Here is a 116,241-nt window from a genome sequence, read left to right as displayed (position 1 = left end):
ACGACACCCATCTATACTCAGGATTCAAGAATATGAGTATCCCAGTGTATTTTCTTGGTTCTGGTTGAAAAATAGAGCACGTGCTGTCGCTCTAATACAGTTTTTACGGTATGTCTGCAACCTTCTCTTCTTAAACCCATTAGGTATGGGGGGTGAATATTTTAGAGGCGCATGCGTTAAAAATTTTTTCATTTCTCACTAGCCAAAATGTCACGCTTTGTTGACCGTTAATAACTTGGTCCGTTTTTCACATTTTCACCTAATTTTTTTGCGACAATTAGGAATAGGCTGTCCCGTCATTCCTGAAAAATTTGGTGTTGATACGATCATTGGTGACCGAGCTATGAGCCGTAAAGTGAAAGTCACTTTTTTTTAGCTTGAAAAGTTTGTATTTTTAAGTGTTTTTCAGTGAAAATACATTCGTGACCTTTCAATGACCAAGGCCAAACCAGTGACAATAACACATTTATTTTCATTCATTTCAATTAGGAGTAAGTAGGTGGCGATAATTAATGGCCCGGGAAGCATTTCTGACGCAGGGCAACAGGGCCGAAGGCCCGGTTTTACTCTGGCTCAGGGCCGCAGGCCCTGGAACTCTTGAAGACCCGGGAAGCATAGCGGACCCCGCCGGCAGGCGGGTGACGCTAGTTTATAAAGTAAATGTTTTTAGTATTCAAAATTGCATTCGTGGCAAATGAAATCTTGATAAGAGTATTTAGTCCGTTTCATGTGGTTAGTAGGCTAAGTAATTCACCTTTGAGAGTGACATTCAGTTCACCGTGGTCCGTGAAGCTAAAGCGGATCCAGATAATCGAGAGGAATAATGAAAAAATCGGGAAAAAAAGTTGAGCTCACACGGCAAAGCTCCGCTCACCGAAATGGCTTACGTCATACAGTATTTTATTAATTACGTGGAAATAATCTACGAGTTAGATTGTACCAGTGGCAATATAGCTGGTGCTATTATTGTCACGACAATCATTTATTTTCGTAATAACTGTTTTGCAGAGATTTTCAAACAAGTGATAAGGAATACAAAATTATTCGATCAGGAAATCATTTATAAGAACTGCAACAAAAAAAAGAACTGATCATTTGAAATCTGGCAGTGGAAGGAAGTCGTGATAGCTGAAACATTCGATTTATGCGATTATTAAATTTCTTGAGGGAACTTACTATTCACTGTACATTCTCAATTGAATGATTTGTGGTGCATCCGTGTTATAATGGTAGTCAATTGTCCATTTGTAAGAGAGGGATCCGTTGCAATAAACCCCATCAGTTTGTGCATTTCCATAGAGAGGAAGTGATTGGTTACCCGGAAATGCATAAACAAAAGATCCATCAGTACTTCCAATTGTATAGTTCATTGAGACGAATGAACTGTCGAGTGCTGCAAACATTATGAGTAGTCTAGTTTAACTTGTAGAGTATTTTTACTGCGGTTCTGAACAGTTATTGCAAATGAACAAAGTTCTTCATCACCCACTGGAGTTGGACTTTTGAAAGCCGGTACTTCGATTCGACCAGATCCAGAAACCACAAAATTTTGAGCAATGAATTGGTAAGGATCAGCAAGTATGGCGGTCATGAAGTAAAAACCCTGAAAATTGTTAGATAAAATAATGGTTATACTTCATGTGTAAAAACGTAATCATCGCGATATTCGAACATGTAGTTTTCTCATTTCTTATTGTAACTTTGTCAGTTTTTACATTATCTACACAAAAGCTACATTTTCGAATTCAGCTTATCGAGAGCTTTCAGAAAAGTACCCACAAGACTAGGTTTCGACTACGTTGGGTCCCACCACGAAAACTACAGTAACCCTCGAAAATCGTGGCGAGACCCAACTTGCTTCAAACCTTGTCATGATTATACTCATTCGAACCGTCTCAACGAGTTGAATCTAAATATCGTGTGTGTTTTGGGTCTCAACAAGATTTACAGGGGTTACTGTAGTTTTCGTGGTGAGACTCTGACACAAAAATGGCTACGGGACAAAAATGGTTTTCTCATAGAACTAGCCGTACAATCAAAGTTTAAAGGTTTTGAAAACGACAAAACCTATACTTATACGCAAAAAAAACTGTTTTCAAAATAGTTATGCATTTTTGGAGAAAATTTCTTGTGGTCCCCTTTAAGAACACCACAAAAAGTATATTTTTTGACTACACAAACAATTAATTATCTGAAAAAGTCAGGTTGTCACTGAAAAACCAACAAATTGACTGTGTGGAGCGAATGGCTGCAAAATGTCTCGTTGCGGATTGCCCCAGAGCCGCAAAAATACACAATCAATTTCAGAACGTCTACTACAGAGACTATGATAAGTTTTCACATAAATTTTTGACTCTATTCCAGTTTAAGTGTCCTTTAATAACTCGAACGTCCCAAAAAACACTTAGACGCCTGTGAAGGGAGATTGCTCCAGAACCCCTTCTGAATGCTCAACCTTCACCTGATTCCTCGGGCTTATATAAAGTGGAGTAGTGTTGATTATATGTGCATGTATATATGGGTTTATATATAGAGATTATATAAGAGAATAATATAAGTGAGTAATAATAATATATGCTGAATAATGAGAGTAATTTATATAAGGGCCTAAGAATCCTAGTGAAACCCAGTCTTGCTGAGTAACCGTAGGACGGGGTCTCACCCCAAGTTAGGTGACGTGACTGGGCTAGGATCCAGCTAGACTAACTAAAGAGGTGGCGCCACGTTCAAACGTCCCAAAAAATGTTTAGACGTCCCTTGAAACTCCAAAATATAGTTGTGAATATTTAGACGCACCAGAAAACATTTAAACGTCCCATAAAATATTTAGACGTCCCTTGAACCCTTTCAGTGACTTTTAGTGTTGAAGGGATGTCTAAATATTTTTGGGACGTCCAAACATTTTTTGGGACGTTTTAATGTTTTAAGGGACGTCTAAGAGTTTTTTGGGACGTTCGAGTTTTCAAAGGTCATCTAAACTGTAATAGAGCCAACATTTTCATCAGAATAGTGAATTTTTTATTTAATTTTGACTTTTTCTAAAAAAAGAAAACTCACATTAGTGAGATCCGAGTCGGTGGCAAACATACAGTATCCATTGGTTTGATACGACATTTCGTACAGTGTTGCAGAGTTGGAACCTCCTGATGGGATACTGTCCACAGCAATGTAGACAATGACACGATTTGCTCGAAGTTGGGAAATGATGTCTGATACATCTGACTCATCTGGATATCGTTTCAATAATAGAAACACTTGGGCTCCGCATATCGAAGCATTCTTATTGGTGAGAAACTTCTGAAATATTATGTAAGTAAAAGATGAGATGAAATAGTACAAACCTTCAAAACATTGTACAAGTTACTTCCAGTCGTAGTGTCTCCATAACCAAGTGATGGATCCGGTTGATGGGAAAATATAGAATCACTCAAACTTCTATAATGAAACGGTCTAATACAACAAAAAAATAACACAAACCAAACATACTTTTTATCCGTGTGATACTCAATCTCCTCCTCCTGTTTTGTATCTAATCGAACATTTGCCATTGTTCCATACAAACGAGCAAAATTGATCATTCTATTGGCACCATTCACAAACGGGATATTGTCAATTTCAGTGGAATACGCGTATAAGACAGTGTTGTTCTGATGAGGAAGACATGATCCCGGGGAACCTGAATTATTTTAATTTAATTGGGAACACGATTTGTGTTTTAATCTGAAATGATTATGTTCTATAATTAGGTTGCTTCTGATATTTCTGTCCTAAATAATTATTAGTTTTGAAGGGAAGGGGGAATCGAATATGATAGAATAGAATATGAATGACTGAAATAAGTCTTTGAGAAACACTTTCTTTTTTTGACCTTTTATACAAACTATGTTACGTCATAACAGGCATGATGACTTCAGAAAAGGATGTAATTTGTTCCTGGGGAAGTAGCTTAATGTTTTGTGATAGTATGAACAAAGTAGTTCACTGATAACAAGCAAAAAACTGTCAAAAGTATAAAGATCAGACACATAATGTCCTCGAGAAACACTATCTTGTTATCAGTGAAGAGTCTTAACAGGGAGAGGAAGGAACATGCCTCTCAATAATTTGTTATCAGTGGAATTGTCCTTTTCTGTTTGTGTTGATGAAGAGTTAACACCCTTTTTGACGTCCCATTGATAACAACATATTTCTAGAAATGACTGGTCTCCGACCGTTTGACGTCAGTGGGGTGCAGTGTCAAAAAGGAATGGAGATTGAAAAGTGAAAAAGTGTTGAATGGAAAACAATATGTATATGAAAACAGAGGGAATTCTATTCTATTCAACTTTTGGGGCTCGGTGGAAAAAGGTCCATAAGATCGGGACACAAAAACCGTGTCCCAATTCTTTTTTGTCGTTGACAAGTGGTGTGTGTTTCGTATTCAAAATTAAATTGGCATTTTCATAGAGCGTCGCTTCAGTTTTGAAAATAGACACGATTACAATAGTTTTATTAGGGCAAATCAGAGATTACATAAATAATAACGTGAGGATCCTTCACATATTTTTTGCGGCTCAAATCGTACTCCGAATAGAGTTCAAGTAGGTATTTAGGAAAAATGCTTCCATTTGATGTACGGATGGTGTATATTTCAGCTCAAAGCCAACAACTATGAAAATAATAAAAAATTCAAAAATTAAAGTACAGTTAAGTACAGTTAAGTAAAAAAAAAAGTTCTAAAAACAATGGTAGTGTAAAATACCTGTCGGAAGTTTTCAGGTAAATGACATCAATAAAAAACGAATCGAGCATCGAGATAGACCTAAATTAGGATGAATATATGAAAAAAAGGGGAATTTAAAAACAAGTGATAACCAACCTGGTTCAAATTGAGCACCCGATATTTGCCAACGTGCTGGAATTCAGTTGTGTAGATATGGTATACGTGATGGTTGAGCATACTGTCCACAGCTCTGTCAGACGCAATGAGTGGAGGAGCTTTGACCTGAACGATAAAATCACGCAAATTCATATAAGCAGAACTCTCAAAAAAAATTTCTTTGAAAATTCGTCTTATTCCAATTAATTTAAGTCTAAAACCAGCAAAATCCATCTAAAATTCTAAAAGTTACCGATTTTCGAAATTTTTCGAAATTCCATATTCCACTAAAATAGACGTAACTCTTTGAGTTTCCGCCCATTTTACATGAAACCAATATTTCTGGAATCCGCTTGCCGAGAGCTTCCTGAAAAGTACCCACAAGCCTCTGTAGTGTCCCACCACGAAAACTACAGTAACCCGTTGTTTTCGTTGTGAGACCCAACATTGGGCTTGTGGGTACTTTTATGAAAGCTCCCGACTTACTGATTACGATTACATCGTTTTCATGAATTTCGGAGGCCTAGGTTTCGAAATTGAGGGGATTTTAGGCCACCAAGTTTTCAAAACATCGCCAAAAACACTGTCGATTATGGATTCCGGACGGTTCTCAACTTTATTACTGTAGTTTATGTAGAAACATATTTTTGCTCTGTCTGTTGGGACCGGAGTTTAACAGTAGGGTCAGACAGAGCGATATGTGTAGATAGACTGGACCAATAGAAAGAAAGAGCAAAATGGATGGGGGACCAATGTGAGAATAACATGAATAAAGTAAATCAATAAAAAGGAATACGAGATTCGAGTATACTCCCGGCTCAATAAAGTTAGTGTCTCCTGCTGCCCGTTGAATCGTGTCGTTGGCGTCGTCCTCTCTCTTTTGATGGTTCCCTATGTGGGGCGTGGCTTTCTCTGTGACGTCCGTGCATTGTTCCTGAAACGTTTGGATCCTCCGAATCGCGACTGGGGCCTCGGTGGTTTCCCCGAGGGGCATTATTGTCACCTCTGTGACCATTCGAGCTCCAGCGTTCGTCATGACTGGTGTCCTCGAGTGGCGTGGCAGTGTGGACGTCTTGAGTTCTCCGGGACGTAGTTTTCTGGCGTCCTAGGAAAATTATTTTTGAAGTCTATTCTACATTATTAATTAACTATATACATACTAAATTTGGGTCAACATTTTCGAATTTCAGATTGCAAGTCAATAACAAAATCGATTTTTTTGATCTTCATTCTTCAAATTTTCCGCCGAAAAAACATGAATTACTCACCTCGAATTAATAAAAGCGTCACAATCCCCAAATAGGTATTCAACATAAAATAGAAAATACTAGAACTCAATAATAATCAGAAGAGACAAAAAGGGACGACCGGCATACTAGCTGGTCTATGAGTGAATGAATTGTGTATCAGGAAAAAGAAGAATAAGGGACAGAGGGGGCGGGGCTGACGTTCCAGATACATGACACTCTACGTCACATGTCATATCTCTACATAAATGTCCTTGGGGTAAGAGAGCCTCCATTAGCATCCTACGTACACATTCAAACATTCTCTTCGTCTTCTGTCTGTTTCAGTGTCCACTGTTCTCATCCATTGTGGCTGTCTAGTTGCCTAATGACGGCTATTGTTTGTACAGCGTCACATGTACTGTTTAGACATGTATAAATACATAACTGTCCAAGGGGAGGGGGGACATCCATCGATTCCACAAGGCTGAATAGCGTGTGCAGGGGAAGAGGTCATTCATTTTATGTCATTACTCTCTGGCTGTATGTAAATCTCTCATCCCTCTAGGATAGGTATGTCTAGACAGTGTACGTGACGAAGAGACCCATCTGTCTGGAGGCCCCGCCCCTCAGTCTCCTTTCCTATCTTTTCCCCTTCACACATCTCATATGCATTCTAGGCTTGCTACCGGCATGCAGGCCCCCCTCACCTCTTTTTTATTGATTTTTATTGAATTCTAGTATTTATTTCTGTTATATTTTCAAATATGGTGGAGTCATCTGAGGTGAGTATCGTTACTAAATTGGGAAATAGTTGATTAAATCAGAAGAATTAAGAAATTGGGAATAAACATTCATGCATTAGCTTAGTTTGACATCTGAAATTGAAAATCTGAAGAGTTTTGGTAAGGATTTTTACAAAATTAAAAAAAAACTGGAGTTTTCGGATTTAATTTTTCAAAATTTCAGCGAATTTTCAGCAAATTATGCAAAGTTTAACAAATTCAATTTATGTTTTCAGTCAGTGTCTGACTACGTCACTTCGTCATTTTGTCGACGGCAACAATTGGATTGAGCGAGGAAACGACAATGGAAGAAATAAAGTTGCAAGCGGTAAGTTAGTTGTAACGGGTATATCTGTAAACTATTAGGTTGGTTCATAATTTTCTGCAATTTTTCGATAAAACTTTGCTTCTATGTTTTCAAATCCAGAAGAAGTTCTAGAATTCAAAATATTGTTTATCAGCATCGGTGGTCTTCTGACAAGATTTTGGTAGCTTACTGATTCTCTCTGCGTAGACCATCTAATCGAGATCAATGAAAAAGGAAACTTGCTTCTTTTTGATATCCCCTTTCTATTCGGATTCTTTCCCATTTAAATGTCAGTAGTATATAGATAAAAAAAGGGGACCCTTAAACACATAGGGGGCGGAGTTTGGGGGGTTTGAGAACTTCTTCTGGATTTGAAAAAATAGAAGCAAAGTTTTATCGAAAAATTGCAGAAAATTATGAACCAACCTAATATTCTATATCTTTGTATTTTCTCCTTTTAGCACAAGGACAACTTTCGGATATAATCGAAAATCCAAGAAGAGCGCTAGCGAGGAAACTCGCGGCATTGGGGTCGGTGAGAGTGGAGCTTCTCCACATGCTCCACCTCCCGACCCTCTGGACCCGCGTCATCCCGGACTACGAGGAACACACGTAAGTGAACACTCTGAAAATTTCTAATCATAACATCCTTACAATCTGTTACAGCGCGCGAACAAAAATGGTGCGAGTGCTCCATGATGGAGAATTCATCACCATACCCTTGATGGATCACTACGAGAGACACTACGAGTACACTCTCGAATACCCAGACCTCCCACTGGTCCGACTCGAAAGTTACCGGACCACGGCGGAGGCTTTCCCAATGGAAATGATATTACTTGTTTGATTCATAATTGATTCAAACAAGTAATATCATTTCCATTGGGACTATTGTCAAAATAAAAAAGTGATACCCCGGTGTTTGCGGACTTAGTGCTAATTTTAATAATTTTGCACTACGTCCGCAAACACCGGGTATCACTTTTTTATTTCGACAATACTTATATTTATTTAATCTGTATTTATTTAACGCCTTAATTTATTTAATCTGTGTCATCATTTTATTTAATCTGTGTCATCATTTATTTAAAGAGTCATAACTGCTTCATCATAGTGTTTTTTGAGCTTTGTTTTCCTCCTCGACTTCTTGACGATGTTCGGACGGAACCAGTTCCAGTCCATCTGATATATCCATTCTGAATCATCACTTAGGTATACTTATGAAATGAATGCTCTCAACAGTAAATAAGAAAAATGACAACTCTCTCACATATACGTATATGTATTTAATCTGTACCATCCTATTATTTATTTAAAAAAAATAAAGACAAACAATATTCCATTTTTTTCATTATTTTTAATCTTTTTAACATTTTCATATAGGAGTCAAATTTTTATATAGGATGTGGGAAGAGGGTGTTCCAAGGAGTGAAATAAAAGGGGTCTAAAAAGCAAATTATGAATAGAAACAGTGGTAAAGATTATCATTCAACTGAACGGTATATAAATGCGATCAGTTTCCAATTTCCATCATTTTAATTTTTTGGTTAGAGGTAGGTGACAATTATTAATAGTAAAATTGAAATAACAAAAAATTAATAATATAGAAATATTTTCGATTTAAAATTTTTTGATAACAGATCATATTGTATTTTCCAGATCCGCTAGAAAGATTATTTTAAGGTAACCCTTAACCATATGAGGTGTGGCTTAATGATGACGTGGCAAAGTTATAACACAGGGGGCGGAGCCTATTTTACTGTTTTTCGAAATTAGATAAAAAAAAAGGGGACCCTTAAACACATAGGGGGCGGGGTTTGGGGGGTCTCAAACCCCCCAAACTCCGCCCCCTATGTGTTTAAGGGTCCCCTTTTTTTATCTATATACTACTAATGTCGTTGGAGTCAAGTTAAATGTTTGTAATTAAAGAGAAGAAGGTTGGATTAATACGATGAATAAAAAAGTATTGTCCAGCCAGATGGCAACAGTTTGTTGTGGGTTACTTTCCCAACACATGAAAAAGCTTTGTCATACTGAAATCGCCGTTTTGTTATATCTCCCCGTCCTGAAGTCACATGATTTTAAATTTATCAAAATAAGAAACGTAAACATCTAATGTTACTTCCCTGTCGTCGTTCATGAGTTCCCACTACTCCACCCAGAGTACTGAGTACCAGATTCAAAAAACCACTTTTTTCGGTTTGAGAACATCCAGAGGACGCTAATCTTAGCCCACACATTGTACTTTCCTCACATCGTTAGAGTAACAACTCAACTATTTATTTCTAATAAATAAATAGCCCGACCATACGTGTGTTGGGTGTAAAAGTACTAAGAACCAACTTAGGTCCATGTGATGTATCATCTTATGTTGTTTCAAAACGAGTGGTATGTAACGACGAATTTTCTCATTCCGATAATTTGTTTCCATCCATGATCTACAGTTACATGAGTGACCCTAAAAGAACTTGACAACCTACGGGTGGTTTGATACAGATCCGCTTCAACGATTCCCTGCTATAACTCCAAATCTATCTCTGACTGCTGAAAGAGAAGAATTTTTCAATCAGATCTAAATTTCTTGTGTCAAATCTTTTAAATCAAAAAGTATTTGCGTTGAAACAAAGAGACCTTTGTTAACATACACCAGCAACTTCTTTTTTAATGACATAATTTTTAGACCAGAAACGAATGAAAACAAAATAAGGTTTCAAAAACGCAAAAAGTTGCGTGTAAATCTAAGCTCCGTTCTCGGCGAGAAAAAAACGTGAGGAGTAAAACTTTAAAACTGTAGCAAGTACTTGAGTCTATCTACCAAACACAAAAACAACCACATCGAAAAACTACTCCTGTGCCGAGAAAACAAAACGACAACCAGCAAGCTCGAAAATTGCAGAAAATTATGAACCAACCTAATAGAAAACTTTTTTTTTGAAAAAATATTTTTTCAGATGAAAAACTATGAGCTCGTGGACATTATATCCGTTTCATCAAATATGCACTTCTAAACGGCAGACACAAGGTTCCGTGTGTTTGCGACCAAGATCTTTGCCGGCCGATCGATTTCGAACCGAGAGTACCATGCACAAACTGCACAAAACATCGTCGGACAACAAACGGAAGGAAATCGCTTTTTCTCATTTGCAAGACTTATGAAGAAATCACTGGAGAGACACGACCAATTTTTTCGAATGATGAGACAAAGTTTCTGGATTCTTTGAGAGAACGTGAAGATGCACTCGGGAAATCACAGTACATTTTGAAAAAAGCAGAAACAGCTAGATGGAAACAATTAGATGACGAAAAACTGATGCTTGAAGAAAAACATTATTTCGTTTCTCAAATTTCCTCTTGTATTTTCAATTATTCTATAATTTCCAAAATCTCAATAAATCATTTGTCTTTACAAGGTCAGTGTCTTAACCGTGGTCATGAAAGCCTTTCCGAGTTATGAGCTCTTAAACTTTCCGCGCGGTGGCTTATAAGCGGCGGATTTGGAATACCATGTGAAAAAGTTCAAAGTTTGAGAGCTCATAACTCGGCTCGAAAAAACATTTTTGACAGTTTAAGGATCTGAGCCAGTCTAGGACGATCCAAGTGGTCTGAAACTACCAAAATCGGAAAAAATCAGTTGACCGTTTTAGGTCGTTATGGACTTTCTGAGCCGTCATAGACAATTTTCGATTTCTGACGGTTTTTAAATATTCAAGCATTTCAAAAGTGTCTTCAAAATGGTGAAAATAATTGAAACCGTATTTCTGAACAAGGTTAAACTATACCAAACTTTTTTTGTGGGTGTCTACAGGAGAGGCCATTGACTTTTGTGGGAATGGAATGTGTGATCTACGTATAGGTCCTCTACTAGTCGGGTTCTGAGTCAGAAGTGATCTCAGTCTGCCTGTCTGTCTCTCTCTTTCTCGTTCAACAGTTATGTCTAGACACTATATGTGACGAGGAGAGTCATCTGTCTGGAGGCTCCGCCCCCTTCTGTCCCCCTTCCTCTCATTTCCCCCCGTCACACAAATCATTCACTCATCGACCTAGCTACCAGTATGCCGGTCTCCCCTCTTTTTTATTGATTATTATTGAATTCTAGTATTTATTCCTGTTATTTTCTTATTATGGTGGAGCTATACATATGAGGTAAGTATCGTTACTAAACTGGAAAAAAAGAGAAGCATGGGAGCTTGTTAGAACAATTTTTGTAGTAGGGCACTGTATTTATAGCTGAATCTCAGCCAGGAACTCATAATTTTCGAATATGAGTGAAATTGATGACGTCATAGAGAAAGTGCATACTCCATACTTCTCTAGCTAATATCTATTTGACGGTGTGTGAATTACAGTAATTTAATTTCAGCACTCGTGCAAAAATAGTCGAAACCTTCTTCATCGAGTAGTGTCTCAACCAAAAAATTGAGATTGGAGAAGACCATTGCGCCAAAATCACTGACGACTGAACCAATCCAAGATTATGTTGGCCGAGAAGATCGTGAAGAGTTGGTTTGGACACCGCGGAATAAGAAGAAACTAGCCGAGGAGTGGATTTTTTATAAAAGAATACACACAGTTTACTGGTTTGCCATCTGGCGTCAGTTGGACACATCCCGTATGAACTCGCTCTTCAAAACCTTATGGAGAACAGGTATCAAATTTCGGTCAGCCGTTGAAACCGTCGACCAATATCTCGAAATGCTTCCGGAAACGCTGAAAGAGTTGTGTATGGCTTAAGCAACTAAAGAAGCAGAGGACAGCTCCCAAAATGAATAAGTCATCGGATTCCTTTGGCAAGTTACGCGATTCGTGTTTTGCTACCCACCGAACCCCAACTGCTCTCTTTAGAGCAACAAATCCAGAAATCCCAAACTTTTCATGTCGAATAAAGATCTTATTTGGTTTGTTGCTCTTTTCTGTGTAGTCTCTTCGAGCTCTCTTTTAGTGTTTGAAAAGGGCAACCATCTTCCCTTATGCCCAGAACATATTATGACCAGTCGGTTGACGCAGCCTACGGCTGCTCAACCTCCTTCCCTACACCACCCTTCTCAGTTTTATAGCGGCGCTTTTCAGATGGGATTTTAACTTTGGACTGATCGGCGGCGATGCCGCCTCCCTTCTATGATTGTGGCACATTAAAGCAATGTTTTAACATATTCTCATCCTAGAATTTATCGTTTTTTATAGTTAACCGAGCTACGACTAAGTTCCTTATTCACATATCACCATCACTTCTTGAGTAGTGTTTTTTTTTCATTCTCTATGCCCCTAGTATGCTTCTGACAGTAACAGCAAAGCTGTATTTTTGGTTATTAGCTGATCGGCGGCAATGCCGCCTCCCTTCTCCATGAAGACGAAAGTATTTTTGTAACGTACCATCAGTTTCGGACTCGGTGTTTGTGCAATTCAAATTTATTGAGCCCCGCCAAATTCGCTCGCCATCGAGTGTTCCAAAAATTTTTATTTTAAGCTTTGACTGATCGGCGGCGATGCCGCCTCCTTCGCCCGAAATCTTCAAAAAAATTTGGTTTATGTACACGGGAATCTCCTTTTTAGTCCGGTTACATCCAAAAAGTTCTAAAAAAACAAACCCGCATCCTAGAATTCATTGCTTTTTCAGTAGGTAACCGAGCTACGATGAAGTTCCTATTCACAAATCACCATAACTCGAATAGTGCTCATCTATTTATTTAGTTTCCTAGCAGATTTACGTTAGCTTACAGAAAAATGCTTCCCCGGTTCCCCTCCTTCCCACTATGTAAGTCAAAGTGACTCAACGTTAAAATCGAACTTTCGAGTCCGAAAATACCAAATGCTATCGGTCTGGCTCATTCAAGATGAAACAGGAGTTTTAAGATTACGGTAGTCTTTTGGACTGTTGCCAACGGAAATTTTCGGGATCTTGACTAAGCTTTCGAGACCGTACAAATCGGGAAGAACGCGCGATCGGGAAGAAACGAATCGGGAAGAACGAAAACCGTGCCTCAAAATTGCGAAAAGCGCGCGCGCAGGTTGCAAATACTGTATTTTCAGAGGCCAAAGGGTGTAAAAACGCCAAAAGCCTCAGAAAATACCGTATTTGCAATCAGCGCGCGCGCTTTTCGCAACTTTGCCGCACGGTTTTCGTTCTTGCTGATTCGTTTCTTCCCGATCGCGCGTTCTTCCCCATTTGTACGGTCTCAAGCTTTCATACAATTTTCTCCCAAATGCGAGATCAGGTGGAGAATTATTGACAAATGTTTAATCATAGGCACTGCTATTCCATCAGTTCAATTCCAAGAGCTCCTCAATAAATTACTATACCGTAGCAAAAAAAGAAAAAAAACATTTCCGACCTAGCGGGAACGAACTCACCACCGTGTGCGTGAGAGCCATCTGCGTAGACCGCTACACCAAATACGCGCGGCCGGGACGCACTCGAGAATGCAGTCAAGAACCTCTCTCAACGCTTTTTACTGTTGAAATCGAAGAAGACGTCGAATTTGATATTTTCGGAAAAAGAAAAGTTCGGGCATCAACTAAGTCAAAAATTTCCAATCGATCTATCCAGGTCTCATAAAAATCGGCCCAGTACGGAGAGAGTTATGGCTGGCAACAAACAAATACACAGACGGAATCTGTTGAATATTATTAGTATAAAGATCTACGCCCTACACGTCGTTTGCTAAGTCAAATAGAGGCAACCAGATGTGTGTTTGCGCAGGGGAAGAGGTCATTCATTTTTTGTGGGGATCTCTGCCTGTCTCTCTCTCTCTCTCTCTCTCTCTCTCTCTCTCTTTCTCATTACCTCTTGGACATAGTGAGACAGTGTGCGTGACGAAGAGACCCATCTGTCTGGAGGCTCCGCCCCCTTCTGTCCCCCTTCCTCTCATTTCCCCCCGTCACACATATCATTCACTCATCGACCTAGCTACCAGTATGCCGGTCTCCCCTTTTTTATTGATTATTATTGAATTCTAGTATTTCCTATCTATCGTGGAGCCCTGTAAAGTAAGTATCGTTAATAAATAGGAAAATAATTGGGTAAATCAGAAGAATTTAAAAAATTGGGAATACACATTTGTGTGTTTACTTTGTTAGAAATCCACCACCTTCTTTCCCAATGGGTAGTAGGTATGGCTTAAGCGCGTGTCGATTTTTTGTTTTTCACTTTTGCCAGTGTAACTTTGTTCAAACTTTATATTTTTGATAATTTTTTCTTAGCTGCTTAGCTAATAACTTTTTCTTGCTTTTTTCCAAATTCCATTTTCCTGGAGTTGAAAAGAGCAGAGTTGTGCTCAGAAATAGGTGAAAAAAGTGACAAAAAAATGTCAACTTTTTTTCCCCAAGTTGAACCATTAATAACTTTTCCGATTCCCGATGACATTTTGATATTATTTTTTTTAAGATAGGAATTTTTACCAATTTTTAATATTCATAGATCGGAGAACGTGTAATTGCTCTACATCCCGACGGAAAGAAGGTTCTCGTCAGAATCGAATCGCTGAGGCCTGCCGGAGTGGTTATTACCACTACTTGTGAGTTATTCAGCGAGAAAAATTGAATTTTAGAAAGTTTCATCTAAAAGAATTTAATTGTTAGCTTCTTCGCAGAAAATCGTGTTATTCGACCGATTTTGTTCAAATTTTAGTGACTTTCACTGTACAAAAACACATTTTAGGCAGTTTTCGCTATCAAAATCCAGCATTTTCACCCCTAAAACCTAATTCCAGCCACCGGAATGAAGGCAATCCTGGATCCTGCAGACCTCCAACTTTCGATAGGGAATAGACATAAAAACCACGCAACGAACAAAACGAAATTAGCGGAAGAAAAAAAATCGTGAAGAAAGAACGACATTTAAAAAGGTATGTTTTTTATTTTTTTACCAAAAAATGCGATTTGAACGAGTTTCTACTAAATCAAACATTTTGGATGATTCGAATAAATCTTTAACTTCTTAGTTAAACTTCTTAGAAAAATAACTTCTTAGAAAAAAGCGTTTGCTGCTTCAGTTTACTTCTTTGAAATAAAGTTGTGAGCGGTAAGTTAGTTGTAACGGGTATCTGTAAACTAGACAACTTTTTTTGTTGAAAAAATATTTTTTCAGATGAAAAACTATGAGCTCGTGGACTTTCAAAAATATTATTTCCGTTTCATTAAATACGCACTTCTGAACGGCGGACACAAGGTTCCGTGTGTTTGCGACCAAGATCTTCTGCACAAAACATCATCGGACAACAAATGGAATGAAATCGCTTTGTCTTATTTGCAAGACTTATGAAGAAATTACTGGAGACTTTTCACTTTTAGAATTAGTTCTCACAGAATAGGTTGTTAATGTTCAGTCAAGATAGGTTATTTGGCGGACACTGGTGGGTCGGGTCCTTCGGGATTCACCCCTAATGTTGGATGTTCGGAAATGTTGAGAAGAGCAGAAACATCTAGATGGAAACGATTAAATGAAGAAAAACTGATGCTTGAAGAAAAACATTATTTCATTTGTTAAATTTCTCTCGTATATTTACAATTATTCTATCACTTTCAAAATCTCAGTAAATACTTTATCTCTACAAATTCTGTGTCTTAACCATGGGGTACTTTTGGAACCGCGCGTTGAGTTATATGCAGCAAATTTGGAATTCCATGTGAAAAAGCTTAAAGTTTGAGAGCTCATAACTCAGCTCGCAGAGACATTTAGCAGGTTTTGATGGCAGAAATGGACTCCCCGTAGTCGAAAATACCTATACCCAAATTTATAGGTCGTTTGAAAGTGGCATCTCCAAATACTTCCTTTGTTAGAAGGATAAGAGACGAAGAGAAGACGGGGCTGCAGGTTTGTGTGTGTCTACATGGAAGTGAAAATTTCTTATCCGGAAGTCGGAAGTCGGATGTCGGAACGGAAAAAATGCCCGGAAGTCGGAAGTCGGAATTTCATGCAACTCTGGTCTACAGGAGCGATCATTGACTTTTATAAGGATGGAATACGATCATATTATGATCTACGCATAGGAGTTCCTCTTGTCTCCCTACTAGTCGTTCACGTAGAGTCCAGGACTACCAATGCAGCCGCGCTCTATTGATAACCTTGGTAGATTTTTTGCGTCACAGTGATTATTCGAACTTTTATGCATTTTATATCGGCTATATAAATTCTAATGTTCGCACAAAATGTACCATGCTTGTCAATAGAGCGCGGCTGCATGGGTAGCAAAGCAGTCGATGAACGATGCGTTTGTGGGGAAAGGGGAAAATGTGATTCATTGTTTTGTCGGATCTCTGTCTGTCTGTCTATCTCTCTTTTTCTCGTTCGACAGTTATGCCTAGACAGTGTACGTAACGGAGAGTGTCACGTGTCTGGAAGCCCCGCCCCTCTCAGTCCCCTTCTTCTTTCTCAAAATACACAATTCATTCATCATAGACCAGCTAGTATGCCGGTCGCCCCTTTTCGTCTTCTGATTATTTTTGAATTCTAATTTGTATTTTGTTGATTATTTTGGGATTGTGACGCACTTGAGGTGAGTAATTGGGAAAGTTTTGGGAGACTTAGCGTTTTTTTTTGGCGGGAAATCATTTTTATATATAAAACGCATGAGGAATCATAAAATCCTTAGATGTAGACAAAAATTTGAAGCCTGACGTCTCAAAATTCAAAAAAGTGTATAGTTTTCTAAAAATCTAGTTTTTTCTACGTTTCAGGGTCAGGACTGTATGTTGGTTTGCCGGCTCACTAAGACCCAGACTGCACTTTCGAGAAGAATTTCTATGAATTTAATCTCAACACGATCGAGATCTTGAAAAAGTGTCAACGACAGACAGGGGATTCTTTTCAAGAATAGGAAGCTGAAGACCAATTGGGTAAAAGCTATATTGGATAGCCAGGAGACGATGAAAACTCGAAACTGGTGAATGCCTTATGGAGCAAGGCAAAAGTTCAAATCTGCGGAAGAACGAAATCATTGCTGACGATGCGGATCGGTTAGTTTACTTTTAGGTATTCTTAAAAATTTGAAAAAAAAAAACGCAAAAAAACGCTGATTTTTTGACCGATTTAGAACAAGATGAGCGAAAAAATAAGAGAAAAAAAAAAAGAATTTTAGACTGAAATGATGCAATTTTCTGCTAAAATCAATTAAAAACGTGTTTTCTCGCCAAAAATTACGTCTAAAATATCTAAAAATTGTGAAAAACGCTCAATTTAATATGGTGGCCGAACTTTTTCAGTGGTGGCCTAGAAAACTCAAAAACGCTGCCATCTCGAAAAGTTTTGCTTTTTGATGGTTTACAGGCTAGATTTTGATGAATTTTTCATATTTTGTGTCTAAAAATTATGAAAATCTCATTTTTTATGTAAAAAATTTACGGTAACTGTATACATTCCAGAGCACCTGTTTGCTGTGCACCTCCAGTCTCTCAGTACCTGTTCGAGAAGCAAATCGTGTGTCCAGACTGCTTCAAGGAAGAACAATTCATGACGATTGTAAGCTAATTTGTTCCGATATTCAAAAATAATATGTGACGGGAACTTTGTTTCCAGAGGAGCTGAAACTGAGCAGAAAGAGAAAATTGTATCTAAATTTCTATCTCGAATAAAGATCATGTGGACCATATTTATTTGTTTCTCTATTTTTTTATTTAGTACAGTCCGTCTGTGTGTCTTTTTGTACGTCTTTTCCGAAAACGCGTCGAATTGACCAGAAACTTCGAGTCACCTGGACAAACCGACACACAGACAGACAAAAAGGTCCGTAGGTTTGTGTGTGTCTACACGAGAGCCCATTGACTTTTGTGGGGGGAATACATCAGAGTTGCGCGGAATTCCCACTTCCGGGGTGTTTTTCACTTCCGACTTCGGCCTTCCGACTTCCGACTTCCGACTTCCGTCATTCCATAATTGTGGATTTTCCGAAAAGTATATTTTGCAGAAATACAAGAAAAATTGTCTAAAAGGACAAAAAAAGGCTTTTCTTCAGCCAAAAACTAATTTTCCACTGATTTTCGCGAATTTTATGATTTTTTTCTAGGAGTTTTTGAATCTTCGCGAAAAAATCTACTTCCGACTTCCGACTTCCGGGCGTTTTTTCACTTCCGACTTCCGGCTTCCGGCTTCCGGCTTCCGTTTTCAAAATTTTACTTCCGACTTCCGACTTCCGACTTCCGACTTCCGACTTCTGTTTTAGAAAAAATCACTGTGAGTCAGAGAGAGGCAACCAGATGTGTGTTTGTGGAGAGGAAAATGTGATTCACATTTTGTGGGATCTCTGTCTGTCTGTCTCTCTCTTTCTCGTTCGACAGTTATGCCTAGACAGTGTACGTGACCGAGAGAGTCTGGAAGGACAGTCCTTTCTCCCAATACACAATTCATTCATCATAGACCAGCTCGTATGCCGGTCGCCCCTTTTCGTCTTCTGATTGTTTTTGAATTTGAATTTTTGCTTTTTTGCTGATTATTTTGGGATTTTGGCGCACTTTTGAGGTGAGTAATTGGGAAGTTTTGGGAGACTTAGCGTTTTTTTTGGCGGGAGATTATTCTTATATATAAATCGCATAATGAGTCTGTCCATCTGTCTCAATGTCCGCAAATTTTGGGAAATGAGAAAGAAAAGCGACCGGACCGTTTGGAGTGGAACAGAGGCGTTATCGGGGACCAGGCAACTGTCAAGCTGCTATTATAACTTTGCTTAAAAACGCTCAAGATTTTAGACTGCCCTCCCTATCTTGCAATTATTCACCAAACAATCGGCAACGTCGACTGAAATTGAAAGCAACATTGAAGAAAAAGAAGGATCGTGGTATTCTGATGACTTTGGATCGTCGAGTACCTCGGAAATGGATAAGCGGAAACTGGAGAAATCTAGAAGGCTTGGTGTGGAGTTTGAAGGTCAACTGAAGAACCTTACACATCTTCTTCATATCATTACTGAGGTTGGTTTTATACTAATATTTTGTTATAAAATACTTTATTTCCTTATTCCAGGAATTGCCGAGCTACTTAGAGATTCAACTAAGAAGGAAGATCACATTGTGCTCCGAATCATCAACAAGATGAAGATGATCAAAGGTTTTCATGCTGCGGATTTAGAGTGGTTGATTTCTCAAACATTCAAGAGGCTCCTCAATTCGCTACCGTTGTCATCGACAATGCGCTGAAAAGAGAGTTGGTGGAAGAAATGACAAGGAGTTGGACATGGCTCTCAGCGAGGTACGGTACCATTAATTTGAGAGACAACTAGAGTTATTCTGACTATTTCAGTTGACCACTTCAAGCAAGGAAGCCATTTGAATCATGAGATATGGTGTTCTCTTGGAAGAATTCACAAAATGCTTCCCCGATGGATCACAGATGAAAGAGAACGCAGAAGAAGATGTGACCATGATCATTGAAGCTGAAATGGCAACAGAAGATGTTTATGTTTTCCTTGATTCTAATTTTTTCAAACAACAATAAATTCTTTTCATACGGATTGACAAGACACTACCAATTCTTCGGTTCCTTTGCAAAGTTGACAATTTTCAACTAAAAACTGCTGTATCCAGATTTCATTAGGGCGCATTTGTCACAATAGTCATCATAATACAGAAAACCTTGTTAAGAGGTGACGGTGTCATAGATGTCGCCTAGACCCAAACTGAGATGAGTAAGACGCAGAGAAAAAGAGATTCACGCAGTGATTCACTTTGTGTGGAGATCTCTGTCTGTCTCTCTCTCTCTCACTCTCTCTTTCTCGTTCGACAGTTATGCTTAGACAGTGTACATGATGGAGAGAATCACGTGTCTGGAAGCCCCGCCCCTTTCTGTCCGTTCTTCTTCTTTCTCTCAACACACAATTCATTCACTCATGGACCAGCTTGTATGCCGGTCGCCCCTTTCCACCTTCTGATTTTTAAAAAATTCTAATTTTTATTATTTTTTTGCTGATGATTTTGAGATTGTGACGCGCTTTTGAGGTGAGTAATTGGGGTAAGCCTAAAGCCTTCTAAATTTCGAAACCTAGGCCACCAAAGTTCATGAAAACGTTATAATCATAATCAGTGAGTCGAGCGCTTTCAGAAAAGTGCCCACGTAGGGTCTCACCACGAAAATACCGGGTTACTGTAGTGTGGAACCCTACATAGGCTTGTGGGTACTTTTTTGAAGGCACTCGGCAAGCTGATTCCAAAAATCTAAAAATTACATCACCCAATTGAAAGGTGAGTTACTTCCAATGTAAGATAATATTTGAAATTGGAATATTTCAGAGGACATCAAAGAGGAGACCAAGTGGCTCAACTCAGAATCAATCAGTGCGCGGAGAAAAACATTGATCTGTTGAATGGTTAGTTTTTGGAGGAAAACGAAGTTTGCTTATGATTTACACTTCATTTTTTCTCAGATTCTTCTTATCAATGCATCATTTCCAAAACGCCGTGATGTCTCCGCCCATCAACGTCCGTCGTTCGTGACGCACCCCGACCCCCACTCGTCGATTCTCGGTAAGGCAAATCTTGCGTGAGATTTAAACTTGAAATTTTTATTTTTCAGTTATTGTCGTCACCAAGGAAACTGTCACTCCCATCGACACCATCGCCTCCACCAACTGTGGTCCCTCTACTCAAAACGAGGAATAGACGGGCTCTGAAGCATTGTTCTCCTCGCCTTTATGGCCCACATCATATTGGTTCTACCTCATCTCCTCTCATTATATTCTCTTCTCCTATTTTTTACTAAAGTTGTTATCTTAGAATGTTATCTTTTTTAAAATAATAATATTGAAATCGGATACTTTTCTCCAGCAAGAGTGAGATAATGTACGCCAGGCAGATGACCTTACGAAAAACATTGCGAAAACATGTTTCGAATGTTTTCGACCGAGTTTTTTTCTGACGACAAAAGGTCACTCTTCTTCGTTCTGAATCGTAAACAATGGTCATTGGTCATTCAAATAGTCAGAAACTGAATGTGACAACGGTGTAACGTCAATAACTGGTTATAAAGACAATAAGCGAGAAGACAAGAAAATCAATAAACACAGTTTTCGGCTCTATTGGCAAAGAATGGTCCCAACCGCAAAGAACGGTCCCAAAAAATAAAAGAACGGTCCCAAAGAATTACATGGTCCCTACCGCAAAGAATGGTCCCAACTGCAAAGAATGGTCCCTACCGCAAAGAATGGTCCCTCAAAATTGATCCGAAAAACTTTTCACCATTCTCTTAGTCTTAGGTTTCTTAGAAATTGGGAAAAAATTGACAAATACGATTAATAACCGGTTTTGTCAATTTTTTCTCCAATTTCTAGGAAACCTAAGCCTAAGATAATGGTGAAAAGTTTTTCGTATCAATTTTAAAGGACCATTCTTTGCGGTAGGGACCATGTAAATCGGAAATTTGGGTCACCCAAAATTTTGGGACCATTCTTTGCGGTTGGGACCATTCTTTGCATATTGAGCCGTTTTCTAGCTAGTTACCAGTTTATTCTATCAAAAATCACTCAATTATCTCATTGATAATTGATACAAAAGAGTGAGAAAACAATAACCAGTCTAACAGCTACACCGAGCTAGAAAGACACAAAAAAGCTACTAGAACGGTAGAAAATGGTGATAAAAACACCCAAAAAGAATAAAAGATCACCTTACACTAGGTGACCCCAAGCTCAAGAATGAATAAAAATCTCTCTTTCTCTTCACTTCGCGCCGGAGAACTGACACAGTGCGCTAGAGCGCGACTGCATCGAGCCCGCGAGTTAATCATATCAATTTTTAAAATCAAAGAACTAGGGAAGGTAATGAAGTCAGTTCAAAATAATGAGACATGTCCTATATGATTAAAAAGCTGAGAAAACGCTGATTCCAAATCTATATTCAGTTTTCTTTCTTGAGATCTGGTATTCGAGAAAAATTGAATCAAAGTTCTGAAAAATGAAAGTTACCGTGAAAGCCTGAGTTTGGAGCATCCTATCTCGGTTGTCTTTAAAGATATGCAAAATTTTTCAACTGAAGATATACTCTATGAATATTAAGCTATATTTTGTCAGTTAGCAACTTTTTGGCATTTCCTTCGGGAACCGAGATATACCGGTTCAAACATGCGCCTCTACGACAGGCTTTCGGTACATATGTTTCACCCTCTCCGAAGGCCGTGGGGACACTATTCATTCATGAAATGGAACACGGACAAATATTTCTGGACAGTGAAAGAGTCACATGTGTCTGAAAGCTCCGCCCTCCCCCCTTGTAGGGCTTCCTTCCCTGCCACAGAAATTCATTATTTCCAAGACCAAGCTACTAGTATGCCGGTCCCCAATCTTCTTCTGATTTTTTTTGAATTCTAGTATTCTCCTTTTTTCTGTTATTCCAAATCGTGGAGCACATTTGAATCAATGAGTTTGAGGTGAGTATATTTGTGGGACGTTTCAAAAAGGTACTGTACGCTTGATTATCATTGTGACTTAGACATACGGCCATAGTTGACATCCGGGCAGTTGCAAAATCGAGTTGCAAAACGTCCGGAAAATCCGATTTTTACCCTAAAGTTTATGTTTTCTGGTTAATAAAAGCGATTTTTAGTCATAAAACTGCGTTTTTAGCTAAAAATATCATTTTTCAGCAGAAGTAATGTCATTGGCAATTGTCAGCAATGCTACCTATTGTTTTGTTCCCTTCAGTCGGAGAACTTGATGCCAACACGACTGCAAAAGAATACATGAACGACACATGTTCATTGAAGCCCTAATTATAACTGCTGCTGTTGAGAAGTGTGATCTACACGAACGTGTTGTCCTTGCCGTTTTACTATGCGTAGGAAGTGAACCGAAATGGTTAGTTTCATTAACGGGTGATACGTTTCGGACCCAACCGAATCAATTCAAAACTGTTAAATTTGACTTTCTGCTTTTTTAACTTGAAATAAACTTCAGGATCATGCCTGGCTTCATGACAGTCACCGCATTGCGCAGTAATTTCGTTTCGACTACTGCAATAATGGTTCTGATTGTACAAAGTGTAGTGCAGCAGTTGATTTCTTCTTCCCAACATCAGGAGGAACTGGAACAGCAACTGGAACCCGAGTAACTTGTTGGGACAACTCAATGCGTATGTTATGATCTCTTCAAGAAGACTGTTATGGAAACTTCTGAAATTGCAGGCTTTTCCCGAAAGTCGATGAATCATTGAACTACGTGTGTCTTGGAGTTGCTTAGGCCACACTGGTTCGGTTTTTTTTTTGAGAAATGCTCCGGAGAAAGATGAAACTGTAACTGAAATGTTGAAGACTCGCGACAATGAACTATCTAAAATGGCGCATGTCTTCCGTCCGAAAAACCTGATTTGGCAACTTAAATCAAAAAGGAGGATTTGAAAATAAAAGGATGTCTGATGGACTGGAAAACAATGCAAGAAACTTTATCGTTCTACTCTTGGAACGTGGATTTGCATTGGCTGCTGGAGTCAAGAAAAAGAGAGAATCGCTTTTGCTTGGAAACAGTCTATCTTCGATCGGACATCTACCGTTATGGACTTTTTCTTATCTCTTTTGCCTCCTATCGATTACGGGGACAGAAGCAGCGAAGTCACCTCCGTGATCACCTGGCCCCTAACTACATAAGTTGTTTTTTTTCCTGTTTTCTGTTTGTTTTTAACTGTCACAGGTCAATTTCCGTCCTGTCTCTTTCTCCTTTTCCTCGGCTTCTATCTCTTGATTGAGAAGATTAATTACCACCTGCCCGGCGGGGGTGTAAACAACCACGGGTAGGCGGACACATTTCCCTTTACATTCACTTGATATTGGAGACTCTCTTCCCTATACCGGGAAATAAAGATTGCAATCTACATCAAGAATGTTCCTAAAACGGACAGAAACATAGAATACGGAGCAGGCGCAAGCTCGTATTTTACATCAGGGACGAGCGGCAACGCAAAATTTCGGCAACCCGGCAATCCGGCAATTGCCGACTTCAAAAATCGGCAATTTTCGGCAATTTTCGGCAACTTTCGGCAACATGTAATAATAAGGATTTTCTATTTGTCGGGAGAGAAAAATTGCACAAGAGCACTTTATTTTTCCAGTGACATTTGCTTCAAATAAATGAGAGTATTTACCCATTTTATCAAAAAATCTTCTGAATTTTTTTTTGAAAAAGCAAGAAATATCGAAGTTGAAAACGGTAATTTAAAAGGCACATGCACGGAAAACTTCCCAGGTCTTGGCGCTTTGATCGAGAAAGGAAGAATTTTCGATTTTCGTTTTACTTTTGTCGAATTCAGCTTGAAAATTGAATAAATTTTGACAAAACCATTGCCGAAAAACATTGCCGAAAAAAAGTCGGCAACCCGGCAACGGCAATGCATTAAAAAAAAGTCGGCAATTCCGGCAATTCGGCAACGCGGCAACGGCATTGCCGCTCGTCCCTGTTTTACATACTACCATTTTCCACCGTGACATTCTCTGTTGTTGTAGTTTTTTTCCACAATTGTTTTTTAATAGTATTGATGATCCATCTCCTCATCTTCTCTTTTTTTGGAACTTCTGTTATTTCTTGTAATAAATCAACATAGCCAAACTAGACGGTTTTCTCTATTTCAGAAAAAGGGGACCAGTTTATTGAAAGTAGAGAACGAAACATTTCAAAAAATGAGTCAGAAAACGCAAAAAAGTCGGTTGAGACGTTATTCTTATAGAGAATTCGATTTCTAAACGGTTTTTCGAGTGAGAAACATTGTTCAGCTGAAAATTCGAAAATGTCGTCAAATCCGGTGTTTCGTGTATGCGGATTCGGTGTTTTCACACAACGCAAACGACAGTAACCCAGAAATTCAAATTTTTACTAGAATATATTTCATTTCTACTCAAAATTTTCAATGTTGGGGATGTTTTTGCTGCAATAACGCCAAAAAATGCAATATTTTAGCAAGAAACTCAGTTCCTTGGCGTGTGCGAAGGACACTACTATTTCATAAAATGGAATATGAAGGCTCAAGGTTGTCTCCCGCTCTAGGAAAGTTGTGTCTACATAGATCTAATAACGGAAAGAGTCACGCGTCAGTGATATTGATTCCGTCGATACCCTCTTGCTCGATGGTAACACAAGTTTCGAGTTTTTGGAATAGAGGTTTCTAAACCTTCTGGGCCGTGCTCTTTATCCAAAAAAAGCCATTCTCAAATCGAAACACTCATTGTCCTGAAACTTGATACTTGCCTCTCTCAAAAGTGAGATAGTGTATGCGAGGGAGCGATGCCAGATGGCCTTGTGGAATAACATTGCGAAAACACGTGCATAGACTCAAAATTCGTGTCTAGACAGTGAAAGTAACGGAAAGAGTCACATGTGTCTGGAAGGTCATCATGTTTGTCTCTTTCCCGTTTCACACAATTCATTCTTGTTCATGACCTAGCTACTAGTATGCCGGTCCCCCTTTACTTCTGATTATTTTTGAATTCTAGTATCTTTTTTGTTATTCTTGGAGCATTTTTGGATTGAGGTGGGTGTGTATGTCTGTCGGTATGTCTGTCTGTCTGTCTGTGTGTCTGTCTGTGTGTCTGTCTGTGTGTCTGTTCGTCCATTTCCTTTTTTTTATACCTGCGGATAACTGAATCGACTGATAGACAAAAAATTCAATTTTTTAGCGATTTTTAGTCAAAAAACTGAATTTTTATCTCAAAAATATCATCTTTCAGCAATTTTAAAGCCACTTTTCTGATTCTTACAATCTAAAAACCCCAAATAATCATTTTCAGTGTCTCGCTCGGCCAAGATCTCCGAGAACACTTACTCATCTCTCTATCCTGACCAGGTAATATTCAATTACATGTTTCATAATCATAACGCTCCTCTTTCTTAGACACCACGTGCGCACATCCGCGTTTTCACCGAGAGAACGGGTCACTCAATGCCGAGTATGTTCCATCGCGCAACCTCAACGAGGTGAGATTTGATATTCATATGTGAATGTGTTCACTAAATATGTAATTATAGTTTCAGAGAATCTACTCAGCCGGTGTTTCTGATGGACGACGAGAGTAGCAGTGACGATGGTTCGGATTAGAAGGTGCTGAGAATAGATTGGTTGGAGCTGAAGACGTCGTTTCCGCACAGGCAGCTGTTTTAGATGTTGAGTCAGTTCCCAATGCAATCGAAACTGAGCAATCCGAGGTTTGCGAATTTATAAAAATTGATCTCATTCGGAGTAAAAAAAACTATTCTTGCAAACCGGGCCGACTCCCATCAAACTCAATATTAAGAGCTGAAAAATATACCAAAATGTAGATCTCGACGAGTTCTATCTTCGTGGCCCACTATGTACGGGCCGGATGGCTATTTGTTATTGTGCCGCGAGCCCGGCTAGAATGGCTTTTTTGGCGATTTTCACGTCTTTTGGCACTTTTTCCCTGTCCGCGGTACATTAACGAATAGCCATCAGGCCCGTAGTAGGTCACGGACATAGAACTCGCTGAGATCTACATTTTGGTATGTTTTTCAGCTCATAAAACGCAGTTTGAAGCGAGTTACGCGCCGGTCTGTGTCGGTACGTTTCGGCCCGGTTTGCAAGTATGGAAAAAACTTAGAAATTTGAATTTTACGTTTCTGTGTTTAAAAAAACTCGAAACACATAAGGCTAAGTATAGTTTGTAAGTATAGAAATTTGGATAACTTTGGAGAAATGCATAAATTTTCCCAAAAATAGTACTAATCCGGGCAAAATTTCAGGATCCGAGAGAATTCCGCATCTCTTATTGAGAAAATCGACAACTCGATTGCACGAACCGTGTGGAAGAGCTGACCACCGGAATACGCCAACTCGAATTGGAAAATTCTACTGGTAGCGGAAAGGATTCTGAAATTGAGAAAAAAAAACATGAAAACGGAAGAAATCAAGAGAAAAAATCTTCGCACAATTTTAACTGCACTTGGAGAGATCGAAATCTCGTGCATTATTTTGTTTTTCTAGCTCAATTTAATATTTGTTGAATAAACGTCTTGTTGTGTCTCAATTTACCTATAATTTCAGAGTACAAAAAATATACAGTATCGGACAAAAAGGTCATCAACTTTGGCTATTTTCAGTGGAAAATGACCAACTTTGACAGTGTGCCATAGTAATTCTGAATGTCACACCATAAAAATTTTTAATGAAACATATAGATTGAATGTAGAGCTCTATTTTTGTAATTGACAACTTTTTTGTACGGGCGCTCCCCAGAGAGTTACGTATCGACAAAGTAATTCCTCCCTCAAATCGACTCTTTTCAGTGCGATTTTTGAGCTGTCGTTTTAAAATGACCATAACTCTCTAGGGAGTGTCCGTACAAAAAAGTTGACAACTACAAAAATAGAGCTCTACATTTAATCTCTATGATTCATTAAAAATTTTTATGGTGTGACATTCAGAATTACTATGGCACACTCTCAAAGTTGGTCATTTTCCACTGAAAATAGCCAAAGTTGATGACCTTTTTGTCCGGTACTGAATGTTGTCCCTTGTGGTGTGGTCATTGAACAAATTATTTATCACCATAACACCAGCTCAACTACACAAATTCTCGTGAAATCTGATTTTTCCGCAGAATCGGCGCTACCGTAATCCGTATTCCAAAATCACTCCAAATGAAAAAAAAACGTTGAAAAATGGGCGGGAACTTCGATTTTTTCACTAAAAATATCTCAAAAGTTGAAAAAATTGGTATTCAAACGCTTTTTGGTCGGTCTTTTCGGATCCCCAATACGTCTGATTTCTGATTTAGCATCCATTTCTCTTTTTCTTCTTTTTCCGCAAGTGAATTCTGAGAAAATGTATTTTTCTGGTCAAGTATATATATTTTTTTGAGTCGTGACCAGTGAACACATTTTTTGTCACCATAACTACGAATTGTGCCTCGTGTCCAAATGAGAAGAATTGGAGACGCAGAGAATAAGGCGCCAGAAGATGTATATTTGTGAAATGGAGAATACGTGCAGAACACTCTTTTTTTAGGACACTCCTTTTTTGCGCATGTCGAGAGAGAGTATACCTAATGAAGAGAGTATGTAGGTCAGCGCCCCCCTTTTTCTGTTTTCTCTTTTTTTCTTAATACACAATTCATTTGTCTTCAAGGCCCTGCTACTGAATGCGGGGCGATTTCTTTCTTCTTTTTGATTATTTTTGAATTCTAATATATTATGCATTTATTTCTGCTGTAGTTTGTCTGAGGTGAGTATGTTTGATGAGTTTGGGAGGATTGGTCATCTGAAATCTGAGTGATGAAATGGATGAAATTGACTGAAAATTGGCTGAAGAATTGGAATTTTTTGTTATTTCTAGCCAAAAATTTGGCTTTTCGAAAGTTATTTGGGTGGAAAAGGTATAAAGAGAGCTTTTAGCATATAAAAGTCAAATTCAGGCTAAAAATCGTTAAAAATTTCATTTTTCAAGGGAAAAATCACTGAAAAATTATTTTTGCAGCCGAAAACTCTTTTTTCTTTTAAATTATTTTTTTTTAATTCATCAACATAATTTCAGTTAAAAATGAAGATTTTGAGAAAAAATATTGTTTCAATGCTTTTCTAGGATTTTAGTGTCTTGTTATGCGAAAACTGTGATTTTTGAAGATTTCTCACTCAGAAAATGCCTGAAATTGTGTTTTTGACGCTTTGAAATTAAAGCCCGGCCCGGCCCGGTCGGCCCGGAGCAAAAAAATGTGCACGATTTTTACACAAAATTTTTTGAAATTTTTTGAAATTTTCATCAAAAATCCTATGTACACTTGTGTTTTATCGAAATGTAAAAACATAGTCAAAATGTCGACTTTTTTGCAAAAAAATTGAAACATTTTTCAAATTTTTGTACTGTGACCCGGCCCGGCCCGTTGCAAGTATAGATTTTCATTATTTTCTGACTAGGGAAGGTCATGGACTCGGTCTGGAGTTATTGGTCGTGCCTTATATCATTTGAACGCTGAGAAAACGCTGATTCCAAATATATATTCAGTTTTTGTCCTCGAGGTCTGGTATTCAAGAAGAACGAGGTCAAAGTTCGGAAAAATGACAAGTTATTGTCTTTTTAACGCGAAAAAATCGCAAAAAAATATCAAAAAAATTTTCGCGAGTCAGAAAGGTGATAAATTGTCATTTTTCCAAACTTTGACCTTGTTTTTCGTAACTTTGACCTAGTGAGTCATAAATCGTCAAAAATCGCATTTTTCGCATAACAAACCACCAAAATCCAATGTTACAAGCCGAAAATACTGCAAACAAAAATACTAGTGTTAAGAAGTAAATGTCTTTCAGAATAATCTGAAAATTACCAAGATGTGATCATTATCGAGTCATCTGCTACTATGAGAAATGTACCTACCACTCCATCAGATGAAGTTTTGATTGGTGGATTCTGACGATACCAGAAAGCCAGGAACTTCTGCACCCGACAACATCTTCAGAGGCATCAATTCTTCCTCCAGTGGAGACGTGGCTCCAGCAACATCAAAAATGGGGAAAACTCGACTCTCACATCATCCAGACCAACTAACGCATCGGGTACTCCGAATACTGATTCAGATTCCACTGGAATCAAATCTGACTCTCCTACAGTACGTCATGCAAGTAAAACATGGAATGAGGATTGGCAATGCAAAACAAACGGACGAGTTCTATACAGCAAAGAAAAAAATTGGGAGAGGATTCGGAAAGTGGTCCCATATGGAAAACAAGGCAGAAATATCGATGAAATCACGGAGAAGTTCACTCGGTGAGTTCTCTTATTAAATATATCTAGTAATCAATCTTATTTTTTCAGTAAAAAGTGCAACAAAGATTCTACCACAATCATTGCCTTCAAACTCAACAGAAAAACTGCCACCATCACCATTTCTTTCTTGGAAAACTTGCCGTCGCAATCTTATCGTAATAAATTGTTTTATGAAATTAGTTCACAGCTGTGATTATATATATATATATATATCCCAAAAAGTCTCTCGTTGTTGTGTGAGACTCATGAAACTGATATTTCCAGATTCAGCTTGTCTAGACGCTTTGAATGAGTATAATCATGACTAGGCTTGAAGCAAGTTGGGTCCCACCACGAAAACTACAGTAACCCGAGTATGAATCTCAAAAATTCAAAATGCTCTAAACCAAAACTTGTGAGTATTTTTCTGAAAGCTCTCAACAAGTTAAATTTGACTATGCCATTAAAATTTTCAAATTCTCAATTTGAAGCGAAATTATGGTTGTCTTGGTACATTAAAGGCTCATATCTCAAAAATGAGAGGTGCTTGAAAAAAGTTGTTAATTACAAAAAGCAAATTTCACGATGACCAATTTTGTAGTTGATAACTATACTCTAGCTCCGCCCACGTTTGAGATAGGAGCTTTTGAAATACCGAGAAGGTTAAAATTCCTGAAATTTTGAAAACTGTTGCAATTAACACTGTCTTCTCTTCCTTAGCCACTATTTTTTTTAATTGGAGTGTGTGGTGGTACATCTATTGTTTAAGGTGAGTATATATATTTGATGGATATGGGAGGATGTAGGTCTCTTTGCCTGCAAGAAAACTTTGATTTCTGAGATTTTTGACAATTTTTTAGTCAGAAAATCACAAAAAAGATTTCTCAGCGTCCTTCAGACATTTTCTGAGTAAGAAATCGTCAAAAACCGCATTTTTCTAGATCATCTCAATTTAGTTCAGCATAAACATTCATGACAGGGTTTATTAGAAAACTGAAAATCTAAAATCTAACAAGGGAATTCTTTGGAGACGCCGCTTTCAAACCACCTATAAATTTTGTTATAGGAACTTTCGACCACGAGGAGTTCATTTCTGAAGTCAAAATCTGCTAAATGTCTCTCTGAGCCGAGTTATGAGCTCTCAAACTTTAAGCTTTTTTACATGGAATTCCAAATCAACCACATATACGCCACCAGCGGTTCACCTGTGCTTGTACGTCGTAAAAATGAGAGTATCTTGCTTAAACTACTTGCCGATTTGGAATTCCATGTGAAAAATCGTAAAGTTTGAAAGCTCATAACTTGGCTCGAAGAGACATTTAGTAGGTTTTGACTGCAGAAATGGACTCCCCGTGGTCGAAAGTACCATTGACCAAATTTATAGGTCGTTTGAAACTGGCGTGTCCAAAGACTTCCCTTATAAGGAGTTTCAAAAATCACAATACTATAATCTCAGTTTCCCAAGAGCCCTCTCCGTCCTGGGGGAACCGTCCTAATTCGATTTGCATTCCTCTATAAAACAGGTCCTCCATTCGATATGTTTCTTTGGTTTTATCCCGTTTTTTTGCGGCGTTTTAAAACTGGGACGTTTCGAAACTAGATTTAAACGGTCCCAGACCCCGTTATTAAACCTCATTTTCATTTTCAGCCTTACTCCCCTCCCAACAACTAAGCTTGGACCAGACAGTGTACCCATATAGATACGGCATTAAGAGCATTTGGAGATGGACTATCTGGAAGTGGTTTCGAAACAAGCGGTTTCAAAACGTCCCAAACTTTTAGACACAACTGCACCTACTGTATGGAATCGAAACAACAGAAAGTTTTGTATCAAACCTTCAATACTGGGGGGAACGTCACCTACTACATGGATATTAAACTTTATTGAATTAATAATTTTTTCATTTGAAATGAATAAAGCATTTGTTGGAACTTTTATTTGTAAAAATATTATGTATATACTTTTATGAAAAACGGCACACATACTCACTACTACTTTCTTAGGAAGAAAAAAGCACGTGTCCTGTATCATCATCTTTTCTGGCGGCATTCGGTGGAACCAGGATTGGAAAGCATACACCATTTAGAATCGACACTTGGAGTTTATAGTTGAAAATGGTCAACTTTGTGAGTGTGACACGGCCTCCCTGATAGTCTCACAATATTGATTGTTTATGGAGTGTATATATCACAAATAGAGCTTCATTTTTGTAGTTGATGACTTTTTTGTACGAGCCCACCCTAAGACGTTACAGGCAATCAAAGTAATTTCTCGAAATTGTTGCCCCTTTTCAGTCCTAAAAGGAGAGATTTTTGAGCTGTTTTCATTGACCGCTTGTAACTTCTTACGATGTGCCCGTACAAAAAAGTTGTCAACTACAAAAATGAAGCTTTTTTTTTAAATCTATACACTCCATAAACAATCAATATAGTGAAACTATCAGGGAGGCTGTGACACATTCACAAAGTTGACTTTTTTCAACTAAAAACTGCATTTATCACATTCTTTCTGGCCAGTACTGTATGCTCGCTACTGTACACGTTTGCAGCATCAGTTTGAACTACCAGGTTTTTTTCAAATAGTGTGACGAAGTTTTGAAGCGATTTATGTGGAGGGTATGCGTCGAACATCTCTGATTTCTTATGATCGTTATCGTCGGTTGCTGACAAGGGAAATCTTTGGAGTCGCCACTTTCAAACGAACTATAAATTTTGTCATAGGAACTTTTGACTACGGGGAGCCCATTTCTGTAGTCAAAACTTGCTAAATGTATCTGCGAGCCGAGTTATGAGCTCTCAAACGTTTTATATGGTTAAGCTTTTTCACATGGAACTCCAAATTGGAGATTAGTGTACACAAGATTTTCTCATTTTTGCAATGTATGAGCACATGTAAACCGCTGGGGAACACAAATATGTGGTCCGTTTGGAATTCCATGTGAAAAAGCTTATCCACATGAAAAGTTTGAGAGCTCATAACTCTGCTCGCAGAGACATTTAGCAGGTTTTTACTGCAGAAATGGGCTCCTCGTAGTCGAAAGTACCTATAACCAAATTTATAGATCGTTTGAAAGTGGCGTCTCCAAAATACTTCCCTTGTGAAACAGAGAGGAGATCACTGTGCATGTTTACGCATGGGGAAAGGTCATGTACTCTGTGTCCCCCTTATCTCTCTCACCCATCGGATAGTTATTTACGCAGCATGTAGAAAGATAACGAGGAGAGTCTGGAGGTCAACACCCTCCCCTTCTTCCTCCCAATACACAATTCATTTGTCTTCAAGGCCCTGCTACTGAATGCGGTGCAATTTCTTCTTTTTCCTGATTATTCTTGAATTCTAACCATATATTTTCTATTTTTCTGTTATTTTTGATGCAGCACTAGTGGATCCATTGGTTGAGGTGAGTATGTTTGATACGCTTTGGGGAAAACAACAATTTTTGACACTGGTACTTTTATTTGCAGTATTTCCGGCGTGAAACCTAGAAAAAAGAATTTTGCTGGGTTTTTATGCGAAAAATACGATTTTTGACGATTTTCGACTCAAAAAATGTCTGAAATTGTGTTTTTCAAGCTGGTAAATGGTTTCTGATCAATTTTCACAATTTTCTGATCCAGAAATCGCCAATAATTGCATTGTTTTAATGCCAAAAACCCAAAAAACTAAACATCTCAGTTGTCAAATCGGTTTTTTTTTCTAATTTTCTCGCTAAATGTAGTCAAAATCTCATTTTTCGGGTATAAAACTACTGAAAATTTATTTTTTTTTTGCAGCCGAAAAATCTTTTGTCTTAAAATTATGTTTTACGGTTTGAAATAACCAAAAATTGTGTGTTTCAGCAGAAACATATCCGTTTTGCATAAACTTTTTTGAGATACCTTGATTTGAAAATCCGGGAAAAAAAACTTTTTATTTTAAAAAATCTTTCGATTTGAAAATCCGGTTTTCAGTTGAAAATGGTCAACTTTATGAGTGTAAGACGGCCTCCCCAATAGTCTCACAATATTGATTGTTTATGGAGTAAAGACCGGCAAAACAAGCGGAAAACTCACTCCTGCATATTTCCAAATCTGAAAAGTGCGCAGCTCCGATGTCCGATACACCTATGGAGGATATATCAAAAATTACTAATCAACTAGGTTAGGAAAAGATATGGCCAGAAAACTACTGAGAAATTTTGGTTAAGTTGGAAGGTCAACAGAAATCTGACGAGAAATTTTGAAAAAAAAACCGGAAGCTCAGTACATAACCCTCAGAAGGGGTACTGGATAGATTTCATAGAGATATTAGCATGATACGCTTCTTACAACTGCGCTCTACCGAAATCGAAGAAAATAGTGTGCGAAATTGAGAGACTCAGAGAAAAAGTGGCATTTCTCAAGGGTATTTCGGTGGAGCGCAGTTGTAAGAACTGTGCCGATATAATAAATTTATGAGAATTATATACTAAAAGATTTCATTAAACATGTGAAAACATAGTCTAGTTATCAGGTCAAATATACATTATCAGAAAGAGTAAATACTGTAGCTTAGAAGAGAAACACATGGAAAATTCCAGATCTAGATGACTCTGGATTGGACGACAACGGGACGTACTTGACACCCCCGTCGAAGGCTGAGGCGGAACTTCATAAAGAGGAGATTTTGGAAAAAATCAAATCTTTGGAGGAGCGAGTGGTGGCAGACAATCGAAACATCACTAATCTTCTCGAGGTGCAAGAAGTCGGGATGAGGAAAATTGTGTTGCAACTAGAGAAGATCCAGTCAATCATCGCCGAGACAAGAAAGGCCACGAAGAGACCAAGTCAGGAGCAGCAAGTTGAGAAAAAGAATGCATTGTGAAATCTCTCATGCATTGTGAAACCTGCCAACAGGCGCACCATCAATTTGAATGCACCAAGTTGAGTGCAGCTCAGAAGATAGAGGTTGCGATGAAGTCTCAACGCTGTATCAATTGCCTTAAAAAGCATAAAGGAAACTGCAGGAACGCGCCATCGTGTAAATATTGCGAAGGGGCGCACAATTCAGTGTTTCATGTTGAATAGCATTGTGATTTAAAATGTTATAGTTGAAAGGTTGGCGCCACCATCAAAGACTGAGCATCACAAAGATGAGATTATGGCGAAAATAAAATCTTTGGAGGAACGAGTGGTGGCAGACAATCGAAACATCACTAATCTTCTCGAGGTACAAGAAGTCGGCCTACGGAAGGTGGTAATCTAGAAGTTGGATGCAATTCAGTCGACCTTAGCTGAGACACTCCTACCATTCTGCGTCTTTATTCGCTATGCTCTTTTATTCCGTTTTCCCAGGTTGTATAACCTTGTTTCCCTGATAACACACTTTTTCCTTGTTTTTCTCAAAATATCCGCACCGGTTTTACAGGTGTTTCCAACTCCGACGTTCATCATGTACCTAGATGAATAATGAGTTAGCTTACTTTTCTGTCAGCACTGTTTTTTTTAATTTTCTCGGGATTGTGTTCCATGTTCGTTCTTGTGGTGTCTTTATCATTTTTATTGACATCTTCTCACCAACCAATGTTTATGATTAGTACGTTTTTACGACTAGTAGTTTTATGGCTAGGACGTTTACGATCTTGGTGTCGTTTTGGAGCTGTACGAAACATACAGATTTTGCTTTACTGTCTTCCATAGTTTGCTGTTATAAACTTCTGGAGTTATTTACCGTAAATACTGTATTATAACGGCACCTGTAATAGAACGGCACCTGTATTATAACGACACCCCATCTGTATTCAGAATCCATGAATATGATTATACCGGTGCTCTTTCTTGGTTCTGATTAGAAGCGGCGCGATTAGTAACTTCTTGATCAGCGTATAAAAGGTCTAAAAAAGTTTTTCCGTTTAATTTTAAAGTGTTTTTGAAATCACAAAATTTCTCTCGGAGACAGTTGAAAAATATAACGGCACGCGCAAAAATCAAAGGAGAGAAAAAACTGGCATGCCCACTCGGTGTTTTTAGCAGAAGATTTTGAGAAACTCGTTGAAAATAATTCCAACAGAACGGGAGAGTTTGAAAATTATCCCCAAGGAAGAGAATTGAAAACGTGAGTTAGATTGCAATTTTCCTAATTACCTCAAAACGTTGTTTTTTTCCAGCAAAAACCAATAATCGGATCAAAAATCAAAAATTTCAGGCAAGAAATTGTCTATGAAGAGTTAAAGCCGAGGTGACAGTTTTTGATTGAGTCTGAATAGAGAAACAATTCATTTTTACAGTCTTGTTGCACACAGGTGAACCGCTGTGGATCCTATATGTGATCGCGCGGTGGCGTATATGCAGCTAGAAAGAATCAGGGATGTGTCCTATATGTGTCCATATGGATCCACGCGCGGTCGGCCGAAAAGCGTGTGGCGCATATGGATCGTATATGGATAGCACATCAGCATTAATTCTACCAACCGTATTTGGTTGATTATTCTGTATGAAACACTAGAAAGGCCTAATTCATTGTTGTGATTGTTATGTAATGCTATAATGTTGTTTTATTTTTCCTTTTTCAACTTGTTCACTTTCCATTTCTCGGACTTGTACATTTTCTCCGTTTTTTTTTCAAAGTTCTTCATTTTTTAACAGATAATGGCAATATTTCGTGAAAAATTGAAAACCACACGGGATTTCATATAAAATAAAAAATTAGATTGGCGTTATAGAACAATTTTTGATGCTCGAGCTTTTCTTTGAACTCTGAAAAAAAAATTATACCCGTCGATGAAATTCGAAGTCTTGTATTTTGACTTTACTTCGGTATGACAACTGCTTATTTTCTTACCTTTAAATCCACCTGAAAAATATGATTTCTTATCATACCGAAGTAAAGAAAAACACAAGAATCGAACTTCTCAACATAAAGTAAAACTCAAAGTTACTTGAGAAAACGACAAGTTTTCTATTGAAAAAAGAAATTTCCGCAAATTTAAATATTTTTATTTTTACTTTTGAAGTTTGTCATTATCTGTTTTCAGCAAAAATAATTAAGAAATTCGCTGAAAAACTTCGAGAAACGGAGAAAATGGGCCCGGACTTATAAAAAATAATGTCGCGTCGATTTACGGTAAACAACACGCCCACGTGTAATTCCGGAGCGTCGTTGCGGCGGCTGGCCGCTAGGCTCAAATATGGACCATATATGGAACGTATATGGATGCTATATGGATGCACGCGCGGCCAGTACACAGAAAAGACGACAGCACATATACGCAACACGCGCGGTCCACGTTTCATTTGGGGACACATATAGGACGCTATATGCACACTTTCACATATAGGATCCATCGCGGAAAGCACGCATTTTTTTCTATCGATATGTACTGATTTCAAAAAATATGTTTTGAAAATAAAGTAATACTGACGGCATTGTCTTTTTTTGAGAGCTTTGAGATCATTTCAAACAAACCAGATGCGCCTTTAAAGGAGGACTGAAGTCATATTTTTTTATTTCAGATTCTGATACTTCAGAAAATTAAAAATCGCTCTAAACGCCCTTAATTCCCGTTTTCCCGGGTCAAAAGGAGCCTAATTTTTGTGTTTTTTCAATTCATATCATAAAATAAGATGAAAAAACACGAAATTTTGTTGAAAAACAAGAAATCGAGAAATAAAAAGAAATAATTTGGTCCGAGAGGACTACACGAAGGAAAAGAGAAAATTCTTCCACCTAGGCTCAATTTGAGCCGGGAAAAACGTGAATTTAGGGCATTTAGAGCGATTTTTAGCATATGCTCCAATGATGAAAGTTGTTCAGAATTTTCTGAAGTATCAGAATACGAAATAAAAAAACTATGACCTCAGTCCTCCTTTCACGCCCTCTCGCAAGTAAACCGTAAACCGATAATATGGTCTACGCACAGCTCCTCTTGTCCCAACATTTACCAGATGTTGATACAGAGCATACTTGCAAACCGGGCCGGCGCGTAACTCGCGTCAAACTCAATATTATGAGCTAAAAAATAATATACCAAAATGTAGATCTCGACGAGTGCTATGTCCGTGACCTACTACGGGCCGGATGGCTATTTGTTATTGTGCCGCGGGCCGGGAAAAAGTGCCAAAAAACGCGAAAATCGTCAAAAAGGCCTTTCTAGCCCGGCCCGCGGCACATTAACGAATAGCCATCTGGCCCGTAGTAGGACACGGAGATAGAACTCGCTGAGATCTACATTTTGGTACATTTTTAAGCTCATTACATTGAGTTTTACGCGAGTTCCGCTCCGGTCCATGTCGGGCCGTTTCGGCCCGTTGACATGTATGCTAAAAACTATCGAAAAAAACGGCAGAAATAGCAGAATACTGAAAAAAACAACTTTACAGAAGTGAAATTTTTGGAAAATTCTCGCTCACCCAACTTTCCGTTGATTTTTTCAGTATTCTGCTATTTCTGCCGTTGATTTCGATAGTTTTTAGTGTTTTTCTATCGATATTTGACTTTCAAAAAAAAATTCTTGAACTATGAAAATGAACACGCCGAAACTCGTACATTATGATATGAAAATATCACAACAGACCACAATATGCCTTTAACGCCCCCTCGCAAGTGTTCGTGATCCGATAATATGGTCTCTACGTACAGCTCCTCTTGTTCCAACAATTACCAGATGTTGATGCAGAGAGGAGACAGACTATATGAAGTGTATGTGTGTGCAAGGTTATTACTTTTATGAGGATCTCTGCCTCTCTCTCTCTCTCTCTCGCTCATTTTTCGGACATTTCGGCATGTTGAGATAGTATACTCAACGAGGAGACGCAGGTAATCTAGAGGTCCGCCCCTCCCCTCTCTGTCTCTTTTTTCTCCCAATACACAATTCATTCAGTTGCCTTCATAGACACACTACCAGTATGTGCGTCGTCATTTTCTCCTTTTTTTGATTTTATTTGAATTCTAGTATTTTATTTCTTTTTTTTCTGTTATTTTTGGAGAATTCCACAAGATTTGTATGCGGCTGAATACCGAGGATCTCCAGAACTGTAAGTCAACATGGACGCAGACACAAAAAATTTCCTTTTTAATTATTATACTAATTACTTAATTACAGTGGCGTCGTTGATGAGTTCGTGATGCCGGATGATATGGCCATCGAAGTCAAGCTGACAGCAAGGATTCCAACCAAAAGTCCAATCACAGAGACATTTTCCAGAACGCCGGATGCGAAGAAGAAGATTCTGGACCACCACGATCCTCGACGGCAAGCTGGCAATGGTGGCGACCAAGGTGTTCACATGTCTAAAGAACATGTTGGAAATTAACTTTTCCGAAATGCTGTTGACTTTGGCATGCTTTCTCGAGATCACTGCAAGCCACTCAAAAAAGAGGGAGGACTATCTGGAAGGACAATTGATTTTTCAAGTTGAGAAGGACTGCAGACTTGAGGAAAACGTTGATGCCAGCAAAAAAGTGAGTATTCGAGTATTGTAGTGCGAAAGAAATGCTTTAAAAAACAAAAACCCAGTGAAATTATTTGGATTGAAATATATCGGGTTCTTCAATTTTTAGTATTGTTTTTGTTGGCAGGTCTAGAAATTAGTCTGAAACCTGTAGTGACTTGTTTGGACTAATTTTCAGATCTACTTCTAATTATTCTAATTAAATCAAATTAATATTTTCAGAGATTGAAGAGGAAACTGCAATCAAGAAAACGACCGGGCCGCACAAAGTGAATAAATGTATATTATTAAAAATGCAATTTTTGGTTTCTAAAATTATTCCTACAATAAACTTTTTTTATGTCAATCATCTCTGATTAAACATCAATTTCTCTTTATTCCTAAGTAAAAATCGGGTTAAGTATATTGTTTTACTTAATAGAGCCTTATGGTGTGGTCACTCTTTGAATTGTGACGCCATCGGTAATGGAAATCTGAGAAGGATAGGAGACGCAGAGAAGAAGGGTCCGTAGGTGTGTATATGTGTGTGATGCAGGCCATTTGGCATTTGTGGGGATGGAATACTTGTCCCTTCTCTCTCTCACCCCTCAAACAGTTATTCACGCATGTTAAAATAGTATGCTCAACGAAGAGTTTCAGGGAGTTTAGAGGTCAGCCTCGTCTCCCCCTCTATCTACTTTTCTCTCCCAATACCCAATTCATTCAGTTGCTTTCAAAGACACGCTACCGGCTATGCGCGTCGCTTTTTCTCTTTCTCCTTGATTATTTTTGAGTTCTAAATAGTATTCTTTATTTTCCTAATATTTCTGGTCAAACACTACTGGATCCGTTGTTTGAGGTGGGTATAATTGATGGATATGGGAGGATTGGTATCTTTGTCGTAAGGAAACTATACGAATAAGAAAATATGCTGTCTCAAAATTTGATGAGTTAGTTTCGTTTTCTTATTTTGAAACTTAAACCATTTTTAGCTTGGTTACATCATATTGTATGGCCATAAAGAATGCGACACTTGCTGTTTTTAGTTGAAAATGGTCAATTTTGGGAGCGTGACACGGCCTCCCTGATAGATTCATAACATTGATAGTTTATGGAGTGTATAGATCAAAAATAGAGCTTTATTTTTGCAGTTGACAACTTTTTTGTACGGGCACATCCTAAGAAGTTATCAATCGTCAAAGTAATTTCTCGCAATTGTTGCCCTTTTCCAGTGTTAAAAGGAAAGGTTTTTGAGCTGTTTACACAGACTGCCTGTAATTTCTTACGATGTGCCCGTACAAAAAAGTTGTCAACTACAAAAATGAAGCTCTATTTGTGATCTGTATAGTTCATAAACTATCGATATTGTGAAACTATCAGGGAGGTCGTGTCACACTCTCAAAGTTGACAATTTTCCTCTAAAAACTGCAAGTGTCGCATTCTTCATGGCCAGTACTGTTAAAAGTAGGGCATTCAAAAAATCCGAACATTCAGCTCACATCCTTCATAATGTCAACCAATTTAGAAATTCGACCGTATGGTTGATGATCACGAAAAATACGAGATGTAACTTTCGATAATTCAGAAATTTTGCATTAGATGATCTCGATTGTAACCAGACTTGTCGAACATCGGGCCAGCCCACATTCAACAGTGGGTACTCATTTTTCAAACAAACATTTCTAAAACATATCAAAAGTTTAGAGTAAAGTGTTTGAATTAAATTACATATGTATTCACCTTTTGATTGAATTTTGATAATTTTTAGTCAAAAACTATTCTTTTTTTCAAAGAGAACTTCAATTTTTTCAAATTGTGACAAGTTTGCCAAAAACTCAACTTGATGCTGTGTTAACATTCATTATTACTAACTTGGAAATTTCAGTTCCACATCTAAACATCTATCAAAAACTGGGATTCGGTGATCATATCCCGGGCCACTAAGATTTGGCACCATCAACACCACAGCCCCCTTGTCGACATCAAAAAGAATCCTCGAGGAGTATGATAAGATATTGTTGACCGTAAGTTCCAATAACCAAGCGACTGAATTCCATTCGGTGAGTTTACAGCTTGTGGACGATCCTGGATTCATTATTGGAACTGAAAGATCTATGAGAAATGACGGATCAGTCGCTCTCAGATAACATTGATGCTAGTTCAGTCCCTCATTGCCAATTTTGAATAGAGTAGAGTTCCGTATTCCTCAAAATAAGAAGTCGTCAATGAAATCTCGGGTTTCGCATTGGTTACTAAGGTAATAACCTTGATTACTATGTATTTGAAAATCACTATTTTACGTATCTTTTCAGGGTTTCTTTTTCGACATGAATACCATCCTCATCAAGATTGTGGACATTAAAAAGAACCACGAAGGGTTATACAAGGGCACCAACAAGAATTGAATTTAATATTTCCAAAGATGCAGCCGTATCACATGATGGAGGTTGGCAAATATCAAGATATGTGTAGAGAATACGGGATTACTGACAAGGGAAGTCTTTGGAGACGCCACTTTCAAACGATCTATAAATTTGGACATAGGTACATTCGACTACGCATATTCCATTTCTGCAGTCAAAATCTGCTAAATGTCTCTGTGAGCCGAGTTATGAGCTCTCAAACTTTTCATATGGTTAAGGTTTTTCACACGGAACTCCAAATCGGCGAATAGTGAACGCAAACGTGTTCACCTTTTTTCAACGTACGAGTGGTTCAGTGGTAGTGGGTCAGTGTAGGGGCAAGTAAGGCCATGGTTCGGCCCCGAGTAAGGCCATGGTTTCTTTTTTCTTTTTTTGCTTCTTTATTTTATCGCTTTTTTCTCTTTGTAAAAGATTTTTACGGCGAGAGTGATTACATAATTTTCAAAAAGTATAGAAAAACACATTATCAGTAGCAAATACAGTTTAATGTCTATTCCAGGGATGACGAATATTATACGAAAATTCACAAAGATAGTTTCCATATTATTAGAAAAATCCTCACAAAGTTCACTGCAGTTACTTATGAAGTGAGAGAACGAGAAAATAAAGAAGCGAAAAAAGAAAAAAGTAGGGTCGGGGCCGAACCATGGCCTTACTTCCCCCTACACTGGCCCACTACCACTGAACCACTCGTACGTTGAAAAAAGGTGAACACGTTTGCGTTCACTATTCGCCGATTTGGAGTTCCGTGTGAAAAACCTTAACCATATGAAAAGTTTGAGAGCTCATAACTCGGCTCACAGAGACATTTAGCAGATTTTGACTGCAGAAATGGAATATGCGTAGTCGAATGTACCTATGTCCAAATTTATAGGTCGTTTGAAAGTGGCGTCTCCAAAGACTTCCCTTGTGAGAAGGGTCTGGAAAACGACGATGATTGTTGATGATCGGATGCACGTCTCCTTATTGAAGCCACTTATTGCGGATACAGTTCTGGACGCGATGATGTCTAGGTTCCCAAATGACTATCGTGACTTCATCTGTCGCAATTCGCGGAGGCGCAAACGAAGAATCCGAAAAGTACTTTCTTATGATAACCGATTGATTGATTTCCTCCTTTTTTAAATGTCCAAATTTGAATGTCTCATTTCTCCCAGAATGTGAAGATAATTTATGTAAAATTTGTTATTTTCGTAAATGTTGTTGTTTTTTTATAACAAATCAACAAAACGGTTTTCCCTTTTCGCTATTTCAACCAAACGGTCCTCGTTTAATGAAATCAGATACTTGGACACATAACGCGCGACTTGCAACGGTCCGGAAATATTTCTCCCGGATCAGAAATTCAGTACTGAAACACGTTTTTTTTCAAAAATTTTCCGATATTTTTAGAAAAAAAGGTTTTGACTGATTTTTTGTAGGTCCTATTTTTGCTCACATCCACGTTTTCACCGAGTTTGTTGCATCACACAGCCTCTATGAAGACTTGACATTCATACGATTCCTGATTCACAAACCTTCAGATAATCGACTTAACCGATTTTCGGATGGAAACGATTATTAAGCTGGCCTTCAATTAAGGTGTGACTTCATAATTTTCCTGTAGGTGTATGTTTGTATGCAGGATGTCATTGACTTCTGTGGGATGGAATACTATACATATTATGATCTACATATAGCTTCTCTTGTCCTGTTATTACCAATTGCTGAAATTGATAAAGACGTTGACAAGGTCGAGAATGTGAAGCAGAGCTCAGAAGCTGAAATTTTCGCGAACATCGTCAAGATAGTGGATGTCGCACAAAAAACAAAAATTTTATCACAACAAGATCGTTAAAAAATTATTTGAAACACCTTCAAGTCCTCTACATGAATGTGTAAGACGGCGGAGTGGGAGAGTTTCGATAACTATTTTATTGGCGGAAAACTCGGGGAAGCCATAGCTCTTCAAAATTTTCGTGTGTAACACTATAATACCGAATGAAAACATACCAAAGTTTTTGACGCCGTTACTTTGATCATATTTGGAGTGATTCCAATTCCTTCCAGACCATCCTCATATTCTTCGGATGTAACGACGTTTTCATCAATAGAAGAAATAGTGTTTCTTCCGGTACGTTATGTTTTTTTAACACTGAAAAGCTTTTTAGTGTCAGTTTGTGGTTCTTGATTTATCAAAGAATTAACTCGAACACTCTTTAAGAATGTATAATTCCAATTTATTGGGAAAAATATATATATATAAGTCCAGCAGAGAGAAGAAATCCCAATTTACAAAAGAAGTACATAATAACAGTTACATCGCTGACTTATACACCAATTGATTATCATATAAGCCAACAGTGCAATAAATATACATATTGTCATAAATTATCACCCTATAGATTCTAGAATATCACCATAACTAACTACACTACAAAAATCCATCTTAATCGTACTTCTGTTATCCGAGTCATGACTTGTGACCGTCGTCTTCGATGAGGACAGTAGCATTGAATTGAGACATCATCTGAACGGTTTTAGCATCTTGACAATGTTCCTTTTGAGTTCTTTCTTGAAGTAGTTGAAGATACTTTTTGTTCCATCGTTGTCGTAGTTTTGCAGTGATGGAGCTCAGGCTCATCCAGCTTTCTACAAAAGTCGCATACGTATTGGCAAGGGAAGAAACGTCAAAATTCTCGTCAGCCAACAGTAACTTAGTTCGTCGTTTGTTTTTATGAACGAAAAATATGGTCGCGGAGGTTGAAAATCCGAGTCCGTATTCACTGTTCTGAGTGGGCGATCGTTGATGATGGCTTCGGTTTCTTAGAGAAGAATAATCAGCTCATCCAATTCGAAGAGAGACATCTTTTGATTCCAGCAATCCTTTTGTATACACCGCCTTGCCATGAAGACAAATCTAGATGAACTTGAATTTGGGCCAATCGTCACGCTGAAAATGAACGCAAACCTAGTGGCTTCTAATTCTATTACATACCTTCATCGCCACATGTATATGTTTCGTCTGCATCAACGTCTCCATAAAGCATAAAATGCGGTTTCGAGGAGATATTTTGATCCAGATACGTAATAATTGTACCAAATGACAGAAGTGCCACTCGTAACATAGAAAATTCACAGAAAATCAAAAACGGGAAGGCCAGAACACATACCGGCCATGGGAAAACAAGGGAATGAATGATGGGGACACATATTGGGAGGGAGAGAGGGATAGAGAGACGCAGAAAGTTTCAGATGAATAATTTGGTGTTTCACTTTTTGTGGCATCTCTGCCTGTCTCTCTCACCTCTCGGACAGTTTTTTGCGCGTGTCGAGAGAGTACACATGATGGAGAGAGTCATGGGTTTTGAAGGTCAGTCCCCCCCCCCCCCTCTGTCTCTTTTTCTCCCAATACACAATTTCTCCATTTGCCTTCGAATGACACGCTACCGGCTATGCGAGTCTCTATCTTCCTTCTTTTGATTCTTTTTGAATTCTAGTATTTTCTATTTTTTGCTGTTATTTTTCGGAGTACTTCTGGAGCCTGAGCGGTGAGTGTATTTTATGTTTTAACTGTGAAAAAATACGGCTAAAATCAGAAAAAATATGTTTTTCAGTTTTTCGTGATGCATAACTAGCGAATTTTAGACTATTCTGAAGTATACGCAAACATTCGTCATTTTTGGAAAAAAACAAACAAAAAATTTCGAAATTTTGAACCCCGGGCCCGTGACAAGTCTGTTCTAAACTAAAATGTGTTTTCCAGGGAACCGTTCGTCCAACTCGATATACAGTAATTGTCAAATGACACCGACTGGACCAAAAATGAGATGATGAACGTCACCTACTACTTGTCAGCCCCTATTCTTCCCATTTCCCAAAAACCATACAGTCTATCTATTATCCTGTTTTCCTTTTCTTCCTGTTCCTGTTTTCCCATCCATTTGACTTGATTTTTCTTTTCCTGTTTTGTTTTATTTCTGCCTGTTATCTTGCTCTTTTTCTTGTAATTAATGCACAACTCAAAAATAAATAAAAATAACTGACTGATTGTTACTAAATTGTGATGAAATCTGGTTTTCTGAATAGTGGAATAAAGAAACGATTAAATCCAAAATTACTGTTTTTGAAGGAATCTTAAAAAAGAATTTGAAAATTCAAGAATATGTTTTTTTGCATTATGAGGTTGCTTTCTGTCAGACATAGAAATGAATTGTGTGAAGGCGAAAAGAAGTGGGAAGGGGACAGAGAGGCGCTGCCCTGACCTTCAAAACCCATAACCCTCCTCGTCACATGCACTGTCTAGACATGCGCAAATAACTTTCCCACAACTCGGGTATGGTCAAGCAAGGTACAGTTATTTCTCTACAGTACTGATTTTAGTACTGAATCATCCGCAGATCCCCCTAGTTTGCGTGGTTGCAGGGCGATGATCTGTAGAGAGCTGTTACCAAGCAAGCCTCAACATCATCCACAAATTTCTCCATTCCCGGGGTTCCTCTTTGCCAGGGCTGTCGGATATAAAGATCTACTAGCGTGCCTCGCGGCTTTCCCGTCCGTCATCGACTTCGCAGTTTCAAGAAAAACTAGACTCTTCGCGGTCCCTGCCCCTCCTCCCACTTTTGGACAGTCATGGTGAGACAGTGTATGTGACGAAGAGAGTCTGAAGGCCAGCCCCCTCTCCCCATCTGTCCTTCTTCTTTCTTCTTCTTTTCTCTCCCAATACTCAATTCAGTTGTATTCAAGGCACTGCTAACGGAATGCGGGCCGATCTCTTTCTCTTCTTTATTGATTCTTTTTGAATTCTAGTTTTTTTTCTATTTTTATTGATTCTGCTGATTATTGGAGGTGAGTGGTATCATCGAAATTAAAAAGTTCCGGCCTAGAGATTTCGGCGCCGCCCAAGTTTAATGTTTTTCTATTTTTTTTGCTGAAAAAAAGCTCTACAGTTCCGCGTCCCAAGTTTCAAAAGTGGGCGGTGTCAAAAAATCAAAAAATCAAAAATATCATGAACGAGGTCTGTAGAAAACGGTCATGCTACTTGTTTTCAGAGAACTTCAAGCATTTTTTGTTTAATTTTGGACATACAGACACACAGACCGACGTTTTCCAACGTTCACTGTCTGTCTGTGTGTCGGTGTGTCTATTTTCGACAAGTTTTCGGATAAACAGACGCACAGACCGACTGAAAATGACTAAAACATGGCCGAACAACATACATATATCCAAAAAGAAGGGGAAAACTGCGAATTTTTTCTGAAAATGCAAAAATTTGGTCAAAAAATCAAAATTTTTGGACAAACAGACACACAGATAGACATGACTGTGTGTCTGTTTGTCCAAAGTGAAAGAATCTTGAAAATTGAAAAAAGGCGTCCCCTAGCCGTATCTCGCGCTTTTCCGTTTTTCAGTGATAAAACGCGCCAATGGCGCCCCAACCGGCCTCTCAATTTTTTGGTATTAATGGGCCAAGGGCGCCATGAAAAAAAGAGAAAAACGCAACAAAAAAACCGGTATTTCCTAGAAAAATTATTATGAATAAGATTTTTCAGAATGAGCGTCTGGAAATTCTCGGATCAATATTTGGCGATGGACCGGAACTATGAAGAAATGCTTGACTGTTCAATTTGTTGCCAGTCCTTCCACAAACAATGTGACAACAAGACTCTCAACACGCCGGATGTAACCAATGTCATCGTGAATTCACAAATTTGAATTGATTCTCAGAAACTAGGTTTCTATTGAACTTTTGTCTTTCGGGACCTACTATAACCCGATGTTGAGTGATTATCATCGTGAATTCACAAATTTGCTGTATTTCGGCTTACGCTTCGTGGCAACGTCTGAACCCAAACGCGTCTCTGGAAGCAAGGGATCAAATCAAGATGATGCTAACAAAGACGTCAAAAAGAGTTATTTTTAGACTCGTCCCCGGTGATATAACTGTCTCAATAATTTCAGTTTGGTGTACTCCGAATTTTCTGGGGAGAAATGGAATTGCCGTTTACCGAAGAAATTGAGCTTCGAACCGTCAAAAGATCTGTGGAGATGAAGTTCATCAAATGATCAGAAAGTTTTTCGTCTAGATTCCAACTCATTTCTTCATGCTGGTAAGTTTTGTACTTTCACTCAAGATACAGTACCGGAGCTATCAAATTTTGCCTTTTTCAGTTGAAAATGCCCAACTTTAAGAGTTCGTCATGATAAAACTAACTGTCTAACAAAATAACTATTTACGGTATCAAACAGACCAAGAATAGAGATTCATTTTTGTAGTTGACAACTTTTTTGTACAAGCTATCCCTAGAGAGTTATGGTAATTTTAAGACGACAGCTTAAAAATCGCACTATTTTGCACTGAAATTGGTCGATTTGAGATAGAAATTATTTTCTCAATATGTAACTTGCTAAGGAGTGTCCGTACAAAAAAGTTGTCAACTACAAAAATAAAGATCTACTCTTGGTCTGTTTGATACCATAAATATCTACTTTGTGGGACAGTTAGTTTTACCATGACGAACTCTTAAAGCTGGGCATTTTCAGCTGAAAAAGACAAAAGCTTTTTGTCCGGTATTGTATGTATATCATAATCAATAACTTTAGAGAACGAAAAAGAAAGAACTCAAAGCGTATCCAGCAACATTCATGTTTCAATTGGCACAAGAAGGCACGGAACATCTGAAAATTTCGATTCTACGAATCATATTGAAAATTATTGTAGTCAAACCATTATTTTCACACATAAAGTTATTTGTTTGTGATTCTACAGACTTTTTCAGATGCATCTTTCAGTTTTCAATACTTTGGGCCCTATTTTTTTCAATTTAATCGATATACAAATTTGAGCTAGAAATATCATTGACTATTTGCTATCGTCTTAAAGAACAGAGCGGTGAACTAAAAAAAATAAATGTTTTCAATTTTTCATCAAAAATGTTCAATGATTTCCCAGACTATCTTCTAATTCTGAATCATAGTCAAAAATTTGACAAAAATTTGCAAAAAAAAATCGAAAATTTTTGAATTTTGAATTTCGGCACTATTTATCCGGGCCTTAACTTCATTTTTAGCGTTTTTGTGGACATACAGACACACAGGCGGACATTTTTAAACTTTCACTGCTTGTCTGTGTGTCGGTTTGTCCTCAAAAACACAGTTCGACGCATTTTCGGAGCAGAGTTGATCCGCCTTCCGCCTTCCGCCTTCCGCCTTCCGCCTTCCGCCTTCCGCCTTCCGCCTTCCGCCTTCCGCCTTCCGCCTTCCGCCTTCCGCCTTCCGCCTTCCGCCTTCCGCCTTCCGCTTCCGCCTTCCGCCTTCCGCCTTCCGCCTTCCGCCTTCCGCCTTCCGCCTTCCGCCTTCCGCCTTCCGCCTTCCGCCTTCCGCCTTCCGCCTTCCGCCTTCCGCCTTCCGCCTTCCGCCTTCCGCCTTCCGCCTTCCGCCTTCCGCCTTCCGCCTTCCGCCTTCCGCCTTCCGCCTTCCGCCTTCCGCCTTCCGCCTTCCGCCTTCCGTCTTCCGCCTTCCGTCTTCCGCCTTCCGCCTTCCGCCTTCCGCTGTTTAAAGATTTTTTCCTCAGCTTGAAAAATTTGATCACCTAAAAACAAAATTTAACACAAATTTAAACTATGTAGTGTTTTTTACTACAAAATAAGACCAAAATCGTGTTTTTGAAAGCGACATTGTATTCCGTCTTCCGCCTTTTGGAATTTTTTTCCATTCCGCCTTCCGCCTTCCGCCAAAAAATTTTCCCTTCCGCCTTCCGCTCTCCGCTTTCCGCCGATATTTTTCAATTCCGCCTTCCGCCTTCCGCTTTCCGCCCAAAAAATGTTCATTCCGCCTTCCGCCTTCCGCCTTCCGCCATCTCAAAAACCGCATTCCGCTCAACTCTGTTTCGGACAAAGAGACACACAGACAGACTGTAAACTTCAAAAACTTGGTCTTTTTAGCAAAAATTCAAAATAAACTCTGCATTTCAAATTTTGGCGCCAATTCTTGACAAGTTATTGACGCTTTTTCTTCGACACTTTTAATTGTGCACATCTTGCCCTCCAAATGCTCCGAGCAGTCGTCCCGACCCTACAACTGTTCTCAGATTACTCGTGGAGGTGTCCTCTCCAATACCCTGGTGCACTGGAGATTAATGAGTGTGCTCCTTGTCGCAGAGACAGTGTACGAGTAGAAGAGAATCTGGGAGGGGGGGTCAGCCACTATCTTCCTTCCTCTTTTCTTTCTTTTTCCCCACAATCATTTTATTTGTCGCCTTCAAGACCAGCTACCGGCTATGCAGGTCCCCTCTTTTATCACTTGATTATTATTGATTTCTAGTATTTTCTATTTTTACTGTTATTTATGTTATCTTTTTGATGGAGCACTGAGATTGGCAGGTAAGTTAGCTGAAACTGCTTTCAAAAAATATTATTGAATACCCAGAATTGAAAAGATTCATGAAAATTTGTTTAAGGGATAGAAATAAAAAGTTCATAAACAGAAAATAAAGTAGAAGTTCATAAAAAAGAGAAATAAAAAATTATGAAACAGGGTTACAGTACCGCTCAAAAGTATATTAGGTGCTACCTTTTTCAGTTGAAAACGCCAACCTTTGAGAGTGTGTCATAGTAAAACTAACTGTCCCACAAGATAACTTTTAATGGATCATACAGACCAGGGATACAGTTCGCGAAATATCTTTAGGACCCCCCTCAAATTTGGGGGCTCTGGAAAACCCAGAAAAGATATCAAAAATCTGTGAATGCCAATCGATTCCAAACCCAAAGTAACCCCCAGACAAAAATTTTCATAAACCTATCACTTTTCATACCCTCGCACCACCAAAAATTCACTTTTTTGGCCGCGAAATATCTTTAGGACCACTTGAAAAAACCAATTTTCAGTTGATTTTCAGAAAAAAATTTTCTAGAGATTCTGGGGAAATCGGCACTCCTCAAATACCCGACGAAAGAGAAGGCAAGAACAAGGAGAGAGGTCTAGCTTAATTGAACATAGAAAACTCAAAAAGAATAAGATTAGTGCAGTAAAAAAGTAACAATAAAAGTTGAGAGATTTAGAAAGGAGATCAGAGAAGGGAAACATGTGGAAAAAATCTAATTTTCCTGGGAACGGCGATCCTCAATTAACAAATTTATCCTTCAACTTCTTCCAGATAGTTGCCTCGTCGTGGAAGATCGCTTTTCCACTCTCGATATCGCTGTCGAAATCGACACATCCAACCGATCGGCCACGAGTCATCAAATACACGACAAAAGCCGCAAGGCAGAGAATCATCAAACCCAGCAAGACAACGAGCAGGATGGGGACTGCAAGAAGAGCAGTAGAGCGCACTTGGGCTACCTCGGGAAATCATTTGCGCGGAAGTTCAAAAATGGATTTTTCGATTTTCGCGAACAATGAATTTCCAAAAGAAGAAAATTGCCAAAGAAAAGTCATGTCGGAAGAAACTAAAAACATAAAATTTTCCAGATCCACTCTAAGATCAATGGCGCAGTTTCCGGCAGGCAGAGGACCATTCAGAATCCGCAGCCCGGCAAGAAGACGCTTCCCAAGACGAAGCCCACCAAGGAACACCGGTCCGAGACGAGGGAATTGGAGACGTGGAGGGAGTACAAGGATGGAGAACAATGGGAAAGGAGGAGTACAATGGAGAAAGAAGAAGGAGATCCCTTTGTCGGGAGTGTTCATTGCACTTTCCAGACCCCGCATTCGAAGGTCAACACGTATTGCTACGGTATTACACCCCCGCCACCGGCCATACCTGAACCAATGTTTTATCTCATGCATTGCTCGAATCCCATGAAAAAAGCCAGAACATGCCCTGTATGCTGGTTGCATTTTGACAACTTATCCCGATGTGCCGGTCACATTTCAAGCAGACATCCGGCCGCAACCTTCCCATCTGCAATTCATCCAATCAGCATCGATGTGATCCGCCAATGGGGACAACTAGCCGAAACTGTCTATCCGGGATATCTGCGTGAGGTATGTTTAACAAGGAAAGCTCTCGAAGTGTCCTCTTTCAAACGACTCAAGAATTTGTCACCTGATACTATCTACTCAGTACATTCCTAGTCTAAAATAAAATTCTGCTAAATGCATCTGCGAACCGATTTATTGTATTTTGCATTCATTGAAAACCTTAAGCTTCCTTGATAGACCCATAAGGAATGTTTTACTTACCGAATGAGTCTATTTTCAGGTCAAAAACCTATCTTCCCCAGCCGTCTCCCCCCTCTTCAGCTCTCTCGTCTTCCGCATTTCCCGACATTGGCACCAATTATCACCCGAGACCACTTTCCCTCTTGTTGCTCACATTCCATTCATTGTAAACTTAAAGTCCGCTAATAAATTGTTTAGTAAAACGTTGTCTACGTTTGTTACTATATGACCTTTATTTTCATTCCGATAGAATCTCTAACTAGGGAAGGTCATGAAGTCAGTTCGGAGTTATGGGCCGAGACCTATGTCATTGGAAAGCTGAAAACACGTTGATTCCAAATATATATTCAGTTTTTGCCCTCGAGATCTGATGTTCGAGAAAAACGAGGTCAAAGTTGGGGAAAGTAGGACATTATTATTACCTTTTTAGGTCACATGCTTGAGGCTTGAGGTTCCAAGTACCTTAGAACGTAGTTTATATGAAGAACTAAGTCAAGACCTTCAAAGTTATATTTATCATAAGATTTGGTTGAGTTTTCAAAAAGTTAGAGAGATTTGAAAAAAAAAAACGCTGAAATTGTTTATTTTGTTCGAAAATTTCGTTGAAAAAAAAAAGATTTATCAGCCTAATGCTGTATCAAAAACGCAAATTTGGTGTCTATCTGTCTGTCGGTGTGTCCGAATGTCTGACTGTCCAAAAATCAAAAAATTTGGTTATGTTTTCAGAAAGTTACAAAGATTTGAAAATTGCAAAAAATTTGTTTAATCTGTCATTTTTGCCGAATTTTGACCTTGTTTTTCTCGAATACCAGGTCTCAAGAGCAAAAACTGAATATATATTTGGAATTGGCGTTTTCTCAGCTTTCTAATGGTATATGACACATTCCATAACTCCAAACTGAGTACATGACCTTTCCTAGTAAGTCCGCACAGCTCTGATTCCGACGCAATAGTTTTTTTCTGATTTCTTGTGGTGGTGTCCTACTCCTTCGTACCCCTATCCTTTTCTTTTTTTGTCAAGGTCATATGCTGGAGGTTCTTGTAGATATACTCTGCATTATATTTATTTACTCCGGTGTCCATCCAAGAATTTGATTCTTATCTCACTATTACATCCACCGTAGTCACTAATACAATGAATATCCATCATTAAGGAACCAGACAGCAATAATGGATGAGTAGAGTGGTCTAATTACCCTGATTGAACGTGAAGAACTGAAAAACCCTGAAGACAAAGAGATGGTCTCTGTGTGTCTCTCTGTCTGCAGGGCTCTCTCACCCCAAGGAAAGACGTTTATGTTGAGATAGTGTATGTGACGAAGAGAAGGTCAGCTCCGCCCCCTCTGTCCCTTATTTTTTCTCCCAATACACAATTTATTCATTCATAGACCTAGCTACCAGTATGCCGGTCGTCCCTCTTCGTCTTCTGATTATTATTGAATGCTAACTGTTATTTTTGCCTTAATTTTAGGATTTTCGACTTAAAAGGTTAGTTATTGTGAAAAGTTATATATTTTTGGCCAGTACTGTAGTACCGCTGAAGTCTGACACGGTTAGAGCCGGAACCCTAATCTATGGTTTACAGGTGCGAATGCAAAGGAATAAAAAAATGTCCGAATTGTGGATGCGGACACCGCAACTTATCAAAAAGCAAAGAATTGGCGGGAAACGGCAAAAGAATCGAATCCGGAGAGTTCATCATAGCTTACATCGGACCAAAGAGGAGATGGAGAAAAGCTGTCTTGAAAGCTGGGAAATATCACATAGACCCCACTTTCTATGGAAACAAGGCGAGATTCGCAAATCACTGTTGTGACCCAAATGCAATTGTGGAAAATTGGACAATGGACCGTGCTCCTCAAGGGTTCAAAGCGCTGGCGTTTGCAACCTGTCCACACTCTCCAATTCACTGAAGTCAGAACGTGCACTTGGTCATATTGTCTCTATTTTGTTTACAATTCTTAAATAATAAATTGAATAAATTTCATTATTAATATTTGGGTTATTCACTCAGAATATCTTGTTGACTCCAAGTGTTTAAATTCAACACCATGTACAATGTCGATATGTCCGATTGACTGCGAGATAAGACTGGCTATCGACTGGATTATTAAATAAATAAAAGTCGTGGCCTAGGATCCGTCAACTCGGTCATCACACCGACGTTTTTAAGTATCACCGATTACAATGACAAACTACACTGACCGAAATTCCTATATTCTTGAAATCGAGAAGTCGTCGCCTAGAATCCGTCAACTCGGTCACCATGGGATCCCACCACGGAAATGACGTCTTTCAACACAGCTGAAACGAGTGCTACCGTAATATTTTGTTTTTTTTTCCCCTCACCACCAGGTCTACAGTAACTATGAATTCCTTCAAAACCGCGTAACGACTTGGTCAGTTGAGGCGCCCTGCCGTCACTTACAGTGACAAAAATTTAACAATTTTTAAGGTTTTACACTGATTTAAGACCTCGTTTTGGGGATTTGAAATTTGTTGTAAGGTTTTGATCCCTGAAACTTTCCTAAAACCACTTTAAACGATCTTTTTTCAAACCCATTAAATTTCGAAGAGCAAACATTTTTCTTTGAAGAAATTGATACCAATTTTCCCACAGACTATTGATTTTCCCACACCCACACCTCATTTCACTATTCCGTATAAAAACTGTCCCCATATTGAACAAAAATTATAAATCCTTCCCTTACGACATGAAGTTCTTCCAATTCCTTCTTCTCTCGGCTGTCTGCTTGGCACTTCTTGATGCGAGACGGGTGAGTTATGATACTGAAAATTGATAAGAAATTTGAGTTCTGGAAAAAGAGAACTTTGAAATGGGTCCCATCACAAAAACTACAGTAACCCGATATTTTGAAAAACTTCAAATTGTCGTAATTATGTTGGGCCGATCCTATGAAACAACAAAGTTTGGATTCAGCTTGCTGAGAGCTTCAAACATGACTGAGACTCGATTTACGTGGGTTACTGTAGTTTTCGTGTCGAGACCCAAATTGCTTCAAAGGTAATCATGATTATACTTTTCTGAAAGCTCTCAATGAGCTAAAATTGATTATTTCTATTAAAACTGGCAAAAATCTCCACGATCTGAAAAAGTACAGTACGCAAATTTCAGAGCCGTCACCGTCAACATCGTCGTCAGCTAGGTGAGGAGGATGGTGGTAATGGGCTTGAACGATCCGGACAAAGAAAGTCAGGTGGTGGTGGTGCAGAACAGAAATCTCAAATTTCTGGAGCCCAGGCTGCTCCAGGAGGCGGAGCTCCCGGTGCGGACGCCGGTGCAATCCTCGGAGGTGTCAGTGGAGTCATATCGGGTGCCGGGAGTGTTGCAGGAGCAGCTGGCGCGCCTTCGGCAGCGCCAGCAGACGCTGGGGCCGTTCTCGGAGGTGTCAGTAGTCTTATTTCGAGTGTTGGTGGTGTGGTCAGTGCGGCCGTTCCAGCTGCGAAGGCCTAATTTTTGAATATTTTTTTGTAATTTTTGAAATGAACATTTATATTTTTTAAAGTGATCCAAAATTACACATTTCTGTAAATCACTGGCGCGACGCGGTCGCGTTGCGGCTCATTTATAAGACTCGAGATACCGTAAATACTGTTTTATAACGGCACCTGTAATAGAACGGCACCTGTATTATAACGCCACCACATCTCTACGCAGAATCCATAAGAATGATTATCAGGGCAGCGTGTTTGGTCATTTCTTGATCAGCAAATAGAACGGGCAAAAAAATTTTTCGTTTAATTTTAATGAGTTTCTGAAACCACAAAATTTCTCTCGGAGGCAGTTGAAAAATATAACGGCATGCCGTTTTAATACAGTATTTACGCTGATAGACAGTTTGAAAATATTTTTCTGACCGAAATTCTTGTTCTCTATGTCATATGAAGTTTTGATGTTTTGAACAAGAAACGTAATATATTTTAGCAAATATTTTTATTGAAATTAAAAATTCAATAGTCTCGGCGAAAAATGACTTATCCTTGCGATTTTTAAGGAAAAACACAATTTTTCGCTGTATAATAACACTAAAATGTATTTTCGTATAGTGTTAACTGTATTTTTCACTCAAAACACAGAAAAAACTGTCAGAAATCACGGATTTTCAGCGAAAAATGTGAAAAAAAACGGCTAAAAATCAAATTTCATTCTATTTTCACCTAGTACGACACTCCGTTATCCCGCCGGCGCGTGTTGTTTAGCCTAAAAATGTTCATTTATTTTTAGTCGTTTTTCCTCATTTCTTGCTGAAAATCTGTGATTTTAGACGGGTTTTTGTGGTTTTTTTTTGAATTTTGGTTTAAAAAAGTGAAAAATATCACGAAATTCTATATTTTCGTGTTGTTTTACGGCTATAACTAGGAAAAACACGGTTTTATGACAGAGCGTTGAAAATCGATGATTTTTCGACGGTTTTTAGTCGTTTTTGTATTTTGAGTGGAAAAAGTGAGAAAAATATTTAGAAACAGTGTATTTTGGTGTTCATTCAGCGGTAATTACACAATTTTTAGTCAAAAATCGGTCGGAAAATTTATTTTCGCCGTTAGCAAAAAAAAATAAATTTAACTTTTCCCATGCGCTGGAACGGTTTTTTCTGTTTTTCAACTGAAAAATCAATGGTTTTTTGGTTTGATATGCGAATTGCCATTGCGCAGTTTTTCCTGAATTTTTCGGTATTTTTTTTGTTTTCAACAGTTTTTCGTTCTTTTTTCATCGGAATTCTAATTTATTTCCGTTCAAGTCATTTAAAATACAATACATAAATTGATACCGAGTAAAATAAGTTCGAGTATGTCTAGTTATCTTTCATTTTCTTCTCTTCATCCTTCCATCCTCATCTAGAACTTGATCCCTTTCGGCACTCCGACATTTCTCTCGACCATATCTCTGAACACTCCTTCGATATTCTGATACATTACGAGTTCGGCGTTGTGTCGAATAGACATGAAGTACACTGTCCCGACTTGAACCCATCCGATTTGACGTGCGTTTTCGAAGGCGGAGTATCTTTTCTCGATGAGTTTTTTGAAGGCGTCAGCGAACGTCATCTCCTCGTTAGTCTCCAAAAATCTTGAAATGTATTCCAAACCGATGAAGGACATCGTGCGTCCGGTTCCAGAGGTACAGTGAACGACGACTGGTGCCTGAAAATGAGAAAGTAGAGTTGTTCTATTCATGGCTATCGAAAACTCACTTTACTCTTACAAATCTCCGTCATGATGGCTTCCAGTGGTTCATATCCACAATTGGGAATATCTCCTTCTCTCCAGTTTTTGACTTGGAACTGCTTCACTTTCCGTTGAGTCTTCTTCTTATTGTCCTTTACCATCAGAGTTCTCACAACAATGTCCGTCGAGTTCTGGAACTGTTGCTCCCCCTCATTTGTGACAGTGAAGTTTTCGATGGTGAGATTTCCGACGCCTTCGGTGAAGTAACGTCCACACGAACTGGTTTCTCCGAGGAATACGATGAATTCGACTTCATCAATTACGAGCATAGCCAAGAAGTCCCCTCGAGTGTCGTCGTGCATGCTGTTGGCTTCCATCGGGGCCTGGAATGATAGAGAATTTTTGGATTTTAAGTAGATTTTGGACTGGACATTAGACAAGCGTTGGTTTCGCAGAATCTTTGCGGTTGCATCGCGTGCGCAAAGTTGCGTGCTATGTCTGAGCCAGATCTCTATTAAAAAAATCAAATTGCGCTCCGATTCGTACTGGCAATAACCCGAAAGCTAGAAAATTCCCACAGTGCTATCACCTACAATAACCCCCCTAGCGTAAACTTTTATCAGTACAGCGCAGCCGTCCAGGGATGTGCCTATGGAGGCGCTTTGGGTGCTGAAAGAATTCAAAGTGTGCGGAAATGCGACGAGAGTGTGTAAAATCGAGAGTGTGTCTGCGTCTCTCCAATTTGCACACTCTCTCACCGCATTTTCGAATTTCTGGAAAAAATGCGAGGCGCTCAATGCCACCCGGGCACATACCTGCAGCCGTCATTGAGTGTTTATGTGATCTTACGCTTTGCTATGCTGTCTATACGACCAACTAGAAAATTCCAACTTTTCGGCTTGAATCCATGCGCTAACTACCCAATATTCTCACCTGCATAGCATAAAAAACAGTTCCCAGCCTAGTACGAAACTTGTTTCCGTGGAGCCGAACCGATTGGAGAGCTGTGAACGGATTCAGTTTGATATTCGGATCCCTGTAACCATCACAATCAGTTTTAATAACTTTCACCTCTGAAACTCACCAATACATCGACCCCTTCAACGGCAAGTACGGGAATTGTCGTTCTTCTGGTGTTGGCGCCGTTCTCACATGTACCATCAACTGGGTCCACAACTCATAGTGCTCCGGGTGTCGTCCGAATGTCTGTGTACCAATAGCTACGATAATCAAATGAGGTGGAAGAACTGGCTTGTTGTCCACTGGATCCATGTCGATTACATCACAATCCACCGATTCTCCTTTCCTTTTGAAACACAACAGTTTCTTTTTCCAAAGAACGAAGATTACACCGCCGGATAGACAAGCAGCGACGAAGACAACACAACCCACGATTATCCATCTGAAAATAAGAAAGTTTTGGTGGTCTAATGAATTCAATTAGGAGATCAACTTACGTGTAGTCATACTCGTCTTCATTCTGGATATCCTGATCCTGCATTGGGTTCACAACATCATCCGTCAAAGCTTGAGTCAAAAAGTCCCCAAACTTTTGGAACGAATCGCCCACTTCTTGGAAATGTTTTGCGAAGTCCAGATCCATAGATGAAATCTCGATGAGCTTCTCTTTCGTCTTGGTGAACACAGGTATGTGATTCTCCCACGTTGTCGTTTTGATCAAGTAGTTAAGCACACGTATTAAAGATTCGGGCTTGATTGCGATCTGAGGCATATCTTTCATACTCTCAAAAAATGAGTCATAATTAGAGAGGTTTCTCACTTTTTGGAAATTGAACTCTTTCACATGTTCATCAAAGTAATCAAGACTCGTTTCCAACGACATGATCGCTTCTTTCAAGTTCCACGACGACTTAGTATCTTTATAAATCGGGTCTTTAAGGCCGAATACAGCGATGAGGTTTATTTCATCTTCTGCTCTGCTTTGAATGGCCTGAAGTTCCTTCAACAGTCCTTGTTTTTTTAATGAAACAAGGTTGTTGACCGAATTCACCGCTTTCTCGATTCGAGTCACCACCAACTTGTCGATTTTGTTTAGTTTTTCAACGTAAGCATTGGAGTTATTTTTAACCACAGGGAGCATAGATTTTAATGAATCCAATGTCCGTTGAACTTTTTCGACTTGATCCATGTATCGGCTCACATTGTTGATACTCTCCACTTCGAGCAATCTTATCATCCGGATAAGAAGAGTAGCTTCATAAGAAGTTTTACATTGATGCTGGTAAGACTGTAAACAAATGTGAACATTACGTTCGTAGGTCACATTCGAAATTTTCAGAAACCCCTCTATTTGTTCCCGCCGATCTTTAAAAATGCTGAAAGCTTTATCCAGTTTCTTTGAATTGAAAGTTTTCAAACTTTTGAGTAATGTCTTCATTGACTTCTGGATTACATTCAGTGTCCCATTTATGGTCAACTCAGAGAAAACATTCGAAAGCTGTTTCAATGAGGGGGTGCGTCCGTTTGGGTTTATGTTCTCCAACGTCCTATTGGCATTGCCCAAATCAGCTAAGAGAGGTCGGAGGTTGTGGTGGAAAAAGTCTCTTTTAAAAAAATCTTCGAAGTTGGCAACCATCTCTTGACCAGTATGAAGAGGGAATCGGGCTCCACTCAACGTATTATCATCAATTATCTTTCCTTTTGCTCCACAGTGTTCAAAATTTGTCAAATATTGTCCAAAACCTTTGACTGTTGTTATTGTCTTTATTATTTCTTTCAATATCAGATTCACCTTCTCTATTGCGAATTTTGTGCCCAAATCTGACGAAAAACTAGAATTCATGAATTTAGTTTTCTTTATTTCGAGAATCGGTTTCAAACCCTTCATCAACTTTTTGTCGCTCTCAATGATTTTGAAAATCTTATTGAGCTTTTTCGTTCCAATTTCAGCAGCTAACTTATCTATGGCTTCAAATCCTGAGAGATCTGATAACGAATTATACGCATGTTTGAATAAAGTGTTTTCGAAGAATGTATAGTCGTCTTCAAATATCTTTACACTTTGTTTCAAATCATCCAGCAATCCGAAATTCTTGTCAAGAGCATTTTTGTCGTAGTCACTTGTATCACCTTTTTCTTGCACTCCTTTTCTCCAAATGATAGCGGAAATAAGTCTTTCTGGCTCTGATATCACTGATCGTTTCTGCTCGAGATCCCAACTTTTGAAAGGGGTCATCTTCTCGATTTGTGTTATCAAAGGATCAATATAAGAGATGACATTGGCGAAAGCCTCCTTTACAGAAACGAACTGTTTGAAGTATCTATTCACTTCTTCTTCTCTGGTGAAGCCGAGAGTTGAATAGCCTTTCAAGTCTTCGAGAGAATTCAGCACGTTTTCAACAGAGGACTCTGCATTGCCGAAAGGTTCTGCAGAAAATTCGGTATCAAGACTTTCGATGTCTTTGAACAGAAAATCGTGTGTACTTGGAAAACTACTGGCTTCTCCCAAATCCTCAGTTACTTTCCGAACTAATTCCCACATTTGCAACTTTTTCAACTCTGCATCCACGTTATCAAAGTTTTCTTCTGTTTTATTGATAGCCAGTATAAGTTCTTTGATACGAAGAGTGTTGATTGTTTTCAGGGTGTCCACTTCAATCTTTCCAACGTTCAGAAGTTCTCCAACTTTGAAATGCATATCATGATCATTCATGAGATCGGATTGCATTTTTACTGTATTGACCAGACGAGCGATCGTTGAGAGCCGATCGACAAATTCATTGAACGATTTGTCCACTGAAATATTGATAGTTGAAAAAAAAGGAAAACAAAGAAGATCGATTTCATCCGCTACAGCATTGGCTGCATGCACCGCAGAACGGCTCCGCGACATTTCGCAACAGCGACGTTTTGCAACCATAAAACTAGGAATAGTTAAACCTAGTTTTGTCAAGAAATGGGTCAGATAAATTTGTCTTCTTTTTATGCAAATGCGGTGTGGTTGCAAAACGTCTTAGTTGTGAAACATGCGTGAGTTGCGAAACGTCGTGGAGCCGGAACAACACGTTCTCACCCTACTTTTGATACAGTCTCTCCAAAAAGAGCAAAACTCTAGCAAGAACGTTATTATGGCTTGTTACAAGCTCGTCATTTCAAGGTGCTATTCATTTTGGATGACTGTAATTATATCTTTCTTGATTTACGGCGATCTTCGCCTCGATAAAAAATTGAAAACAAAGATTGCACTTGCGAGAAATGCAAAAGGCATCCAGGTCGGCACAGTTCTTACAACTGCGCTCCACCGAAATCACCTTGAGAAATGTTTTTTTTCTGAGTCTCTCAATTTTGCACACACATTTTTCGGTTTCGGTAGAGCGCGGTTGTAAGAAGTGTGCTAATATTAAACTCTATTTTTTATTGTTTTTTCGCCACAAACTGATTTTCATGTTTATCGAGAAAACTAAAGTTCGGGAAGGTTTTTTGTTTGAACCCAGTCCTGGAAGTCTTTGCTACAGTAGCTTCCTTGACGTGCTAATATAACTTTTTAAAAAACGCTTCTAACGCCCGGAGCCGTCAAAAACTCCAAAAAGCAACAGAAATGATTAATGAACGAGGTGGCGAGAGTTGCATGAAATTCCGACTTCCAACTTCCGGGCATTATTTCTATTCCGACTTCCGAGTTTCGGATAAGGAATTTTACTTCCGACTTCCGTCATTCCCAAATGTCGAATTTTCGAAAGGTACATTTCGCAGAAATTCATGGAAAAATGGTCTAAAAGGACAGAAAATAGCAGACTTGCAAGATTCCGGGCCGGGCCGGGCCGAGAAAGCTCCGGCCCGGCCCGGCCCGGTCGGCCCGGATTTGAATTTTTGAACTTTTTTCACTACAATTTTTTGTCCAAAAATTTATTTTCTGAAAATTTTTCATATTTTTCCTCAAGTATATTTTTCAAAAACCTTCGAAGCCTACAAAAAATTGTTTTTAAAAAATATTTTTCAAAAAAAATCGGGAAATTTTCGAAAAAAAAATTTGAATTTTTTTCAGTACTGAACTTCCGGGCCGACCGGGCCGGGCCACGGGCCGGGCCCTGGAAATTTTCATTCCGGCCCGGCCCGGCCCGGCCCGTTGCAAGTCTGGAAAATAGGCTTTTCTTCCACCAAAAACAAATTTTCCACAGATTTTCGCGAATTGTATGGTTTTTCTCTTGGAGTTTTTGAATACTCGCGAAAAATCTTATTCCGACTTCCGGATAAGGAAATTCGTTTCCGACTTCCGGATAAGGAAATTCACTTCCGTCGTCCGGATAAGAAAATTCGCTTCCGACTTTCGGATAAGGAAATTCGCTTCCGACTTCCGGATAAGGAAATTCGCTTCCGACGTCCGGATAAGGAAATTCGTTTCCGACTTCCGGATAAGGAAATTCACTTCCGTCGTCCGGATAAGAAAATTCGCTTCCGACTTTCGGATAAGGAAATTCGCTTCCGACTTCCGGATAAGGAAATTCGCTTCCGACTTCCGGATAAGAAATTTTCACTTCCATGCAACTCTGGTGGCTATTGATGCCTTATAGAAAAGACGCTGCGCGAAGGCGAAAAGATATGTACCCGAACCATAGTCCTTAGTAAACCAGGAATTTCGGCCAGACGGTACATATTCTCCCGAAAATACAAAATATTTGCAACTAGATAAGAATGTAAGGAGATCCTATTTTCTAGTCACTTTCTCATTTTCCGCTAAATCTGAGTACTCACCGTTTCTTTTGTCTCTTTTGGATAGGAGTGGAGAGTTGACAAGATATGACGGCATTCGAGGACGGAAGGAGGATGAATCTGTGGAGTGACGAACTTTCGGATGGAGAATAGAAGGATTGGAGCCGGCGGTTGGATCGCGGGAGTGGAAAACTGAAAAAATGCATTACTTTTTCCCATTTCATCCTGGATTCACTCACAATTTTTTAGAACTTTTGGTTCGGTGGCATCTGTGTCATTGTTGTCTGGATCAACTGAAAATTCAAACATATTTTTAGGTATCAGACATCCGAAACTTACCATATTTGATCACAATCGACAGCAACAGTGCGCAGTATAATAGGCGCATTCTGCCGCAAAAAATCGTAATAACTGATTTTTTTGTGGGAATATGTGGTATTATAAGGGATGTAGAATCGGGTTAGTAGGGCAGATTGGAGATAAAGAAGAAATCGGGGCACGTGGGAATTTCAAATTTAAAAAAAGCTAATTTAAGAATTTAAGAATGGAGAAATGATGAGAGGGGTCACGTAGAAAATTAATTTTTCAGTAATCGGTCTTACAATTCTTACAACCGCGCTCCACCGTAATCCCCTTGAAAAATATATATTTTCTCTGAGTCTCTCAATTTTTCACACTATTTTCTTGGGTTTCGGTAGAGCGCGGTTGTAAGAAGTGTGCTAATATTAAACTCTATTTTTTTATTGTTCTTTCGCCACAAACTGATTTTCATGTTTATCGAGAAAACTAAAGTTCGGGAAGGTTTTTTGTTTGAACCCAGTCCTGGAAGTCTTTGCTACAGTAGCTTCCTTAATATTTTAATGTGTATAATAAGATTTAGGATGGGAAAATCTGGAGAATCGGGGAATATTAGCAGTCCACCCCTCTTAGAACTGCGCCCCACCGCAAACGAGAGAGTATCGACATGAGACGCAGAGTTTTTTCTCGCGGCGACACAGATTTTTACAGTTTTAAACCTATTCTCGCATTTTTTTCGTAATTATTTACAAAAAATACTATGAGAAAATGCGAGAATAGGTTAAAAGCTGTGAAAATCTGAGTCGGCGCGAGAAAAAAAACTCTGCGTCTCTCTCTGATACTCTCTCGTTTGCGGTGGGGCGAAGTTGTGAGAGGTGTGGAATGTTAATAGTGTTATCAGTTTCAGTTTTTAACTCAAAATACTGTTTTTACCTGAAAAATATTGAAAAAATAGGTTTTTTTTCGTCAAAAACTTGGTTTTCCGCCCAAAAAATATACCTGAAAACGTATTTTTCGTCTTTTTTTCTCTTGAATTTTCGCCTATTTCCCACTCTCAATTATCAATTTTTCTCGTATTTCAGCCCCAAAATGTGTCGTCAACCACCACCACAACAACCGATTGATTGTTGCTACTTTGCCAACGGAATCTGTTCGAAAGGCACCGCCTGTACGTAATTACTCAATTATTTAATTAGTTAATTATCTCAAAAATTTCCAGATTCATCCACGACGCTGCGACGAGAAACGAGAACATTTGTCAGTTCAATTTGGTTGTAAAGTTAGTGAAAAATTTTGCGTAATTTGGGTGGAAATTGATGAAAAATAAGGAAAATTAAGATTTTAAGACAAAAAATAGTGAAAAATCAAAAACAAGATTTTTTAAATATCCAAATTTCTGGAAATATATTGGAAAACATTTTTAAATCAGTTTCAGCTAATTTAAATCGAAAATTCGGATTTCCACTTGAATCGACACCATTTTATACCCAAAATCTGGGTTTCCAACATTTGTCACTCAAAAAAACGCCTTTTTTATCGGTTTTACCATCGAAAACCTGTTTTTCTGTACTTTTTCGGTGAAAATCGTTATTTTTATGTCGAGAATCTTCATTTTCAACCAATTTTTCCTCCTTTAATCTCACTTTTCCCAAATTTCCAGATGCTCCTTCTCAAAATAGTCATATTTAAGAAAATCGGAACTCGGGGACTAGTTTTCCTTTAATTTGGTTTTCTAGGCCACCAAGTGGATAAACTCGGCCAGCATTTTTGAGACAATTTTTTTCCCATTTTTTCAGGTCCGAAACTAATTTTTCCCTCATAAAATTGTTTTTTTTTTTCGGTCATTTTTTGCCGATTTCTACTCGAAAATGCATAGTTGTCAAAGCCCGAAGGCCCGGGCAAATTGGCGCGAAAGTCAAATTTTTTGAAAATTTTTGAATTTTTTCGCGAAAAAGTAAAATTTTCGACTATCAGTCAGAATCAGAAGAAATTCTGAAAAATAGTCAAAAATGGTCACATTTTCGATAAAAAATTGAAAAAAAATGGTCATTTTTTGAAGCCGGGCCTTGACAACTATGGAAAAATGTGATTTTTGGCACTTTTCTCTTCAAAAATGTCATTTTCTTAATTTTCCAGATGTTCATTCGGTCAAGCGTGTCGTTTCCTCCATACCCGTCCGAAAAATGACGAATGCCCATCAACGTCTTCTCCCTCTTCTTCGTCTTCTTCCAAATCTAAACTCACAGCTACAGTAATCACTCCTCGAGTTCGTCCCATTCAATTGGCTCAACCGGGGCTCAATATCGATGCGACTGAATTCGTACCGAGTTGGATGAAGAAATCTGAGAAATCTGTGGGGAATGGTGAGTTTTGAGAGGGAAATTTGCTAAAATTTTTCAAAAGTCATGGAAAAACGACCTAAAATTATGGAAATTGGGCTGAAAATGGCTGCATGAAACTACGAAAACGGCTCCGGGACAATTCGTAACGAGACATTTCGCAGCTATGAGTTCTACAGCCTCAATTTCCCCGTTTTTTCAGTGATATCTTGACTTTTTCGTATGATTAATAGTTCGAGAAGTTATAAAGAAAATTTTTTGTAATTTTGATAAAGAGGACCACAAGAAATTTTTCACTGAAAAAACGGGGAAATTGAGGCTGTAGAACTCATAGCTGCGAAATGTCTCGTTGCGAATTGTCCCGGAGCCACGAAAACTGGTCTAAACTCACTGTTTCCTATGGTAAAAGTGACTGAATTGGTGAGTTTAGAGCCGAAAATTGGCTTGTTTCAGCTATTTTCAGGCTGAAAACTCTATTTGCCGGTTTTCTGTTATTTCGAGAACTATAATAAATGACATTTTTCAGCATTTCTAGTAAAAAGTCTCCTGAAATTGTGATTTCGTGTCTGAAATCGTTCAAAAATGCAACTTTTTGACCAAAAATTGCTGATAATGTCATTAAGTTCTCAATTTTCCCTTTTTCCAAACCGTTTGCTACTATTTTCCACTTTGAGATCCTGCTTTTTCCAGCTTTAAAAAGTTTACGAAATAGTCGTTATTTAGACTAAAAATCTTTTAGAATCTACATTTCTCAGTTAAAAATCGGCTAAAAACCTAAATTTTAAGCCATTTTCTAGTTGAAAAATCCTCAAAATCGCTTTAAACCCCAATTTTCCATCAAAAATTACATGTTCAACCATAAATCCTTAATTCTCTATTTGCAGACACCCAATCTACGCCGCCGCCGCCTCCTTCCGTATCCTGACGTCATCTGAAGGCAGCACGTCATCACCCGGCGGCGCGACGTCTTCATCGAATTCTCCGTTGACTGCGGACGCTCAAATGTGTCCGTATCACTTGAAAAACGGTGATTGCAATCGAAAAGATTTCGCCTGTCCATTCGCACACGGAGATCTATGCGATATGTGTCATCAGTGGTGTCTTCATCCGACTAATCAAGAATTGAGGAAATTACATCAAAATGTACGGAAAAATTATGAAAATTAGGGAAAATTAGGGAAAAATCGCAGTTTTCGGCTCAAAAAAATCAGAAAAATGGTATGAAATATAGGTTTCTGGCAGAGCTGTGCGAAATTCCTTCCTTTGACTTCCTCCTTCTTTCTTCCGGGCTTTTTTCACTTCCTTCTTCCTTTTTAACAAATTTTACTTCCGCACAGCTCTGATTTCTGACCCAAAAACCTCAAAAATCGCAGTTTTTAGCTCAAAAAAGTTTTTTCGTGTTGTTTGAGCTGAAAACGACATAATCCGTTGAAAATCCATTTTCTTGATATAAAAAAAAATGGTCAGAACAATCGAGTTTTCAACTCAAAATACACTTTTTCTGTGTAGTTTTGAACTGAAACCTACAAAAATTGTGAAAAATTTGAGGTTTTAATAAAACGATTATGTTTTTAGACCTCAAAATCGAGATTTCCCATTTCCAACTATTGCTTTAAAGCTGAAAATTAAAGTTTTCATTGAAAATTCGGATTATTAGCGGCTTAAACTGAATTTCTCGACAAAAATATGGGTTTTAACTTGAAACGTTTAACGAAACGCGGGGATTCACTAGGGAAGGCCCTCGAGTCAAAGTGGAGATATGGGACGTGACCTATATCGTTGGAAAGCTGAGAAAACGCTGATTCCAAATATATATTCAGTTTTTGCCCTCGAGGCCTGGTATTCGAGAAAAACGAGGTCAAAGTTTGGACCCCTAACAAGTCATTACCTTTCCGACGTGTTTAAAATGTCGGCAGCGTGGTGTAGGCGGTAGCAGTGTAGTCAATGCGCAGTCACTTTTTGGTTCAATTCCATCGGGCCACCAAATTTTTTTTCGGTTTTTTAAGTTTCGTTTTTTATCTATTTGAACAAAACTTTAAAAAAAACCACTTCCTAAAAAAAACGAAACTTAAAAAACCGAAAAAAAAATTTGGTGGCCCGATGGAATTGAACCAAAAAGTGACTGCGCATTGACAACACTGCTACCGCCTACACCACGCTGCTGACATTTTAAACACGTCGGAAAGGTAATGACTTGTTAGGGGTCCAAACTTTGACCTCGTTTTTCTCGAATACCAGGCCTCGAGGGCAAAAACTGAATATATATTTGGAATCAGCGTTTTCTCAGCTTTCCAATGATATAGGTCACGTCCCATATCTCCACTTTGACTCGAGGGCCTTCCCTAGTCAGTTGAAAAATGAATTTCCCTCTCGAAAACCAAGTTTCCGAGTTCAAAATTCAATATTTGAGCTTTTAAACGGTATTTCTTGTGCGAAAAATCTGTTTTCTCATTCAAAATAGAGTCGATAGACTGAAAATCTGATTTCCAATGGAAACATTCATTTTCTCACCTGAAAATTGCGTTTTTCGAGCTAAAAATCAACAAAATTCGATGATTTTTCAGCTTTAAATACCGATTTTCCATCTGAAAATTGCCATTTTCTCGAATAAAAACCTTTTTTTTTTCAATTTTTGACCAGAAATCTCGATTTGATGCTAGAAATTGCTCAACTAGACATATCAACTTGTTAACATACTGAAAAATTGCCAATTTCGACTCTAAAATCCTATTTTCAACGTCCCGAAGCAGGATTTTCCATTTGAAAATCACTTTTTTTTTTCCTAAAATCCACTTTTTCCCTCAAAAAAATCGATTTTTCAGGGCTACTCGTCGTACGGAATGATGTCAGCAACCGGAGCAATTCCACCACAATCATCACAGGCTCCGTACGGTGGATACTACTAGAAGAATGGACATCTCTACTCAATTTACTCCCTTTTCTTGTTATTTTATTCGATTTTTTATTGTTTTTTTGAGGATTTTTAGGGGTTTTCGAGTGGAAAATCAACTTTTTGAGGTCGAAAATGTGATATTTCGACTGAAAATCGGATTTTTTAAGCTGAAAATTGACTTTTGGAGACAAAAATCACTAAAAATTCGAATATCCAGCTTTAAAACTGACATTCTGGTCCGAAAATGATTTTTTGAGTCAAACAACAATATTCTGACTGAAAAATTATTATTTTTTAATCAATTTTTCAGCTGGAAAGTTGACTTTCTGGTCGGAGAATTGAATTTTTAGCTGAAAATTGCTTCGAAACTCAATTTCAGCATTGCAAATCGGTTTTTTAGCTGGAAAATTAACTTTCTGCTTGAAAAAATCGATTTCCAGATCAAAAATGGATTATTCCCACTCAAAAAAATCTTTGAAAATCCCTCCACCACTCCCACCACCAAATCTTTTTTCTCAAATTTCCCAGTTTTCCGTCCCGAATCGATCGATAATTGCTTCCTCATAATTATCAAAAATATCCCAATTTTTAGTCCAAAAATCAGTGAATTTTCTATTTCTTCCACTGAAAACCCCATTTTTAAGCCTGAAAATCCATATTTTCAACTGTATTACTGATACTTTTCTTTGCTTCGATTACTGTAATTCTTCTAAGATTCAATTTTTGTTTCTCTCTCTCTCTCTCTCTCTCTTCTCGTCGCTATAATTTGAATTTAATCATGAAATTCCATAGTAATTTGTCATTTTCCGAGGTTTCATTGTGATTTTTCAGCGATTTCAGAGCCAAAAAAGGATACTACAGGTGAAAATATGCGGATAGGCAGATTCAATTTTTCGAATCTTTGTGATCTACATCTGAAAATATACTGGTCGAAAACCAATTTTGAGGAGTAAAATAATGGAAATTGGGCATTTTGGTAACAAGTATTGAGTTTCCAGCTGAATCATTAGTTTGTACTTTTTTAAAAATTTAATTATTTCCCCATCTTTTGAGTCTAAAATCAGCCGAAACCAGCAAAAACTGATCAAGTTATAGAATTTCGAAAATTTTCGAATTAATTGAAAATCTATTTTTCACATTTCCTACTGTAACTCGGTCAGTTTTGACACTTTTTTTTATGAAAGTTGCAATTTCGAATTCAGCGGATTGTGAGCTTTCAGAAAAGTACCCACAAGCCTATATTCTGAGCATTTTGGGTCTCGACACGAAAACTACAGTAACCCTCGTAAATCGTGTCGAGACCCAAATTGCTTCAAACCTAGTCATGATTATACTCATTCGAACCGTCTCAACGAGCTGAATCTGAATATCGTGTGTGTTTCTGAATCTGAATGTAGAGTGTGAGGAAGGTAATTCTGGAATACGAGGCGAAAAAACTTTTTTTTGTTTCAGACGGGAAAATTGATTTATATGATGAAAATAGCGTAAAAAATGAGATTTTTAGTGTGAAACTTCTGAAAATCCGTCATTTTAAACCCGAAAGTCACACAATTCAAAAAATTAAAATACGAATGTTCACCGCCGCGAAAAGGTGCGTAGTGTTTTGATGAAATTGAAAAACTGATATTCTTTTTTCATTTTAAAGTATAGAAATTCAATTTTTACTTGAAAATGATATTCACATATTATTTCAACGATTTCTTCCCTTTTTCACTAAAAACGGTGAAAATTCACCAATTCTGCATTTTTTCGTGACGGTGAACAGTCGTCACGCGAAAACGCACACTTTTTGAAAATTCACTTATTTTACCTTTGTAAATTTCTGTAAACTGCTCAAAAAACTCCAGCGCTGCTGAATAAGATTCTCGACACGATATCCGTCCCCGCAAGTGTTCTTTTGTAATGTATAAGTCTGTTTTCTCGAAAATTTTGACAAATGGAAAAAACGTGTGGGCCGAGTGATAGTTTTGGAATCCCTTGCAGTCCGGATTGGCCCAAAGAGTTTGGTAAAACCAGTCATCGATGTTGAACAAAAGCGAGCAATCGAGGAATCGAGAAAGGACTTTGTCCGAGAGGACTACACGGTGAAAGAAATTCGCGTGGGAAAACTTTTTCACGAAAACTCCTTTTGAGCCGAGAAAACGGGAGGGCCGATAAATTTTTTTTTTGAAAAAACACCTAAAAATACTGAATTTTCAGTGCAAAAAATAAAATAATTGAATTAAATCGTGGAAAAATTGGCTTCACGTTTCTTGAAAAAAATTTCAAAAAAGTTTTTCGAAACAAAAATTTCTGCCGTGAATTTGACCTTTCCACATTGCAACCAGCCGAAAACGCCACGTGGTGGATTTCGATGACACGAGTCGAGTAGAAAATTCAGTTTGAGTTCCCATCGGAATGGCTCTTCACGACGAAAAGGAAAGCACAAGATTGCTGCTCGATTATGAGGATTCAGGTGGTAGAGGTAAGTTATCAGTAGAGCGTACTTACATAATTCCATTTTTTAGAACCAAGAGTTTTCAAGTATTGGAATTCCCGCCGACATGCTAATATGTAGGTTTTAAAAATAAATGGAAAAAAGGAAAGAATTGAGAATTTTCCAGAAAATCCTTATCCTACCTGATTTTTGCGTTCTCTGTTGCAAGCTTTATGGTTTTATACATGGCAATCAATTGGAGGAGCACTAAGCATGAAACCGGTACTTTTTTATTAATTTCCGACGATTCGGGTGTCTAGAAATTTAAATTTTCGGACTAAAACCTTCAAGCTTACAAGGGAAGTGGTCCTGAATTTCAGCAAAAACAATCTATACAGGTCGAAAGAGAATGTTTGAAAACCTATGAATCAATTTTCAAAAGTTGCTTACGTGACCTGTAAGTATCTGAAATTTCCATCTGAAAATGTATTAACTTTACCATTGATTTACTGCATCTCCCCTTCTCGTCTCCTCCTCCTCCTATCACCCTTATAAAGACTTCGTCGACGCTATCGAACCGTGGTCGGATGGCGCAGGCGGTTAGTGCGCAGGTGGAGGAGCGCTGTGCACTGGTTCGACGCCTTGCTCATTTTTTTACTTTTTTTTGGTTTGATTTTTGCAATAAAAAAATGCTTTTGGAAGCTATCATAAAACACAATTATTGTTATTTTTGTAAGTTTTGCTTCCAAAAACAGTGCATAATTTTCCTCATTTCCTATACGCTAACCGCCTGCGCCATCCGACCCACGGTGATAAGAGAAGGAAGCGAGACGGAGAGATGCTGTAAATCAATGATAAAAATGGTCAATTTTCAGATGGAAATTTCAGATACTTACAGGTCACGTGAGCAACTTTTGAAAGTTGACTTATCGGTTTTGAAACATGCTCTTTCGACCTGTATATGTCGTTTTTGATTGCATTAGGGACCACTTAAAAGGTTCCTTGAAAATTTGAAAATTTTTTGTCTTTTGCTGATGCTTTTTTCCCAATAAATTATCTTTTAGTGTCCGTCCCGCCCGTCCTCAACCAGATCCTTCCAATTTTCACCAACGAATCCAGTTCCAATAACTACACGAATCAAATCTTCAATGATGGCTGCACCGTACCAATATTTGATCTATACGATGAATCCGAGAAGCCATATTTCATCCCACATGACGATACTATTGGCTGTGATCCGAATTTGAAACCTCTGACGGAATACACGAATGGATCATGGCGGGTAACTCAGGAAAAGGAGGGAAGGAGTTGTAAGGCAAGGTATGTATGAATTCAAATTGTTTTCCCGCGAAACCAGAAGTCTAGTGAAGCGCGTTTGCACACCATTTGGCAGGCTGAGTCGCCGCTCAGACAAATTATCAAAATTCTTGATAAAAGTAAAAGTTATCAAATTCTTGTAGAGCGCAGATGCTTCATATGAACTTTCTATAACCCTCTGTCTCTTTCAGGTGCTATGAGCTCCCTGTGCTCACCGGTCCTTTCTTAATATCCGATTGGTTTCCACCGGGACCCACCGACTGTGAATTTCTGGAAGCCGCGTGTTGGGAGAATGATCGAGAAGTTTATGGATATATCCACACTCAAATTTTAGAAAAACCTCCAAAAGTCATTAAGAAGGGCGTTCCGGATGTATTTGTGATTCTTGTCGATTCTCTGTCGTCTCGTATGATGAAACGATCCTTGGCGAAAACTGTGAAATTTATGACAGAACAATTCCAGGCCGTTGATTTTCCATCGTATAGTCAAGTGGCTTCGCGTAGTCAGGTTAATGCAGTACCTCTTTGGTTTGGTAGGTTTGGTGCAAGTGCGCTCTATTGGAATCGTTTTATTTCAGGAAAACAAGTAGAAGCGGGAACTATGCAAGGTGGTAGAGAAATTGAAGTGGATTGGAGTGAAGATGAGTATTGTCATCATTATATGGATGATAAGCCAAATATGTTCAAGGATTTCACGGATGCAGGGTATATGGTAGGTTCAGATTCAAAATTCTCACAGATTCATTTCGGAATTTTTTTACAGACTAATTACATCGATGACTGGTTTTACCAAACTCTTTGGGCCAATCCGGACTGCAAGGGATTCCAAAACTATCACTCGGCCCACACGTTTTTTCCATTTGTCAAAATTTTCGAGAAAACAGACTTATACATTACAAAAGAACACTTGCGGGGACGGATATCGTGTCGAGAATCTTATTCAGCAGCGCTGGAGTTTTTTGAGCAGTTTACAGAAATTTACAAAGGTAAAATAAGTTTTTCATTTTCGTCTTTTCGCGGCGGTGAACATTCGTATTTTAATTTTTTGAATTGTGTGATTTTCGGGTTTGAAATGAGGATTTTCAGTAGTTTTACACTACAAATCTCATTTTTACGCTATTTTCACCATATAAATTGATTTTTCCGTCTGAAATCAAAAGAAAAGTTTTTTCGCCTTGAATTCCAGAACTACCTTCATAGCAATATCCACCAATCATAATTACTCTGCGTAATTAGAAATTATTGCAGACCGTCCAAAATTTGTGTGGTACTGGTCTGTCCACTTGGCACATAACTTTTTGATGGGCGCTGATCGATTGGACAAACCTTTGCTCGAGTTTTTACAGGGCAACTCTGAAATGGTAATGAAATAACCATTTATGTAATCAATACTTATTTTTTCACTTTTGCAGTTTGACAACGCATTTGTCGTTCTGATGGCAGATCATGGATGGCGTAGTGGGACTACTGAATTCTATGCGAGTGAAATTGGAAACTTGGAGCATCATAACCCAGCGTTCATGATGTCGGTGCCTAAAAAGTATCGGGATAATGGAATTCTAGAAGTTTTATCCAAAAATTCCGAACGACTTCAGACGCATTATGACCTACGAGCCACCTTGCTGGATATTGTAAAAGTTTGTGGCTATCATTTTTTGAATCCAACAATATAGTTACTTTTTCAGTACCAGCCATCCTCACAATTTTCTAACACTACCCTTCTAAAAATCCCGGGTGAAAAAGGACACTCTTTGCTCCGCGAGCAACCGTTGACTCCGAGAAATTGTGAGACTCTTCCAATTATCCAGGAATACTGTATGTGCAAGTCTAAGTCGATTGACATGAAATACGAGTGAGTCATCAGGACAAACCTACAGTACCGTCCATAAGGTTGGAAACTTTGGCCGTTGTCAGTGGAAATTGACCAACTTTCAGAGGGTGTCATGGTAATACAGATTGTCCTATCAAGTATTATTTTAATGAATTATACCAAACAAAGGTAGATCTTCATTTTTGTAGTTGGCAACTTTTTTGTACGAGTACTCCCTAGCAAGTGACATATCGACAAAGTTATTTCTCCCTCAAATCATGCAATTTTTGAGCTGTCGTCTTAAAATGACTATAACTCTCTAGACATTGTCTCTACAAAAAAGTTGTCAACTACAAAAATGAAGCTCTACCTTTGCTTTGTATAATTCATTAAAATATACTTGATGGGACAATAAGTATAACCATGACACACTCTCAAAGTTGGTAATTTTCAACTGAAAACAGCCAAGCCTTTTAGACGGTACTGTACTAGACATCCGGACAAACCGACAACAAGTTATTTGCAGCACTAAATTGAGCAACCGTCTGGCTACCGCGCTCATCACCTATGTTCATGATACACTTGAAGAGTTTAATGTGACGTCACAATGCCATAAATATGAGTTTGATAAGGTCTGTCTGTCTGTGTGTCTGTGTATCCCGATGTCCCTTATTTTCAGGTCACCGCTCTCAGTATCATCTCGTTAAACGGTGCGAAAGCCACTTATAAAATTGTCGTAAAGACAAAGCAGCCTGCAATTTTCGAGACTTTAGTGACGGATAACGAGACTGGAAAACTGGAATTTGGAGCAATCGAAAGAGTGGATAGATATGGGACGACTACTTATTGTACCAAGAAGACTCATTATACACCGTTGTGTTATTGTAAAGAATAATTACTTTTTTCTTATTGTTTCGGTACTCGAATTCTCTTAAAATAGTACCCCTATTTTCTCTTTCTATGAGTAAACATTTTCCATTCAATTTTGAGGTTTTCAACAGAAATATTTGTGGTTGAGGGATTGGTTTATGCTTACGATTGAGCTTTGCATAAAACTCATTTATTTCGATGAAAATAAACTTTTCCGACGTTTATAGCCGTAAAACAACACGAAAATATATAATTTCGTAATATTTTTCCTTTTTTTCAACCCAAAATTCAAAAAAAAAACCACAAAAACCGTCAAAAATCACAGATTTTCAGCAAAAAATGAGGAAAAACGGCTAAAAATAAATGAAAATATTTTGGCTAAACAACACGCGTCGGCGGGATAACGGAGTGCCGTACTAGGTGAGAATAGAGGGAATTTCGAATTTTCAGTTTTTTTTTTCTCATTTTTCGTTAAAAATCTGTGATTTCTAACGGTTTTTGTGCTTTTTGAGTGAAAAAATACAGTTAACACTATACGAAAATACATTTTAGTGTTATTACACAGCGAAAAATTGCGTTTTTCCTCAAAATTCGCACAGAAAAGTCATTTTTCGCAGAAAAAATTGAATTTTGATTTTTAAAATAGTTAAATGCTAAAATAAATTACGTTTCTTGTTCAAAACATCGAAATTTGATGAAATCTAGTAGAAAATAGGGTATTCCGCAGAAAAAACCCGGGGGCAAAATCGATGAGGAATGAGAAGAAAGAACAGGAGAAGCACCACACGATAATTCAAAGTGAACCTATGCAAACGCGCTCTTTTGAGAAAAATCGCTTACCTAAATTTTTTTGTTTAAACTGAAAAACTTTGTCAAGAAATAGTTTTAAGGATAAATATAATCGAGAAAAACCAATTTTTTGAAAAAAACAAAAAAATCAAAAAATTGCAATTTAGGCGTCAAATAATATTACCAAAATGTAGTCTCAACAAAGCGCGTTTGCATAGGTTACGATTGAATTATCGTGGCACCATCATGAGCATCCAGTGAATTGTCGGTGGGAACATTAGCAGTTGGAGAGAGTGACGCCATTAAGGGAAAAAAAAAGATAGTTATCAGTGGTTCGAAAAAACCATTCCCCAGTTAGACCGACAGTTTCACGCCGCATTTTCATTTTTTCATCAGGAAAACGAGGAATCGACAGATAAAAAGAATTTATTTTGTCCGAGAGGACTACACGGTGGAAGGAATTCGCGTGGGAAAAACTCTTCCACTAAACTTGTAAAACTTTTATTCGCAGTTTGATGTCAGAAAATAAGTTTACGATGTCAGGGACACAAATTTTTGGAATTTTTGGTCTTTTTGGATATAAAAATGGCAAAGCACTGGAATCTCAAAATCAAAGCATTTGCTCTGTTTTAAGCTTAAAACCAGTCCGCAAGTTGAGCTATCGACTTTCGAAAATTTTGGAATATTCAGTTTTTACAGTTTTCTGTGTAACTTGGTAATTTTTAACAGGAGGCTGACGAATGAGGTACTTTTGGAATCAGCTCGGCAAGAGCTTTCAGAAAAGTACCCACAAGCCTATGTTCCGACCACTTTGGGTCCCACCACGAAAACTACAGTAACCCTCGTAAATCGTGTCGAGACCCAAATTGCTTCAAACCTAGTCATGATTATACTCATTCGAACCGTCTTAACGAGCTGAATCTGAATATCGTCTGTGTTCTGGGTCTCGACCAGATTTACAGGGGTTTCTGTAGTTTTTGTGGTGAAACCCTGCATAGGCATGATTATATTTGTTTGTTGAAGCTCTCGCTTTTCTGACTTTAAATATTTCATATTCGTGGCCGGTTAATGTTTGCATGAAGTGATTTTTTGTATATTTTTATATTAATCTTCAAAATGCTATTTTGTCAAAATATTTATTCGAATCTCCGTCAGTCCAACTATTTCCTTATTCAAATTCCACATGAGTTCAAATTAAAGTTGTCATGCATCGCCTTAACAACTTCTACCATTTCCTTCTTTTTTCCCTCCAGATTCCAGTGATTCCATAGTTCCGAACATTCTTCATCTGTCATCGACTTGCCTAGTGATGTAGCAACAACATACTGTTCATTCCTGTCGATATTCATTGCCAATTTCACAAACTTCAACAGAGCATTAAACTCGTTGTCACTGAACTTTTTGATCTGCGAAATGCCGCGTTCAATTATTTCACAAGTCGACGAGAATCTATTCTGATAAAAGGTTCCAAGTAAGTCGAAATAATTGAAAAGTGCACCAGATCTAGCACCAGAATACTTTCTTTTGATTTCCTCGTATTCCGATGCGTTCGTCTTATAATACGAGTCACCCAGCAATACCATATTCCGGAAGAATGATTCATTCTCTTTGAGGTCTCGCAGTGTCTCAAGATGTAGATCAAACCCTTCAACTTTCTCCTCCAAAAGTCTATCTATATAGAGCATGACCACATAAATCTGATTTGAATCATTTTTCGACAGTTCCAATGCATCGAGAATAGTGTAGGAATGGAAGAAAAGCATATCATATTTACTGCTGTTATCTCTCAACATTTCATGAAACGATGATAATGATTCATTATTCCAGTGATTGTTTAGTCTGGCGAAACCTGAAAAAATAGGAGTGAAAGAATGCAAAAGTGTTAGAAGTGCGGCTTCAGGACGTTTCAAAACTAGATAGATAAACATATCTTCTCATAAATAGGCCGAACGTGTTCCAGTCCGTGAGGAGAAAGATGACCACCATTTGTGAAATAAGAGAATCCTTGATTATCGAAATACTGGAACGCATTCATTGTTTTGTTCCAGAATGCATCCACGTAATCGATTAATTCACATTTTGATCCACACTCTTTCTTCACCAATTCCGCATGACGACGACGTCCACGTTCGGAGTGGAAAAGTTTGAGTTTTTGGGATTTTTGGGACTTTTCAACCGCCGAAAACCCACTTTTCATTTGGAAAAGTCCTAAAATTCAATTTTTCGAATCATTGTGATCTACATCGGAAAACACACAACAAAGAAATTTCCGAAAATATGGAATGACGGAAATCTAACCACAAGAAATTTAACTTCCTTTCTTCCCTCTGGAGTGTCAATTCATGGATTTGATTTCTTGATCTTTTAGATGATTCCTGATCAGTTTTGGTGTTGATCATTCATATTTTCCTCAATTCCCATTCCCATAAAATATAAGACATAAAACCCCCGTTCCCATCGCCCACATGAGCACTCTCTTCTCTGACCATACTCTCTCGCCTCCAAGAATGGTATAAATACCGGCCTCCTCAGGAGGAAGAATCGTCAGCTCTCTTCTTTCCTTTTCATTCTTTTCTCATATTTTGTTCATTTTTTCTTTTACTTCTTTGCTTCATCGCCCGGCAACCACGCAAACCAGTGGGATGTGCGAATAATTCAGTACTAAAATCAGTACTGTAGAGAAATAACTGTACCTTGCTTGACCATACCCGAGTTGTCATATTCGCTTTGTTTTATGATTAACATATGCAAACGTGTGAATGCAACCCCTTTTGTATACTATCGGTGAAATGATTCCGATTTGTCTTTTGGAAATCATGACAGACTATGTATCACGGTTTAGAAGTGTGCTTCATGAAAAAAGCTTCGCGAATTCCAATACTTCTCTCGCGCAAATTTTTATTATATTTGAGAACCGAGAATTCTTGGAAAATAACGTTCCAGGCCTATTTGCAAATTGTTAGATTGTGTATTTCAGCTTAACCATGACTGTTGGCTCAAAACTGACTAAAACGAAGCGAAATGAGTAAGTTTCATGTTATTTTTGTGAAACCAAAAATTGTTAATTTGAACACTTATAGGTGGTACCTGAAACAGTCGAGTGCTGTGATTACTGTTCTCGTACTGGTGTTGTTCTTATCAACAGTTTCATGTACAAATCAGGACGCAATCCAGAAGAGTATGGAGAAGAAAGAAGAGGTTGCATTGTGAGTTAAGTACGAAATAATCTGAAAATTTAGTTAATTTCAGAACAAAAGAGAGAAAGTATCCCAGATTGGATGAAATGACAGCTAATATGACACTCGGTAAGATTTTATGGCAAATGTGAAATCCTGGACACAGCAATTTTCTAGTCTAGATTGAAGTAATCAATGTCGTCAGAATTCAGAAAACGTAGTCAGGAAACGAATAGTTTTCTAGTGAGCATTTCTTCTAAGTTTTTAACGTTTTCTTGGGTATTCTAGATATTTTCTACGAACATTATCCAAATGTCCATTACAAGACAAATAAAACGACAACCTGAAATGGTAACTACGAGGTTTTTTATAGATGATGCTGAAAGGATGAATGCTTACTGGAATCAACACGATCATATCGGTCCAGAGCTACAGGAACCGAATAGTGTCCGACGATATCCAGATCACAAGTGGTTTGATTTCCAGGTAATTCCAAATCTGTTCCAATTCGATCAGTTTCCATTTTTTCAGGAAAACGGTACTGAGTTCAAAATACTGCTGACAGGAAACAGTTATGTCAAAAACCATCACAAGATGATCATTCAAGAGTGCAAACACCGTGCCACTAGTATCTCAATCGATGAAATAACAGGTATACTGGCGTGTCTTTGACGCTTTATAAAAAACTATAACAGGTTGCGAACCTCTTGCTGCTCCACACAAGAAAATCGATAATGGAAAGTTTGATGACAGTTGGGCTGCAACATGTCCTGCGGAACTGTCAGTGTTTGTGGATTTCGTAAAAACAACGCAGCCAGATTACGCTTTCTTATTGACAAGGTGAGTAGAAATACCACTTTCAATTTCGGAATGTTTCTTTTTTCAGATGGTTTGCGGTTGGTGAGCCATATGACACTAATGAGAACGACTTGGAGCATGATACAATCTATATCGAAATGAAGAGTCAATTGAAACAAATTCTGCCGAATATCAAGAGGAAATTGTTCATATTAGACTCGTTTCCAAGAACAAATGTAGATGAAATACAGAATATCGCGAGAGAGATGAAGGAAGGAAAGAAGACGATGGAGGAAATAAATGTGAGTTTGTTAGCCAACAGCAATAGATGGTTCAAAACTTTATGAAAAAAGTTATGAAACAGAAGACAGGTTTTGCTTTCGGGGCATTTCAAAACCAGTCAAATGAAAAAGCAAAAATTTCATAGAATCAGACAATTCAACAATTATTGTGAATGTGAAACTTGTTCGGTTAAAAGTTTCATCTTTGACATGTTTTCTTTCAGAAATCCCTCTACAACCCGACATCATTCGAACGTGGACGTCGTCGTCATGCGGAATTAGTAAAGAAAGAGTGTGGATCAAAATGTGAATTAATCGATTACGTGGATGCATTCTGGAACAAAACAATGAATGCGTTCCAGTATTTCGATAATCAAGGATTCTCTTATTTCACACGTGGTGGTCATCTTTCTGCTCACGGACTGGAACACGTTCGGCCTATTTATGAGAAGATATGTTCGAGTTTATAGGATTGTTGTCTCATTTGATTTTTTGGGTTTTCGTTTGTCCAATAAACGAGTGAATTGGTTACTAAAAGTTTTGTTGTCCTCTTGGACAAAATAAATTCTTTTTATCTCTCGATTCCTTCTTGATGAAAAAAGGAAAAAGCGGCGTGAAACTGTCGGTCTAAGCGTCGCCATGCCTTTCCTCGTTCCGGCTTACAATTTCCGTGGGCCGCGTGGTAATGTCGGCGCGTCGCCGCGTCAGATCTGGCAAGTTATGCGACCCCGGTCGACGATTTTTCGATTTGTCATTTTGGCTAGCATTCACCTCAATCCGTTCTTTCGAACCACTGATAACTATCTTTTTTTTCCTTAATGGCGTCACTCTCTCCAACTGCTAATGTTCCCACTGACAATTCATTGGATGCTCATGATGGTGCTTCTCTTGTTCCCTGTGTGCTCCATCGCTCAGAATCAAATGACAGCGTAGATCTCGGAGGAATTGATGGGATTGAGGACACTCAACTCATGACACAGGAGTCAGTGAAGAAAAACGACCAAAAGAAGACGTCGGCCACTGCTATCGGGACCCAAGACTGTCAGGATTCCATATCAATTGTTGCCGACAGAGACAAGATGAATATTCAGCTCAGATTCAGAACGTGGGGGAATCTACGGTATGTCAAATGGATCTAAAATTGATTAAATTCAAATATTTGAAATAATCTTGTTGAGAGCTTTCAGAAAAGTACCCACAAGCCTAGGTTCCGACTAAATTTATTCCCGCCACGAAAACTACAGTAACCCGCCGTAAATCGTGTCGAGACCCAAATTGCACAGAAAATAAGCTTGTGGGTATTTTTCGGAAAGCACTTGATGCGCTGATTTTGATTTCAATAATTTCAATCAGCATTCCCTGCTTTCCAAACATTTTTGAGCTAGGTTTTAGAGGTTTTGACAATTTTTTTTCCAACTTTTTAACTTTCTAATCTCAAATTGTCTTGCGGTTTATCTCTGTCATGACATTGGTTAATGTTTTTATGAAGTTATTTTTCTCAAGTACTTTGTGAATATTCACAAATGTCATTTCCAGCGTGAAAAAAACAATAATTTTACAGAAACTCGTAGGCCTATAAATTTGGACACGTGGTCACATTATTGTTCTTATCTTGATGAAAAATCTATTCCCATCAATTTTCAGTTTTTTTACTATTCTGGATTTGCGAATCGTCATGAGAGGTGAGTTGGAAAACTTTGATTTTGCGGCGTTTCCATCTCCGTCGTATTATGCGCCTACGACATCCTCAACAAGGCTATTTCCAGCGATCCTCGCATGCATACTGCTCGTCGGAGTGTTATGTCAAGAGCCAGCACTCCTGAAAGCTCCAATTCTTGATCGGATGAGTTCCAACGAAGCCACTCCACTGGAGAAGGAACAAGTGTTCACTCAACTCAAGAATATCATCAATTCAGCCAAGTTTCCTTGGTACAAATCGAATCTTCATAAAGTTGTCAAGGACAACGCAGGATATATGAATTCTGTTGATGTCGGAGGTGATGCTGGTGCAAAAGCACTTGTAGAGCTAAAAGAAACTCGCACAAAGTCGGAAAATCCGCAGAATGTGTTGGATTTCTTGGAGATATGTTTGGAATTCATGAATAAGAATACGATTCCGGAGACTTCGAAATGGTGGTTCTTCAATGAAGCAGTGATATTTCTGAACAGAGGATACAAACTGGAACAGCTCAAGGATTTATTGATTCGTAGAGATTGGATGCTACCGGTGAACGTGTTGGAGGCATTGGAGATCTTGTACAGAACTCCGACTGAAGTTCTTCAACCAAATGAAATTCCAAAGATTCCTTCCGAGAGAGTCAAGAATGTATATGTGGCACCGACTGATCCGATGGTTGGACCAATCACGTTATTAGGTGAGTGGAATGAATTAGGAGTCTAGGGACTATAAAGTACCGCCCACGAAGTTATCAGCTTTGGCTATTTTCAGTTGAAAACGCCAAACTTTGAGATTGTGTCATGGTAATACTGATTGTCATATCAAATAGGTTTTTAATAAATTATGCAGGTCAAAATTAGAGCTTTATTTTTGTAGTTGACAACTTTTTTGTACTGACACTCCCTAAAGAGTTATGCTCATTTTAAGCACACTTGCAAACCGGGCCGGCGCGTAACTCACGTCAAACTCAATATTATGAGCTCAAAAATATATCAAAATGTAGATCTCGACGAGTTCTATGTCCCTGACCTACTACGGGCCGGCCTAGAATGGCTTTTTTGGCCATTTTTTGCGATTTTTGACAGTTTTTCTCGGTCCGCGGCACCTTAACGAATAGCCATCCGGCCCGTAGTAGGTCACGAACATAGAACTCGTCGAGATCTACATTCTGGTACATTTTTCAGATTATAATATTGAGTTTGAAGCGAGTTCCGCGCCGGCCCGGTTTGCAAGTATGACTTTAAGACGACAGCTCAAAAATCGCACTATTTTGCACTGAAATGGGTCGAATTGAGGGAAAGATTACTTTGACGATATGTAACTTGCTAGAGAGTGCTCGTACAAAAGAGTTGCAAACTACAAAAATGAAGATTTATCTTTGATCTGTATAATTCATTAAAAATCTACTTGATGGGACAATAAGTATTACCATGACACACTCTCAAAGTTGGTCATTTTCAACTGAAAACAGCTAAAGTTGATAACCTTTTTCGCCTTACTGTAGCGTCTTTCAATAATTTCTTATTACCAGAAGGATTTCTTCTCCCAAAAACCAATATAAACAAAACCACAAAAAATTGTTTCAGGCTATGGAAAGTTAAATGAGGATTGGGAAGCGGATTCATTCCTACGAAACAAGTCGATGTTTCAAACTTTTGAAGATGGTACGGGTGCCAGATTCCTATGGGGCTACTGGTATATTGTAAACAATGAAGCCAAAGCAGAAAATCTTTCGGATAGTCTTCAATGGGTATTGTGGATTAAAGATTCGGAAAAAGAAGGGAATGAACAATATCTTAAATATTTCATTGATCTTCGAGAACACGAACCCAGTGCTAGATTGATGGAAGCAGTGATCGGCGCGTATTATTTGACGAATGGATCGGAATTCGATTCTCTTCAAAATGTGTTTCGTGGACGTCATTCCGAATCGCTTCTTTACTTCATTAATTTACTCAAAAGAACACCTGAGCCATTGTTCATAAAATTCGTCAAGATAATTTTGAAATGGAATGACACAAAGTTATACGCAATGAAAAAGTTAATTGAGATGGCATTGAGTTGGAATGAACAGGATTTGAGAAGCATGGAATTATTGTTTTCTTTTTCGACACGAAAGGAGGAATGTAAAAAATATTGGGACCGGATGGAGTCGACCACAAAGAAAAAAATGCTAGAGTTGGTTGAAGAATTGCGTTCGTATTTCATAGTACGTTTCTGTGTTACGTACCATGAAATATCATAGTTGACTTAACTATGAAAAGATGAAATAAATCATTTTGAAACTTTTTGTTTTTTCTTTTTTTAGAAGCATTGAAATTAATTCTATTAACTGAGCCTACAAAGATTATACAACAAAAGAGTTTGCGGAATAGCGTAAATCACGGGGTAATACATAGAAAAAAACAAAGCAAACACTAGAAAAAAATAGAACAATTAATACTGCTATTGGAAGAAATTCTGAGAGTTGTGCTGCTGCCAAAACGTCAAATCGTAGAGGAAGAAATCTGAAAGTTGAAAGAATTCTGTCTGAAAGCGAAAAACAATGAAACTGTACACCAGAGTTGCGCGTAATTCCGACTTCCGTTTTGAAAATATTACTTCCGACTTCCGGATAAGGATTTTTATTTACGACTTCGGTCACTCCATAACTGGAATTTAGGAAAAGTGTTTTTCGCAGAAATACATGGAAAAATGGTCAAATAGGACAGAAAATAGAATTTCCTACTGCCAAAAACTAATTTTCCACTAATTTTCTCAAATTTTATGATCTTTTCTCTTGGAGTTTTTGAATCTTTGCCATAAAATCTACTTCCGACTTCCGACTTCCGACTTCCGACTTCCGAGCTTATTTCTACTTCCGACTTCCGACTTCCGAGCTTATTTCTACTTCCGACTTCCGACTTCCAAGCTTATTTCTACTTCCGACTTCCGGCTTCCGACTACCGTTATAGAAAAAATCACTTCCGCGCAAGTTTGCTGTACGCTCTGAGTTTTCAACTCTTTTATTAGCACATAAAATTCTTTTTTGATATTTTTTGTCAATATAAGAAATTGTTGTCTTTTTGAAGGAAAATGTCAAAACTACAATTGCGGACGCGGCAAGGCCGTGCCGCATCGAGAATCAATTTGTTTAAAGTTAGAAAAAAACAACGTGACCCCTTGGTATTCCAGTTTTTCTTATCTCGATAGAAAATCTATTGCCGATCAATTCAGTTTTGCTTGTTCCCCGACTACAAATCTGTGGTTCGAAATGAGAGGTGAGTTGACTTTTCGCAGAAGGAAAACTAAACATTTTGACATTTCGCAGGAATCCGCATCTGCCTTCTCCTAATCGTATTGCCTCTCATGGCCCTTCAACAATCATCGAATCAACACAGTTTTATTGATCAGATGAGCAACAGTCCAACTACATCGTATGAGAAGTATCTGGTGTTCACCGAGTTGAAAACTATCGTCAATCATGCGGAGGCTGAGCAAAGTTACTTGTACAATCTGAACGAAGTTGTTCGAAAGGGTGAGATATACGCGAATGCCAGTGAAATTGGAGGCGAAATCGGTGCGAACGCTGTCGAAAACCTGAAACTAGCATATCGGAGCTCCAAGGATCCAGACAGTTTTATCAGTTTTCTGAGTACATGCTTGGCATTCATGAAGAAAATGAGTGTTTCATTCAATTGGTTGTTTTTCCATGGAGCGATTGAACAGATGACGAATGGAAAAGATGTGTCGCAGTTTGACGGGTTGCTGAAAAGCGGAGAATGGAAACTTCCAAAGGACGTGCTGACAATGTTGGGAGTTCTTGATGAGCCGACACCCGCTATCACAGCCTCCACAAGTGCGCCATCGACAACTGAGCCACTCGATAATTTTGTCGTTGGACCGATTGGTTTGCTAGGTGAGTGGACTGCTGCAGCGTCTTCAGGTCGTTTTGAAACCAGATACAGTACCACTCAAAAGTAAAAATTCCCTTTTTCAGTTTAGAATGCCCAAGAGTGTGTCATAGTAGAACTAACTGTCTTACAAAATAAATTTTGACTGGAGCCTCATTTTTGTAGTTGACAAGTTTATTGTACGGACACTCCCTAGAGACTTATAGTCATTGTAAATGAACAGCTCGAAATCACTGTATTTTGAACTGAAATAGGAGGATTTGAGGGAGAAATTACTTTGTCGATATGTAACTTGCTAGGAAGTGTCCGTACAAAAAAGTTGTCAGATACAAAAATGAAATTCTATTCTTAGTCTGTTAGATCCATGAAAAGTGATTTTATGGGACAAATAGTTTTGCTATGAAACACTCTTGGACATGTTCAACTGAAAAAAGGCAAAACTTTTAAGTTTAAAATATACTTTTGTGCGGTACATAGAAACAGAGTTGAGCGGAATGCGGTTTTTCAAATGACGAAAGACAGAAAATATCTTGAAGGGGAACTGCGCTACTCGAATTCAAATCTTTTTTACATGAATCGACGCAGATTTAGGAGTTGACAATAAGATTCTCTTGAAGGTTGGTCCGGAAATTTGATTCAAGAAAATTATGAGCTGTCAAAGTTGACGAATCGCACCTACAGGGTACAATTTTTCATTGCATTTTCCCATGACCTACCTTCACCTACCTTCCTGACCTACCTTCAAGAGAATCTTATTGTCAACCCTTAAATCTCCGTCGATTCATGTAAAAAAACAGTTTTGAATTCGAATTGCGCAGTCTTTCTTTAAAGTGAGTCTAAAGCATAGAAAGGCCTTAGGTTGTCGGTTGCGCTCTACTGCTATTTCCATCTATTACGGTTACGGTAGGAGTTAGCTCATTCCCCCTTTTCAAACTTTCGGATTATGTTGGTACAAACGAGTTCACTGTTCTGAAATTGGCATCATTAGCGCACGCGACGCGACCGCACCGCTCCTAGAAAACTAAAATTCCAAAACTTTTTATTTTTAAGATTTATCTATCTAGTTTTGAAACGTCCTGAAGCCACACTTTCAACACTTTCGCATTCTTTCACTCCTATTTTTTTCAGGTTTCGCCAGACTAAACAATCACTGGAATAATGAATCATTATCATCGTTTCATGAAATGTTGAGAGATAACAGCAGTAAATATGATATGCTTTTCTTCCATTCCTACACTATTCTCGATGCATTGGAACTGTCGAAAAATGATTCCAATGAGATTTATGTGGTCATGCTCTATATAGATAGACTTTTGGAGGAGAAAGTTGAAGGGTTTGATCTACATCTTGAGACACTGCGAGACCTCAAAGAGAATGAATCATTCTTCCGGAATATGGTATTGCTGGGTGACTCGTATTATAAGACGAACGCATCGGAATACGAGGAAATCAAAAGAAAGTATTCTGATGCTAGATCTGGTGCACTTTTCAATTATTTCGACTTACTTGGAACCTTTTATCAGAATAGATTCTCGTCGACTTGTGAAATAATTGAACGCGGCATTTCGCAGATCAAAAAGTTCAGTGACAACGAGTTTAATGCTCTATTGAAGTTTGTGAAATTGGCAATGAATATCGACAGGAATGAACAGTATGTTGTTGCTACATCACTAGGCAAATCGATGACAGATGAAGAATGTTCGGAACTATGGAATCACTGGAATCTGGAGGGAAGAAAGAAGGAAATGGTAGAAGTTGTTAAGGCGATGCATGACAACTTTAATTTGAACTCATGTGGAATTTGAATAAGGATATAGTTGGATTGACGGAGATTCGAATAAATATTTTGCCAAAAAAGTATTTTGAAGATTAAAATAAAAATGAACGAAAAATCACTTCATACAAACATTAACCGGCTACGAATATGAAATATATAAAGTCAGAAAGGCGAGAGCTTTCACAAACAAGTATAATCATGCCTATGAGACCTGAAACACAGACACTATTAAGATTCATCTCGTTGAGAGGGTTCGAATGAGTATAATCATGACTAGATTTGAAGGAACTTAAGTCTCGACACGATTTACGAGGGTTACTGTAGTTTTCGTAGTGGGACCCAAAGTGGTCGGAATATACAGTAGCGAGCATAAGTGAGCACCCCTTTGTACTTTTATGTGTAACTCAGCTGAATCATGTCCGTTTTGCCTAAACTTTTTTTTGAAAGGAAGCCAAAATATTCAGCAATACGAATATAGGTTTTTGAAAAACTTGCATCACTGATTTTTTCGATAATCGATTTTTCCTGATCTTGATTTGAAAATCCGAAAAAAAACTTTTAATTTTTCTCTTGGAGTTATTGAGTTTTTGATGTCAAAATGATGGAACATGTTTAAATAAACAAAAAATTATGTTGAACCGGCTTCTCAACTACTGAGCATCGAGCTAGAGCTCCAGACGTCAAAAGTAGTGCATTCGAAAAAATCTTCATAACTCCTCAAAAAAGGCTTCAAATTAGCCGAAACATGCACCAAAAGACGTGTCTTGAGTTTTTATACAAACCAACATCAAAAAATTACAGTTTAAGGAAAATTTATTTTTCTAATTTTTTCACTAAAAATTTTTTTTAATTCCTGTTTTTTCTCAATTTCTGGTATTTTCTGGATGAAAAACATACATAACTTTCAAATACTGCATGCAAGATGCTTTATCACACATAATAAAACACATCTATGTGTTCCTTGTTCGTGTTGTAGTCACAAAATACCAGAAATTGAGAAAAAATAGGAATTTAAAAAAATTTTTAGTGAAAAAATTAGAAAAATTATTTTTTCTTAAACTGTAATTTTTTGATGTTGGTTTGTAGAAAAACTCAAGACACGTCTTTTGGTGCATGTTTCGGCTAATTTGAAGCCTTTTTTGAGGAGTTATGAAGATTTTTTCGAATGCACTACTTTTGACTTCTGGAGCTCTAGCACGATGCTCAGGAGTTGAGAAGCCAATTCAACATAATTTTTTGTTTATTTAAACATGTTCCATCATTTTGACATCAAAAACTCAATAACTCCAAGAGAAAAATAAAAAGTTTTTTTTCGGATTTTCAAATCAAGATCAGGAAAAATCGATTATCGAAAAAATCAGTGACGCAAGTTTAAAAAAAAACCTATATTCGTATTGCTGAATATTTTGGCTTCCTTTCAAAAAAAAGTTTAGGCAAAACGGACATGATTCAGCTGAGTTACACATAAAAGTACAAAGGGGTGCTCACTTATGCTCGCTACTGTAGGCGTGTGGGTACTTTTCTGAAAACTCTCGGGGAGCTGATTCCAAAAGTACCTCATTCGTCCGCCTCCTGTTAAAAATTACCAAGTTACACAGAAAATTATAAAAACTGAGTATTCGAAAATTTTCGAAAGTCGATAGCTCAGCTTGCGGACTGGTTTTAAGCTCAAAACAGAGCAAATGCGTTGATTTTGAGATTCTGATTCCCTGATCAACACTTGGTTACTGCAGCAATTGAAATATTGACATCCATTGGATTGTTGGTAAACTAGCTGAAAACTTTTGGGATTTGATTTTCAGGAAATTTGAACAGCAGATTTGAATTTAGCTTGTCGAGAGCTTTTAGAAAAGTACCCACAAGCCTATATTCCGACCACTTTGGGTCCCACCACAAAAACTACAGTAATCCTCGTAAATCGTGTCGAGGCCCTACTAGGCTTGTGAGTACTTTTTTGAGAGCTCTTTTCACATTGATTCTGAAAAAGATAGCTTCATGACCTAACTTTCCCATTCTGAGATTCTAGTCCACCCAACAGACCAGTCACATAACTCCCCTCTACAAAAAGTGTCATAAAAATGTAGAGCACAGCAAAAAATGTTTGCGATTTTTATATCCAAAAACCAAAAATTCTAAAAAATTTGTGTTTTTGACATCGTAAACTTAGTTTCTGACATCATAACTGCAAATAAAAGTTTTACAACTTTCAGTTTTGCGATTCCTATGGTCTCCTTTTTAGTAAAAAATTTTTTACTAACCATTCTCTCCCAAGAAATGCTTCTTCTCCTACTTCTCCTCACGCCCCCTTTAATTGTTTCCTTGAATCCCAAAATATCTGAAAATCTGAAAATGATAGTGGTCTATGGGACACCAAAAAACTTCGCGACATCTCAAAATACCAAAGAAAAGTGGGAAGATTGTGTTCAGAAATGTTTGGACTCTTGGAATTGTGTGGTAGGTCTGTTTGGTGGCTTAAATTGGAAAGTTAGGCCATGAAACTATAATTTTCAGAATCAGTGTGAAGAGAGCTTTCAGAAAAGTACCCACAAGCCTATGTAGGGTCTCGACACGATTTACGAGGGTTACTGTAGTTTTCGTGGTGGGACCCAAAGACCCAAAGTGATCGGAATGTAGGCTTGTGGGTACTTTTCTGAAAGCTCTCGACAAGCTGAATTCAAATCTGCTATTGAAATTTTCTGAAAATCAACCCGTACAAATTTTTCAGCTAGTTTACCAACTACCCAATGGATGTCAATATTTCAATATACCAAATATTGCTACAGTAACCAAAAGTGTATCAGGACAACGGGTGGCATTTAAGGTCGAGAAAAAATTCAAAATGTAAAATTATCTGAAAATTAATTTCAGAAAAATCTCCCTTCCGCCATCTGTCCCGCGCCTTCCAAAGCTCCGCCCCTTTTCGGAAATGTCTCATCTTCTTTGATTATCAGAGATGGATCGGATAATTATTATAAATCTGAAATAACTGAAACACCGACCACGTGGAATTTCAGCTATAGTGCTTTCAAATGCACAAAAGATATACCAAAGGATTACGGTAGTTTTGAAAAGAATTATGTGAGTTAAAAAAGGTAAACAATTTTTGATCTACAGTAATCTTTTATTTCAGACTGGTGGCCGATACAGTTACCCAATCACCGGTCCGTTTTCAGCCGGAGAAACATTCTTTGTGGTTGGAAAAACACCAAAGGATGGAAATGAGTGGGTTTTGAAATTCAGGGGATAGGATTACTGTAGTTGGATTCAGGAGAACAAGAGCTTTCAGAAAAGTACCCATAAGCCTAGGTTTGGAGCAATTTGGGTCTCGACGCGAAAATGTAGGGTTACTGTAGTTTTCGTGGAGGGACCCGAAGTGATCGGAATATAGGCTTGTGGGTACTTTTCTGAAAGCTCTCAATGTGCTGAATTCAAAAATGTGATTTTCTTGATGATGGTGTCAAAACTGACCGAGTTACAAACGTATAAATGCAGGGTCTCACCACGAAAACTACAGTAACCCCAGTAAATCTTGTCGAGACCCAAAATTTACAAAATATTCAGATTTAGCTTGTTAAGACGGTTCGAATGAGTATAATCATGACTAGGTTTGGAGCAAGTTGGGTCTCGACACGATTTACGAGGGTTACTGTAGTTTTCGTGGTGGGACCCGAAGTGATCGGATGATAGGCGTGTGGGTACTTTTCTGAAAGCTCTCAAGGAGCTGATTTCAATTTTCATACTTTCAGATTCACAATTTCATTTTTCTATCCCCCATCTGCTTATCCAATTCATATTCGAATAACCAACGGGGTACTTGGTCAAACCACTATAAACATCGCCACTTGGAACAACGACAAACAACTATATATTCTAGAAAACTTGACAAATCCATACACTCCTCAACATGACTTTGAAATTCGCATAAACTCGACGGATACTGTAGCCAATGTGTATTTGAACACGACACTGCTACAGTACCCTTTGAAGTTCAACAAAGAAGTTCCGATGTCGAAAACAACGCAATTTATTATAAATGATAGTGCTCAAAAATTTCAGAATGTGATAATTTATTATATTGGATGGTCCGGTAATTGTTGGGTGAGTTTGGAGGAGTAACTTTGAAAAATTATAATTATTTTCAGTATGAACCAATGAATTGATGAGTTGTGCGATATTGGAATGGAACAATATGATAAATAAACATTTCATTACCACTTTTTAAATGAAATTATATAGAAGATAACTATAAACTTTTCTTTTTGCAAAATCATGTGAAAATGATAGTGGTCAAGTTATAGAACTTCGACATTTTTCGAAAAATTGAAAATGTTTTTTTCTTCACACATTTCCTATTGTAACTTGGTCAGTTTCGACACTATCCTCAAGAAAATTACATTTTTGAATTCAGCTCGCCGAGAGCTTTCAGAAAAGTACCCACAAGCCTAGGTTTCGGCCCCTTCGGGTCCCACCACGAAAACTACAGTAATCCTCGAAAATCGTGTCAAGACCCAACTTGCTCCAAACCTAGTCATGATTATACTCATTCGAACCGTCTCAACGAGATGAATTTGAAAATCATGTGTGTTTCGAGTCTCGACCAGATTTACAGGGGTTACTGTAGTTTTCGTGGTGAGACTCTGCATAGGCATGATTATACTTTTGCAACTCGGTCAGTCTTGACACTAGTTTCAAGGAAATAACATTTTTGAATTCAGCACATTGTGAGCTTTTAAAAAAGTACCCACAAGCCTATATTCCGATAACTTTGGGTCCCACCACGAAAACTACAGTAACCCTCGTAAATCGTGTCGAGACCCAACTTGCTCCAAACCTAGTCATGATTATACTCATTCGAACCGTCTCAACGAGCTGAATCTGAATATAGTGTGTGTTTTGGGTCTCGACCAGATTTACACGGATTACTGTAGTCGGAATGTGTTACAGTAATCCAAGAGGAATTTACTTCTGCAAGCAACTGACGAATTCGTCGGTGACTTCAAAAAACGCGCAAAACAAAAAAAAGACACAAAGAAAAGAAAAACGAAATGGGATTTTGCTTAGTAACCACATTTTTACTCGTAAAGACCAAAAGACGAGAGCAAAATTCTTTTTTTTTTTCACTTTTCTCAAACATTTTTTCATTCTTTTGGTAGAGACAAGAATGTTTATAATCTTCTTGTTACTCCTGTTTCCTTCTATATCTATATGCTATACACCTCCATTATCTGAAAATGTGAAAATGGTTGTGGTCTACGGGGAACCCAACGTCTTTTGTAAAAATCTTGACGACACCCAAGAAAATTGGGAGGATTGTCTTCAGAACTGTTTGAATACTTGGAGTTGTGTGGTAAGTCTGTTTGGTGGCCTAGAATCTCATATTGAGGAAGTTAGGCCGCGAAAACAAAATATTTGAATTCAGAATGGCGAGAGCTTTCAGAAAAGTACCCACAAGCCTATGTTCTCAGCAATTTGGGTCCCACCACGAAAACTACAGTAACCCTCGTAAATCGTGTCGAGACCCAACTTGCTTCAAGCCTAGTCATGATTATACTCATTCGAACCGTCTCAACTAGCTGAATATGAATATCGTGTGTTTCTTGGGTCTCAAATAGATTTACAAGGGTTACTGTAGTTTTCGTGGTGAGACCCTACATCGGCATGATTATGCTTTTCTTAAAGCTCTCGTTCTCCCGATTCTAACGGCATTAATGAAATTTGAAATAAATTCAATCCCAATCAATTTTCAGCTAGTTCACCAACTCACTGAGAAATCTTGTAAATTTTTCACAATTCAGGATGTTCGAAATGTGAAAATACTAGACAGTTCGTCTAATAAAAAAGTTGCATTCAAGGTATTCTGATTATTCCAGAATCCATCTAAACTATATTTTCAGATAAGCCTTCCTACCGACACGTGTCCCCGTGAGACCCAAGCTCCGCCCCTTTTTGGGAATGACTCATCTTCTTTGATTATAACAAATGGAGAGGGTACTTATTATAAATCTGAAGTTACTTATTCACCAGAAACGTGGGATTACACCGAAGAAATAAACATTGAAACATGGGATTTCAACTACGGTATGCTCAATTGTCTCACTGATATTCCAGAGAATTATGTAAGTTGGGCTACTGTAGTTATTTTTGATCTGAAATTAAAAAAAAAATTTCAGGTCCCCCTCGACATCACTGAAGTGAGTTTTTTTGCTACAGTAATCTCTAGGTTTAAAGTAGTTTTTAGGAGTACCCATACTATCACAAGTTGACGTCACCATTCTCACCAGGAGAGACATTTTTTATGAGAGGGAAGACAGCGAAGCTGGGGAAAGTGTGAGTTTTTTTTTCAATTTTTTCCCGGGAAATTAAAAAAATTTCCGTTATTTTGCGCTAAAAACCAATAAAAACCAACAAAAACTGACTAAATTATGGATTTTCGAAAATTTTCGAAAATCCAGTTTTCACATTTTATGTTATAACTTTATAGGTTTTGTCACAAGCCCAATAAAATTTACATTTTTGAAATCAGCTCGTCGAGAGCTTTCAGAAAAGTACCCACACGCCATAGTTTGGATAAATTCGGGTCTCGACACGATTTACGTGGGGTTACTGTAGTTTTCGTGGTGGGACCCAAACTGCTCGGAATATAGGCTTGTGGGTATTTTTCTGAAAGCCTTCGACAAGCTGAATCTGATCGCGTAGACAAAAATTTGAAAATTATGGGTCTCAAAGTCAAAATTTGAAAAATTAAATTTTTCGCGATGAAACGCAAATTTTTACATAATTTGAAAATAACCTACTAATTCAGCTCGTCGAGAGCTTTCAGAAAAGTACCCACACGCCATGATTTGGAAGAATTCGGGTCTCGACACGATTTACGTGGGGTTACTGTAGTTTTCGTGGTGAGACCCAACTTTCGGCGAACATAGGCATGATTATACTTTTCTGAAAGCTCTCAACTCACTGAATTTGAATATCACATTTTCAGAACCACAATTGCATTTTTGAACACGGAAACCTCCGATTACCCTCTCTACATTATTCTTAATCAAGAACACGACGTTTCCAATAATGTGAGTATCACAATATGGAAGAATAACAATCAATTGCTGAGGAATATACCCGAAATTTACCCAAATCCATACGGACCGGAAGAAGATTTCGAAATTCGAGTGACGTCAACGAAAGATGTCGCAACTATTTATTTTAACACAACTAAGATTGAGTACCCGTTGTATTCGGGAGTCCCACTTCCGAATATTAATTATTTCGTGATAAATTACAATGGTGAAAGTCAGCCTAATCAGAGAGGCGAACTCTATTTCTTAGGATGGACTGGAGATTGTCAATATCTCAATATGTGACCAAGCTTTTCATATTTTTCCGAAAATTTCTCTTTTTTATTAATAAATGTTTCCTTGTTGCTGATCAGAGTTGCGCGATATTCCGACTTCCGGGCTGTTTTTCACTTCCGAGTTCCGGCTTCCGATTTCCGTTTTGAAAATTTTACTTCCGACTTCCGTCATTTTGCAGAAATACAAGGAAAAATGGTCTAAAAAGACAGAAAATGAGCTTTTCTTCAGCCAAAAACGAATTTTTCACTGATTTTCGCGAATTTTAAGAACTTTTTCTAGGAATTTTTGAATCTTACCGAAAAAATCTACTTCCGACTTCCGACTTCCGGGCGTTTTTTCACTTCCGACTTCCGTTTTCAAAATTTTGCTTCCGGCTTCCGACTTCCGGATTAGAAATTTTACTTCCGACTTCCGACTTCCGTTTTAGAAAAAATCACTTCCGCGCAACTCTGTTGCTGATTTCTTTTTATTAATTTTTTTTAAAAATTTAACCCATTTGTGTCGAAAAAAACGCGGAAAAAACTATATTTTTCCATTTTTTTTATTTATTTAGAGCAATTTCGTTCATTTCCATTACTTTTTCGTGCGAGGCGTAAAATATTTTTCCGAGTCGCGTTGCGTGCGCGTCGCGGTTTTTACTGAAATATACGACAAATAAACGTGAAAATCAAGCTTGCACTCAGCCAAGTCTTTTGCTCAAAAATTCGCGACGAAAACATTATTTTTCGTGCTTTTCCAAAAATTTTCACCCCAACATCACAAAAAAAGACCAAACTTCAAAATTTCTCTTGCTCGCTCGAATTTTTTATTGTTTTTAAAGGTTTTTCACTGATTTCGATAAAGTTTCTTATTTTTCCAGCTCAAATTTTACAGAAACCCCAGAAGATTTTTCGAAAACCAGTTTTGTTCGAGAATTTTCGTATTTTTTTCTATTTTTGTACAATATTTTGCGATTTTTTATTATTTTTCCGCCAATTTGTTGAATTTTCACATGTTTTCTCCATTTTTCTCTCCGAATTTACGAAAAATGACCGAAAACTTTTCAAAAACGCATTTTCTTTAACTTTCTGAATTTTTTAATGATTTTCAAAGGTTTTTCATAATTTTTGTTTAACTTTTCTTATTTTTCATCTCAAAAGCCAACGAAATCCACTCAGATATTGTTTTTTTCATGAGACTTCTGCATTTAACACAAATTTCCCGATTTCGATGATTTTTCGTTGATTTATTCTATTTTTATTAATTTTGGGCGATTTTTTTCACATATTTTCACCCTAAAATTCACGAAAAACCCACGAAATGCGCTCAGAAATAATTTTTTCAAGAGACATTTGCATCTACTTCAAATTTTCCCGATTTTTATTGATTTTTCGTTGATTTACATCATTTTCTATTAATTTTAAGCGATTTTTCTGATTTTTTCACACATTTTTACCCTAAAAATCACGAAAAACCATCGAAAATCCACTTTTCCCTAATTTCCCGCTCGAAAAAACAGAATTTCCCAAAGTCCGCAATATGTCGTCAGATCGGGTGTCTGCGTACCCGAATGCATCAGATTTGACGACAAAACTACACGTGTTGGCAGTTTGAATCAAATAGAGAAACAAATCGACTGGAAATCTCTATTTTCAGCAAAAATGATCGAACTTTTTTCGATTTTTACAAAAGGAGGAGTTTGTCTCTGGAATTATCAGGTTTGTCGTGTTAAAAAACACCCAGAAATATTGATTTTTAAAAGAAAACAATTGTAAAAAAATATTTTCACGAAAAACGGAATTAAAACAATTATTTTTTGGTTTTCTACTATGAAAAAGCTTGAAAAATTGGTAAAAACTACGCAGAAACTGCAAAAAGAATCAGAAAAATCGATTTTCCATCCAAAAAACTCAAAATTAGCATAGGAAACTGGAAAAATGATTATTTCACTGGAATTTTATTGATTTAGAGTCTAAAAATTGGATTTTTGAGTTGAAAACCTTATTTTTCTTGAGAAAAGTCGTTCTTAACACAAAAAAAAACTATAAAACTCTCTTTTTCTAGATTTTCAGCTTAAAAATCTCAATTTTCCACTTCAAAAGACTTTTCTAGCAGGAAAAACTTAAAATCGGCAGATTTTATTAAAAAAATTCGATTGTTATACTAAAGTCCCTCAAAAAACCAAATTTTTGACACATTTTTAGCTCAAAAATCTAATTTTTCCCTTCAAAAACTTATTTTTGGCGTAAAAATCAACTTTTTTTCTTCAAAAAACTCCAAAAACCTCACTTTTTCCCTTAAAAATTACATTTTCAAAGATCGTCTTTTAACACTTTAAAAAACTCTAAAACTTGAGATTTTTTACTCAAAAATCACATTTTTCCGTTTAAAAAATTCCAATAAACTACACTTTTGAAGGGTTTTCAGCTTAAAATCTGAAAATCCCATTTTTCAAAAACCCTGAATTTCTCTTAGCATTTTATTGGAGTTTATCGATTTTTTTTTTTAAACCCTGAATTTTTCCTTCAGGCGAATTTATCGATTTCTAGTCTAAAAATTGGCGTTTTTGACCTAAAAATCCCATTTTTCCGTCAAAAAAACTTCAAAAACCCCACTTTTTCCTCTAAAAACTGCATTTTTGACGAGTTTTCAGCTCAAAATTTTCATTTTTCCTCAAAAAACCCAAAGTTAGCTGAATTTTTTTTTTTGAAAAAAAGTAGTTTTTTGACATAAAAACCACATTTTTCCTTCAAAAAACCCCAAAAAATCTCTTTTTTTCTGTTAAAAACTACATTTTAGACGATTTTTCAGCTTTAAAATCTCATTTTTCCCCTCAAGACCCTGAATTTTTCCTTCAGGCGAATTTATCGATTTCTGGTCTAAAAATTGGCGTTTTTTACATAAAAATCACATTTTTCCTTTAAAAAACTCCAAAAAGCTCACTTTTTCTCTATAAAAACCACAAAAACCTCATTTTCCCGTAAAATACTACATTTTTGAAGATTTTTCAGCCTAAAATTCCCAAAAAATCCCATTTTCCCTTCAGGAAGGCGACAACAACTTCACAGATGCAATCAATAACGAGTTGATAAAATCCACTTTGATGGAAGGTCGTGGAACGAATGGACAGAAGAAAGTGGGCAATTATACGATGAAATTTCAGTTGGATAACGAGTATAACGTCGTTTTTTTGGTAAAAATAGTGTTTTTCGAGCCAAAAAACACTTTTTTTTAAATTTTTGAGTAAAAATGTGATTTTTAGGTGATTTATCAAACAATTGTGAATTTGAATTATGCGGAGAAGTTGTTGAATATGGTTGTCGATAGTTTCCGAAGGGAATACGCTGAAAATTTGAAGGATGAGACGGTAGGTGATGGAAAATCCAATTTTTGAGCTGAAAATACTCGAAAAATGGCTGAAAATGAGTGAAAATAAGCTAAAATTCCGTAAAAATGGAGTATAAATTCAATTTTTGAGATAAAATCTTGGATTTTGGTATATTTCAGTGTGGAATGGACCATTTTCAGCCAAACTTCCGGCCTAATCAGCTTAAAATGCATTAAACGAGATCAAAATGTCTGAAAATTAAGTCAGAATGAAGTTTAGGCATATTTTCAGCAAAAATCAGTCATTTTTTCACGTTTTTTGTTCATTTTCTCACCAAATACAAACATTTTATACCCAAAAATGCTGAAAATTTGTAAATTTTTGAACTGAAATTGTGTGAAACTCAGGTTTTTTGAATTTACAGACACAAGGCCGATTGTGCTCAAAAAACCATATCATTAGCCCAAAAACCACGTTTTTCAGCATAAAAATCATATTTTCAGACCATTTTTAGCCTAAAAAGCTGGATTTTCATTCAATTTCTATGATTCCAGTTGAATTCCAGACGATTTTTCACAAAAATTGATAATTTCCACTCCTGATTTCGATTTTCATCAAAATTTCATAATTTTCCCTCTGAAAAACGCTCAAATTTGTCCGGTGGCCTAGAAACTCAAAACTAGTCCTCGCATTCAATTCAGCTCGCCGAGAGCTTTCAGAAAAGTACCCACAAGCCATGGTTTGCCGCTATTTGGGTCTCGACGCGAAAACCGCCCGGGTTACTGTAGTTTTCGCGGCGAGACTCAAATTGATCGGAATATAGGCTTGAGGGTACTTTTCTGAAAGCTAAGAACGAGCTTAGTGTGATAGGCGAACTAGTTTTGGGTTTCTAGGCCATCAGGTGGATTTCTAGGTCGTGATGCTCAAATTGGCTCATTTTTCCGGATTTTGGCTCAAAATCGGTCATTTTCATCGCAAAAACCACATTTTCAGGCTCTTACAACGCCACCGTCCAACATCTACGGTGATTTCGACGACACATTCCAACAAGTGCTCTCCCAAGCGGCAAAATCCGCTCGTGCCACTGAATCCATCGTCAAAAAGCCGAAGACGTTCGCAGAATCCGCCAAATCTCAGAAGACTATCGATTCTCTTATCGTCTCTCGTCCCGGACAGAAAAACGTCGAAAAATCGGCGAAAAACGCTGAAAAAGTGGCGAAAATCGCGGCGGATTCTGGATCGGATTCAGAATACACGTCGACGTCGCCCCCAGGGTCTCCAGATGAGGAAGTGCTCAGAAGACGTCAGGAATTATTCCAGAAAAAGGGCGGAGCCACGAAGAAGAAGGGGGCGGAGTCGGAGCAACCGACATCGCCGAAACCGAAGGGAAAACAGGCGAGAGTTTGGGCTCTCAGTGGAAAACCGTCCGATTTGAAGGCGTTGGATCGATCGGATCAGAAAGAGGTAGGAAAAATATATCGAAATGCGAAAAATTGGCTGAAAATATGCCAAATTGTGTCAAAATTCATAAAAAATGAAAAATTAGTCGAAATCGGCTGAAAATTGCCAAAATTAGCTGAAAATTGCTCAAAATCGGCTGAAAGTTGGCTGAAAATCGGTCTAAATCGGCCGAAAGTTACTTGGCTGGAAAATGGGTGAAATCGGCTAAAAATTGCCCCAATTCCGCTGAAAATTGCCGAAAATCGATTTCGGTAACTTTCAGTTATCCTTGGTGAATTTTAAGCGATTTGATGCAATTTCTGAGCGTTTTTCTGCGATTTTTGGCGTATTTTCTGTTATTTTCAACCTTTTTACACCCAATTTACCTGAAAATGTAACAAAATCGATAAAAATTGGCTGAAAATACACCAAAATTGACCGATTTCAGCCGAAGCAATTTTTTGCGATTGCTGAGCGTTTTTGACGAATTTCGTGTCATTTTCAGCCTTTTTTCGAAGATTTTCAACCAAAATTGTCATTTTTAACACATTTTTGTCCATTTTCACCCAAATTTCCAACCGAATAGCCTCAATTTTGCGAAATTGAGGTTAAAACGGCTGAAAATGAGTCAGGATCAATTTTAAGTGATTTCTGACCGTATTTTCACGATTTTTGGCATATTTTCAGTCATTTTCAGCTTTTTTATGAAGATTTTCAGCCAAAATTATCATTTCCAACCAATTTTTTTGCAGAACGACGAATCCGCCGCCGCCGAAGAGGACAATCGATTCGTTGAGAGTATGCGTGGACAAATTGGATCATTGAAAGGAGATTTGAAGTCGTTACAAGAATCAGATGACGAAGACGACGGGGATTCAGAAGAGAATCATCAGACGGTGGTGAAACAGAGTGGCGGATGGTTTAGTATGATAAAGGGATTGGTTGGAGAGAAGAAGCTGACGAGCGACGATTTGACACCGCTTATCGAGAAAATGAGGGATAATTTGATTAGTGAGTGCGAAAGAATGATGAAAAATGGGAAAAATTGAGCTAAAATTGCTGAAAATTCACTTTTTTGAGTTTTATGTTATCATGGCCTAGAAATCCTCCTGGTGGCCTAGAAACTCAAAACTAGTCCGCCCATCACACTCAGCTTGTTCTCAGCTTTCAGAGAAGTACCAACAAGCCTTGGTTTGCAGCGATTTGGGTCTCGACACGATTTACGCGGGTTACTGTAGTTTTCGTGGTGAGACCCAAAGTGATCGGAATATAGGCTTGTGGGTACTTTTCTGAAAGCTGAGAACGAGCTGAGTACGATGGGCGGACTAGTTTTAGGTTTCTAGGCCACCAGGAAGATTTCTAGGCCATGTTGGTCAAAATGGTAATTTTTCTCATTTTTGGGTTGAAATCGGCCATTTTGGTCGGGAAAAATGACTGAAAACCCGGTTTTTACCCCAAGTCGTCGAAAACCACGTTTTTAATGCGAAAATTGTCAAAAATCGATTAAAAATGCTCAATTTTTAAAAGTTTCCACCTTTTCCAACTAATTTTCATTAAATTTTCAGTGAAAAACGTGGCCTCCGAACCAGCTGAAAAGATTTGTCAATCAGTAATATCAAAATTAGAGGGAAAAGTGGTGAATAACTTCTCCCGAACGGCGGCCGAAGTGAAAACAGCCGTCCGTGAGTCCCTTATCCAGTTGCTCACTCCAAAACATCGTGTCGATATCCTCCGTGACGTCATCGAGGCGAAACGAGACGGTCGTCCGTACGTCATCGTATTCTGCGGGGTGAATGGCGTCGGAAAATCGACGAATTTGGCGAAAATCACATTTTGGTTGACGGAAAATAAGCATCGAGTATTGATTGCGGCGGGTGATACGTTCCGTGCGGGAGCCGTCGAACAGTTGAGAACTCACACGAGACATTTGAATGCATTGCATCCACAAAGTGTACATTTGTACGAACAGGGATACGGTAAAGATGCGGCTGGTCTCGCGGCGGCTGCTATCAAAATTGCGGCTGAGAGAGATTTCGATGTGGTGCTGGTGGATACTGCTGGACGTATGCAGGATAATGAACCGTTGATGAGAGAGTTGGCTAAGGTAAGGGCGAAAAATGAGCCAAAAATCGAAAAAATTGAGTGAAAATGACCGATTTTGAACTATTTCGGCCATCACGGCCTAGAAATCCTTCCAGTGGCCTAGAATCCCAAAACTAGTCCGCCCATTACACTCAGCTCGTTCTTAGCTTTCAGAAAAGTACCCACAAGCCTATATTCCAATAAATTTGGGTCCCACCACGAAAACTACAGTAACCCTGGTGGTTTTCGTGTCGAGACCCAACTTACTCCAAACCATGGCTTGTGGGTATTTTTCTGAAAGCTCTCGACAAACTGAATGCAATGCGCGGACTAGTTTTGGGTTTCTAGGCCACCTGGTGGATTTCTAGGCCATGGGGATGAGAAACTCAAATATTAACGGAAAATTGCAGAAATTTAGGTCAAAAATGACGAATTTGAGTTTCAAAACTATGAAATGGAGCCCAAAAAGTTAAAATTGACTTATGGCATCAATATTACTAGAGAAATCGTTGAATTATTTGAAAAACTCGCTAATTTCACCTCAAAAACTGCCAAATTTGAGTTTCTAGGCCACCAAACCAAGATTTTCGGTCTCTCCAGAAAATTCCCTGAATTTTAAACCCCATATTGTCATATTTCGGAGCATTTTGAGATTGGTGGCCTAGAAATCCAAAAGTTTGGGTTTCTAGGCCATCGACTGATTTTGATCGGTTTACACCGTTTTTGATGAATTTTTTAGGTTTTATGGTTTATTTTTAGGTTTTGAATCGATTTTCCTACGAAAATATTCAATTTTTTTGAATTTTTTCAGCTAATCCGCGTGAACGAGCCCGACTTGGTGTTGTTCGTCGGTGAGGCGCTCGTCGGAAACGAGGCAGTCGATCAATTAGTGAAATTCAACGAAGCGCTTGCAAATCACGCGGCACCCGGAGCAAAACCCCGACTGATCGACGGAATTGTCCTGACGAAATTCGATACGATCGACGATAAAGTCGGAGCGGCGGTGTCGATGACTTATATCACTGGACAACCCATCGTTTTCGTCGGTTGTGGACAGACGTATGCGGATTTACGCAATTTGAATGTTGGAGCTGTTGTTCACTCGCTTTTAAACTAATTTTTTGTCTTTTTTCTCCCCTAAAATCGCAATTTTTGTATTTTTTACCCCCAAATTCCCTATTTTTCGTCATATTTTCGCTAGAAACTCGTTTTTTCTTCCTTTTTTGGTATTATTTCTTTCAATTGGCGCTATTTCTTCTCCTCTCGCTTCACTTTTCTTGATTATTTCAATGTTTTTTCGATGTATTTGTAAATATAATTGTGTTTTTCTTGCTGAATTCATTAAATTCCCTAACTTTTGCGTTGAGACTCAAAAATGTATTTCTTGTTAGTCCGCCGCCCATCCCACCACACTCAGCTCGTTCTTAGCTTTCAGAAAAGTACCCACAAGCCTATGTTCCGAGCATTTTGGGTCTCGCCGCGAAAACTACAGTAATCTTCGTGGTTTTCGTGTCAAACCCAAATGACTCCAAACCTATGCTTGTGGGTACTTTTTTGAAAACTCTCGTTCTCCTGAATGCGATACGCGGACTAGTTTTGGGTTTCTAACCCACCTGGTGGATTTCTAGGTCATGGATCTCTGATTCTTTAGTTTTTTGTTCGGAAAAAAAGGTGTGAGACCACTTGAGACAAAGTGGGAGGTGTCAAATGTGGCAACTAGAAAAACGGAACCAAAATGGCTTCACTTTTCTCATTTTCACTTTGGAAAATGGTGACTAAAACTCTTTTTCTGGAGTTTTGTCTCGTTTTCTCGATATTCTGCTATACGCCTGAAATATCTAAAAATGTGAAAATGGTTGTTGTCTATGGGGCATTCTATAATGCTACTAAAATAATTCAACCGCACATTCGTTATAATTGGACGAGTTGTCTTCAGAAATGTTGGGAACAATGGGATTGTGTGGTAAGTCTGTTTGCTGGCCCAGAATCCCAAATAGGGAAAGTTAGACCTCGGAAATTGAAATAACTGAATTCATGTGGATTTTCCAAGAAGAAGTCAATACAAAACGCGCTTTTTTTTACGAATTTTTGTTAAGAACTGATTTCGTTCAAATTCGAAATCGTATTTTCTGTTTCTATGGCTCCTCAAGTCTTCAATTGCAGTCCGTCTTTCACGACTAGTTTCTGAATTTTTTTCGCACGCCTCTTCTAATTCCACAAGATTTCACACCAATCTTATGAGACGGCGCATTAATCTAACAAGACGGTTCATCAAACTAATTAGACGCGACACTAATTTTACCATGCCATGATTCAAGCTAATCTGACTGATACCGTGTCTAATTGGATTGATACTAACGAGGGAACCTTTTAAGTGGGAGCTAACGCCAGCAAAAACGACCTATACAGGTCGAAAGAGCATGTTTGAAAACCTATAAATCAACTTTCAAAAGTTGCTTACGTGACCTTTAAGTGTCTGAAATCTCGACCTGAAAACTGACCAATTTTACCATTGATTTGCTGTATCTCCTACCACGTTTGTAAAGACTACGGCGACAATATAAAAACGTGTTCGATTGGCGCAGGTGGTTAGAGCCTAGGAGGAGAAAAGTTTTGCCCTGGTTCGACCCCGCACCATTTTTTCTTTTTTTGTTGATTTTTCCCAATTTTTTTTCAATGATTTTTTGGAATCTATCATAAATCTTAAGACGCACTCTCCGAGTCGATCGAGCATCGATCAACAGACCATGTTCACCCGAAAAAAGTTGACCATCTCCGATTTGTCAATCCTTTTGATCAGAGATAGTATCAAGTGTTTTCAGCAGAACGGAGTACTTTTTGGCCAGGTCCGTCACCTGGGTACCTAGAAAAATCAAAAAATCGATATTTTTCGAAAATTTTTCCTGAAGTAGTTAGCTATGAAATCTCAACGGGAAATTAATGTAGACACTATTTTAAGCATTTTTTGTGTTCAGAACAAAATTCCAGCTCAACACCTTCATAGTGAAAATTTTGAAAATTCATGAAATTTTCGGGTTTTTTTCATGAAATCGTTTTTATCTCGACAGTGACACCAGAAGACAGCGTTTTTTATTTGATATTCGAAATCTACATAAAATTTGGTATCGGAAACATGTTGTCCCTACTTGTAACTCGGGGACCAAAGAACGGTTTTTGAGGGAAGAATGAGAAAAACTTGGATTTTAATTTTCGAGGTCCTCCGGTAAATCATTTTTGATGTTCCAAAACAAAGGTTTTTTGAATTTTTTTATTCAGTCATGTCATTTTATTTTATTCCCAACACGATTATCGATCATACCACAAAAATTTTTTGAATTTTTGAAATTTTTTCCTGAAATGAATCATTTGAACTGAAATATGAAAGATAACAATATAAAATTAAGAGGATATGATTGAAACATAAATTAGGTTTATGAAAAAACTGATTTCCATCATCGGGTCATCTGCAACGTACGATTTCATGATGAAATTTAGAGAAATGTTCAACTACGGTAGTTGATGCATAGGAACTTTGTACTTGCAACGTTATTTGGCAAAGGACTGTGTTAAAAATGACAGAAAACATGAGAAAACTGCAAAAATTGATTAATATAGCGAGACTTTCGAAAAAAAATTGAAAAAAAGAGACTCATACATGTTCAATGGTCTGACCTTTTTTGGTAGTCAGAAAAGGTTTTTTTCAATTTTTTTTTCGAAAGTCTCGCTATATTAATCAATTTTTATATTAATCAATTTTTTCAGTTTTTTCATATACCTAATTTATGTTTCAATCATATCCTCCTAATTTTATATTGTTATCCTTCATATTTCAGTTCAAATGATTCATTTCAGGAAAAAATTTCAAAAATTCAAAAAATCAATTTTTTCGAAAAAATTTTTGTGGTATGATCGAAAATCGTGTTGGGAATAAAATAAAATGACATGACTGAATGAAAAAAATTCAAAAAACCTTTGTTTTGGAACATCAAAAATGATTTACCGGAAGACCTCGAAAATTAAAATCCAAGTTTTTCTCATTCTTCCCTCAAAAACCGTTCTTTGGTCCCCGAGTTACGAGTAGGGACAACATGTTTCCGATACCAAATTTTATGTAGATTTCGAATATCAAATAAAAAACGCTGTCTTCTCGTGTCACTGTCGAGATAAAAACGATTTCATGAAAAAAACCCGAAAATTTCATGAATTTTCAAAATTTTCACTATGAAGGTGTTGAGCTGGAATTTTGTTCTGAACACAAAAAATGCTTAAAATAGTGTCTACATTAATTTCCCGTTGAGATTTCATAGCTAACTACTTCAGGAAAAATTTTCGAAAAATATCGATTTTTTGATTTTTCTAGGTACCCAGGTGACGGACCTGGCCAAAAAGTACTCCGTTCTGCTGAAAACACTTGATACTATCTCTGATCAAAAGGATTGACAAATCGGAGATGGTCAACTTTTTTCGGGTGAACATGGGTGATCGAACGAGTCAGAGAGTGCGTCTTAAATTTTAGCACTTTCATCTGTCAACTGGCAGAAATCATTCTTATATATAAAAGACAAGTGGTGTTTGTCTGTTTGTCTGAGGCACTGTCCGCAGCGGTTTTGGAAAGAGAAGAGAAACTGAGCCAGTGGGCAAAACCGAACTGGCGTGCTTTGGTCAGCGACAGCCGCTTTAGACCACTCGGCCATGCGGGCACATTCGAAAGTCAATGACTACGTGAATGAAGAGAGACCAGCCGGCTCAACCGCCGAAGGCGGGGGAGACAGGCTGGTTTCTTATAATCATCATTTGAAATAGATTCAGAAGGGAATCACGTTGGTGGTGGTACAAAAAACTAATATGATAGATTCCAAAAAATCATTGAAAAAAAAGTGGGAAAAATCAACAAAAAAAGAAAAAATGGTGCAGGAGTCAAACCAGGGCAAAACTTTTCTCCTCCTAGGCTCTAACCACCTGCGCCAATCGAACACGTTTTTATATTGTCGCCGTAGTCTTTACAAACGTGGTAGGAGATACAGCAAATCAATGGTAAAATTGGTCAGTTTTCAGGTCGAGATTTCAGACACTTAAAGGTCACGTAAGCAACTTTTGAAAGTTGATTTATAGGTTTTCAAACATGCTCTTTCGACATGTATAGGTCGTTTTTGCTGGCATTAGCTCCCTCTTAAAAGGTTCCCTTGTAAGTTGCCTGAGTTAGGCAACAAGAAAAGTATAGTCGTGTCTATGTTTTGCAAAACAAGAAGGATTTTTTATCTGAAATCATGAAAAATGAGCCAACACTAAGTGAGTTTGTCGACTTCACAGTTTTTGGTGTATAACTTCGTCTTATTTGGCATAGTGAAGGTGAAAATATGATTTTTGATTTCAGCTCGCTCATAGCTCTCAGAAAAGTACCGCTTAGTTCGAAATTTACTTTTTTTGTCCACGTCCTGTCAAAAATGAGCAAGTTACATCAAAAATTGTGAAAACTGAATTTTCAAAAATTGTCGAAAATCGACAAATCAGTGATTTTCAGCTTGTTCGAACTGGTTTTAAGCTCAAGTCAGAGGTAATGCATAAAAATTGGAACGAAAAATATTAGCCCTTTTCGATAGAGCGCAGTTGTAAGAAACGTCCCGTGTTAATGTGACAACTCAAATTTACAATTCGAAAACTCAATTTTGCGGGTAAAAATTAAGAAAATATGCAAACTTGCGAGTTTTCAAAATATAGCCATCATTATTGTTTTCTGAAAGCTCTCGGCGTGATGATTTTAATCTTATTATTGCAATCACATGAAAATCTAGTCACAATCGATTTTCAGGTAGTTCACCAACTCTCCGAAGGATGTAGATTATTCAGTTACTGGGGGATTGACGCAGTGAAAAAACTAGACAGTTCCAGTGGGGAAAAAGTTGGAATCAAGGTCTTTCCTGATCTCAGAATATTTCTTCCAATCTATATTTTCAGATAAGCCTACCGTCCGACACGTGTCCCCGTGATACAAAAGCTCCTCCTCTTTTTGGGAATGTCTCATCCTCTTTGATTTTATCTGTATTTAATAAAACTATTAAGTCTGAGATTACTGAATCACAGGATATTTGGAGTTTCAACTACAGTATACACAAGTGCCTGACTGATATTCCTGAAGACTATGTGAGTTTCGTTGGGTTACTGTAGTGCTTGTAATTTTCGTGGTACGACCCAAATTTTTTAAAATTTGAAAGTTTTCAGGTTCCTCTAAACATCACTAAGGTAAGTTTCTTTTATTCCTAAAACTTCAGAATTGAAAAATTGAAAAATTTTGTAGTTCCCTTATGAGCACAAACTGACGACACCATTCGTACCTGGGGAGACATTCTTTATAAGAGGAAAAACGCCTGGATTCAATCAGCAGTGAGTCAATACCATATTTTTCGGCTCGGTTTGCCGGGAGGTTTCCGAAATATATAACCATGTCTTCACTTCAAAATTTTGGATTTTTCTGATTTTTGGTTTGGGTTTTGGTAAATCATGTCTCAATACATTTTTCTGGAAAAATTCAAATTCTTGGCCACATTTTGAATCTAAAATCAATGAAAACAAGCACAAATTCAGTGAATTATGAATTTTCCAAAATTTTCGAAAACCAAATCTACCGCGACTCGCCTTATTTCATCTAATACTTGTGATTCTATCATTTTCACTCACATTCAGTATATTGAGTGATTTCAATAAAGTATCCACACGGCTATATTCCGAGTAGTTTGGGTTTTGACGCGATTTACAGAGTCACTGTAGCTGACGTGGAGAGACTCAAAGTGATGGGAACCATACTTGTCACTTCACGGGCCGAGGGAAAATTTTGCAATCGAATTTTCGCACAAAAAGCGCCATAATCTACTCTTTCAAAAATTACTGCTGAAAATAACATTTTTTCAAAAAAAAGAAGTCGCTCCACCCGTGCCGACCGGCCCGGGTGAAGCCCGGCCCGTGACAATTGGTATCATAGCTTGTGATTACTTTCTGAAAGCTCTCGAAGAGCTGACTCCGACAAAGCTAGTTTCAAGCTGATTGGACTGAGACTAGTGGAAATACGTTAGTTGTTGTGTTTTCGTGAGGAGATACAAAATACCAAAATTTCTGAAATGTTCCAAGCCTGAGCATATTGGTACTTTTCTGAAAGCCTCCGACGCTCTAAATTTGAAACTGTAAAACTAATTAGTCAGAAATAAATGAAAAAGATTAAGTTATACCTTCGAATGGAAAAATCGATAACCTACTGAATTTTTCCTCGTTTTCATTGATTTTACGTTTTTAAAAACAATTGAAATTGAGTAGGACTACTTGATAAAAATAGATGTTCCGCATTTTTTCAGAATCTCGATCTCATTTTTGAATAAGGAAGCAAACGACTGGGCAATCTATATAATGATAAATCAGGATCGCAACGACGAGAATAACATAGTGATTTCCACTTGGAAACATGATGTTTTAAAAGTAAGAGACGATGGAATGAACAACCTTGAAAACCCTTATGCATACTATACGGATTTCGAAATTCGAGTGACGTCAAATGATACTGTAGCCAAGATTTCGTTCAATGGAACCGAGTATGAATACGAGTTATATCCAGATGTCCCATTAACAGAGATCGATTATTTCTCGGTGAATTATAACGCATATGGATATCAAACCGGTACCGTTGATTTCCTGGGATGGACCGGCGATTGTGAGGTAAGTCAGTTTGAAAAGGTTACTGTCATTGTGCTCCACCGGTGAAGAAACCGGCGAAAACCCCGTTTTTCACCGGTGAAAACTGTAATACTCACCGGCAAGGCTGTTGAAATTCGCGGCCGGCCGTGAAGGGCCGCTGCCGGCCGCGGCTTTTTCTTAAAAACCTCAAAAAGCATATCAACTGAAAACATAACTTGATATGTTTTTGACTTTTTGATACGAATCTGACAACCAGGGTTCGATCCCCACTCGTGCCATTCTGAAACCATTTCAGAACAAAAAAACGTTTTTAGATTACAAGTGTCTCTTTTCAGAACAGTCCTTCTCCGAAAAAGCAACTTTGGTCTTCAGATTTTTATCAAAAACCAAAAATGAAATTAAAAACAGCTTTGACATCAGTGGGGTCGAACCATGATTGTCAGATTGGTACCAAAATGTCAAAAACAAAAAACAAAAAAGTTTTGGCACGAGTGGGGATCGAACCCCGGTTGTCAGATTGGTACCAGAAAACAAAAAACCAGAGAAACGTTTTTCAAAAACGACAAAGTTTTGCAACTTTGAAAAAAAAATCCGCGGCCGGCCGAGGCCGCGGCCCTACCTCGCCCGGCCGCGGCCGGCCGTGCGACAGCTTTGCTCACCGGTGAAAATTTTCTCGGTTTCATAAAAATAAAAACCGGAGTCAAGTTTGACGAAAACCGGTGTTCACAAAATTCTGATAAAAAACATTAAAAATCAGGAGTGGGAAATTCCGGGCTGGGCCGACCGAAAAATTTTCCTCGCCCCGGCTACTGTAGAAATTTGAAATTTTTTTGAAAGAGTTTAGAATTTTTGCAGAAAAGTCAAATATTCGACTGTTGTTTTGGAATACCGATGAAAACTGAAGTCTACGATAATTTTGAAGCATTTTGATCATTTTTTAAAAGCGTGTTGTGGTCTGTTGTGATGTTTTCATATTTTAATGTATGAGTTTCGGCGAGTTCAATTCGACTTCGAAAAAGTTGATTTTTTGAATTTTGACGGTATTTTCGATTATTTTTGTTGTATTTCTTCAATAATTTCGATAGAAAACGGCAAATATTGATAGAAAAACACTAAAAACTATCGAAAATAACGCCAGAAATAGCAGAATACTGAAAAAACCAACGGAAAGTTTGGCCAGCGAGAATTTTCTAGAAATCTTACTTCTGTAAAGTTGTTTTTTCAGTATTCTGCTATTTCTGGCGTTATTTTCGGTAGTTTTTAGTGTTTTTCTATCAATATTTGCCGTTTTCTATCGAAATTATTGAAGAAATACAACAAAAATAATCGAAAATACCGTCAAAATTGAAAAAATCAACTTTTTCGAAGTCGAATTTCTAGGCCACGGCCCCCAATTTTCTGCGACCCTTTCAATGACCAAACTTTCCGGCGCTCGCTCTCAGTGGGTTGTGGACCGAATTAAAAAATTCTTGAACTATGAAAATGAACTCGCCGAAACTCATACATTATAATATGAAAACATCACAACAGACCACAATACGCCTTTAATGCAAATATTTTCGTGAAAACCCGGTTTTTACTAGATTTAATATCCCGGTGGAGCACATTGGTTACTGTAGTTCCAATTGTGTGCATACAGTACACTGGACGTTTTAATAATCTTATTTCAGTACGAACGTTGTGATGACATCAGCTGTTGACAGATAAATTACTTTATTTTCGAAATGTTTGCTAAAAATAAAACTGTTGGTTACTACCTGGAATACTGTAGATGTCTGAAATTTCATCCGATGTCCTAGATTCCCAGAACTAGTCCGCATATCGAATGCGGTTCGTCGAGCGCTTTCAGAAAAGTAACCACAAGTCTAGGTCTCGACACGAAAACTACAATTTTTGTTTTTTTTTTTTTGGAAAAAAAGAAGTGAGACCACTTGAGACAAAGTGGGAGGTGTCAAATGTGACAACTAGAAAACGAAACCAAAATTGTTTCACTTTTCTCATTTTAACTTTGGAAAATGGTGACTAAAACTCTACTCCTGGAGTTTTGTCTCATTTTCTCGATATTCTGCTATAAACCTGATATATCTAAAAATGTGAAAATGGTTGTGGTCTATGGGGATATCTTAGAATATTTTGGCACCGATACAATCAAAGAAAATTGGGCGGATTGTCTTCAGAACTGTTGGAAGCAATGGGATTGTGTGGTAACTCTGTTTGCTGGCCTAGAATCCCAAATAGGGAAAGTTAGACCACGAAAATTGAATTAACTGAATTCATGTATGCGCAAGTTACGTTTTTGAGTTTAGCGCATTATGAGAATTCAGAAAAGTACCCACATACTTATGGCTGTTGTGTTTTGCGTCTCGAGTAGAGTTATATTGGATACTGTAGTTTTCGTGGTGAGACCCTATACAGACATGACTATACTGTTTTGGAAGCTTTGTTGTTTCGCAAAGAATTAAAGAAATTTTTAAAAAATCCAACCCCAATCAATTTTCAGGTAGTTCGCCAACTCTCCGATGGATGTCAATATTTTAAAATCGAGAAAATTCGAAAATTGCAGAAAAAAGACAGTTCCAGTGGTCAAAAAGTTGGAATCAAGGTATCTCTTGATCCCAAAATATTTCACATTCTCCCAATCTATATTTTCAGATAAGCCTACCGTTCGACACGTGTCCCCGCGATACAGAACCTCCACCCCTTTTCGGGAATGTCTCATCCTCTTTGATTATAACAGATGGATCGGATAATTATTATAAATCTGAAATTACTGAGACATCGGATGGGTGGAATTTCAACTACAGTATACATCAGTGTCTGACTGATATTCCAGAGGACTACGTGAGTTTGTTGGGTCACTGTAGTACTTGTAGTTTTCGTGGTGGGACTCAAACGTTTTAAAATTTGAAATTTTTCAGGTTCCTCTGGGTAACACTACAGTAAGTGTTTTTTATTCTAAAAATTTTAGACTTGAAAAATTGCAATATATTGTAGTTCCCTTATGAGCACAAACTGACGTCACCATTCCTTCCCGGGGAGACATTCTTTATGAGAGGAAAAACGGCTGGATACAATGAGCAGTGAGTCAATTTTTTTTCGGGTTTGGGTTTCAAGAAACAATACATTTTTTTTTTTGAAAAATTCAGATTCTGGGCAACATTTTGAGCCTGAACCCATTTCGAAACTTTTCGAAAATCTAATTTTCACAATATAACTTTATAATTATTGACATTTTTCAGAACCTCAATCGCATTCTGGAAAAAGGATGTTATAGATTTAGTGATCTATATAATGATAAATGAAGATCGCAATGGCTTGAATAACATAGTGATTTCCACTTGGAAGCATGATGTTTTAAAAGTAAGAGACGATGGAATGAACAAACTACCGAACCCTTATGCATACTATACGGATTTCGAAATCCGAGTGACGTCAAATGATACTGTAGCCAAGATTTCGTTCAATGGAACTGAGTATGAATACGAGTTGTATCCAGATGTCCCATTAACAGAGATCGATTATTTCTCGGTGAATTATAATGCAGGCAAATATGGTAGCTATCAAACCGGTACCGTTGATTTCCTGGGATGGACCGGCGATTGTGAGGTAAGTCAGTTTGTAAGGGTTACTGTAATTACAGTAATCTGAAAACAAAATTAAATTTAAAGAATAATGGTTGTTTTTCAGTACAAACAGTTGTGCCCTATGAACGATTGTTAATTTTTTTAAACTGCTCATTAATAAATAATCATCTTGTGACGTATTACTGTAATTTTAGTTCTGTGGAAACAAATAATGTCCCAGATTTTACCCCTTTATCTTTCTCTCATTCTTTATTATGTTCAAAAAATGAAAATTTAACACGGATATAATAATTTTTAGAGGTTTTTTACAACAAAAAAGTCATAATAATAATAATCTAAAAATGACATTTCATTCTGTCTCCCAAAACCGCATTCCGCCCAAATCTGGACATGATAGCATCTAGAGGCGGTGGGTTGAATCCGTTCAGAAGGTCGATGAAGCAGTGCTGACTGGGTTGGAGACGTAGAAGGCGGGTGGGAGTTGGTGAGACGGACTGTAAGACTCAAAACAACAGTGTCGGACAGGCTTTGGATCTTGCCTCCACGAAATACCATTAGACATTAGAGATAGCGTGTAGAGCCCGGAGGGAGACAGTCTGTGGCATGGGGCTCCGGGAGAACCGGTGTAACATGTGGATGATGTCACTCAGTTTTCGTATTTTTAACCCCCAAGTTGCCCGCGTACGAATACGGGGTGATAGGGTCCTGATAAAATAAGACGACAAATACACAGTTTCTTACAATAAATAAGGTTTATTGCAAGAAAATAAAATAAGAGAGCGTAACTTACAAAACAAAGGTTAAAACAACCAACGCTAAAACTAGAACTAACTCTGAAAGCCAACCGACTCCAGAAACTACTTTTGCCACGTGGAGTACACGTGTCCACGTGAACTGACGCGCTGAGGTTACGGTAGGCGCGTGAGGCTTTGGCGGAGTGTCGTTGCGTATTTATTGTGAGGACTCGGAGACTACAGGGTTATGAGGGTACCTTGCCACCGGCAACTCCAAAATTCCCCTATTTTTCGTCATAATTCGTTAGGAAATCGTTCATTTCTCGAGTATTTCAATGTTTTCGCTGTATTTGTAAATAAAATTGTATTTTGCTTGCTGAAAATATGATAATCTGATTCCGCTCGTCGATAGCTTTCAGAGAAGTACCCACAAGCCATGGTTCGGAGAGATTTGGGTCTGACCAAAACTACAGTAACTAGTTTGGAAATTCCACTCTGATTTATTTTCACAGTATTCGATGTACAGTATCCCAGGTTTCTCAACAAATATTTCATTATTAGTAAACATTTCAAAAACAAGGTAGTTTATCTGCCAACAGCTGCATTTAAAAATTGACGTTTTCGTACTGAAATAAGAAGTTGATTTAAAAAAATAAAACTGCCAGATTACTGAATCCCGAAAAAATTGGGTGCTACAGTAACCCTTTCAAACAGACTTACCCAACAATCGCCGGTCCATCCCAGGAAATCAACGGTACCGGTTTGAAAGTCTTTCTTTCCACCAGTATTATAATTCACCGAGAAAAGGTCGATTTTTGTTAATGGGACCTCTTTGAACAACTCGTATTCATACTCGGTTCCATTGAACGAAATCGTGGCTACAGTTTCCGCTGACGTCACTCGGATTTCGAAATCCGTATAGTATCCATAAGGATTCGGAAGCTTGTCCATTCCATCTCTTTTAAGTGTATTAAGCATGTTATATGTGTAAATCTCTATGTAATTCCTGCCGGCGCGATCTTCATTTATTATTATAAAGATCGCAAAACCAAAAGCATCCTTATTCCAGAACGCGATCGTGATTCTGAAAAAAGTGCGGAAAATCTATTTTTAACAAGTAGAAAAATCGAATAATATAAAACTCACTCCTGATTGAATCCAGGTGTTTTTCCTCTCATAAAGAATGTCTCCCCGGGAAGGAATGGTGACGTCAGTGAGTAGTTATAAGGGAACTACAAAATGTTGAAACTTTTCAATTTTGAAGTTTTACAAATAAAATAAAAACACTTACTTCAGTAATATTTAGAGGAACCTGAAAACATTAAAATTTAAAATAAAATTGGTTCCCACCACAAAAATTACGAACACTACAGTAACCCAACGAAACTCACATAGTCTTCAGGAATATCAGTGAGACACTTGAGCATACTGTTGTTGAAACTCCACTTTTCTGGTGAATAAGTAATTTCAGATTTATAATAATTATCCGATCCATCTGTTATAATCAAAGTAGATGAGATATTCCCGAAAAGGGGCGGAGGTTCTGTATCACGGGGACACGTGTCAGACGGTAGGCTTCGCTGAAAATATATTGAAGAAATTCTGGAATATTCTGAAATTAGGAAATACCTTGATTCCAACTTTGTGACCACTGGAACTATCTAGTTTTGTCACTTTTTGAATTTCTTGAATTTTAAAATATTCACATCCATCAGAGAGTTGGAAGACTAGCTGGAAATTTCTAGGGATTGAATTTTTTCGAATTTTCATTAATGTCGTTTGAATCAGGAGAAGTAGAGCTTTTTTCACTCTAAACCCCACCATGATTATACTTTTTTGAAAGCTCTTGTCTTTCTGAATTCAAATATTTCATTTTTGTGGCCTAACTTTCCTAATTTGGGATTCTCGGCCACCCCTTACAAACCCACCAGACAATCCCACTCTTTCCAACATTTGTCAAGACAATCCGCCCAATTTTCTTCGCTTTTTTCAGAATTTGAAAATTCTAAGGGTGTCCCATAGACCACGACCATTTTCACATTTTCAGAAACTTCAGGTTTATAGCAGAATATTATCGAAATAAAAAAGTTCCGACATTTTTTCCTCGTCGGTGTTTGCGGACTCAAGCCAAAATTATCAAATTTTGGCTTGAGTCCGCAAACACCGAGGGGGAAAAAATGTCGGAACTTTTTTGTTGCGACAATATCGAGAAAATGAGACAAAACTCCAGAAAAAGAGTTTTAGTCACCATTTTCCAAAGTCAAAATGAGAAAAGTGAAACAATTTTAGTTCCGTTTTTCTAGTTGTCACATTTGACACCTCCCACTTTGTCTCAAGTGGTTTCACTCTTTTTGTTTCGAACAAAAAACTAAAAAAATCAGAGATCTATGACCACCATGGCCTAGAAATCCACCAGGTGGCCTAGAAACCCAACATTTGTCTGCGTAATGGATTAAGGAGAACGAGAGCTTTCAGAAAAGTACCCACAAGATATACATTTGAGTTTCGACACAAAAGTTATGGAAATTGTTATTATTTCACAAATATTTTGCCTAACAAACCCCCGTCCATTCAGTATAAAACAATATGACCTGCTGGTAACTAGTTCCACTATCATCAATAACAATATTAGTCATAACCCATTTTGTTATCAATTGTAGCTACATTCTGTTGGTTGAGGTTTCCCACATTTGCAGCTGCCTCATGACAAGTAGATTTCATTAATGATAAGGCTTGACATGAATGATAAAAAATATGTCTAAAAACTTTTTTAATTCTAACAAGGCAGGAACATTTTCTAGCCGGTTGTTAACAGGTATTAATAATTAGAAGTTACAAAACATTGATTGAAATGAAATAATTATTTATTGGAAAACCGCACAGAATATTGAATTAGAACTCTGGTAATGGAAGGAAGTCGTGATAACTGAAATACTAGGTTTATGCAATAGAAAACGTTTTTGTGAAAACTCACTATTGACTGTGCATTCTTAATTGAATGACTTGTGGGCCGTCCGTGTTATAATGATAGTCAATTGTCCACTTGTAAGAGAGAGATCCGTTCAAAACTATCCAATCTGATTGTGCAGTTCCATA

At 38.0% G+C, this 116,241-nt stretch overlaps 19 protein-coding genes across 19 annotated transcripts; 15 read left to right on the top strand and 4 right to left on the bottom strand.

Annotated features, from left to right (window-relative positions):
• Positions 1–1,091: 1,091 nt before the first annotated feature.
• Positions 1,092–5,011, bottom strand: GCK72_015678 (uncharacterized protein; the record flags this gene model as incomplete). The annotated part of the gene is made up of 8 exons (XM_053731062.1): positions 1,092–1,128; positions 1,177–1,393; positions 1,441–1,603; positions 3,058–3,297; positions 3,342–3,435; positions 3,487–3,676; positions 4,859–4,894; positions 4,942–5,011. The coding sequence occupies 8 exons, from the start codon at positions 5,009–5,011 to the stop codon at positions 1,092–1,094; spliced, it is 1,047 nt and encodes a 348-aa protein (XP_053585834.1).
• A 1,840-nt stretch (positions 5,012–6,851) lies between these two features.
• On the top strand, positions 6,852–8,023 carry GCK72_015677 (uncharacterized protein; the record flags this gene model as incomplete). The annotated part of the gene is made up of 4 exons (XM_053731061.1): positions 6,852–6,869; positions 7,065–7,197; positions 7,638–7,788; positions 7,843–8,023. 4 exons carry the CDS (start codon positions 6,852–6,854, stop codon positions 8,021–8,023), a joined length of 483 nt encoding a protein of 160 aa, XP_053585833.1.
• Positions 8,024–17,065: 9,042 nt separating this feature from the next.
• GCK72_015676 (uncharacterized protein) lies at positions 17,066–20,757 on the top strand (the record flags this gene model as incomplete). The annotated part of the gene is made up of 7 exons (XM_053731060.1): positions 17,066–17,127; positions 17,533–17,629; positions 18,853–19,078; positions 19,127–19,210; positions 19,258–19,351; positions 20,389–20,465; positions 20,672–20,757. The coding sequence occupies 7 exons, from the start codon at positions 17,066–17,068 to the stop codon at positions 20,755–20,757; spliced, it is 726 nt and encodes a 241-aa protein (XP_053585832.1).
• Positions 20,758–22,842: 2,085 nt separating this feature from the next.
• On the top strand, positions 22,843–23,199 carry GCK72_015675 (uncharacterized protein; the record flags this gene model as incomplete). Its single annotated transcript, XM_003095095.2, has 2 exons — positions 22,843–22,946; positions 23,046–23,199. The coding sequence occupies 2 exons, from the start codon at positions 22,843–22,845 to the stop codon at positions 23,197–23,199; spliced, it is 258 nt and encodes an 85-aa protein (XP_003095143.2).
• A 6,238-nt stretch (positions 23,200–29,437) lies between these two features.
• GCK72_015674 (uncharacterized protein) lies at positions 29,438–34,666 on the top strand (the record flags this gene model as incomplete). The annotated part of the gene is made up of 4 exons (XM_053731059.1): positions 29,438–29,470; positions 29,537–29,844; positions 29,893–29,999; positions 34,383–34,666. The coding sequence occupies 4 exons, from the start codon at positions 29,438–29,440 to the stop codon at positions 34,664–34,666; spliced, it is 732 nt and encodes a 243-aa protein (XP_053585831.1).
• Positions 34,667–51,263: 16,597 nt separating this feature from the next.
• Positions 51,264–51,692, top strand: GCK72_015673 (uncharacterized protein; the record flags this gene model as incomplete). Its single annotated transcript, XM_053731058.1, has 1 exon — positions 51,264–51,692. The coding sequence occupies one exon, from the start codon at positions 51,264–51,266 to the stop codon at positions 51,690–51,692; it is 429 nt and encodes a 142-aa protein (XP_053585830.1).
• A 1,661-nt stretch (positions 51,693–53,353) lies between these two features.
• Positions 53,354–53,692, top strand: GCK72_015672 (uncharacterized protein; the record flags this gene model as incomplete). The annotated part of the gene is made up of 1 exon (XM_053731057.1): positions 53,354–53,692. One exon carries the CDS (start codon positions 53,354–53,356, stop codon positions 53,690–53,692), a length of 339 nt encoding a protein of 112 aa, XP_053585829.1.
• Positions 53,693–54,493: 801 nt separating this feature from the next.
• GCK72_015671 (uncharacterized protein) lies at positions 54,494–55,254 on the top strand (the record flags this gene model as incomplete). The annotated part of the gene is made up of 2 exons (XM_053731056.1): positions 54,494–54,556; positions 54,916–55,254. The coding sequence occupies 2 exons, from the start codon at positions 54,494–54,496 to the stop codon at positions 55,252–55,254; spliced, it is 402 nt and encodes a 133-aa protein (XP_053585828.1).
• A 1,382-nt stretch (positions 55,255–56,636) lies between these two features.
• Positions 56,637–63,024, bottom strand: GCK72_015670 (uncharacterized protein; the record flags this gene model as incomplete). The annotated part of the gene is made up of 8 exons (XM_053731055.1): positions 56,637–56,942; positions 56,993–57,349; positions 57,900–58,002; positions 58,051–58,368; positions 58,424–60,722; positions 62,679–62,828; positions 62,876–62,929; positions 62,976–63,024. The coding sequence occupies 8 exons, from the start codon at positions 63,022–63,024 to the stop codon at positions 56,637–56,639; spliced, it is 3,636 nt and encodes a 1,211-aa protein (XP_053585827.1).
• Positions 63,025–64,022: 998 nt separating this feature from the next.
• Positions 64,023–68,178, top strand: GCK72_015669 (uncharacterized protein; the record flags this gene model as incomplete). The annotated part of the gene is made up of 6 exons (XM_053731054.1): positions 64,023–64,105; positions 64,153–64,212; positions 65,070–65,296; positions 65,799–65,826; positions 66,157–66,415; positions 68,095–68,178. 6 exons carry the CDS (start codon positions 64,023–64,025, stop codon positions 68,176–68,178), a joined length of 741 nt encoding a protein of 246 aa, XP_053585826.1.
• A 2,384-nt stretch (positions 68,179–70,562) lies between these two features.
• On the top strand, positions 70,563–74,602 carry GCK72_015668 (uncharacterized protein; the record flags this gene model as incomplete). The annotated part of the gene is made up of 12 exons (XM_053731053.1): positions 70,563–70,629; positions 70,673–70,718; positions 70,769–70,863; positions 71,646–71,901; positions 72,090–72,430; positions 72,476–72,609; positions 72,661–72,883; positions 73,146–73,258; positions 73,310–73,534; positions 73,583–73,749; positions 74,234–74,339; positions 74,387–74,602. The coding sequence occupies 12 exons, from the start codon at positions 70,563–70,565 to the stop codon at positions 74,600–74,602; spliced, it is 1,989 nt and encodes a 662-aa protein (XP_053585825.1).
• A 1,936-nt stretch (positions 74,603–76,538) lies between these two features.
• Positions 76,539–77,159, bottom strand: GCK72_015667 (uncharacterized protein; the record flags this gene model as incomplete). Its single annotated transcript, XM_003095100.2, has 1 exon — positions 76,539–77,159. One exon carries the CDS (start codon positions 77,157–77,159, stop codon positions 76,539–76,541), a length of 621 nt encoding a protein of 206 aa, XP_003095148.2.
• Positions 77,160–77,278: 119 nt separating this feature from the next.
• GCK72_015666 (uncharacterized protein) lies at positions 77,279–79,065 on the bottom strand (the record flags this gene model as incomplete). The annotated part of the gene is made up of 2 exons (XM_053731052.1): positions 77,279–77,574; positions 78,942–79,065. 2 exons carry the CDS (start codon positions 79,063–79,065, stop codon positions 77,279–77,281), a joined length of 420 nt encoding a protein of 139 aa, XP_053585824.1.
• GCK72_015665 (uncharacterized protein) lies at positions 78,351–80,091 on the top strand (the record flags this gene model as incomplete). The annotated part of the gene is made up of 8 exons (XM_053731051.1): positions 78,351–78,391; positions 78,447–78,572; positions 78,616–78,671; positions 78,916–79,028; positions 79,074–79,194; positions 79,238–79,382; positions 79,429–79,642; positions 79,846–80,091. 8 exons carry the CDS (start codon positions 78,351–78,353, stop codon positions 80,089–80,091), a joined length of 1,062 nt encoding a protein of 353 aa, XP_053585823.1.
• A 348-nt stretch (positions 80,092–80,439) lies between these two features.
• On the top strand, positions 80,440–86,997 carry GCK72_015664 (uncharacterized protein; the record flags this gene model as incomplete). Its single annotated transcript, XM_053731050.1, has 6 exons — positions 80,440–80,741; positions 81,266–81,996; positions 82,886–83,339; positions 84,516–84,559; positions 84,610–85,197; positions 86,321–86,997. 6 exons carry the CDS (start codon positions 80,440–80,442, stop codon positions 86,995–86,997), a joined length of 2,796 nt encoding a protein of 931 aa, XP_053585822.1.
• Positions 86,998–89,318: 2,321 nt separating this feature from the next.
• GCK72_015663 (uncharacterized protein) lies at positions 89,319–91,129 on the top strand (the record flags this gene model as incomplete). Its single annotated transcript, XM_053731049.1, has 6 exons — positions 89,319–89,423; positions 89,695–89,790; positions 89,838–90,047; positions 90,100–90,191; positions 90,716–91,067; positions 91,112–91,129. 6 exons carry the CDS (start codon positions 89,319–89,321, stop codon positions 91,127–91,129), a joined length of 873 nt encoding a protein of 290 aa, XP_053585821.1.
• A 1,079-nt stretch (positions 91,130–92,208) lies between these two features.
• Positions 92,209–94,327, top strand: GCK72_015662 (uncharacterized protein; the record flags this gene model as incomplete). Its single annotated transcript, XM_053731048.1, has 6 exons — positions 92,209–92,316; positions 92,717–92,821; positions 92,864–93,085; positions 93,140–93,160; positions 93,208–93,296; positions 93,952–94,327. The coding sequence occupies 6 exons, from the start codon at positions 92,209–92,211 to the stop codon at positions 94,325–94,327; spliced, it is 921 nt and encodes a 306-aa protein (XP_053585820.1).
• A 3,073-nt stretch (positions 94,328–97,400) lies between these two features.
• GCK72_015661 (uncharacterized protein) lies at positions 97,401–102,264 on the top strand (the record flags this gene model as incomplete). Its single annotated transcript, XM_053731047.1, has 6 exons — positions 97,401–97,490; positions 97,560–97,664; positions 98,619–99,089; positions 99,818–100,076; positions 100,631–101,169; positions 101,959–102,264. The coding sequence occupies 6 exons, from the start codon at positions 97,401–97,403 to the stop codon at positions 102,262–102,264; spliced, it is 1,770 nt and encodes a 589-aa protein (XP_053585819.1).
• Positions 102,265–106,899: 4,635 nt separating this feature from the next.
• On the top strand, positions 106,900–112,547 carry GCK72_015660 (uncharacterized protein; the record flags this gene model as incomplete). The annotated part of the gene is made up of 11 exons (XM_053731046.1): positions 106,900–107,058; positions 107,103–107,288; positions 107,367–107,387; positions 107,443–107,528; positions 108,491–108,848; positions 111,328–111,429; positions 111,480–111,668; positions 111,746–111,766; positions 111,822–111,907; positions 112,067–112,433; positions 112,515–112,547. The coding sequence occupies 11 exons, from the start codon at positions 106,900–106,902 to the stop codon at positions 112,545–112,547; spliced, it is 1,608 nt and encodes a 535-aa protein (XP_053585818.1).
• Between the last annotated feature and the right edge of the window lie 3,694 nt (positions 112,548–116,241).

This window comes from Caenorhabditis remanei, chromosome IV, assembly GCF_010183535.1.
Source record: "Caenorhabditis remanei strain PX506 chromosome IV, whole genome shotgun sequence".
In the NCBI taxonomy this organism is placed as follows: Eukaryota; Metazoa; Nematoda; class Chromadorea; order Rhabditida; family Rhabditidae; genus Caenorhabditis; species Caenorhabditis remanei.
Note: the sequence above shows the minus strand (reverse complement) of the source record. Positions and strands in the feature narration are given on the sequence as shown.